This window comes from Macrosteles quadrilineatus, unplaced genomic scaffold (assembly GCF_028750875.1).
Source record: "Macrosteles quadrilineatus isolate MER2022 unplaced genomic scaffold, UCM_ALF_1.0 Scaffold_3__2_contigs__length_128488019, whole genome shotgun sequence".
NCBI classification, from domain to species: Eukaryota; Metazoa; Arthropoda; class Insecta; order Hemiptera; family Cicadellidae; genus Macrosteles; species Macrosteles quadrilineatus.
Genome location: NW_026542596.1, coordinates 50,679,602 through 50,823,780, shown reverse-complemented (window position 1 = coordinate 50,823,780; position 144,179 = coordinate 50,679,602). Strand labels below are relative to the sequence as shown.

General features: G+C 31.3%; 2 protein-coding genes across 2 annotated transcripts; one reads left to right on the top strand and one right to left on the bottom strand.

Annotated features, from left to right (window-relative positions):
* Window positions 1-20,482: 20,482 nt before the first annotated feature.
* Window positions 20,483-22,125, top strand: LOC128989193 (uncharacterized). The gene is made up of 3 exons (XM_054411064.1): window positions 20,483-20,833; window positions 21,072-21,139; window positions 21,549-22,125. The coding sequence occupies exons 1-3, from the start codon at window positions 20,483-20,485 to the stop codon at window positions 22,123-22,125; spliced, it is 996 nt and encodes a 331-aa protein (XP_054267039.1).
* Window positions 22,126-63,727: 41,602 nt separating this feature from the next.
* LOC128989979 (lachesin-like) lies at window positions 63,728-106,080 on the bottom strand. Its single transcript, XM_054412161.1, has 10 exons — window positions 106,017-106,080; window positions 94,494-94,591; window positions 91,027-91,234; window positions 81,582-81,740; window positions 76,269-76,397; window positions 72,972-73,109; window positions 66,319-66,468; window positions 65,809-65,838; window positions 64,704-64,772; window positions 63,728-64,173 (listed from the first exon to the last, which is right to left on the bottom strand). The coding sequence occupies exons 1-10, from the start codon at window positions 106,075-106,077 to the stop codon at window positions 64,052-64,054; spliced, it is 1,164 nt and encodes a 387-aa protein (XP_054268136.1). The 5' UTR covers window positions 106,078-106,080; the 3' UTR covers window positions 63,728-64,051.
* Between the last annotated feature and the right edge of the window lie 38,099 nt (window positions 106,081-144,179).

The following is a 144,179-nucleotide window of genomic DNA, read 5'->3' as shown; positions in this document are numbered from 1 at the left end:
CCACCTCGCCCGCCTGGACCACCTCGCTCGCCTGTACCACTTTGCTCATCACCTGAATCTTCTTGTTTTAACATGTAAGCTAGACTAGTGTAGGCCTAATATATTGTCGCGTGTCGGGTCATGGGATCAATTGGTTGTGACCAATTGATGCTTGTACTCATACTCTGTATTTCTTTTAGTTTGAAGTTTAGTTTCTTTTAGTTCTTTTAGTTGAATTTAGTTTTGATTTAGACAATTATAATTGCCAAATCTAATTGTGTGAAATAATTTCGAATATTAAAATATAAAATTCAGATTCAAAATTATTATTTGTATTAAATAAAATTTTTAAAATGTAATTTCTACTATATACCGGGTGTCCAAAACCACCCGTACACCCCTTTAAAAACGAGGGAAACGTTTTCTTACAAACAAAAAATAATACAGAACTAGATAAATTGGTCACGGTCTACCAAATGGTGATAATTTCAAATCCAAAATTACACCGGAAGTGGCTTTTTCAGACCGGAAGTGGACTTTTTTAAATGTAAACTACCAATTTTGATCACAGAATCGGATTCTACGTTAAAAAATACATAACTTTTGTCTACAAAAATTTTAGAAAAAACTTGTTTTCTACCCTTAATCCCCTATTAAAATCAATAATTTTGGGTCATTCATCTGTCAAAGATACTCGAAACAATAATAGAGAAAAACAATAACAAAGATTACATAAAGACATATGATGAATAGGATCAGCTGTTTATTGTAAACACTATGGTAATTGAGTAACAACTGGTCTACACATTACTTAGTTTCATTTTATTTTTAAAATAAATCATTTGTTTTTACATTAAAGTGGTCAAATGAAAAAACAAATGATAAACAAAATTAATTCAAGCAATGTGTTACTCAATTACTAAGGCGTTTACAATAAACAGCTGATCCTATTCATCATATGTATTTATGTAATCTTTGTTATTTGTTTTTCTCTATTATTGTTTCGAGTATCTTTGACAGATAAATGACCCAAAATTATTGATTTTAATAGGGGATTAAGGGTAGAAAACAAGTTTTTTATAAAAATGTTTTAGACGAAAGTTATGCATTTTTGAACGTAGAATCCGATTCTGTGATCAAAATTGGTAGTTTACATTTAAAAAAGTCCACTTCCGGTCTGAAAAAGCCACTTCCGGTGTGATTTTGTATTTGAAATTATCACCATTTGGTAGACCGTGACCAATTTATCTAGTTCTGTATTATTTTTTGTTTGTAAGAAAACGTTTCCCTCGTTTTTAAAGGGGTGTACGGGTGGTTTTGGACACCCGGTATAGAAGATGTCAACCTAGTTTTTTAGTTACATGTCAATTGTATGCTGCTTCTCTATCCAAAATGTAACCTTATTTTGTTATTACTATTTTTAAGCGAGTCAAAAGTGTGTACAAGTTATTTTTTTAAAACTTAGCCGAATCTCAATCACTGGGGAATTTGAGTTAAAAGTGTGTACAAGTTATTTTTTTAAACTTAGCCGAATCTCAATCACTGGGGACTTTGAGTCAAAAGTATGTACAAGTTATTTTTTTAAAACTTAGCCGAATCTCAATCACTGGGGACTTTGAGTCAAAAGTGTGTACAAGTTATTTTTTTAAAACTTAGCCGAATCCCAATCACTGGGGACTTTGAGTCAAAAGTGTGTACAAGTTATTTTTTTAAAACAGCCGAATCTCAATCACTGGGGAATTTGAGTTAAAAGTGTGTACAAGTTATTTTTTTAAACTTAGCCGAATCTCAATCACTGGGGACTTTGAGTCAAAAGTATGTACAAGTTATTTTTTTAAAACTTAGCCGAATTCCAATCACTGGGGACTTTGAGTCAAAAGTGTGTACAAGTTATTTTTTTTAAACTTAGCCGAATCTCAATCACTGGGGACTTTGAGTCAAAAGTGTGTACAAGTTATTTTTATAAAACTTAGCCGAATCTCAATCACTGGGGACTTTGAGTCGAAAGTGTGTACAAGTTATTTTTTAAAAACTTAGCTGAATCTCAATCACTGGGGACTTTGAGTCAAAAGTGTGTACAAGTTATTTTTTTAAAACTTAGCCGAATCTCAATCACTGGGGACTTTGAGTCAAAAGTGTGTACAAGTTATTTTTTTAAACTTAGCCGAATCTCAATCTCTATATAATGTTTTCATTGGTAGTATTCTCTATATAACTAACACTAACTCTGTATAAATGTAGACTCAGCATTCTGCTAAAAAGAGTTTTTATTTAAGATTTAGAATTTAGTTTTGATTTAGAAAATTTTAATTGCCAAATATTATTGTATAAAATTGTTTTGAATATTAAAATTTAGAATTATGATTTGAATTATTACTTCTCATTAATTTAAATTGTAAAAATGTAATTTCTACTATATAGAAGATGCCAACCTATTTTTTAATTTCATATATAAAAATGAAGACCACATGTCAACATTGTTTCGCATCGCTCTCCAAAAAAAGCAACCTTATTCGCCATTACAAATTGATACATCAAATGAAGGTATGTAAACTATGTGATTTAATCTGTGATAGTAACATAGCTCTAAAATCTCATATATTACAAAGTCACAAGACTTGTAATTTCTGTAAAAGAAATGTTGTTGGTCATTTTAAAAGACACGTAAATTCTTGTAACAAATGTCCATATACAATGATTAAATTTGTCGGTGAATCGATTAAAACTGAACTTAAAAGTACTCTTCAGTCTTGTCCTCTACCGATGAAATGGACTTTAGTAAGGAGAATCAAATTTATAAAATATACAATAGATCAAAATGGAAAATTAGTTAATGAGAAAGAATGTATTGCAGATTTTAGAAGTCTTACTATCCTAACCATTGAGAAGAGAGATTTAAAGCATCAAATTGAAAATGCTCTTTTAAAGATTGACACTTCCATGCAAAAATACCAAGCCGAAGGTAGTGGATGGATATATGACTATACTAAATATTGGCAGTTGCACGTTTACAAGTATAAGCCCCTAACTCCAAAGTCATATATCCCCATACCAAAAAGTATTAAATTGACAAAAGCAGTTTTAAATATAAAGAATGCTGATAATAAATGCTTCCTTTGGTCAATTTTAGCAGCTTTACATCCAAGGAACTCCATTGAACATGCTGAAAGGGTATCGAAATATGCACCCTATGAAAATCAGTTAAATATGACAAACATAAAGTATCCTGTTAAAATATCTGATATAGATAAATTTGAAAGACAAAATAATATAAGTGTTAATGTATTTGGAGTTGAAGACCAACAATTTATATATCCATTAAGAAGAACCAAACTGAATAGTAATGCTCACATAGATTTATTATTATTACAACAAGGTCGTAAAAACACATTACTGTTTAATTCGTGATTTTGATAGGTTAATGCTACGGTCTACAAAATATGACCATAAGAAGTATTTTTGTAGGTTCTGTTTACAACATTTTTACACTAATGATAAATTGGAGCGTCATATAACATATTGTAAAAACTTTGATGCCCAACGAGTGGAAATGTCTAAACAAGATACATTACAATTTAAAAATTATAAATATCAACTTAAAGCCCCATTTGTAATTTATGCTGATTTTGAGTGCTTTATAAACTCAAACAAGCATATTCCATCGGGATTTGCATTCGTTGTAGTAAAAGATTCTAAGATTATTTCTGAAGAGTTATATAGTGGCGAAAATGTTATGGACGTGTTTTTCAAAAGGTTATTTGAGACTTATGACTTCATTAAAAGTCAAATGGCGATATATATTCCCCTTGTAATGACTCCTGAGCAAGAGGCATCTTTCCAAAACTCAACACATTGTCACATTTGCGAAAAGCCCCTATATTTTGATAGGGTACGGGAACATTGTCATTCAAATGGCCAATACCGTGGAGCTGCCCACAATGATTGTAATTTAAACTATAAAGTAACAAAGAAAATCCCAGTATTCTTCCATAACTTGAAAAATTACGATGGACATTTAATAATGCAACACTTGGGAAAGTTTTATTGTAAATTAAATTGCATAGCCAAAGATATGGAAAAGTACATTTCATTCTCTATTGATGATTTAGTATTTTTTAATTCCTATAACTTTCTGTCCCTTCCATTATACAAATTAGCTTCCAATTTAAATACATTTAGATTCATAGACAATCCACTACTACAACATAAAGGCGTATTTCCCTATGAATATATGACAGGACCAGATAAGTTTACAGAGTCTCTACCCCCAATTGAAACATTCTATAGTACTGTAACTAAAGAACATATTTCTCCCAATGAATATGAACATGCTAAAAATATCTGGACCCATTTTAATATAAACAATTTACAAGAATATAATGATTTATATCTTAAAACAGATGTATTGCTACTGACTGATGTCTTTGAGACATTTAGAGACCTGTGTTTAAAGGATTACAAACTTGACCCCGTACATATGTATTCACTCCCTGGACTAACATGGGAGGCCTGTCTTAGAATGACTAATATTAAATTACAATTATTTCAAGATATTGACATGCATTTGTTCATAGAAAGTGCGATTAGGGGAGGAGTCAGTATGATTTCCACACGTTACGCTAAAGCCAATAATAGATATATGGGTGAACATTATGATCCCAATCAAGAAAGTGTGTATTTAATATATTTAGATTGTAACTCGCTATACTCCACAGCTATGTGTGAGACACTACCCGTGGATGGATTTTGTTGGACGAATGAGATAGACTACAAATACAATCAAAATGATGAGTTTGGATACATTTTAGAAGTTGATTTAAAATATGATAAAAACTTACATGATTTACATAATGACTATCCATTAGCACCTGAGAAAATGAATGGCAAATTAATACCTAATTTAAATGACAAAACTAAATATATTTTACATTATAAAGCATTACAAAAATATGAGGAATTGGGTTTGGTTGCTACAAAATATAATAGAATTTTAAAATTTAAACAATCAAAATGGCTTGCACCCTATATTAATTTTAATATTGAAAAACGAAAATGGGCTAAAAATGATTTCGAAAAAGACTTTTACAAATTGTTAAATAATAGTCTCTTTGGTCGAACAATTATGAATCAACGCAAGTTTCGTGAAATATATCTCAAGGATGAGTCACTATTAACTAAATATGTTACTAATCCAAGGTTTGATTGTAGCAAAAAGTTTGATAACAATTTACATGCTATACATTTAAATAAATTAGTTGTAAAGTTTAATAAACCGATATATTTGGGAATGACCATTTTAGATATTAGTAAAGTAATAATGTATGATTTCCACTATAATTATATGTCAAAATTTAAGAATAAAAGATTTCTAATGACAGACACTGATTCTTTAATGTATTCTATAGTTACAGAGGACTTTTACAAGGAAATAGAATGTGACTTGCACTATTTTGATACCTCTGGATATAGTAAAGACCATTTCTTATACTCTGATAAAAATAAAAAGTTACTGGAAAGTTGAAAGACGAATTAGATGGTCATATTATGTATGAATATTGTGGTTTAAGACCAAAGTTATATTCTTATATTCCTCTAAAATGGTTATATGAAGAAGACAAGCAAGCTTTAGAGGTGAAGAAAACTAAGGGAGCTGATGGTGCTACAGTTAAACATCTCCTCAGACATCAACATTATTTAAACTGTCTTATAACTGGACAAAATTACTATGAGAATGTGACAAGAATTAAATCAAATCATCATCTTCAAACCTTAACTATGAATAAGAAAGTACTATCGTTTGACGATGACAAGAGGTTTATTCTGGAAGATGGTATCAATACTCTTGCACTTGGTCATTATAAAATTGATCAAACATAAATCTATATTTGCCATTATTTTTTGACCTTTCTTTGTCTATTACGAAAAATCCATATTTAGTTTTATCCCAACATTGATAACAGAGATTTCTAAATTGGTTAAATGAAAAGGCATTACCAACATGATTGTTATATACATGTTTTAAATTCAAATCATCTTGTTTAAATAATATTAGGAAATTTACATTATCACGTAAATATTTGTGTACTTTGCTGTAAGATTGACACAAGTAAAAACTGTTAATATTTTTATGTCGACCCATTGAAAAAAATTGTGTAATATTTGGACTATTTATGTCATCAAATACAACAACTGACTGTGATTCGACATCATTTGGTGTGATTTCACAGTCAGTAAACATGTGTAATTTCACTTCGTCACACAAACTAAATATTTCAATTATTTTTTATATTTTTCTTGTTCTAAAGATTTTGATATTAAATATAGGTTTGTAAATTTTAATCCTTCCTTTCTTACAATTAAATTATAAATTACAACCGTCTTCCCACTTCCACTTGGACCACAAATAACACATCGAATATTGGTAGGAAATAGACCCAACTTCTTTGGTATATTTTCCTTAGTACGTACTATTTTAAATTTATGTTTTTGTTGAATAAAATACATTTTTTTATATAATAAAAATGGTGAAAATAATAAGAAAACATGTAAAAAGGGCAAAGGTTTATTCTTAAAGCCTTACAGGGGTCGAGGGTTATTGAATACTCTTATAAATAATCTTCCATTTCCACTTCACATACCATCATATCGGTACTGTGGACCTGGAACAAATATACGTCAAAAATTAGCCAAAAATGTACCTCCAAAAAATACGCTAGACTCTTATTGTAAAGAGCATGACATATTCTACATGAATAATCCCGATACTGCTGCTCGGAACAAAGCAGACATGAGATTAGCAGACTTAGCTTGGACTAGAGTAACGGCCAAGGACGCAAATCTTGCTGAAAGAACAGCTGCTTATGCCGTGACAAATTTAATGAAGGCAAAAGCAAAAATGGGAATGGGATTAAAATTTAATAAAAAAGATGGACAACTACCAGCTATTAGAGGCCGCAAAAGACGTGCCTCACTTCCGGGGGGTGTACCTAAAAAACGAGCTAAAAAATCTAACACCAAGAGTAAAAGAGTGCGGAATAGTTAATTTAGACTATTCATCTGGCACACATTGGACAGCATATCGTAAAAATAAAGATATTGTAATTTATTTTGACCCGTTTGGAATCCAACCTCCAAAAGAAGTAATTAAATATTTTGAGGGACATAAAATCTTCTATACTACTGATCAAATACAAGATTTAAATAGTTCCATTTGTGGAATTTTATGTTTATCATTCATAAAAAATTTTTGTTTATAAAAATGGATTCATTTACTATAGCATTTTAGGGTACAGAGCCAGAGCTAAAGTCAGTGTTCTTTCCTCCTATTCAATTAAATGATGATTATGTAATTGGATTAGTAGATTTTCAAAGTTATAATTCTATATTTAATGTTAAAAAACCACTAAATACTTTAACATATTACAAAGTAGAGAAAATAACCTTACCAAAGGGAGAGATCTTAGTTGATGATTTAAACTAATTATTAAATGGTAAACTTAAAGTTATAATAGATAAAAATGGAGAAGCATTAATTAATACTAAATCCAAACTTTTATTTAAAGGGCTTATTCCAAAATTAAATCAACTTAACGGCAACAAATTAACCATTATAGAAGGTGATGATGTTTTCTATTATAACCACAATGCTCCACAATAGAAATTTCTGAAGGAACATATGAGGTGGTTGAGCTTGCAAAGGAAATTCAAAAGCAAATTCCAAACTTTTTCCTTACAGCTAATAATAAAACTATGAAAGCGACATTACTTTCTAGCCACGTGTTTGATTTTACAAAACCATGTTTAGGGTCTGTTTTATTGGGATTTAAAGGTGTTTCTACTCCTGGTGTTCAGTTTGAATCTACAAATAAAATAAACATTAATAATGTAAATGTGATTAGAGTAAAATGTAATATTGCAAACGGGTGTAATATTTAAATGGCAACAAATCACACACCATACATAGCTTTTATCCAGAAGCTCCTCCTGGCTACAAAATTATTGAAGTTCCAAGAAATATTATATATTTTCCTGTAAATAAGAGAAGTTTAGATGTTGTCACTATTACATTTGCCGATCAGCACGACAAGGCAATTGACTTTAACGGAGAAGAAACTACAATTACTTGTCATATAAAAAGATATGAGAATTTATAAGAATTTATCTATAAGTGTACAAAATGCTAGGTTCCTAAAGTCAATAGGACTAAAGTTAAAATTTTCTATTAATAAAAATGGAAGATTTTCTAGACGTTACAGGGAAATCTCAATTCGACGATAGTGTGGTTAAAATTACAAATCACTCAAACGTTCCCCACAACACTTTGGCAATAAATAATTCTGATGAAATTCGAATATGTATTAATAATCAAGATTTGCTAACTCTCCCATGTAGGAGTTATCTGTATATTAAGGGAGAAATTGAAAATCATGATAAAGGTAATTTTATAAATAATGCATTTGCATTCTTATTTGATGAAATTAGATATGAAGTCGCAGGTAAAGAAATAGACATTGTAAGAAACCCAGGAATTTCTAGTCTTATGAAAATATTGAGCTCTTACAATAAAACAACTAAATTGTCAAATGTGGCATTTGATTCTGACACGAATTTAAAAGAGTTCCATAAAGGTGGCAAGTTTAGTACTTGTTTGCCATTAGAACTGTTAATGGGTGTATTTGAGGATTTTAATAAGGTATTAGTAAATGTCAAACAAGAATTGGTGTTAAAAAGATCCAAAAATGATTTGAATTGTATATTAACAACCACTAGTGCTCCAGCCAGTGGTACTGCTGATATGATTCCTAAAACTACACTTAACTCAATTCAATGGGTGATGCCACATGTAATACCATCAGATGGGGAGAAGTTACAATTACAAAAGATGTCACTGCAAAATAAAAATTTGCAAATTGCATTTAGAAGCTTAGAGTTGCATGAACTTCCATCATATCCCAATACTACAAGACATACATGGTCAGTAAAGACATCTTCAAGTTTGGAGAAGCCTAGGTATATTATATTTGGTTTCCAAACAGCTAGGGATAATAGTGCACGAAAAAGAACTGATGAATTTGATCACTGTAAGTTAAAAAATCTCAAAGTATTTCTAAACTCTGAATATTATCCTTATAGTGATTTAAATCTCGACTTTGAAAATGGAGATGTCTCTAAAGCTTATGAGATGTTTATGAGGTTTAGAGAGACTTACTATAATACTATCCCAGATCCTATGATTAGTAGGGCTGAGTTTATGAAGAAATATCCACTAATTGTAATAGACTGTTCTAGACAGAACGAAACAGTGAAGGAAGGAATTGTTGATATTAAATTAGAGATTGAAACTGCAGAAAATGTACCAGCAAATACATCTGCATATTGTTTGATAATACATGATAAAGTGTTTGAGTACAATCCTTTGTCAAATGAGATAAATAAAATGTAAATAAAAGATGAAAAACATTCAACAAGAATTGGTTGACTCTGCAAATCAAATACGAGAGAAATATAGAGCTTTAAAACGTGGCAAGTTTCTAGAGGCTGAAGAGAGGTTTCAAACATTCCAACCTTTAATAGAGCCATTACAAGAATTAAAAAAAATTGCCAAAACAGAGAGGCCTCGAATGGAGATTCTCCCAATGACTCCATCTAGAATACCAATAATACCAAGATTGCAACCATTACAACCACACACTCCACAGAAATTAGATTTTGGTCTTTTAGCATCAGACTTTTTAGGAAATTACCTCAGTAAAAGTAGTATGACAGACACTACATATGGTATTAGACGAGAAGCAAATAAATTTTTTATTGGAAATAAGGAAGTTGATATTGCCAATGATGATGTTACAATTGCAAATAAAACCTACAAGGGGACAAAAGGTTTGTGGCAATTGTTAACTTTAAAAGAACCTGAGGATTATACTCCGGCTGATTTGCAAAATTATAAAGAGATTTTTGAAGCTACAAATGGACATTTAAAGAGTTACAAAAATGGTGCACCAATTTCAAGTAATAGACATACTAAATATCTTAATATAATTAAACCTCTATTTAAATCTGTTGGTGAAGGTTTGATACAAGTGACCGGTAATAAAATAGACTATATTTATTGGGATGATCCTAATGAGCTTGTAGATAGGTTAAGACTTCTTTGGCTAAGTCGCCAAGCCGGTAACTCAGGAGTGGATAATGAAATAGATTCCATTATTGAGGAATTAAGAGAAAGTGTAATTATTTATTAAATAAAAATATGTTTATAGATAAATTTTATCGTTTATATAATCCATATAATAAGCCTGCAGAACCTAGGGCTAGTAATGAACCTACTTTAAATTTACAAGACGATAGTTGGAATTGTTTAAACCGTAAAATTGGTAATGTTAAAGATGGGGAGTTTGTAGATGATGTATCAACTTTGGGACAGACATTAACTAGAAAAGGTGATGTCTTTTTACAAGGTAAAACTAAATATGAGTTTTTAGAATCTAAGAATAAAAATTGGAATGCTAAAAAACAGAAAATTACTAATGTGGGAAAGGGTGAAAGTTTAGAAGATGTGCCCACTTTACGAAAAAAAAAAACTTTGTGCGACTTTAATACGAAAAAAAGATGGTACATTTGTACAAGACGATAATAATTATGAATTTTAAACCCACAATTAAACATTAGTATCCCACAATAAAAACTTGCAATATACTACCTGTTGTTTTTAAGAGGTTGTCGTTTGAGCTTCTTCATGGGTGACAGAGATCTTTAAGTAGAACATTCAGCAAAGCAAGGAGTGAGTACAAGTGTGAACTGCACTGATTAAAAGTATTACAACTGTCAATGTTAACAGCCTGTTTGTGAACTAAAAGGTAATCAAGAGTTGCAAAAACGTCACTAGAGATCACTGGTATCAATGCAAACAAAAATTTGACATAGTGCTTTCCATCAACAAAGGCTGTGGGGAGAATGGTGTCAAATGGGTTTTAAGCTTTTCAATGCACACTATTGAAGGTCTTTACGTATGACCGAATGTTTCGGAAATTGCTTCAACCAATGAGTGTTCATAAAAAGGAAGTTTTTGAAAAAGATTGGCCAATTTGTGCTTATAAATAACCTAAAGCAGTTGAATATGGATTTGTGCGTGACGTGAAACAATCGTTAATAGTAAAAAAGTAAATACGATAGTTATATTGTTCTATAACGGAAATTTATATCTAATAAAACAGTTGTTTAAAGACATTACTTTAATATCGCTGAATTGAGCAAAAGGAACTCAATTAGACGATGCCTTGGGCTCATAAACATTCCTACCGTATTTGGAATGTATTTTACTTTGTTCATTTGACTGCTAAGTGGTTTTAAATTTTAATGTTTCAAGACGCATCGGAATAATATTCTTTATAAAAAATACTAATTGATGTTAGGGATGTAAAAATTAAATCAGAAACTTTAGATTTATAAAATGTTTATAGACCGTACAATATTTTACCGCTTTATACCGCTTTACAAAACCACAAAGTTGACATAGGGACGAATGTGTGGAGAGCCATAAAATATTTCTTGACATATATAGTTTAATTGTAGACATTTTTTGACAAAATAAGTAGATGTAATATAGCAATATGACCCCACTTTCGGCGTTTTAGAGGCACTTTTAGGGCACTTTTTATAGGGGAAAAATGAGAAAAATTAGTGGCTCATTTTTTTGGCCACTTTTTTAAAGACCCAGCTCTCGACCTATACACCCCTATATAAATTTTCTACTTTTTTAATACTGAAAAACACGTCTGGAATATGGCTCATTTTTTGGGCCACTTTTTAAAAAATCCAGCTTTCGTCCAATACACCCCTATATAAATGTTCAAACTCTATTAACATTTCAAATCCACATCTATTCACATGTATATTCTCAAAATCATGTGAGATTTGCACGCGAACTCGGGCGCGCTCGCAGCTTATGATGTGCTCCCTTGGACATCCTTAGTGGAAATCCATGAGTTCTGGCTACTTGGGAACCCAAGCCATTTGACATACAACGAATCACCCTTTCTCCTAATTACCTTCTCTACCAAATACATGTCCTTATACTTGGTCTTTAACAACTCCTCTGTATAGAAGCCTCCCCTGATTATATTGCCATTTTCATCTTTCAAGATATAAGTCACAGGCTTTGTATTCTTAACTTCTGCTATTGTAAATAGTTCCCCTGTCCAATTTGGAGTATAACCTTTACTAAAAACATGTTTATACTTGGAAATCTTTACGCTATCACCTACCTTATATCTTGGCTTTTTAACTTGCACTACTTTAGAAGTCAACCTCTTATGCACATATTTACTATTCTTAACATTCACTTGGTTAGGCTTCATTCCTATAGATCTATGCACCTTATTATTATATTTTTGAATTAACTTTGGAAGTAAATCCAACCATTTATAACTCCCCTGAGCACTAAATTCTCTATATAACCAATTCTTTAAAGTTCTCTGAAACCTCTCCACAATTGCAGCCTTAGTTGTAGAAAATGTGTGATAGTGATTAATATTTAATTTTTTCATTAGTTTGCTATAATATTGATTAAAAAATTCTTTTCCATTGTCAGATTGAATGTTTTTAACCCCCTTTGGTAGAATGGTTTTAATGGCTTCTGTAACCACCAACCCTGTCTTATTCTTTAGTGGAGCAGCATAAGCTTTTTTAGAAAATGTATCTATTAAAGTTAAAATATATTTATTGCCAGAATTTTCTCTAGCATAGTTTTGCATATCAATTAAATCTATTTGTATGGTTTCGTTTATACCTAATACTTTAAAAGACCTTCTAATGAAATTCTTTCTTGCAGGCTTATGAAGTTCGTATGCAATTTCATTCATTTTTTATAACATCATCCTTTCCTATAACTCTAAATACATCACCATTAGCCCCAATCAATAGATTATCTTCCATTCTTTTAAATACATAGTTTTCTGGTATATATGGTCTATTATATATATACTTAAATCCACTCAAAGATGTGGAGTCAGCAACTAATAAATCAGGATTATATTCCATCAAATTAAAATTTTTTTCTCCATATACAAATTTTGATCCATCATAATGCATAGATTGTGACATTAGACAAATATCATCCAAATGTTCCCCCTCTGGTAGATTTCTTATAAATTGTTTTTTGGCATCCCAACATTTTTCCTTTTTATCAAAAGTTATAGTCTGTTCTTTTATAACACAGTCAGTGTCATCAATGGCAGGTTTAACACGTACTAACCTTTTACTATTAAAACTCCAATAGCCTGCTTCCATTTTTGGAACTTGTGAAACATTCACAGCATCTTTACTATCTGTACCTTCCATCAAATTACTAATTTTCTGTTTCTTTGCATTCCAAACACCATTCTCTGATTCTAAAAATTCATAATTATTATCGTCTTGTACCAATTTACTATCTTCTTTTCGTATTAAAGTCTGTTGTAAAGTGGGCACATCATCTAAACTTTCACCCTTTCCCACATTAGTAATTTTCTGTTTTTTAGCATTCCAATTTTTATTCTTAGATTCTAAAAACTCATATTTAGTTTTACCTTGTAAAAAGACATCACCTTTTCTAGTTAATGTCTGTCCCAAAGTTGATACATCATCTACAAACTCCCCATCTTTAACATTACCAATTTTACGGTTTAAACAATTCCAACTATCGTCTTGTAAATTTAAAGTAGGTTCATTACTAGCCCTAGGTTCTGCAGGCTTATTATATTGATTATATAAACGATAAAATTTATCTATAAACATATTTTTATTTAATAAATAATTCCACTTTCTCTTAATTCCTCAATAATGGAATATATTTCATTATCCACTCCTGAGTTACCGGCTTGGCGACTTAGCCAAAGAAGTCTTAACCTATCTACAAGCTCATTAGGATCATCCCAATAAATATAGTCTATTTTATTACCAGTCACTTGTATCAAACCTTCACCAACAGATTTAAATAGAGGTTTAATTATATTAAGATATTTAGTATGTCTATTACTTGAAATTGGTGCACCATCTTTGTAACTCTTTAAATGTCCTTTTGTAGCTTCCAAAATCTCTTTATAATTTTGCAAATCAGCCGGAGTATAATCCTCAGGTTCTTTTAAAGTTAACAATTGCCACAAACCTTTTGTCCCCTTGTAGGTTTTATTTGCAATTGTAACATCATCATTGGCAATATCAACTTCCTTATTTCCAATAAAAAATTTATTTGCTTCTCGTCTAATACCATATGTAGTGTCTGTCATACTACTTTTACTGAGGTAATTTCCTAAATAGTCTGATGCTTAAAGACCAAAATCTAATTTCTGTGGAGTGTGTGGTTGTAATGGTTGCAATCTTGGTATTATTGGTATTCTAGATGGAGTCATTGGGAGAATCTCCATTCGAGGCCTCTCTGTTTTGGCAATTTTTTTTAATTCTTGTAATGGCTCTATTAAAGGTTGGAATGTTTGAAACCTCTCTTCAGCCTCTAGAAACTTGCCACGTTTTAAAGCTCTATATTTATCTCGTATTTGATTTGCAGAGTCAACCAATTCTTGTTGAATGTTTTTCATCTTTTATTTACATTTTATTTATCTCATTTGACAAAGGATTGTACTCAAACACTTTATCATGTATTATCAAACAATATGCAGATGTATTTGCTGGTACATTTTCTGCAGTTTCAATCTCTAATTTAATATCAACAATTCCTTCCTTCACTGTTTCGTTCTGTCTAGAACAGTCTATTACAATTAGTGGATATTTCTTCATAAACTCAGCCCTACTAATCATAGGATCTGGGATAGTATTATAGTAAGTCTCTCTAAACCTCATAAACGGTTAGTTAATTTAAGTAAGCCAAGCCGTTGAAATTTTAAAATTATTCATCCTATCAGCATAAGTTACATAAGGAAATAAATAATTCGCTCTTTTGCCTTTTCAACCTGTGCCACGTAAGCAGAGGATTGATTCAAGTAGAAAATGCATCAGCAGAAACTGAATCTCGCTGGCTTATTCCTGTAAGAGACTGACTCTATCCCTTTCGTATGTGTTTATAATTTACTAATAGTTTTATTTATAATTGTTACTTATAAAAAAGTCACTACAGTATGAAAATTCTCATCTCTAAATATTTTACAAGCAGCCATATAAACAAACAAAATTTAAACATATATACCATGAAAAGTAACATCCCTAAAGTTTCATTATTTACGTGTAAATTGTGTATGTTCTTACCTAAAGTGCATTACATATAAGCTAACTACTCTTAGATAATGGAAATCCTTGGAATAATCCATGGAAATCTAAATAACATGTGCCAAGAACCAATTAACTGAAAGCTCCTGCGTATCAACTGTTTACTTTACTGTCTTCCGTTGAAGTAGAATTATTGATTCTATTGTCTACTATAACTCCTAAAAATAGATTTTATATTTTAATACAACACGAAAATGCTTAAAATACCAAAACTAACGTTAATTGAATAAATATTTTTAGTTTAACATTTGTTTAATTTGTTTATACGTAGGGCCTACTGCAAAAGCTCCTGGGTGTTGTAGATGGCTGATAAATAATGTTGATCCTCTGCTAAAATTGCGTGGGCCTTAACAGATTATAAGAATATCTAATATCAGTTGATCGTGTGTGTAACTTTCTTAATTGTACATTAAGTGTAAACGGTTTTCATGAAACCGCGACGTTTCATGAAGTGTAACGTAACTACACGTGTCATGTTTACAGGGTTGACTTTTATTATTGATACCAGTAGGCTTGTTAAAACTTAAGTCTACTGCAGTAAAGGTTCCATTGATAACATTATAAACCTAGAATTGGTTGCACAGTTTTAATTAGTTTTCCATAATTATTTCAGCATCCTTCACTTTTTATTGTAAATTTATTGAATGAAAGTTTGAGTTTCAAAACGTAAGAAAATAAATCAAATAATAAAATAACATTCTTAATTTTAAGTCTAAAGCAATTAGAAAGCATCACATGAACTGATAACTTGTCATAGCACTCTCCAAGAACTATCTAAAAGTGACTAATGGGTTTTAGTTTTTTTTTTTTTTTTTTTTAGTTTAAACAAATGTATACAAAATATTAATTAAAACAAATAACTTTGCGATGATAAACGCACTAATACTTCTTACCCCAACTACCTAGGTCTTTGATGTTATCAAAAATAACATTGTTAACTAATTACTACATAATAAATTAAATGAGATACAATTACATATTAAATTGAGACAAATTATATATTTTAATTATACAAATTATACCGTTAAATAGAGAAAAATTTGATGTTGTAAACTTAAAACAAAACTAAGTTGGCTTTGTTTGTGTTACTAAAGCTTAAAAAAAATTCTTATCATAAAAAGGTCAATTCATATACTTAAAATAAAAGAAAAAAATTAAAAACGCGTAAGTAAGGATAGGAAATTAGTAAGATATTAGTAGTTTTTTTCATCCTTACAACCACCAACAATTAACCCGTAGAACCATACCGTCTTCCATAAACTTACAAATTGGATGAAAAAGTAGATAAAACAATGCTAGGTAAAAAATCTTTATATTTTTATATCACATATATTTTTGATATGGCTTTTTAACGAAAACATAAAAATGAATCCAGCTCTGCAAAACGAACTTATCATTATAATACTATTACTATGTTAAATGTATTATTGTAAGAGTAGTTTCAACAAAAGATGCAATGCAATCAACACTTACAGGTTAAAGTGTAATATAAACACACTCGGACAAGCTTCGATGATTTATTGTTCTTTAGTTTGCTTTGTATCGCGAAACTTTACACTTTATTGCTTTAGACTTATATTCTTGATGATATATTGTTAATTTGGTAAACAAAAGTGGAGAGCATTGATAGGATTTATTGCCATTTGTATAATAGTTATATAATGTTGAGTTACTCCTTGGTAGGCCGATTGAATTTATTCCATATGAGGTTGGAAAATATATGCTATTTTGCGTGTTAGCCATTAATTTAAGACTGTTATAAATAATTTTCTTAGTGTTTCAATTTAAAACTCGGATATGCCTTATATAATAAGTTATCATTATCATTTATCTGAATATAATTGCTGACTATAATAAAGGAGTATTTATTTTAATGTATTTACAAATTATAATTTAAAGTCGTGTTCTTAAGGAAAACATTCGTATACATATGGTCTTTTATTTAATAAGTATCCTATACCTCTTGGAATTTACGCCTTAGTGTATTTACAATGAGAATTTTTTTTTATACAATTTTAAAGCTAGATAAAAACATATTTCTAAATGTAAATTTGAGTTTTTAGTTTAAAAACCAGAAAAATGTTTTTTTTTTACCTTTCATGTAGCTAAAATGTCTAATCAATATAAGTTATACAAAAATTTTAGATATTTTTTTAGAAGATACTAGCTATTTTACCTATCATAAATAGAAAATGTGTATTCGGAAATCTGACTTAATATAGTTCCAACATTCGTAATTGATCGATTAAAAAACTACTTATTAAATTGACGATACTTGACGCATAACTGATCATTATCCTTTTATGAACACATTTTCTACAATTATAGGAATATACTGAAAAATTTAAGGAAAAGACATAAAATGAGTTTTTGATTCTTCTTGCAGGTCCTCGTGAGAAGTATAGAAAACCAAACAGGTTTCAAGCTACGAGACAATATTGTGTGTCAAAACATAACAACAAACAAGAATGTAAGTGTCAGTTACAACCAAGGAGATGATATGGAGATGGGGGTGTTAATTAATAAATAATATGCAACACTTACATGTATATAAATGGAATATTGAGAAATTTAAAATATTTGAAAACATGTATTTGCTGTATGGTTTTCTGTATTGTAGTAAAGGAATACTAAATTATTAGCTGTGATTGAACACTTATATTCGAAGGAGTTTATCATTATTTTTTTTTAATATTTTATTATAATTGTAATCTATAAATAAAAAAAAATTTAACAATATTAATGTTTTCTATAAGAAATTCAAATTACATCATGTTAACGATAACTTTCGGACTTGCAAAAACAGTTTTAATTAACAATGATGTTAAATTTGTGTCGTTTCGGATTCCAACAATGGTTGATTTATTTCACTTAAAATGCACATCTATGTTATCTTAGCCTAGAGTCTGAAATACATTTGTTTAATACTTTATTCATTCTTAAGGCCCTGAATCATGTAGAATATGCTGTATATTTAATGAAAATGTAGAAAAAAATGATTTGTCACTTGAAAAGACAAAAGGTGTAGGCATTATTGCTGTAGCATAGCTTTTAGGTATTACATAATACATTACTCAGAATATTGAATAAATACGGAGGGCAAAACATGAACTCACCCGTAAGACATTATCATGCAAATATAGTATTTCCAATAGAAAGATAATTATAAACAAGGAATAAGTTATAAAGTATTTTTTGATTATTCAAGAAATACGTGTTTATAAATACGTGTTAAGTGTTTGAGGAATATATCACCAGAATATTAAACCATTCTTAACTTTTTTTATTAATAATGGAAATAGACGAGTAACAAGTAAAGGCATTGTTGTAAATATATATATATATATATAAACAAACAGATCATTTATAGATTTGAAAACAACGTATACGAAGGTTAAATATATTTCAAAGGCATCATGCTATTATATATATGAGTGGTCACAAATATAAAAAGTAGAAGTAAATATCCTATTGAATTAAAATATATACTGTGGTAGAAAATTCGCAACTACACATATCTCAAGTAATCTGATATTTAAACATTTATATAAAACAATTTTAGCTAACTACGAAAAATTTGTTATGTACGTGAACGTAAATTATACATTCGTCGACTTGCAGATGCAGATGCCGTGCTGTGGCTCATTAAATCACCACGAGTTTAATTGGCTCTCACACAATCAGCTGTCTAGTTTGTATTCATCATTGAATTAGATGCAATTTGAATTGGTTGATTCTGTCTTTAATGTAAAATGATCAGTACTTCCTTTTTACAAATATAAAATGATGTATTACCTTCAAAACACTATACATGTTCTTTTTATGTTTTGTTTATTGTTTATTCTATTAAAAAGGAAGAAATACCAGTTCAAATAAATATATTTTTTTATTTACATACTAAAATTAGTGTTACCTAATTTGTACTTTATATTTAAATATTGGCTTATTGTCACTTTTGGCAATCCCATAACCTAACAGATATTAGAAACACATACTTTTATTCATTTTAAGAGATTTTGTGTAATAAATTGTTGAAATATATAAACATATTTTGGGATTCTGATAAATCCTCCTACTAATCTATACAACTTAGAAAAAAATTATCACATGACTAAATGAAACTATCTTATTTAAGTAATAAAATGGAAGTTTCCAACAAGCATGACAACAATTAAGAGACGATCCATAATAACCATCCAATTCTCCATAATCGTGTAATTATTACAATTTTGACAGTTTTTTTCTCCGAGTCATCAAAATTCAAGCATCAGTTCGTGTCATAATATTTTGCCTTCCTTCTGTTCCTTGTTTAATTTGTTCAAAACTATTGTATTGTAAACATATGATTTAATCTTTGTTTACAATTAGTCAAAACACAAAATGTTAGGATACTTGTTGTAGTACAGTTTTAGTTGATTAAATTGTAATGATAAACACCTCCAGATTAATAAGGTTCTAATCTACTAAAACTGTACTACAACAAGTATCCTAACATTTTGTGTTTTGACTAATTGTAAACAAAGATTAAATCATATGTTTACAATACAATAGTTTTGAACAAATTAAACAAGGAACAGAAGGAAGGCAAAATATAATTAAGTCGAGACAGTTTTCACCTGAAGATAGTGAGTTCATAAAATCTGAAGTTTATAGAATGCAACAAGAGGGTATCATAGAAGAGAGTCAATCACCTTGGAGAGCACAAGTTCTGGTTGTTAAGGGAGAATCCAAGAAGAAGAGGGTGGTTATTGATTACTCCCAAACTATTAATAGATTCACTGAGCTAGACGCATATCCTTTGCCGAAAATTGAAACAATTGTCAACGAGGTGGCCAAGTACAAATTTTATAGCACCATAGATCTGAGCTCAGCGTATCATCAAATACCAATTGTGGAAGGTGAGAAACCATACACCGCCTTTGAGGCAGATGGTCGATTATTCCAATTCAAACGAATCCCGTTCGGAGTAACTAACGGAGTGCCTGCTTTCCAAAGAGTCATTAACGGAATCATATCACAGGAAAAACTAGTAAAAACCAAGGCTTATTTAGATGACATTACTATTGGGGGAGACAGTGAAGAAGAACATGATCGGAACCTTGAAGCCTTCCTAGCGGTTTCCCACAAGTATAATTTGACGATCAACAATGAAAAAAGTTAGTTTCGCCAGAAGTCAATAAACTTACTTGGGTACCTGATATGTTATCGTTCCATCAAACCTGATCCTGAACGTCTCCGACCACTCATGGAACTCCCAGTACCAAAGGACATAGCAGCTCTTCGACGAGCCATGGGGTTGTTTGCTCACTACGCAAATCTCATTCCTAAGTTTTCGGAGAAAATACAAGCTTTCAGTAATAATCAAAGCCTTCCTCTACCACCAGAATCCATCCAAGCCTTTCACAAACTGAAATCAGATATATCAGAAGCAGTCAAGTCGCCAATCAATGATGAAGAACAGTTCACTGTGGAAACAGATGCCTCTGACCACGCCCTGAGCGCGACTCTATCTCAGAAGGGAAGACCCGTCGCCTCTTTCTCCAAAAGTTTGACACCAACCGAACGGAAACATCCCATAGTAGAAAAAGAAGCTCAAGCAATTGTGGAGTCATTAAAGCACTGGAGATATTATCTTGTAGGAAGGGTTTTTCAGTTAATCACAGACCAAAAGTCGGTCGCTTACATGTTTGACAACAATGCCTCTGGAAAAATAAAAAATGAAAAAATCCAAAGATGGCGCATGGAACTTTCGTGTTACAAATACAATATAGTTTACAGACCGGGTGTAGAGAACTCAACTGCCGATACTCTCTCTCGTGTTTGTTCTGTTACAGGAAGCCTTAGTCTCAAAGACATTCACAATTCACTGTGTCATCCAGGTGGCACGAGGCTCCATCACTGGGTTAGAACAAAAAATCTCCCATTTTCACTTGACGATATTAGGAAGGTGACTTCATCTTGCACAGTGTGTGCCGAGTTGAAACCAAGATTCTGTAAGTTTCAAGGGCAATTAATCAAAGCAACAGCACCTTTTGAAAGACTGAATATTGACTTCAAGGGCCCTTTGCCATCTTCAACAAGAAACAAGTACATACTAACTGTTGTAGATGAATTTTCTCGATTCCCGTTCGCTTTTCCTTGTGCTGACATGGCTTCATCGACAGTAATCAAACACTTACAAAGTCTCTTTTATCTTTTTGGAATGACTTCTTATGTTCACTCCGATAGAGGAACCTCTTTCCTGTCTCAAGATGTTCAACAATTTCTTAACTCCAATTCAACAATTTTCTTAACTGTGGAATCGCATCCAGTCGTACAACGCCCTACAACCCCAGAGGAAACGGACAGGCTGAGAGGTATAACGGCATCATATGGAAGACAGTGAACCTTGCTTTAAAAACTCACAGTTTGCATGTCAGTCAATGGGAAAAAGTGTTAGAAGAGGCGCTGCACTCCATACGCAGTTTGCTTTGTACTGGCACAAACGCTACTCCACATGAGAGGATGTTCAACCACATGAGGAAATCCTTTTATGGCCAATCCTTACCCATGTGGCTCTCAGCACTAGGAACTGTATTGCTGAAGAAGTTCAACAATGTCAGCAAGTATTCACCTGCAGTAGAAGTGGTGGATTTAGTCAATGCCGGTCCTCAATACGCCAGAATCCGTTCAAGAGATGGCAGAGAATCAACCGTTTCCTTGAGGCACCTGGCTCCTTACGGGAACGATAACGGATCGCCCATAGATCATGAAACAGACATTGATCAAGTTCAAGAACCTGATGATCCATCAAATCAATCAACCTCTCAACCAAATGGAAGTATACAAACGGCTCAAAAGCAGCGACCTTGTCGAGAACGCAGTCCACCTGACTTCTACACCGTCTGATTTGTCAAAATGAAGCCGGGAAAAATGTCATAATATTTTGCCTTCCTTCTGTTCCTTGTTTAATTTGTTCAAAACTATTGTATTGTAAACATATGATTTAATCTTAGTTTACAATTAGTCAAAACACAAAATGTTAGGATACTTGTTGTAGTACAGTTTTAGTTGATTAGAACCTTATTAATCTGGAGGTGTTTATCATTACAGTGGGTTATGCTATTAAAAGATAGAAAAATAAATTTCAACAATGTCAAAATCTAACGTTAGATTTAACCCTGCTAATAAAGAGTCTGTGATATCAATACGGCAACCGTGCAAATAACATTCCCAGCTAAAGGTTTTCAGTGATAGATGGTTTTTAATCCGATACCAGAACGAATGCATTAGACGTGTTGAAGGTGACGTCATTTATCAGCTGATTGTTGTGTCCAACAATACACTAGTGACTGTCACACGCTGACACAGAAAAGTTCAATAGAACATTAAAAATGTTCCTTCGTCGAGACTCTCTTTTGGAAGTTAAACTGGTTTCTTCCTTGATAACCTGTTTGCATAAATACTTACGTAACTATTTATTACTTTATGGTGCTTAACGGAGTTAATATCCACACTTATGCTAACTTTGCCTATTTTTGAATTCTTCTTGAAATTGTAATCATGACCTTATTGCACCAAAGTTATACATGTTGTATAATATAGGGTTAAATACTGTTTCGTCAAACGAGCCTAAAACAACGTACAGTTAAGGTTTTGCAACAAACCGGGGAAAAATAACAAGCTTTGTCTTATAGCGTTATTTCTTCTTTCAAGTATATTTTATCCAGGAGATGGACTTACCTAAATGAAAGTGGTTAAGATAACCTCAATAACAAAAAAAAAAAAAATACATACACACATACAAAAAAAATAAAAACGCAAACATGCATACAAGAAAAAATTCAAACAAAATCCCCTCCAAAAAAAACTACTATTTAAGAATGTTAATTTCTGTCTAAATTTAGTGATTTTCTGTTATTCTTAAATCTTTAACGATTTTACGTGGCAAATATTATACAGTGAATATTAAAGAAAAGGTTAATTCTGGAAAGAATTGAACATTATTAGCTATCACAATGCCATTGAAACAATTTACGTTTTTTCTACTAAAAGTTTACTAAAAATATCTTTCCAAAGAGATTTTCAGTATACTGTCCTTAACAAAGTAACGAGTTTAAACAATATACGCTACAGTTTATGTTTCTCTACTACACTTTTGATAACTGCTGTAAATGACACAACTCATGAATGTAAGTTTTTCTACATATGTTCCCTCGATAAAGGAGTAAAAGAGATCACCACATACTCAGCTACTACGATTCCCTTGGTTATTGTGGTGTTTTAAGACTTTGAGATAGACGGTGAATTCACACAAACGTTAAAGCTGTAAGGTTTTATTTTATTGTTTTCAGTCGATTGTTTGTAGCATAGCTGGTCTGTTTTTTCTTTTCTTTTTCCATATCCTTTTTTTGTACATACTACAAACCGAATGAAAATATAATATATTTATTTGTACGATATATTAAAGTGTTGAACGTCATTTAATATTATGAGAGACAAACCTGTTGAGTTATTACCTCAACTCATATGGTTGGTAAGGAAACTTTGGTTGGATAAACTAAGAAGCAGGATGATAGGAAACTTTTTAGTTGGATGTGGAACTTAAATTTCTGATTATAATGTATACGTATATAAATACTATCGCTATTTTTGACCATCAAGACTGTTAAATCATAGTTATAGGTATATATATATTTTTGCATGATAATCAACCATTGCATGTACTGTATTTGGTCTATTACAACTCTTTAAGGAAAATATATCTTTTTTATACAACGCATCTTTTACAACTATTTGAGTATTGTAACAAAATATATATTCTTTAATGTATATTTATTTAATAAAAACATATTTATTCAGAATGTAATAATTTAAACTATGTTTTACATAGTTATATACGTTTTTATAGGCTATAAATTCCGCAATGATTTAATGTTAGTTTAAAGTAATTTAAAAATTGACTCGTTTAGTGTCCTATGTAATACTTGTATCCCTAGTATATTTAAGCTCAGCAATAAATTTTGGTTGGGTGGTGTATAATCCCATTTAAAAGGATTTAAGGTTTTTGTGTGTTAACATAGGTTAAACTAGCTTAGAGTCACCCTGGGTTCTTCTAAATAAATTATAGATATTGTTTATATTATATTTCAGATTGCTCTTATTTTAAAATAATTTAATTTGATTTTATTACGATCCTCACGTCTATTGTGTATTAGTTATAATAGTTATATTTCAGATTTTTAATATCTGATTCCATTTAAATCAATCTTACTAATATTATAAATTTGAAAGTTTGTGAGTTTGTGTGTGTGTTTGTGTGTTGCTCAATCACGCATAAACTACTGGACGGATTGGGCTGAAATTCGGCATGATGATAACTCACATTCCACATTAACATTTAGGCATATTCTTATCTCAAAAATCCGTTCGGGCTCTGCCCCAGTGGCTCTGTAGTTCTCCATGTTAACCTTATGAGTATTCATATTTAAAGGGTATTAAAGAATTTAGTCAGCTGTTTCAACTTATAAGTTGGTTCTATGGTATACAAAAGCATGAAAAGTTATAAGATTTACCAACAGGGTGCAGCACTATTACTTTTTGGATTTATGGAAATGGCTAATTTGAACTAAACAACAACAAAAAGCTGTGATACACAATGAGAACTGTCAAAGTATGAATGTTTACAGTTAGGTTTGAGTTTTTAATTTAATGAATAATTTGTGATATTGTGCGAATGTTGGCTTATTTAATTTTTTCTATTGTTTAGTTGCAGTGGTAGAACATTATGGCAATGGTAGATGTGTTATACTTTATCATACCGTAAATTTATGAACCAAATTTCATCAAACTGTGTCCTCCCCCCATTGCAAACGCAAAGCTTGAGTATAACTGCAATAAGCATTTTATACTTATATGCCAACCCCGTACGAAGGACGGGTAGTCTACTAGTAAACAATAAGTTGTATTTTCAAGTTATAATCATACAAAATTGAACACTCTTGAACTATTAAAAACGGTAATGATTTATCATAAAACAGCTGTCTACAGAGACAGACTCCTAATTTTATAATAGTATAAATCAGAAATATTCACATATGCAGGGTAAGGCCTAAGTAACTTAATCAATAACTAAGGGTTTAACATGTACAAAGTAAATTATCTAACGTGTAGCCTGCAATGGTTAACAGCAGAATGGCAAGATAAATGTTTAGTTTAAGAAGTCTACGTTTCCATACAAATAATAGAGCATTCAATGATCTTAAAATCTATTGTTGTTTTAAATTTTATTTAATGGATTATTCTCTAAATACAAATATGAAATAACTATGCAATCATAAGATATCACACATATCTATTGCACTCAAAACCTTGTAGGAATACATAAGAAGTTTAGTTTTACGTTACACTCTCAAATCACCAATATAACCGCCGAGGTTCACCGAGGTCGGTTGGCCGACTTCATGCTCCTACTGAAAATAATCAGAGGTCTTCTATTTTGTCCGGATCTCCTGTCAAAAATTGACTTCAAAGTACCGAGTACCGTCTGGCACTAGGACTAGGGAACTCTTCGTCCGAAGACACTACAACACGTCTTTCGACTTCCACAGCCCACTAGCTCGTCTTGCCAGGCTTGGAAACCGTGTTGCTCCGGACTGTGACCAGTTCTGTGACACAATTTCTCATCTCAGAAGATGTGCTACGGAAATCTTCACTCCTTGAACCTGTACGAGCGTAAACTAGGCCTACTTCCAGACACAGATTTTCACCAGCATTTGTTCATCTTGTGATGTAGGCCCCATGTAAAATTTGTAAAACTGATTATTATGTTTGTTCCTGCATTTTTGTCAATGTAAAACTATTTATTGTAAAACAATTAATTATTGCAACGAATTTGTCAATTTGTATGTATTGTAAAATAACTTAAACTCTTCTTGATCTCACTCATGCACTACTTGTTGTCATCTAACTTTCTATTTAAAAATTGTAAATATTTGTATTGTTAATATTTTTGTTACTATTGATATTGTTACCACTATTGTTATTGTTCACTATTTGTTCACTATTTTGTTGTGAGTTATTATGTTGTGAATGTTTTTCATTGTAAAGTGGCTATGCCGTTGGGAAATAAAATAAAATAAAATAAATAATACATGCTACGGATGTATTATGTTCTAAACGTCGAACAATTCAAAACAAAAATTGGTAGTCAATAACTTTTTTTATATCATCAAATGTATGCATTGTGACAATGAATTGACTTGAAATAAAAACTATTAAATCCTGGCTTATGACAGAAACATAGATTCATAGTAATAGTTTGTTTTTAGTTGTTGTTGTGTTAGTTGTTTGAAGTAAAATGTTGTTAATTCTGAACGAGGACAAATATAAATTATAAAAATTACTTTAGTTAGCAATGAATGCTGTAAAGTAATAATAATGACCATTTTGAGTTCAATTACTACAGTAAAGCAAAGATTCAAATTACTTAACAGGTGAATGGACAAAGTTATGTAACTTTCAAAATGGTAGGAACGTCTGTTAGCCCAAGTCATAATATAATTAGGTTCCGTTGATGTGACAAGCTCGTGTCTTTACAATGGTTACCAAGTTTAACAGTCTGGTTAAAACTAACACTTTACAAAATTTATTTAGTAAAAAAATATACATATTACACGTATCCATCGTAATTGTTACATATCAATTCTACGTTACATCCACTGATTTGCTGACAGTGGCGTGATGTAACTTATTAAATCACACAGGTTTGTAAAATTGTCTTACGCGATGAAATATATAGTTTGTATTAATTTATTCCAACAGCAAGATCACAAATTTACAACGTGGATACATTGTGTATTGCTGTAGTATTACTGTGTAGGCCTGATGTATTGAATTCATTACTAAATTAGATGTAACTTAAAAGGGGTTGATTATGTCTTTAGTTTAAAGTAAGCATAATACGTTGATTAAAACTTTAAGTTAACACGGCTTTGTGGTTTTTGATCGGTGACAAGTATCAAGTATTTGAAATACTGCAGAATTAAAATTTATCTTCTTTGATGGTATTGGGTTTGGCACACAACAAATCATAGCTTACCCACCCGAGTAAGTAAAATGTGGAATAATAATTATACGATAAAAATATACCAGTCTCATTAAGGTGTAAGTTCTGACCAACTGTGATGTTTATTTGTTTTTGAGACATCAAGTAGCTCAGCTATCTACTGATTGGTCGTACGAGGTATAGCAATCACCTTTTAACACTTCTATGGCTTACATGAACCAGTTTTGTTAAATCTATTGGTTGATAAAATTGTATAAGTTATCTTACCCTAGAGTATTTAAAAAACAAGGTGACTAAGACAGCTGGAAGATGGTTGAAAAGGCCAAATTCGAGAAAATCCTACATTACCTTAATAAGAATTGTGCTGCATCAATATCGACGAATCGGCTTTCTTATAAATAATATAGTGAATAAACACTTTTTAGTGGGAGGTTTACAGTGATTAATGTTTTTTAATCCGATACAAGAACGAATGCAATAGACGTGTTGAAGGTGACGTCATTTATCAGCTGATTGTTGTGTCCAACAATACACTTGTGATGTCACAGCCTGACATGGAGAAGTTTAATGTACAAGTTGTACATGTATACATGTATACTCTATACCTTGAGCTTTTTTCTAGGCAGAAATTATAATCTTACGTCTTATATCGTAGTTGAAAGATGTGTGCAGCTAATTATTGTGATGGTACAGTCCAGCAGCTTATCAAATTCAGGGCACTTTGTTGAAAATGTAAATAATATTTTTGTACTGCTTATACAATCAACAATCCGACCTTCCCAAACTAACATGACCTTTTGTGAAAAGACATAATCCAATTGCATATTGACGTATATGAATAGTTTCTCAAAGACATAACTCTTTCAATAACATAAAGTATCAAGCAGTTGAAAGAGTTAATTATATTTTCAAAAAATATAATATATATTAAAAATATAAAAAATAATATATATATAAAAAAAATATATTTTCCTTAAAGAGTTGTAATAGACCAAATACAGTACATGCAATTGTTTATAATGTAAGTTGATTATCATGCGAAAATATATATATACCTATAACTATGATTTAACAGTCTTGATGGTCAAAAATAGCGATAGTATTTATATACGTATACATTATAATCAGAAATTTAAGTTCCACATCCAACTAAAAAGTTTCCTATCTTCCTGCTTCTTAGTTTATCCAACCAAAGTTTCCTTACCAACCATATGAGTTGAGGTAATAACTCAACAGGTTTGTCTCTCATAATATTAAATGACGTTCAACACTTTAATATATCGTACAAATAAATATATTATATTTTCATTCGGTTTGTAGTATGTACATGAAAAAAGGATATGGAAAAAGAAAAGAAAGAAAAGACCAGCTAAGCTACAAACAATCGACTGAAAACAATAAAATAAAACCTTACAGCTTTAACGTTTGTGTGAATTCACCCTCAATCTCAAAGTCTTAAAACACCACAATAACCAAGGGAATCATAGTAGCTGAGTGTGTGGTGGTCTCTTTTACTCCTTTATCGAGGGAACATATGTAGAAAAACTTACATTCATGAGTTGTGTCATTTACAGCTTTTATCAAAAGCGTAGTAGAGAAAAATAAACTGTAGCGTATATTGTTTAAACTCGTTACTTTGTTAAGGATAGTATACTGAAAATCGGTTTGTGAAGATATTTTTAGTGACATTTTAGTAGAAATTGTTTCAATGCATATATGGTAGCCAATAACGTTCAATATTTTACAGAAATAAACTTTTATTTTCTATTCACTTTATAATATTTACCACGTAAAATCGTTAAAGAATTAAGAACTGGAGAATCATTATATTCAGACATGCAATAGACAATCATTTTAAGGAAATTTATATTTTAAATGTTGTTTAATAGTATTTTTTTATTTGGGTTTAGTTATAATTTTTTTTTATATGCATGTATGCATTTTTTGTTTTATTTTGTATTTGTGTATGTTATTTTTTGTTTATTTTATTGAGGTTATACTAGTTTGTTCTAAAACCTTAGTACTGTATTTTGTTTTAGGCTCGTTTGACTGTATTAAACCCTGTATGATACAACAAGTATAACTTTTGTGCAATTAGCTCATGATTACAGTTTCCAAAAGAATAAAAAAATAGACTCAATTAGTATAAGTATGGGTATAACTCCATTAAGCACAATCAGGTAACAAACAGTTACGTAAATATTTATGACAAGAGGTTATCAAAGAAGACACAAGTTTAACTTCCAAAAGAGAGTCTCGACGAAGGGACATTTTTAATGTTCTATTGAACTTCTCTGTGTCAGCGTGTGACAGTCACTAGTGTATTGTTGGACACAACAATCAGCTGATAAATGACGTCACCTTCAACACGTCTAATGCATTCGTTCTGGTATCGGATTAAAAACCATCTATCACTGAAAACCTTCAGCTGGATATGTTATTTGCACGCCTGCCGTATTGATATCACAGACTATTTATTAGCCAGGTTAAATCAAAAGTTAGATTTTGACATTGTTGAGATTTGTTATGCTAGTTTTCAATAACATAACAAACTTGCTTGAATTTTGATGACACGGAGAAAAAAAACTGTCGAAATTTTAATAATTACAGGATAATGGAAAATTGGATGGTTATTATGGATCACCTCTTACTCGTTGTTATGCTTGATGGAAGCTTCCATTTTATTACATAACTAAGATTATTTCATTTAGTTATGTGATATTTTTTTCTAAGTTGTATAGATTAGTAGGATGATTTATCAGAATCCCAAAATATGTTTATATATTTCAACAATGTACTACACAAAATCTCTTAAAATATATAAAAATATGTGTTTCTAATATTTGTTAGGTTATGCGATTGCCACAAGTGACAAGAAACCAATATTTAAATATGAAGTACAAATTAGGTAACACTAATTTTAGTATGTAAATAAAAAAATACATTAATTTCAACTGATATTTCTTTCTTTTTAATTGCATAAACAATAAAGAAAACATTAAAAGAACGTTTACAGTGTTTAGAAGGTAATACATTATTTGATATTTCTGAAAAGGAAGTACTGATCATTTTTCATAAAATACAGTATCAATCATTGCATGCTGCATCTCATTAATTGATGAATACAAACTAGACAGCTGATTGTGTGAGAGCCAATTATACAAACTTGTGGTGATTTAATGAGTTACAGCACGGCATTTGCAAGTCTACGAATGTATAATTCACGTTCATGTGCATAACAAATATGTCGTAGTTAGCTAAAATAGTTTTTAAACATTTTATCTCATTACTTGAGCATAGTGTAGTTACAAGTTTTCAAAGATAGGATAAATATTAATTCAATATAGATATTTACTCCTTCTTTTTATTTAAAATACCACTCTTATATATAATGGCGTCCGTTGGTTTTAAATATATAAAAAACCTGTTTACTTGCACATATTTAAAATAGTGCCTTTACTTATTACTTGTACATTTCCTTTATAAAAAAATAAATTTTGTAAGATATTTTTATATTCTGGTGATTTATTCCTCAAACACTAAAACTAAATAACACGTATTTCAGGTGTAAAAAAAAATCCTTCATAACTTAACTCTTTGCTTAATTATAATAACCTTTCCATGTGAAATACTATATCTGCATAATAATGAATTACGGCTGAGTGCATGTTTTGCCCTCTGTATTTATTTTAATATTCAGAATAGTATATTATAGTATATTATAGAAATGAAATGAAATGAAATGAAATGAAATGAAATGAAATGAAATGAAATAATATTTTATTTCCCATTAATTATTTACAGATAAGTACATTGTATTTTTTTCTTAACTTAAATATGATACAGCAAAACATTACTAACTAGATAACAAAACAAAAAATATAAACTGTAGAAATAAGTGAATAAAAGTGTAAAAAAAAAAATACATTCTATAAGAAAGGAAAAAGTCTACATAGGCAGGGCCTGTGCGTAGACTCGAGTTGCGAAAAAGATTAATTTAAATGGGAAGAAAAAAATATAGGAGAAAAAAAATCGTATAATTAAAACTAATTTTTATTTGTCTTGCTTGAAACTGAACTTTTAGTGTTCAGGAATAAATTGACGGTAAAAAAAAACTCTTTGTGCAAGCAGAGGTAATTTGTAAAAATCTGGTGAAGATTGACGAGGAGAGGTGGAGTGTGGTGTATTAGTCAGTCAGTGAAAGTGGTGTATCAGTGATTGTGTAGGGTCAACGGTCAGGTCCGCCCAACGCGATAACGGCCTCGGTGTCCTCTGAACTCAGTCCTACAAGTCACCCTACAACATGCTTCTTAAATAGAGAGAGAGAGGGTAAATTTAGAATGTTGACATTTTGATATCTGTTACACATGTTACGATAAATGATTTGAGTTAAGTGAAAGCAATTCGTATTTGAAAATGATTTGAAAGTTTGTGGAACACTTACACCAACATTTCGAGAAAAGCGCGTGTTGTGGGGATGAGTAATTTTTACAAAAATATTATCAAAGTTTTTGTACATGTGAACTAAAATAAATTTTAAAAATAACTGCCTGACTGTCAAAACTCCCGATTCTACAAAAAGATCGTCAGTTGAATATCTAAAGTGTTTTTTAAAAGCAACTTTAAGTATTGTTTTCTGCACTACAAAAACAGGTTGCAAGATAGTTTTGTAAGCACCACCAAAAGCAATAATTCCAAAAGACAACAATGATTGAACATATGCATAGTATGCTATTTTAATTTCTTGCTCTTCGAGAATATCACTAAGTTGCCTAAATGCATAAATATATTTACGTAATTTATTTTTTAGATATTCAACATGTTCCGACCATTTCATCTTTGAATCAAAAACAATACCAAGATATTTGTATGAATCAACTTTTTCAATTTTGCTACAGAAACAAGAGTTATTGAAATGATTTCCACAGACATGAATAGTTAGGTTATCAAGTTTGTATTCGGTTATCTTGCGTAATGAAATTGGCATAAATTTTGTTTTAGATATATTGAGGGACAATACATTTTGGTCAAGCCATTTTTTTAGTAAACAGAGGTCTGATTCTGCCTTGTTTTTAACCTCCTCCCAGGATGCTCCGGTTACAAATATTAGAGTATCATCAGCAAATAATGTTAATTTTCCTTCTGTTTGAATTTTAGAAATATTATTAATATAAATGAGGAATAAAACAGGACCAAGGGTCGAACCCTGGACCACACCATACTCCACTGGCAAAACATCGCTTGACACTTCACCAAGTGAGACAGTTTGTAGCCTATCAGAGAGGTAGCTGCTGAACCAAGCGAGCGAGGTGCCTCGCACCCCGACAAGTTTGCGCAACAATCGACTTCTGTCCACTGAGTCAAAAGCTTTTTTCAAGTCTAAGAAAATTAACATACTTCGTTTGTTGCCATAAATTGCCTCGTTAATGTATTTATTAATATCAAATAAAGCATCAGATATGTTTTTGTCACTCCTGAAACCATACTGATTTTCACTTAAAATATTGCACTGGTGGAGGTAAAAAACAAGTTGGTCTTTGGCAATTTTCTCTAAAAGCTTAGCAATTACACTTAACAAAGAAATTGGACGAAAGTTATTCATGTCTGTGAAATCATTAGATTTGTGCAATGGAATGATCTTGGCCAATTTCAGCTCGTTTGGGAATATGCCAGATGTCAGGCTAAGATTGACAATGTGCAGAAGAGGAGCACATAGAGAGTGGATGTTTTCTTTAAGAACAAAGGCCGAGATACCATCATGGCCAGGTGCAGACCCTCCGCGCAGACCCTGGACGTAACGTTCTATGTCAGCGTGTGTGACCGTGTTGAATGTAAAATTCGTGTCAAGTGAGAAGTCGGCGTCGTTTACGACTGGAGCCCCAGCTGAATTTATTGAGCTATGCTACAGCAATAATGCCTAAAAGTTTTGTGCGAGTGTAATTATTTGATTTTCCTTTTTGGCTCAACATCTGTTTACTAGTGATAAATCATATTGACTACATTTTAATTCAAATCTACAGCGTATTATACATAATTCAGGGCCTTAAGAATGAATAAAGTGTATACAAAAAGTATATTTTTCAGACTCTAGGCTAAGATAACATGTACACAAGTGAAATTAATTAATCAAGTTAAAAGCCGAAACAACATAAATTTAACATAATTATCAACTAAAACAGTATTTTCAAATCGAAAATTTATCAATATAATATATTATATAATAAGTATAGGGCTTACCAACAAGGTGAAGCTCTATTTTTTTTTTTTTTTTATTTATGACAACAGCGAATTTGATCCAAGCAGCATAAAAAGCTGTGATACACAGTGGAAATTATTTTATTATAAGTAGGATTGTTTACACTTATGGTTATCTTTTTGACTTATAAATAATTTGTCATATTGTGCAAATATTTTTTAATTTACTTAATTTTTTTGTTTAGGTGCAGTGGTAGAACATTATTATGGCTATGGTAGATGTGTTATACTATAATATACCACAAATTAAAAGAAGCAAATTTTCTCAAACCGTTTCTTCTCCCATTGAAAACGCAAATCACGAGTATTACTGCAATAAGCATGTTATACTTATACACCAAACCCGTACGAAGGACGGGTATTCTGCTAGTATTTTATATTTTAAAAAAAAAACTCATTTATATTTTCGTAAGTGTAACTCTCGACTTTGCATATCATGAATTTACTATCCAAATCCAAATCGATCCCCTGATTGTAACTGACACTCAATGTCTTGATTCTTAGTTGTTATGTTTTGTAACACAATATTGTCTTGCAGCTTGAAACCTGTTTTGTTTTCTATACTCCTCATGATGACCTGCAAGAAGAAACAAACACATTTTATCTGTTTTCCTTTCACCTTCCTACTCTTCGTTTTGTTGTACTTTTAGAAAATGTTTTCAAAAAATATTTTGGCAAGTAATGCACCAAGTATAAGTTCGTCAATTAAAAAATTTATTTTTCAATTGGGCAATTACGATTATTGTAATTATTTAAAAGTCAGATATCCAATGAAGGCACATTTTATATTTATAATAGGGAAAAAAACTAATACCTTAAAATAAAATGGCAGTAATTAATTGTTGTATTGCCTAATTATAGTAATTATACGTTATAACCACTTTAATGGTTTCAAAAGAAAGTTTTTTTCTGGTTTCCAAATAAAAACCCCAAATGTATACTCACTCACGGATTAATTTTCTTTAAATAATATCTTAGACATTCCATCCCTATGTTAAATTTGTAGCCAGTTTTTTAACCGAAATTGCCGTAGTCGATGTGAGCCACCGACAGATTTGCTGGTCTAAATTACTGATTTCTGTGGATTAAATAACCTTTTTCCCGATTCAAACTAATGGAATGACTTATTGTGAGCCATACCAACTGTTAAGACTCGTCAACTTGATCTGCAACAAAAAATTAGGTAGAACATAGAGTTTTAATCACTAGCGCATTCTGGGACTGGCTCACACAACTATGGGGTTTTTTTAGAAACAAAATTTCTAAAGCTGGTCCATATAGATGGGACTTCTATAATACATATTTGTATTTCTCAATTACAAGTAGTTGGTGTTCGAAGGAAATTAAGATATTTATTAAATAAAAAACCATATATTTTAGAATTTTTTCACTAAGAATATGATTTAAATTCTAATTAAAAAATACATTGACAGAAATACTCATAGTCAGCAATAATATTCGTATACATGATAATAATACATGGTTATTTAAGGTATATCCGATCTTTACATTGAAGCAATAAGAAAAAAATATATATAAGCCTTTCATTATAATAATGGCAAATACGCAAAATAGTATATTTTTTCCAACCTAATATAAAATATATTCAATAGGACTTTGAAGGAGTAATTAAACATTATATAACTATTATACAAATGGCAATCAATCCTATCAATGCTATCCACTTTTGTTTAACAAATTAATATATCATCACGAATGTGAGTCTGAAGCAATTAAGTGCGAATTATCACGATAAAAAGTAAACTGAGGAACAACAAATCATCGAAGCTCCTCCGAGTGTGTTTACATTCCACTTTAACCTGTAAGTGGTGATTGCACTGCATCTATTGTTGAAACTACTCTTACTATAATAAATGTAACATAGTAATAGTATTATTTTAAGAAGTTTGTTTTGCAGAGCTGGATTAATCTTTGTATTCGTTAAAAAGCCTTATTAAAAATGTATGTGATAGAGATATTTTTATTGTTACCTAGCATTGTTTTATCTACTTTTTCCCGGATAGTAAGTTTATGGAAGACAGTTTGGTTCTACGGACCTTTTTTTATAAGTTTACAGCATCAAATTTGTAACTAGTTGCGATATCAGCTATATATAGGAAACAACTCATTGCAGTTAAATTGTATCTCCTTTAATTAATTGTCCTTTAATTAATGATTTTTGGTTGTAAGGATTTAAAAAAATTACGATTCTTACTGACTTCCTATCCCTTATTTTTAGTATAGGTACGAATGGACCATTTTTATGATAAGACATTTTTATTTTCAGCCTCAGCAACACAAACACAGCCAATTAAGTTTTTTTTTTTAAGTTTACAGCATCAAATTTGTAACTAGTTGCGATATATGCTATATAGGAAACAACTCATTGCAGTTAAAATTGTATCTTCTTTAATTATTTGTGCAGTCATTAGTTAACAACGTACGTTTTGATTACATCTAACAGACCTAAGTAGTGGGGGTATGTATTAGTTCGTTAAAGAACCCAACGTTGTTAATTTTAATATTTTGTAAATATGTTTAAACTAAATACAAAAAAGCTTAAGCCCATTAGTTTATCTTTTAGATAATTCCTGGAGAGTGCTATGACAATTATATCAGTTTATGTTAAGCTTTCTGATTCCTTTAGAGATAAAATAAAGAATGTTCTTTCGTTACTTGGTATGTTTTCTTAGGTTTTAAAATTCAAACTTTAATTTAATTAATTTACAATCAAAAGTGAGGGATACTGGAATAATTATGGTAAACTCATTAAAACTTTGCATCCAATCCTAGGTTTACATTATGTTATCAACGGAATCTTTACTACAGTAGACATAAGTTTTAACAAGCCAACTGGTTCAATAATAAGAGTCAACTCTGTAAACATGACACGTGTAGTTACGTTACACTTCAGGAACCAGTTTCATGAAAACCGTTTCCAACTGAAATTCACTGCATCACCTATCCAACAGAAGTGAAACCAAAGTTTGAGTCTTTTTCATAAGTAGAACGAATCGATCGTAAGTTTGTTTTATGTAAATTGGCAAAGTATTAACTCATACAATTATATACCTTTTTACGGCAAGGAACCATACTATCTTATCTATGAACAAGAACATGACATTTACAAGAATTGGATGCGTCAGTAAAGACCTACATCCTGTAGTAGCCACCGTCACGTCGTGTAGTAACGTTTGTATGGCCATGCTTGGTTTTTTGTTTGTATTCATGTGTATGTGCTAGGTGTTTCTTTTTTATATTAATAACGAAAACTTCTTTAAATGATTGATTTTCTATCATACTTGACAATGATGTCGTTGAAGTTTAAACCGGTTGCCTTACAGAGGACTTCAGGATTACTTGGATGGAAATAAGGTAATTTAACCTTTTGCATACATGAAGATTCATTAAGATTATTGTTTCATATCTTTTTGAATTGTATTACGTTGGACGTTGTAATGTTCCCTAAAGGAAAATCAGATCGCACAATCAATAAGTTAATTTGTTCAAATTAAAATATTTGTTTTGATTGAATATGTCAAATAGATTTTATTATATTGTTTTTATTTTGATTAGCTAACACGTAAAACGTACTAACTAGGTGTATAGTGAGTATTATTTTAAAGTACAACGCTTTACCAAGTTATGAGTCAGACCTTCGTAGTACATTTGGTATTTTGTGTAATCATTACTAAATATATTTAATTCATGTAAAAAATGGATCTGTATCAAATCGGGGTTTTTTTACTTTTAAGTAAGGTTTTTTAGAAATGTATAGCCTGCACTAGCAAAAGGTTCTTTGAATTACACACTTATTACCCATTATTCATCAAACCTTTTGTAAAGATAAAAGCTGCAAAGAATTTATTTTTAATTTGCTTGCCTATACATGTCATTAATTACATATAAAATATCAAAAGCACTTGTATACAGTTTTGCTAGTATAACTAGATTACATGTATCATTAGCTTTTAAAATCTATAACCGTATTATATTCCAAAAAAATAATACTGTTAACACATTTTATCTTATAATTGGTTAAACATACAAACGATTTGAAATTATAAAGAACACACACATGATAATGAGAGTCAGTCCCATACAGGAATAAGCCAGCGAGATTCAGTTTCTGCTGATACATTTTCTACTTGAATCAATCCTCTGCTTACGTGGCACAGGTTGAAAAGGCAAAAGTAGCGAATCATGTAGTTTCTTATGTCACTTATGCTGATCAGGTGAATGATTTTTAAATTTCAATGGCTCGGCTTAAATAAAGTAAGATATCTTTAAAGTCACTATGAACATTTTCATATGTAAATATATTACAAGGGATATAAACTAAATCAACAATTTATCAAACAATATACAGTATAAAAAGTAACCACACCAACGTTTTCTTATTCATGTAAATACTGTGTAAGGTATTACATAAAGTGCATTTAATATAAGCTAACTACACTTGGATAAGGAAAATCCATAGCATAACATGTGCCAAGATCCAATCAAGTAAAAGCTCCTGCGTATCAACTGTTTATTTTACTGTCTTCCGTTGAAGAAGAAATTATTGATTCTATTGTTTACTATTGCTCTTGAAAATTGATTTTATTTTTTGATACAAAACAACAATTTTTTTTAAAATAGGAAAATTAATATTATTTTTATTAGTATTTAAAGTTTTCCCGTTGTTTTCATAAAAAAAAAACAGGATAAAACTATCTTTTTTTGGCGTTTGCCCGTCTCCATGGGTGACAGAGACCTTTGCGTGGAACATAAAGCAAAGCAAGCGCTGGTACGGTGCAAGTGTGAACTGTACTGATCATAAGTGTTGCCAGACACTAGGATCCGAACTCACGACCCGCTGCCTTGGGCCATAATAAAGTCTACGGCCAAAAAACAAATAACATGAAATTTTTTTCTTACCGGTATTAAGTCAAATCCTTATAATTTTAAATTATGTAATGATCTTTGTCGGTGTTATTTCTCATCAAATAATATAACAAAGTATATTATTGATTATTTACAATTCTCAAAATAAAATTATGTGTTAATAAATTTGTTTCTCTAATGGCTTCTCTCTAAATGCGGTTCAATAACTTAAATTAGCCATGAAAATCTACAAAATAATCCAGAAAGAACTTACTTGAGTACCAACCGCCTGCACGTGGAGTTCGCTTGAATAAACTTTAAAGGTTACTACTTCATTGCTCGTTATGTTTCCCGTATTGCGATTCAATGCAAACTTTATTGGAATTTCAATGCTTCGATTACAGTTAAGTGATTATTTCATCGATACAGAAATATTTAAGCGTTTCACCAAAAATAACAAATAAATATAAAAGGGTCAATACAATGTAGTTTCCTCATTAATAAAATATTAGATAAAATTGTACTTTGTAAAATATCACTCAACATTTAAGTATGATTTAATGTTATTGAAGTATGCACCATTTACTGAAGTAGACAACTTAAATTTATGATCTTTCAAATTTTGTATTATGATAGAGTATTAAACATACTAATATAAAAGAAAAAAAATAATATTCCAATATTACACATTTTTAATGTAATTGTTAAATAACCTTCGCCAATCATTCCTGTTTGTTTATTCATTAGATCTTTATATATTTTTAAAACTGCAATTAAAGCTAGTTTTATGTTACTGAAAGATTAATGATGAACAAAAGAGTTACATTAATGGGTAACAATAATTTTTATTATGCTCTTTATGGTAAAAGCAAATAGAACTAATGTTTTGATTGAATGTTTGGTAAAGTGGCACTACCCTTGAATATGTCCAAAAAGATCTTTTACCATAAAGTAAGGATCCAGAAAACACTTTTCAATGTCCAACTCTACTTTCCTCCTTTATTTAGTCTCCCTTTCAAACCTTTCTTCGTTTATATTGGCACTTTGCGATGTTTGAAGTAGATATCAACTCCATCATAGATATTTTAAACATATTGGTGTAACAGATAACTATCGTAACAATTCAATTTAAAATTAAGTATTTAATATATGTTTATGGTGCGTAGTTTGGTTACTGTGCACCCAAAATTGTTTATAAATATTTTATAAAATTTTTTTCAATATTTTTTGTAGATTTTTGTTTGTCGAGAAGTGTCAAATTTTTACCTTTATCCATGTATAATGTCGATTACCGCAGTCGATGATTTTAAGGTCCATTTTAAATTATCCTAATACTCTCAGGATAGCCGAGTAATTACAGTGTTTGCCTTTAAACATGAAGCTCATTGGTTCAGTTTTAAAGGAAATCGTTATTTTATTTATTTATTTCATTTTTATTATACATGCAAACGACATAAGCCAATAAATCTTTTCTAACAAGATGGAATTTGCATATCACCTAATGATGTTATACAGGGTGAGTCTTCTAAGATGCCCTAAACAGATTAGAGACAAACGGCTGTTAGTATGTAATCTGTTTAGGACATCTTATAAGACTCACCTTGTATAACAAAAGTTTGACGTTAGGTTTTATAAAAAAAAGGTTTGGACCGTGCCCAAAAAATGTCATTAGTATAAATAGACACAAAGTAAAATAAATTAATAACTTAATTGGTTTTTACACAAATTTAATATGCACACATTAAACTTCTTAAATGTTATCTACAACACACTATTTAGGTGAAAACAACAGTTTTCAACGTGTTTCTAAAACATTATGATATTTCTTTTTTACGTTCTGAAAACGTAACCAACCGTATGTTTACGTTTACATATCGTAAATCCTGTCTAACAATAATTTTATGATTGTAAGAAATTAATAAATAGTTTATATTAGATTTGAATTTCTCTGAATGAAAAACAGGTGTCAAAACAAAACTGACTGCTAAATATTGTACTTTGGGATAATTTTTTTAGAGTCCGAAAAACGATTTCGTCACATGTCTCTGATTGAATAACCCCATATGATCCTAATGACTAATGAATTATAATATATCGATATATTGACCACCTATCTTTGGCAACTTTTACTTGGCAGACCTAGACATGCTGTCCTTGACATAAAAGTAAGACAAAGGTCTTATATTCCTCTTAACTACCACTTATTTATCTTACAATTTGTTTTACTTCCTGAACCCCCCACTTTATATGAAATCATTCAAACAATTATCTCCCAAAGCAAACTTCACTAATATAAAATAGTATTAATTTTATAGACCGGTTAGACATATTTGAAACCAGACGAAATAAGATAATCAAATTGTTAACTATTGATTTATACAACGTATAGTTTTATTGTGACTTTTCAATTTTTCGCATTACCTGAAAAATGCACGTACGTGAATTTTTTAAAGTACTTTGTGTGTGTGATAGAAAGTTAAACATTCCATCATAAATATAATACTCGAGTTGGCGTCTTCTTGAGGAGGAACCTTCACCCATATTTATGAGGTTATTCCGTCACAGTCGTGTGAGAAATTCGTTTCCCAGATTGTAAAAACGGAATACTTGAGTATACCTTTGTGCCATTATTTGTTTTCGTCGAAATATTTCTTTATGGAAATAGATCCAGGCCAAGTAAAAATTACTTACATTCGAATATTTTCCTAAAATTGTAGCATAAGTATTAAGCTAACGAGACAAATAATTTGTCATCTTTTACATACAGTATATTTACTTTTCAGAACATCAATACAGTATAGCTACAACGAAATTGATAAATTGTTAACTAAGTTGGTCCTGTCTAAGTATTTAAGGTGAGCGTAAAGGTTGGCTTGCTTTTAAAGCTGTCAATTGTGATAAAGTAGGGCGTGTACACTATTATTTTATTTTTAATTTAAGACACTTTACATGAACGGGATAATAAAAAGACCATCCATACAACAGATCAAAAAAATGGTAATCACAATGTATATCAGACAATTCTAACTTTTTATATTAGAAAATTCAATAAAATAGGTTACAATGCTTACCTTCTATATAAATAAAATCAGTCATTCTTAAAAATCACTAGACCAAATATACATAATACAATTAATGGTTTATTTAAATATAAATTTCACTTTTATTTTCAGTTTAGTTGAAATTGTATGTGTTCTTTAAGTGTAGTATGTCCAAAACTAGGGGGCCTAGTAATACACAACTCAAAAACCTATTTACTTTGTTCTTATTTATTAGATAATTAAAACAAGATCTTCAACAAGATTTTTCTTATTACCAGTAACTACACTAGCAAAGTTTTATTTATGGTAGGATTTATACAGGGTGAGTTTTAATTGTACCCCCCCCCCCATACTTTTTTCTACATTTTTTTCAAATATCAATCCCAGACCACTTCCAAACATTGTTGGGTAGTAAGTACTTCACTTTGACAAGGTGGTCATTTCCGGCCGCCATATTGGATGCAAAATATTTTTTTTCAAATGTAAAGGTGGGGCTGTGACCCATTATTCCGAACTAGATTTTTACCCTAATTACAATGCCACAAACCGTTTTTAAAAATCTTGATTCATTCCCAAGTTATGAGGGCTTTTTACAACTTTTTTTTAGCTCATTTTAACATTGTGCATTTACAAACAAAGGCCATAATCTCAAAATAGTGCTAGATAAAGATAAGTATACACTACCAGTCATTGTTGACCTATTTTCACTTGGTTATAGCTGATGTATTTTTTTTTGCCGCCATCTTGGATCCGCCATTTTGAAATGTGATAAATTATTTTAAATATGAAGGGGGTGTTGTGACCCATCATTTCGAATTATTTTTTAAGCTGAACTCAATTCCATGATCCGTTTTACATTTTCATATTTTGATTTTGAAATATTGACATTAAAAAAAAAATTCTATATTTCATAAATAAAACTTGATAACAAAAAAATGAATTGCGGTATTGAGTTTAGCTTAAAAAAGTAGTTCGAAATAATGGGTCACAACTCCCCCTTCATATTTAAAATAATTTATCACATTTCAAAATGGCGGATCCAAGATGGCGGCCGAAAAAAAATACATCAGCCATAACCAAGTGAAAATAGGTCAACAATGACTGGTAGTGTATACTTATCTTTATATAGCACTATTTTGAGATTATGGCCTTAGTTTGTAAATGCACAATGTTAAAATGGGCTAAACAAATAAAGTTTTAAAAGCCCTCATAATTTTGGAATGAATCAAGATTTTTAAAAACGGGTTTTTCATTGTAATCAGGGTAAAAATCTAGTTCGGAATAATGGGTCACAACCCCACCTTTACATTTGAAAAAATATTTTGCATCCAATATGGCGGATCCGAGATAGCGGACGGAAATGACCACCTTGTCAAAATGAAGTACTTACTACCCAACAATGTTTGGAAGTGGTCTGGGATTGATATTTGAAAAAATGTAGAAAAAGTATGGGGGGGGACAATTAAAACTCACCCTGTATGGTGTGGCTTAAGCAAATCTTTTACGGAATCGAAGCTTATTTTTAGCGGTAGATAGTATTATTTGATTTATCGACGAATAACTGTATGAACTTAGTTATTGTAAACCAAGTTTAGAAGTTAAGAACGGGAGCGAGAAGTTCACAGTTGCTGGTTTTCCCGACCTGTTGAATTTTCTGTCACCATTGTTTGTAATGTGAGAGGATTATTATTTGAAAAACCAATGAATATTCCTTTTAAGACCTTTACAACAGAGTTGAAGACAATTTAATATTATAGAAGTATGAAAAACAGTGTTATCTTATTTAGATGTTTGTTTCCTTGTCATTATATTTTAAATTACAATATACAGTCTATTTTAGGTGTCGAGTGTATAGTGTAAGAAGGCTAAAAAATAATACTCAAGAAGTTTGTAAACAAAATTATGTTCAAAGTTAAATATGTAATTTATGCAATTCTGTTTTCTTTATCCTTTAGCTAGTAGCCCTAATAAACTATATCAAAACGGATTAAATACATGTATTTTAAGTAGCTAAAGGTGTGTTTTTTTTAATTTAAATTGGGTTTTGCAATAAATATTTTGAAAACTCATTGTTATATATATATTTTCATAAATCTTCCACCAATTATCATTTAATTGTATTAAATTGTTTTTTTGTTGAAAAAAAAAAAATACCGAACAATCAATTGGATTTTTTATTCATTGTTCACTTATTATATGATTTTAATATGTTGTATATTGTCAATTATTAATAAAAAATATATATGAATTAAATATTAAATATAAAATATTATTATTAAATAATATTGTCGTTAAAAAATTACCTAAATTAATTGGAAAATTATTTTAGTCGATATATTTATATACAATAATTGTAATAGATCAAATATGTGGCTTAGGACGTATAATTACATTAGACAACATAACAAAAGTTTAGAGTATACTTTTCTTCTGCACCTAGATAAGTAAATACTGATGAATTATATGCTTAAAGTCTTAGTTAATGCGTCAGCTGTAATTTTTGGTTTACTATATTTTAAAAATTGCATATTTTATTTCATTGAATCCTATAGAACAGATTCCCCCTATCCACTAAATACAAGGAGAGTGGTGCTGAATGGGTCTTTCATCTTCCAATTGCCTCAAAAGCGTTTCCTTCTTACTCCACTTAAAACCAAAAACATCCCACATGTTTCATATAATATCTCAGTTGCATAAAAATAAGTTCAAAAGAAAATGGATTATAAAATTATATCATTTTTAGACATCGCAATGCAATAGTGAAACCAGGAAGAGTACAAGAATATTGTGATATTAATTTTTAAAATTGTGTTGGTAATATTATGACATAAAATAACGTTTCAGTAATATTATAATGTAAAACACCCTATAGCTACTTTGTGATCAGGAAAATATTTCGTAAAAAATAAAATTTAAAGATAATTTTAATCCGGTTTATACACCCTGATGTTTAGTAGTCAAGGCAAAACAATTAAAGATTTAAATCTAGGTAATGTTAAATGTTTATATAAGAGATTTAAATTAATTATAATATATTATTGCAGTTATAAAACATAATAAAAGTCAATTAAATAAAAACAACATCAAATAAGGACATTGACCAGGGCCGTTCTAATAATGATAATTAGCTTATTTCACAAGATTGTCATTCAATTTATATTTAGAAGATACTGAACTTACTTTTTTCAATTGGAAAATAGTCACAAAATGATATCACACTAAACGATCAAATAGTAATTTTCTAACTTAAATTCCAGAATAGTGTATTTTCTAACACTGTTTGATACGCGTTTAATTCATGTATCAAACTTTATGGAAGTAGGTTTTATTCAAATCTTTGAACAGCTGTCATTTTTAACTCGGGTTTCTATTTGAGCTCTGGTTTGCAGCATTGTTTTTAGTTTAACAAGACCTTTGATTTAATGTACATATTGACCTATGCTTAATATTTTCAACTAACTTCCTATGGACCGACCCCCATAGGAGACATCCAGTCACCATGTACAGAAAAAGTAGTTTACTGTTACCAGTAATGTTAAGCCAAATTTGGTTGAGATATTTATTTTAGTTTTTAAGTTATAAAGTCGTCCTAAGACTCAATTGTCAACCTGTATATACCTGACAATTTTCCGGTAAAAGTGCTTTATTTAAAAATGCACCACAACATGATAAAGTAATGTGGTTTTTAAATGTCACTTCTTTTTTAATAAACCGTATGACCTATATTTTTTATAAAGAAGTCTTGGCGTACTAATACCTCAAGTATATAAATACTCAAGGTTTGTATCTTTAAACATTCTGTTTTCGCATTCTGCCTTCGTAATTCAACAAAATACATTTCCTTGTATGACTGTGATGGAATAACTTCATAAATATGGGCACAGGTTCCTCTACGAGATGGAAGTATCTCAAAATTCTTCTTCCTCTTAAAATTTATTTCCTTTGTCTTCAAGTAGAAATAGTAATGTGTATTTCTATATTAAAGGTGTACATTAGCTTAATTTTCTATTGTATTAGAGAGTTTTCAGTCCCTATTCACCAACGGATTTTCGGCAAGTAAATAAATTGTAACTTACAGATACAGTGTTCAACTGCTCAATAAGAAGTTAAATATAAAGAAACGCAATGTCTGAAGTGACGTATAATAAAGATAAAACATATACCTTATTATTAAATTAATGTACTCCAAGTTTTAATACAGCTTTTACAAAAGCTATTGTAAAACTAGTTTTCTTGTTACAGCTGATAATGGAACATTTTCGGTACTTTGATGGCGTCTGTTAACTATGCAGAATTATTGTAATAGTCCAAACAAATTCATGCACATAATTAATTACAATTTCATAATAATATTTTACACCGATACTAAAGAATCCACTGTAAATGTTGTAACAAATCTTCGCCCAAGAGCCGAATAGAGTCTTACGAGGGCTCCTGATGAAGTCAAAATACAAGCGAATATGTTAGCTTCAAATGAAACAGTGTTACAAATATTATAGATGGTCTAAAAGTTTTTTTTTATTTGATCACAGTTTTGCGGTGGTACACAGTTGAGCACATTGCGCATTGAGTGTTTCAATATAAAATAATTTCTATGGGTCTTTGGTCACATTCTGATATAATTATAAACAGAATAAATCCATAAAGGGGTCTTCGGCGTTTAATTCTTCATTTATTATACACAAAGTAAAGTAGGTTCCCCTACAAATAAACAATTGTTTTTATAATTTAATTTTTACTAGTGAACTATTAAGACCTCTAAAATAATTTGAACTGTAAACAATTAAGGTCTTCTTAAAAGATTCTTTCATAAAAAATAAATTCAAATGTTCTGTAGTTTAATTATTATGTTATCAAATAATATAAACACATTGGAGTGCTTGATAACAATTAATATATTTTCCCCTGAAAGCGATTTGCTTCGACAACATTTGAGACGGATTAAAATATTATAATACGAGTATTATTTTCATAACTGACACATCAAAGAGTTATCTTACCTCCCATTACCGTGGTTGGTTAAAGAACGATTTCGTTAGATGTGGCACGCAATTAAATTATAACGCTACATTGACTGCTGTCAATCTTCTTTTGATGCTCATCGTTACAAAATGCCTACTTAAAATGTTGAAAACCTCTTTTAGGATTATTAACCAGTATCTTTTTTATACCCCTGCACATTAACATAATATAATTAACATAAGTCGATTTTATACTTTTCTCATAGTGCCATTGAAATATTTTATAAGGATTGAAAAATTTGAAGTCGTATATTTTGAGTGATTATAAAAACGTTATTTTAAATGCCTTTAAAGAATTAAATGCTATACGATTATACTCATACGGGGTGTTCAAAAAAGGTGGGGAGATAATTTCATGTAGGGCTACTGATTCCTCGACTCTAAAAAAAGAGAAAATTAAAAGCAATATTTTTTTCAAAATCGCTTTGTTCACGAGATATCTACTGTTTAGAATTTTTTCTCTGATTTTTTTTTAACTAATCTTTATGAAACTTTGTATGTATGTTAAGGTAGAAGAGACCCATGTTAAAAGCAAATTCATCTTTACTCAACTTGAAATTCCAAAAAGGCCGCCATTTAAATTTCTATACTTGATTGACTCAAAAAATTACTGATTTTATGAAAAAATGTCAAAAAAGCTTTTATTTAGAATGCTTGATTTCCTATCAAACTATACGAAGTTCCAAAAGATCATAGCTGAATTGTTATTATCACTTTTGTTTGCCCATTTTACAAAAAAAAATAATATTTCAGCTATTTCTTATTTGATCTTTTTTAAGTTTACAGTGTTGAATAGGGAATTAGGAATACTGAATAAAGGTGTTTTTTTTAACATTTTTTTCCAGTAATCAGCTATTTTCGAGTAATTTAAGCTTACAGAATTAAAGTGGGTGCTATTTTGGAATTGTATGTTAAATAAAGAATGATGACATTTTTTCTAAAAGGGGTATCTTCTACTTTAACATACATACAAAGTTTCATAAAGATTGGTTGAAAAACCCCAAAGATAAATATGTTTATGAAAAAAATACAAATATCTTGTTAACTTAGTGATTTTAGAAAAACTATTATTCCTGATTGTCTCTTTATTTTGACCCAAGGAATCACTTCGTAAATTATACCCCACTTTTTTCAACACCCTGTATAACATGTAATGTAAAATATAACAAACGGCACCACTATTTAATTAGTTTCATAATGCTGCCTATATGAGGTTATTTATGGACTAAAATGTAATATAAAGTAGGATATTATTTATTCAATTTGTAAAACATTGGAAGAATAGCATTTTAAAGATAATTTTTTAATTTTAAATATAAAACACTAATATAAAAACGTACATAAATATATTTAATAACTTATTAACTATACATTAAAAATAAACTAAAATGAATAAAAAGATGTTTATGAATTAAATAAATCTAAAGAAAATCACCTTAAAATTAATTACTAGTTTAAAATGGATGTAACTAAATTAAAGTAGGAATAGTAAATTGTTTCGTAACGTTATAAAAAAAATATATTTATGCTCCGTTCACAACATTTAGGTGGTTTGAAGGGTTCTCCTACTACCTTTTGTGCTTGATATAAGTTGCATCTGATTTACGTTTCTGCACCCTCGGCTGTTGAGCTATTATGTTGAAGCTAAACATCAAGCTTTAGGTCATAATAAAAACAGTTGAAGGGTATAGTTTTCTTTCTCTAAAACCACCTATTGTGAATGAAATATTGTTTACGTGTCATGTGGTGATAGTCAATTATTTACTCTCTTGCTATACAATAGAAAATGTTATTGTTCAATTTAGAAACACCTTCCCTCTCAGTTGTTTTATTTGACAAAGACAAGAGTGTAAATACAATCATATTTACTCCAGAGTGTATTCACATGAATCAGAATGTCAGAGATGTAACTACACGTTTCCCCCCTGTTTCCGTCACCTGTTGCATGTATGTCACCTTCGTGAATTATTTATTGTTGGGGAAGTTGTTTACGTAACAATCTAATATTGTTGGAATTGTAATTTAATTTAAATAATGATACAAATACATATTTAATTATACTTGGTGTCTATAAAATAATCATCGGGTTTTAATTACACATGTCGCCTAATTTATTTCTCACTACACTGTGACTCACACGTATAGTTAAATATATCTTTTCTCTGTTTTATAATCAAATTTTAGGTTCATCGTTTCCCTTTTCGATTACTTTGATTAGTTGTTTTTATATGTCTACAATTGATGACAAACCTTCTCTGTGTTAAGATATGATCAGTGAAGATCAGTGTTTCTAACTGGTGTTGCATATCTGTACATGTTGAAGCAAAGGTTGTTTCCCCAACTTAAACAGGGTACATGACTTCGTGTTCCAGCAAGAAGGGGCTCCACCTTATTGGCATTGAGATGTACGAAACCTTTCAATTAAGAGAATCCCTAATGATTAGATTGGCTGCTGTGCTGATGATGACTTAGATCTCCTAAGATGGCCATCCCATTCTCCGGACCTAACTGTATTCTATATAGATCCCTGGGGGTATGTGAAAGACAGGGCCATCCTGCCATTAGCTCAAACCCTGCCAGAGCTCCGACAAAGGATTAGCGTTGCAGTGACAACCGTATGCCAATGTTTGGGTAGAGTTGCAATATAGACTGGAAACATGTTAAACGTGCAGCACATTGAGCAAATTGAGTGATATGAAACAAAACCTAAGAGCTTTCTCTTTCAATCCACTCAATTGGTAGTTGCATTCATGTATCTGCAAGTTCAATCAAACATTTTAAAACCCGATGAATATTTTATGGACCCCTGTATTATGTATCGTTTTATAACTGCACACTTATAGTGTAACTGTTCATTAGACAGGTTCTCTTAATTTGTAGGATTGTTTAAGCATTAGAAACGTTATAATGTTATAGTGATTTTTTTCTGACTCCAAAATAATTTATTAAATCTCTATTATCAAATGACATTTCTTAAAGTGCATTTTTTTTACATGTAGCAACATGTTTGATCAAAGATTACGTAAAAGAGTGTGAGAATACATACTTTATACTACTTAGCGATTCAAAAGGTTCTCAAAACTAGGGTTCTTAAGCACAAAGATCAAAATAAGATCATTGCATGAACAAATAAATCAACTTAAGCCTAAATGCAAAGGGATATATAATATGATTTACTAATGAAGTTTAAAGAAGTTGAAATAATTACTTAAAATAAAAGAGACTAAATTTCATAAACATTAACTCACGATATAAATGTACTGGACATCTATTTGCAGTGACAATCCTGAATTTATGCGTTATTTTATTTATTTATAAGGCAAAGTAAAAATTTATATTGGAATACATAGTGTAAAAATTAACCTGTTATGGTGGGAATGGAGGGTTTGTGTTGCTTAAACTTATAATAACGTGAATACTATCAAATTATAATACATAAATTAAATTTTACTCGCAAATTCTTATCATAGAGAACAAAATAATAGAACCTATAATATGTTTAATTTTAAACTGTACATGTAAAAATGCAATTATTAAAGAAACATAATGGGTGCCTCTTTTGCAAATGAGTTTATTTTCATCAAACCCAATCATAATAAACACAACAAATGATTGCGATACATATACAAATGTACAGATTCTACAATAGTACAGGGTTACGGCCAAAATAAATATAGTTCTTTTAAAGTTAGTTATCCAGTAAAGTATAATTTTATTCCCAGCTTCATTTGCAGATGAAATAACTGAAGAGTAGAATAAGAAGAGGAGGTTTCTGAGAGAATGTTTAACCAATTTACTTAATGAAGTCTTTCCCACACTTCGTTAGACTTAATATGCTTTCCACCCTCTCGTTATAATTTTATTAAACACTGCTTTTTGACGAAACCTCTGGTAAAAACCTTAACTTAAAATACAGCGTAAAATATTATGTGGAGATATAAGTAAATATTGCATACTTGCATTCAGTCAATCGTTTAAATACAACTTTCAAATATATACGATTAGTTTGAAAAACCTATATACTATAAATATAAAAAAAACTTAAAATGTAATAGTTATGATCATCGTTCAAACAAAAAGTAATATCTAAGGGTATGTTGCTAGCTTAAGGTCTATGGTGGTTAAGGTCTCAAAATTCGGTGCAGGAGGGACGGGTTCAATTCCCAGCACTTCCACAAAACTTGGGTTTGAACCGCTTTCCCTAAAAAAAAGCGCAAATACTAGCTTACATTTCTATTGAAAATGACACTGGCGAAGAGACTAGGAAAAAGTTGGTCTTACTAAAATAAAATCATTATACCGCAAGTTTTATGGAAAACAAAACGTATAACAATTGAAACCCGTTATTATCAAATCACCCGTTTCCTAAAGCGACCAAAAGCTCGTACTCAGTGAAAGATATCCTCTTTGCAGAAAATATCGATTCCACAATTATTTTTATTCTAACTTGTTTCGTACTTTATGTTAACCGCTTCAGGAAAACTGTTGAAACCAATACAATATCTTAATATCGAAGGTAAAATAGTCTCCTTTTTGTTATCTTTGACTGTAAAAACTCAAACAATATCACAATAGTAAAAAAATCTAAAATAACCAGGATGTTGTCAATACTCTCTGAGTCAAATTTACGTTTTTTTCGTAGTAGATCTCTGGGCGTTCTTCAATATTAGTTCAATTGAAGATGTGGAATCGATATTATCTGTACTTATGTAGTATATTTTACATTGTAAAATGTAGAGTAGACAAATATATACAAAAACTGAATCAGGCAAAGATCAGCTACCATTACATTACTCCTCCCTATTTAAATTAAACGCGTAATGAACACTATCAACTTTTAAAAGAATATTTTTCTAAAACATATAACAAGACAATAAACTACAATAATCAATTCTGACTAAAAATAATTTGTTATAACCATAGGAATGAAGTTCAATACCGTTTCAACTTCATTTGTTTCACTGACAAAGGATCCAATCCTGTAGAATGGTGGTCTAGCAATACCCAGTATTGTGTCATATTTCTTTTGTGCTTTCACGTGGCTGAAAATATTTCAAACTAATAAATCAAACACAAAAAGTTGTGCAGTTTTTTCATAGATTTGTTTATATCAAACTAACTTCAATCATTACTACACAATGATTTCATTAGATAAGACAGGGCAGTTTTATGTAATTTTATTAGTTAGATTAGTATTTAACTTCAAACATTATATTTTGGATGTTGACCTTTAAAAACGTTGTCCAATAATATTGAATTTGATGTATACATGAATGAAACAAAACGTTTTATAAATATAATTCTGAAAGACATTTTTTTTTTGGGGTGGGGCAAAATAATAGATATCCTATGTGTCAACGCTCCTTCCCTTACTTATCATATGTGTTATTCATGAAGCCTTCAAATTACCTTAATGCAAAAATTTTCAATGTATAGCAAAGCCACAGAAAGCTAAATAAAAGAAACCAAAAGTTGTAATCAAATTATATAAAAGGAACCAGGGTTATTCTTAAATTAAAAGTTTACCTTCCGAGTTAGAAATATCTCTCTTTCAATATTTGCTATTTAAATCGGGGTGTTTTATGAAAAACGGATATTGGAACTCTAGCCATCTTTAATAATGTCACATTAAAATGAATTATAACGGGTTCACAAAAATTGAATCTTAACCTTAAACCGTTTTCATTTCATAAAATGGATATGCTTAGCTGTACTTGTGTTTACATTACTCTTTTTTCTTAACACAACATTAAAATTAAATTACTTTCTTTTTTTAAATTTTTTCCGTTTTATAGCAACTTTGTAATTTTAAATGGGTGTCCTAAGAAGAGGTCACTATTTTCAAATGAATACAACACGCTACAAAATTAAAACTGTAGTTGTACATAACTAACTACAACGGACACCCTACTTGCAATTCCCTCTTGAAAAATATGTAATATTGGTAGAAAATCATATAAATGACGCATCCGTGAATGTTATATAATTTGTTGAACCATTTTGAATTTATTTAAAGTACTTTACCATGTTTCTTGAAAAAATAATTAAAGATTGATAGTAACATCATAAATTAAATTATTATATTCATAGCCAGCCCTCCATTTGACCCCACATAAGTCGATTGCTATTCACTGGTTGAAATAAAAATAAATTGAGTCTTAAATGTTTTTGACTTAAAAGTAAATTGGATCATGATGATAAACACCAATATGTTATCGATGCGATTGTTGATTTATCGTTAACACTTTTGTTGATTAAGACTATTTATCCATCAATATCAGCGGAAGAATTTTTTGTCGGAAAAATGTACATGTTATACCCTAGACTTCAGCTTAAGATTTTAAACGAAGGGATTAAAAATACTTTTCAAGCCCAAGCCCAGTATTACAATAATGTATTTATTAAAGCCAACTTACCTGCAATATAAGAAATATATTTCTGTAAAATTTAACCGAAACTATTTTTTTTATAATCCCTACAAGTAACCTCAATTTATCAAATATTATTATTCTATCTTAATTATTGTTTTGACTAAAAATCATACAATAGTATACATTAATTTTTTTTATATACAGTTGTCCCGTTAATAAGTACAACAAATGGAATAAGCTTAATAAGTAAAAATGAAAAAATAAACATGAATAATATTTTTTTAGATGCCTTATTAGAGACAAATCCATCGTTTTAGTATTTTTATTTTATACCTCAAAAACTACGATAGATATTTGAAATGTGGTATACATTTTTACAAAGTCATGATCTTATTTAAAAAAAAAAACTAATGAATAAAAAACCTTTATGGTAAAAAAGGTAGCATTTTTTTAGCTTACATAACTTTAAAAACTGCTGACTATGTAAGAAAGTTTCAAGAACGATTTCATTCAAATTCTCCGATTTCTCCGAGTTCAAATAGGTCGAAAAATGAGTAGATGAGTAATCAATTGTTTGGGTGAAAAATGAGGTGAACCTTACTTGTATGGCCTGGCCATGCCTATATTTGCCTGGCATGCACAACTGAAAATTTTCTAAAATAGGCTTTACCTTCGTCACTGCAGCTCAAATTTCCAGTCAGTTTTTGCTCGGAACGGGAACATGTCAACCGTTAGTACGACAGGCCTGATCGGATTTTGTAAATATTTTAAATGTTTCGTATTGTACGTATGTGTTACGTGTTTAAACTTCAACGACACTACTTCAGCCGAGTTTTGTGTTTTTGTAGTTTGACGATGGCATTGTAATACCACAAGAATCTGAGCTGCAGTAACGAAGGGCCTATTTTAGTTATTATACAGCTCAGGGGCTAAAACATGGATTGTAATTGACAATTTTAATTTCTCTGCTAATTCAATCTTTTAGAACTTGGTTGTCAAAGACCAAAAAAGTTTTAACGATTATGGTTTTTTTATTTCCTTTACTTAAAAAAAAACTACATAAAATTACATAAATATGTCTTAAATCGTTTTTTTGAGGCTTAAATTTCATAGAAAAGACTAAAATGGCAAATATTTTGCTAACAAGGCATTTTCAAAAAAATATTACACTTACGGGACACCGCGTATGCACGGTTTTAGTCACTACCCACGATAATTTCATAGCAAATGTTCTAATAAACTGTTATTATTCATAACGCATTCATAATACATTTTAACTGTTACCAAGCACTTGAATGGTGTCGATTTTAAGTCTTCTAATTCCTATGTAAATGGTAACATTCGAACTCTAAAGTTATTTTCACTCATATAATCGTCTTTTCCTATTCAAATTCAGCGTATAAATGTAAAGACGCTTTTCTCTGTTTAAAACCTCCGTTTGTAATACGGAGACATGGAGTCAGTGAGCTTTAAGTAAAATGTCACTTGAATTTACTGATTTCTTATTTGCCAACCTTTAGTAATGGTAATAAGAAAGGAACGCATCAAAGTGGCTAAAGCATCTCCCAAAGAGATGTTCATCTTCAGAAAAGGTTCGCAATTAAATTACAACGCTACATTGACTCTGTCTGTTTCTCTCAGCCCTATCACATACATTTCATTTTTATTTTTTAAGAAAATGCTTTAACAATCGTTATAAAGCTACAGCCAACTCATAAAGATACACGCTGTACACAGCTATTGGAAAGCTATTGAAAATTGTACAAGGCTTAATTTGTCCGCAAGATAATTTGGTCATGTGTTGTTGAATATATCCGTATGTATCCGAACGTATGTATACAGGAAACATATTTATATATTTATTAAAACTAAAAATAATCTAGTTAATATAAGACCATAAAAGCTAAACTTCTAAAATCTATGTAACAAATAGGCTGGACATTCTTGACCTTTATTAAATATCTTAAGACTATTCAAAGTCAAAGTGGTATTTGTACAATGTTGGTAAAGAATGAATCCTTATATTTGTCTTGTTTGGTCAGAGCAAAACTCACTCTGAGCATTGTGCCCCTTTGAAATTCAATGTTTCCTTAAATTGCACTTGCCTATATGCATCTCAAACTAAATTATTTGATCTGGATTGGATTATCATTCATGTCGTCTTGTAAATTTAGTTTCAAATAAATTACCATTCATTTATTTTCTTTTGTATTATACTTGAAAAGGCTGGTGTTAAATAACACAGCGCATAACGATACGTTGGTTAAATACAGGACGAGGGGACCCATGAGCAGATGGCACATTTTGATAGGGTAAAAAAATTGTCTTTGAGGCATATCGAATAATGTAAAGGCCTTTTACCGTTCACAGATGACTTTTTAGATAAAAAATATAAATAAAAAAAAAATACATCTTATGACAGTTTTTATAATAATCTGATTATTATTTTGAGAAAATAGGCCTATAAACAACAGTACTAATATAAAATACTAAACATATGTATTTAATGTGGATTTAAATACCAATTACGAGTATAGTTTACCAAGTTAAACAATCGCTATAATATTGGTTCTAAAACTTAACTATCATTATTTAGTACGTAATACGTACCAATTATGTAGTACGTATCAATTTTTAGACGGTTCTAACGTGTCTTGTGTTTAAAATTTACACAATGTTTCTTGAGGTATACTCCTTCCGTTTTCAAGTGAGATTATTAATTGTACATTATATCTTATAAAAAACTGCATAATCTAAACAAATTACATGTATTACATGTATAGACATGTAAAGCATTAGGCCTACACAAAACTATCAAAAGTACTGGCTTTGCCCCTGTGACGTGTGCATCTTACGTTCTGTTACATGTTACCAAGTTGCTAGCTTGGTGGAGTATTAAACTCTCCTATAGGGAAATTCGCTAACACGTTGAAAAAGTCCAGATAATAATAGAAACGATATAATTTATGCATCTCAATCATGTTTCAACCAGCAATCTAAGAATAATATTGAACACCCATTTTCATCAACTGTCTTATCTCTTTTTTACAATCTGGCTGTTTCTACACAGCCAAGCAATCATAGCTAGCTGTAAAGTACAATTAATTTACCTTTGAAACTTTTTTCTAAAAGTTTGTTAAAGTCCGTTGATTGATACTAGACTTTTGGAATCACTATACAGAAACAAAACATAGACTAAGGGGTGAAGTAATTGTAATTACCTTTTTAATTACCATTCGTCACGCTGGAATATAAGTTTTAAAATGACACCTTAATAGTATAATTAGAGTAATTAGGATAACAAGGATATAACAGACAAACTCCTTATCGTACTAATTATAGTTAATTGGTTATGTAGATTGCATAATTTACAAAACTATGTTATTCTATTCTTTGTTATTCGCCAGCATAGAAGAAATAAACAAATCTGAATCCGAAATAAAAGGGAGATAGATTAATTTGATAATAGATAAAACTATGGTTGAATGCTTGTGAAAAATTTCGTAATTCCAAAATAAAATTAAACGAAGTTGAATTGACAGATTTTGCTGATGTAATTTCTTACTTGTTTCTGTTGAATTACGTTAAGTTAACCAAACTGAAAAGACACAGTATTGTAAATTTTATAATAAATAATACGTTATTTTAAATTAACTATGATAGTAACAGATATATATATAATTGCACACTGTAACAAACGTTGTCAGGGGCTCATCCAACTATTTTTTGTAAACAAATATTAGTTTCATCTGATCCGTATTGATATAATCAGTAACCACAAATCAATTATTTAATAGCTTTTTGAGTTATACAATATTCAGAACATGTTGTGATACAAAAAATATTTAACAGGGTAGGAATACATAGGATACAACGTTCTCCTTTGACAGAAGGGCTTTGGGTCTCCAAGCAGTTCTACGGTTTGCCGCAGGAAGCAGCACCAACTGGCCATTATATTAATGATACCAGTGAACACCCCGTCGATAAAGTGATAGTATGTCAATTTGTTGTCAAGACTTTTACTGTATAAACATATTTTTTTCTATTTAACCGACAAATCATCCACATAGTTGTTAACACTTGCTACAATATTATAACCATACTGTTTAAACAAAAATAGCCTTATGTTTATTTTAAAATCAAATTATACTCGGTATACTCATGAGATCCTTGCCTTTCGCCCCTAGGTCATTCGGTGGACTTCAAAACATACTGCCAGTATATTTTTTATAATTAAAATAAGGTTGGAAATGGCGTTTAACCCAAACGTGAATAAAGGATAATTGCTGAATGACTGGGACGGTACTGTCACTACTTACTAAATCCAGATCTGACTTTAGTGTTGAGCATAAATACCCAATAATCATGAGGATCTATATTCGGTTCCTAACTATCTAAACGTTACGGATCAGGAACGATTGCAATAACCTGGCTGGCATCCTTTAGATTATTAGTTATTTGTCTAGTAATAGTCTAAAAAATCCAACGAACAGCTGCCCAATAAATTTGTAGTGTATACAGAGTGTTAAAAAAGGTGGGTACATATTTTATCTAGTTATTTCATAACCAAAATAAAGAGAAAATCAAGAATAAGATTTTTTTTCCAAAATCGCTTCGTTAGCCAGATCCACCGTTGTGTATTTTTACATAAACATTTTTATCTTTTTAATATTTTTAACCGATCACTATGAAACTTGGTATGCATGAAGAGACCCATGTTAGAAAAAATATAATCTTCATTCAACTTAGGATTTTAAAATAGTGTTCATTTAGAAATTTTAAACTGAAATTACCAAACAATTTCTAATTGTATGAAACAATTTTAAGAACACTTTTGTTTAGCATTTTTAATTATATATCAAACGCTACCAAGTTAAAAAAGATCATGTAAGAAAAAGCTGAAATATTAGTATTTTTAGTTGTAAAATGGGTTAAACCTGACTAGCTTCTGCCTTATACTTCCCCATTTTACAACAAAAAATCTTAATATTTCTGCTATTTCTTATTTGATCCTTTAAAACTTGGTATTGTTTATAAAGGTGTCCTTGAAATTGTTTCATAAAACTAACCAAATTTTTGAGTAATTTAAGTTAAAAAAATTAAATAGCCGCCATTTTGAAATTTTAAGTTGAATCAAAATGAACTTTTTTTGTAACACGGGACTCACCTACCTCAAGTTTCATAAAGATCGGTTAAAAATTTTTAAAGATAAAATGTGTATGTAATAAATACAAAATGGTGGATATCTGGTTAACGAAGCGGTTTTGGAAAAATTTTAATCTGGAGTTTCTAATTTTAGATAATACTTTTATTACTATAGCCTACTATAGGGAAATGTTTTGTACCAGGATTGTTTTTACCCTGGTGTGTAGGACTCTCGCCGACTAAAAACCTGTCGGTCCAGGCAATGGAAGCCCTGTCGGAAATGCTTTTTGCAATACTTGGTTCACCAGAGATAGCATTTCAGCCTCAATGATCCACCGGGTTCAGCTGCACTGGTGCATCACAGCTGTTCGGTTCTCTTCACCTTTAGCACTGCCCTAGAGAATGCAGAAACATCGTTCTACGATTCGGGACTGGACAACATCAGTTGGACAAGTGTGTCCGGCGAAACTAGTTACTACTTACCTAAACGACATTTTGTCGTTGAAACCTACATTGTAGCTTACCATTTGATTTACACTCAGGATCTTTAGGAACATACCCAGCCTTCATCTTCGGGAGGTCTAATAGCATCTAAATTCACCTTCTTAAAATACCAAAATTTCCTTTCCTAGGTTGTTCAAGAAAATGATGAAGGATTCTGTCTTTAATAAGTATATAATTTTCCATTCACTAGTTAATTTAAGCAGGGAACAAGCCCTCATTATAGTACTAGCTGTGTCCGAATTTCAATTAATAATTATTTTTACAAATACTGCTTGCCAAATCATTTTACTTTGTTAAATATTACATGTGAATGCGTTCAATAAATTACAATTATAAATTTAGCCGTGCAATTTGGCAAACGTCTTGTTACGCCACTTTTATCGGGAGTAAACTTTAGGCCTACTGGTCAGCATTATGTATCACACCCCTGTTAATTTTAAAATGGTAAACAAAATAAGATTTACTGATTGCAATAAAAATTTAATTTACATACATATTTAATTGGCATAAATATATATAATTAACTGTGAAATGGCGCAGTAAAACACCTTAATAGAGCGTTTTGAGTCAACCTTTTGTGTGTCTAAAGCTTTTTTGTGTCTAAAGATTCTTTAGCAATTTTTATTGCATTCAAACCTGTAAATATAAGGTACGCAATTTTGAGATTTTGACTTGTCGGGAAAATCATGGATGCTGTCTAAGCCCACCTACTATTAAAGAAATATAAACTAAAGTAAAATGAAAAGTGAAAAATGTATTTTATTTAGACAGGCAAAGTTAGCGCCACATGGCCCTTTCATACACTCAACACGTCCATAAATATAAGGTATATATTTAAAAATTAAATCAATAATACAACAAAACTAAATCTAAATCATAGAGACATAAAATTAGACAAAATATAATACTAATTAAATAAATTACTTACTCAAAAGAAGATTAAACAATTAAAGGGAACCCTATAATTTTTCATGCAAATTTGTTTGAAGGCCCACAGTAGGCCCAATAAATTTAAAGACATATCTTGTGTGTAGTAAAAAAAAATCGTATTACGTGAAAAGATGTTGTATCTTAAGCAAGCAAGTAGTACAAATAACCGGCTGATAACCAATGTTTTAACAAAAAAAGTTGGTGTGATCAACCAAATATTTTGATACCAAAATAGGTTAGTTACTTATCATTATATAATACTGTAAACATGGTTCAGCAAATATATTAGTTTATTTATAATAAACCTGTTTTAGAACACATATTTAGAAAACAGGTATGCCATAGATTTTCAATGTCAATAGTTAAGATGTGCTAAAACATAAGAATAGCGTATGCGCAATTTGTAAGCATTTTTCAAAAATCATTGTATGTTCTCCTAGAACTAAAAAAAAACTTAAATTAAAAGTGACTTTGATTATTATAATATCTTCAGGGTAATATAGAATGGAATAGAATACAGTATAATGGAATAGAATACAGTAGAATAAAATTGAATATAAATTTAAATTGGTTATTTTTAATGACATTTCTTAAGCACGGTTGGGGAGGTGGAAATAGAAATATTTATGATTTGCCAATCAAGTAAACAATTAGAAAAAAAAAACTCTTTACCGTCCGAAGCCAATTAAAACTGCACGCTCCTGTCTAAAAGTTAGAGTTTGCTGAGTCAAGCAGTCTTTCACTTTGTCACTCTACTGCTAAAGATTAATTAAATTAAACTCTTCTTTCCGACATTGCACTAATGGATTTCAATAATACATCTGATAAACTGCAGCATAAATGAATTAAAAGTTTCAGTACATGTTAAGTAATAATTAATTGATTATACTCCTTTATTATTTTCCTCACCTTCCAGTTATGGGCTTCAGAAGTAAATCAGGTAAATATGACAGCCTATGTAAATACAAGTCTTAAAATACGAATAGTTTCACATTTAAATATAATATACCTACTAACTTTAGAAACAAATTTAAGTTAAATTAGCCGACGGTGACCGGGTTCATCTTTTATTTTAACAATCTGTCAAATTCTGAGACAACCCATATGAACGCATCTCCCAGATAGTGTGTAAGCTATTGCCAAGCAAAAACTCAAATATTTAAAAAATGGCCGTAACAAAAAAAATACATCTGGTAGTCTGCTAATCTCATCCAATAACCTCCACATAACTATAAGGCTGATCTCATCATTACCATTTCCCCCTCAAAAACTTTTTTTGTTTATGTAACTCAATTAGAGAGCAGTCATTCAAGGCTAAAAAAATTACATATATTTTACAATGTAGCCATTACAGAACATATCTCTCAATGTAGCCAATGCGGGTACTTGCCAAATGAGCAAGCCAACTACTCAGCCATAATAATGGGTTTTAACTATCTTACCGTAGAAAGAAACGCTATAGTCTGCATTCTTTAAGATTGCCAGGGATGGTTAGTGTTCAACATGTCCATTGTCCAGTCAGCTGTTTACAGACATACACTTTTTCAAACAGTTTGATATAGTGTGGCCTTACCTGACTGGTCAGCTTTACAAGTATTGTTTAGATTTCTCATACCAACAGATAAAAAAGTGTCTGTGAAGGGATTTGCCAAAATGCGTATCAAAATTTCCGCCATGTTGGTTTTTTACACATAAAACTTGTTATCTTTGAACATTTTCAACAGATCTTATTGGTATTTATAATAACAAACATATGGTTGGTAAAAATCAGTTAATCCAATATGAAATTGTATAATGATGGCCATTGTAATGGTTATAGCTTGAATTACTAAACAATGAAAAACTTTCAAGGTAACTTTTATTTAGCATTTGGAATTCCTTGTCAAACAACAAAAAGGTCAAAAATGTAATAATTTATAGTTGAAATATAATAGATTTTGAAATAATTTTTTTTGTAGTTAGTAGTTGTAAAATATGCATATAGCCAGCGTCAACCTTATTTTTCCTTATTTCAAAGTCAAAAACGTAATATTTCACTTATTCGTCATTCGATCCTTTTGATCTTGGTGTTGCTTAATCGGAAATTGTTAATGGTAAATAAAAGTTTTTTTATCATAATATTAAATTTTTTTATAGGTAAGCCATAACATTATAAATAACAAACATAACATTATAATTAACATTATAATTGCCACAATTTTCAAATTCCATATTGGATATAACGAATTTTTTCTGATATGGATATGGTATCTTTAATTACATACCTGTTTTAGCGAATTTCCCATATAGGGAATAAGCTATTACCGTAGTACTCATGGTAAGACCTGGACCCGGGACCGATTTTTTTTTCGTTTTAAGGTCCCTAGAGGCCAAAAACACCATCCGTTCAAATTCATATATATATATATTTATATATGTGTCCGTTAGCGCGATAACTCGAGCAAAAACGATCCGATTTTGATTAAATTTGGTACAAACGTCTAAACCTACGTTTATTCGAACGAGTTCGCGAATCAGCATGATCGGACCATGGGAACGGGGGTTTATGGGGGGTTTTATGGGGTAAAAATGGGTTTTTCTCACTTTTGACTGAAAAAACATAAAATTTTGCAATTTCTTTCCAAACTATTTTGTAGAGCTTAAAAAAACAAATAATTTAGTATATTGAAGCGTTATTATGCACCTAATTATTACGGAGAAAATTCCAAAAAATTTTAAATTTAAAATTCCCGTGTTATTCTTATGGAGAATAAGTAAACTGTTGTAGTTTGCTTGTTTATTAACATTTTTTGCCCAAATTTGGAAAATGTTTTTATTTCTTACTAACTATTAACATTTTACATAAAAAACACTTTTACCCTCCCTGTTGCAGCAAACCTAAGTATGTGTTAAACTGATTCTATTTAAATAGGGAATAAATGTGATATTTTTAAGGAGACATTTTAGTGTAAATCCAATCAGGCAAATGGAAATTCACTTAGTCTGCAGGTTTGCTGCGGCGGGGGTATTTATAAAGATCTGTTGAAAGCATTCATAGATAGAAACGTGTGTATATATAAAAACCAAATGGTATTTATATATCAAAGATATTAGTATTAAGTATATATATACGTAATACTAATATTTTTTTACACGAATCTAGTTTTAATAATGTGAAAAATAAAACAAAGTAGTTACTTTTATATCAATATTAACTCGTACAAGTTAAGTTTTTTACAAAATTTATGTACCAAAAAGGAAATTTTACTATCATTATTTAACTTTGTCAACCTAACATTAAAAGCGTTCACTAAAGTAAACATATTGTAGATCTAAGCAAGAATCTCTCGTGATTCCGAATACAATTTCAAACAAGGAACATATTTACCCTTATACTCTAACAGGATCCAAACTCCGCCGGGACCCAAACCCCTTATCCTGCACTATCACGGGATATTGGGTTTTTCTTTTATACCTTTTAGCTTTACTTACACCTACTTGTATTTTTCTAAAAGTTTGCCATTATCGTAGACAGGAGGAAAATAAAATAAAATGTAATTTCAATGTATACTTTAGAATTTATATTTATAATTAACGAAAAAAGATTTTTGAGAACGAAAAAAAATATCCCGTAGATTTTTATAAGGTAAAATACATTTTATGAAATATTCGTGGAATCACTTTATCTATTAACGTATTTTTTTATTACTTTATACCTTGCTTACCTTGTTTTGATCTATTTTGTAATTAGACTCTATTTTATTTTATTATAAGTTGTGAATTATTTGACCTTAGTTGTATTTTAACATATGTATATAGTTAGGTACCATATATAGTTGGGCAGTATTGAATACTTACCCTTTTCGAAAACCTATATTTTTACAGCATTGAAAAAATTGTTTACAACTTTAGATTAAACTAAGAAATAACACCATAATTTATACAGTGGATTGAAAACATATTATTGAAGTTATTTGTGTTTCAATAAAACTCAAACCTTGTATGAAAAATATTTAATAATATGACAACTTAAGTTATCTTATAACAAACCGTCACTTACGTATACTGTTTTACCAATAAATTGAAATCCTCCTATCTTAATTATGGCATATAGGATTAAGTCATAAAATAAAATTTCAATAAAATATATCTAGGATGGACAAAGTATAAATGTTTACAAATGAATGAAATTATCAATTTTATTGCATGTTGTATAATACACTAAAAATAAAGAAACTAATATGCCTAATATTAAAACTTCAATTGCTTTTATTATTATTGAAATATGTTAAATAAATTAAGTAATTGAGTTAATATAAATCAGTCTAAATCATTATTTGTTCAAAAGTCTCACTTTAGTTAATAATATGTAATTCAATATTGCGACTATCAACTTTAAGCTAAAGTAAAAAGCGAGTTGTTTAAAGTGCTTTTCTTTTGCAAGAACTTATTAGTAGTTCGTTTAAAACCACTAAAATAAAAATTATTTTACTGGCAAATATTGTTGCGATTTTTTTTATTTGTCTTTGATTTATAAAAACTCAAGGAATTGTATCGAAATATAATTCCTTATCATAGTTTTATGTTAATTATTATAAATATGTAAACGGTCTCAAATAGCAGTGTTTTCCAATCTTATGGACGTAGTACATGATCCTAAATCAAACATTTTGAACTTAAACGAGACATATATTTACTAATACAATATTGCACAAATATTAATAAGATGTTGTATATTACTCGGGATCCACTCGAAGAGTTTGAAACGTCCTTATCACCTGAAAAATGTTATTCATTAGATAAGAATCAGTAAATTCGATAACCGTAATTTTATGTACTCAAACTATGTATTCCATATAAATCAGTTAAAAATCATCTTTTGATTGCTATGTATTTTTTTCTTATGATTTTTTTTGCTGTAGATTGTGTTGCTTTAGTTCTACTTTAAAAAAAGTATAATGATCACTAACCAGTCTATCTGTGACTTAGCACACATTATCACCCATAATATTTTTTTATAATTAATTGTTAATTAGAAACTGTACTAAAATATAATTAAAAGGCCTAATAAACTTTGAAACTAAGATCAAATCTGTTTAAAAAACTGACACAGTTTTCTTTATTTTTAGTTAGGTTGTCAAGTAAACATAAAATATTCTTGAAACTATTTTCATGTTCAATAACATAATTATTTTTTTGTAATTTAACTAGGTTGTAGTAGCTTAATGTTTAATGATCCATCAACTATATTCTGATGATAACAATATACCTGGTCGTATACATAAAATCCCTATAAATTGATACTCACTTTCACGATTTAAGTTCTTCCTAGAACCAACCATGTTATCGTCTTCAGTTTCTTCAAGAAAATCATCATCTGAAAAAAACAAAATATTTGTATAATACAACAACAAACACCCTAAGATATAACTAGGCTTTGTCTATACAGTCAAGAAAATAAACAAACATTTGTAAGCAAGACGTTTTTACTCTACAAACACCATTTCAACTGTAATCATATTATTGAATACTCAAATAATGCAGATTACCCACATTTTAAAACCTGTCTCAGTAAATACAAATAGAATGAAAAATATGATACGAAAAGGAATATATAGTTTCTACACCTAGAAATGTAATGCTATACGTTATTATTATTGATACTTTTAATTAGTCCTTAGTTTTACTAGAGCAAGGGGGTGGTGTTTGATTTAAGGACCAGAACGTGTTTGAGTTGGTTTTGCCCTGAATAGACCATTTCCATGATTTTCATAGGCCTTCAAACAACTAGACATACCATTTGGTTCTGGACACAATAAGCGATGCTCTTCCTGATGAAGGAAAGTAAAAGATTTTGTTCTTATTTGAGGATCCTCTACCAAGGAAGAGAATCCTGATTGAGAATCCAAGGAAGAAGGTACTGAGATTGTAAGCTAAAAGAAACGTACGCATCATTCAGCATGTTTAAACTTGCATACCTTCTCAATGAATGTTATCTCAGCTGTTTTTCTCTTGGAGGGACGAGATAACAAAAATCAAGTAACAAAAAAAGTATCTGAGTATCTAAAAGTATCAATACTATTTTGAAATTATTAGTTTTTAGAGTATGTACATACTTTTTCCAGGTGCACTGTTGGTACACAGGCACGAACATTTATTACACTAAATGTATTATGCTTAGCTTTTTATGGTACGAAGTACTTGATCCTGTACAGTGTACAACTCCGTAGTTTTTCTAACATACTTAAAACAAATCTATAATTTACTGAAAATGGCTAATAAAGAAATTTATCTTGTCACACTTCCAAACGTATTTCGTAGTGTAAAAGTTAAAAGCCTATTTAATTTTTTCTTTGTTCATGCAGTCTGTTAAATAGATAACACATAGCTAATAGTACATCAACTTGCATTACCTATTCGTATACTGTTGTCGTCTGTTATTTCTGGAACATAAAATGCAATATTAGGTTGGTTAAATGTCATAGCAATTGAATTTAACCAATAACATTACTTTTACCAAAATGCAACTACTAATTAATTTTATAATTTTCTTATTCTTTTGTTTGATAAATAACAAAACATATTATTGCATTTTCATAATTTATACAATATATTTTTCAAGAAGATTATCAGGTTACATTGTACGGAGGTACCTAGTTCATTTTCGCTTTAAAAGTAGTCTGTAGCATGTAGAAGCTGGAGAAAACAAAATAATAAAGCTTTAAAGAATATTATTGACCTATATCGGGTGGACCAATTCTTCTAGATGTTAAATTACTTAACTCACTTATTTTTCCCTTCTCTTAAAGGGCTTTTGAGAAATAATTGAATAAAGATTGAACAACTGAGCGACAATATGCTGTCATAAATGCTCTTCGTGTAACTAGTTTCATGTTACAGTAACTGCACAACTAAATACCTACTGTAGACTTTGATTGAACCATCGGTGACCCCAAGTGCGTTCTTAGCAACACACATGTAGACACCAAAGTCGGACGGGTGGATGGCTCTAATGTTCAGCTTCATAATCACTCTGTACGCTTTGTCAAGCATCTCGGGCTCGAAATTGGCTCCTGTTGGTAAAATGTAATAATATTAACAAAAGAATATTAACATTCTAAATTGTTTAGGGTTTCATTTCAAATTTGTGTTTATATGAGTGGGTAGAGTGATTGCCAAGCAAAAAATCACTTATTAAATTTTCTAAAAATCTAAAACCTTTAAAATACCTAAGTTATATCAAGCTGTCCTTAATTAATTAATGGCTTTCAATAAACTTTTATTTATATAAAAACACCTAATCTTAGAAAAAAAAACTGTAACCTATTAATTCAACACTAAACTTAGCTTCGCAGATACTTTATTGCGTCTACGTCTTGAAAAAATGTAGTTTGATGTAATAGCTGAAATATTGCTATTTTTAGTTGTAAAATTAGTTGGAATAAGGCTAAGATAATCCAGTTTGTCCCATTTTACAACTACAAATCGTAATATTTCAGTTATTTCTTATTCGATCTTTTTGAACTTGGTACTGTTTGATAGGAAATTGCTATACTTCCTAGCTTGCTAATTGAAGTTGTTTGATAGGACTAATGAAAAAAATGTGTTTTGGCATTTTTCACAAAATTAGTCGTTTTCGAGTAATTTCAGTTTTAAAAATTAAATGGCCGCATTAGAAATTTTTTAGTTTAATCAAGTTGCATATTTGTTCTAAAATGGATCTCTTCTACCTGAACGTATATAAGCTACAAGTTTAATAAAGATCGGTCGAATAAAATCTAAGATAAAAATGTGTATGTAAAAATACAAAATGACGGATTTAAGTAATTAAGTGGTTCTAAGTGATTTTGGGAAAAATGTAATTCTTATCTTCTCTTTATTTTGACCCAAGGAATCACTTCGTAAATTATATTCCCACATTTGTTGAACACCCTGTATAAAACATACTTGTCATTTGTAGAGTTTCTGCTATAGTTTTCCTCATTGTACAGTTCTCTCATAAATAAAGACCTTATTCATTTATTTATTTATTTTAATTACAGTTCAAGTGTAAAGAGAAAACTGTTCACATATTTAAAACCAATAACATCATAAACGTCCCCACTATATTTAAATTTCTTTTTCGAGCTTCTTGGACTCTGTTTTATGTACATTCGATAAAACATTTACTATCAATTGTTATAAAACTTGATAAGGGCAAACTGTGTAACTTGTTTTAGTGAGCGATTTGGTTTACATATCTAGTTGTTTTATCAATTAAATGTACGTTGTAAGTTCAAAGATTTCCTCACCGCACTTTTTAGTAGTAAATAAAGAATTAACTATAGTAAAAATAATGTATATGTTTACTAAATTTGCCGATCCCTTTAGTAGTTCCGATACCTGTAAATGCATTATCATTACGTAAATGATTAATACATAAAAAATTTAACGCCGGATCGAAATTACTAGTTCAAAGCATAATAGGGATATTGATCCAATGAATGCAAGGTTTATTCGTAATGTTTATTCAACTAAATAAGATGAATAACGAAGCGCTTTGGCCGAGAACGTAATTCAGGATAAAATAACCAGAATACTCACTTAAATGAACACTCCCGCTCTGATCCTTTAGGCGGGCAGCGGATGTAGATGGGATTATTACGGACCAATTACGGTAAAAGCATTTATTACAGTTACCGAACCCTCATAATTTTAATACCTTGAAAAGAATGTACCTCTAAATATTCTTCCTCGTTTAGTTCAAGTAAATAAACCAATTTTAAGTAATGAGCTCGCCGGTGCCCTATCAAACTGTGAAATCTTGTTTCTTTCCATTCGGTGGATCATGTCGTCATCAGCTTTGAATGGGTAAATTTAAAATATGTGATAGATCGTGTTTTTTTTTTTTCAGTGGGATAATTATTTGAAACATACTTTATTTTTTTATGTTCATCTTAGACTTTAGTTGAACCTTTGACTATCAATACAACTGTATTGATTAGTCAATACAGCTAGTCAATAGCTTCTGTATCCAATTAATGGTCAATGGTTGAACCCTATAGTATTGGGACATAAATGTAAGTTTTGTTTCATGAACAAATTGTTAAATACAACTAATGTTAAAAGAATATCCTAAATAGGGAATAAGCTATTACCATAGGTAACACGGTAAGACCTAGACCCGGCACAAATTTACTTATCGTTTTTATGTCACCAGAGGCTAAAAACCACATCCGTTTGAATTCATATACACTATATAAACAATAATGTAACAACCTCTCGTGTATATGAGTAGGTTAGCACGATATCACGAACAAAAATCTTACAATTTAGATTGAATTTAGTTCTTTTTTGGTAAGCCTACCTTCATTTGAATGAGTTTACGCAACAGCATGATCGGAAAATAGGAGCAGGGTTGTATGAGGTAAAACAGTTTTTGTTTCTTATTTATGGCCCTCAAAATAAAAGATTTATAATTTGTTTATAGAAAAATATAAATTTTTGTACGCTTCAAAATGGTTATTGAAAGGTAAAAGAAATTTCAATTTTTCGGGGAGTTTCCACAAATATTTCACGGTGTTTCACGGAGAAGATTTAAATGAATCTATATTTAAAATGTCAATACTATTCTCATAGAGAATAATTAAACTGTTTACTGATAGAATAATAACTAAAGACTCTAAAAAAAAAAACATATTCCAAATAATATTACATTGGCTAAAACGTTAAGAAGAAGATTTCTTTTGAAATGTCAAGAAACTTTGAAATTCCAACATAGTAGTTTCCGGATGGAGAAGTGAAATATAACCATCAGTAATCCATATTTTTTTAATATTCTTAATAATGCCCTAACAATAAACAACTTTAAATTATTCTATGATTTGATTCTAAATATTAACCAATATATCGTAATGTCCGTAGGTTTTAACTGACACGGACAAGTTGACACTATTAAGTACATAGACTGTTATTGTATAATTTACCATATAATAAGAGATGATGGAATATATTTTGTGAGAAGAAGTCATATCATTGTCGAGCTGTCTATCAGGCTGACGACGAGATCGATATATGCAGGTCTTGTCAGCTTGTTATAAGGCATAATGTATGCGCCCCTTGAATACTTTACTGGCATACGATATCTACGTTACCCTCAAAAACCAACTACGCGCTACTGTGTATTGGAATTAAACACTTAAATAATTCACCATTCAATGTGTAAAATTACCAATTGGTGTAAGAATCTTAAGATTGAACCAAATAATATTTTTTTCGAGCGAAGGAATCGTAAATATAAATACCCCCGCCGCAGCAAACCTGCCGACTAAGCGAATTTCCATTTGTCTGAATTGATTTTCAGTTAAATATATTTTAATAACATTAGGTTTAACGAGTACCTAGGTTTGCTGCTACAAGGAAACTAATAAAGTGTGTTTTGAGTAAAATATTGATAGCTTAGTACAAAATAAATAAATTTGCCAAGTTTGATCAAAATATATCCATAAACAAGCAAACTACAACATTTGACAATATTCTCCATAAGAATAACATGGGAATTTTAAATTTACAATTTTTTTAATTTTCTCCGTTACTAATAATCGAACAAAAATACTTTTATATACTAAATTATTTGTTTTTTTAAGCTCTTTAAAAAGGTTTAAAGAAAAATCGGGAAATTTTGTGTTTTGAGGGTCAAAAGTGAGAAAAACCAATTTTTACCCCATAAAACCCCCCGTAAAGCCCCGTTCCCATTGTCCGATCATGCTGGTTCGCGAACTCATTCAAGTTTATCCCGCTTTACACCTTTAAACCAAATTTCATCAAAATCGGACAAAAATTACTCAAGTTATCGCGTTCACGGACGTATATATGTCTATATATATATATATATATATATATACATATATAAAAATTTGAACGAATGGTGTTTTTGGCCTCTGGGGACATCAAAATGAAAAAGTAAATCGGTCCCGGGTCTAGGTCTTACCGTGCCACCTACGGTAATAGCTACTTCCCTATAGGGAAATTCGCTAAAACCAAAATACATATTGATATAAACAAATAGCTTGAAGAAGATATAAAAAAACACCTTAAAACATCATAGCAACCCATGGATCATACAATAAACAAGCCTACGAAGTCTTCGACTTCTACACTCTTGTTATATTTAAAATTTGAATGGGTACTTGTAGAGTACCACAATAAACGCTTGAATTGATTTCTCAATCATAAAATGGTACTCAATTTTAATATTTCCATTACAAATAAATGCATTTAATGATTAAAATAGTGCTGGTTTTTCAGCTACTCATTTTGTCTAGTAATGGAGAAGCGGAATAATGCAACCATGTAGTGAAGATTAATTTTAATCTGTTATGGATATTAAAATGGCAAAGTAAAACTAATTAATTCCCCACAAAATTACACGATCAAGTCATTTCTGCCTGCTTAAAAAAGTCACCTTAACAGAGTTCAATAAACAAATGTTTCGTTCGCATTGCGTAAGTAAACTCACATGATTACAGCATTATTTATTCATCCACAAGAGGCGTAGGGTTCTCAGAACTATATTCATTAAATAAGTCTGTGTTTTGTTTGTTCATAACTCATTGAAAAAAGACGTATTCCAGCTGGACTATAAACAAAAACCGATTGAGCAAATTTCTTCATTTTAGATTTGAGGCTTAGCACTTGGATACATTAATGTTCAATCAAATTCAGGTTCCAGGGACTACGAACTACAATTAATATTTTTTTTGTATTTCGTTAGAATTATTTGTTCAAATAAGTAAATTGGTATGATGAAGAACAGAAATAATGGATATCGGCTAATTACAAGCAGGGCATAAATCTTATTTCCATTTCATTCATTTGTTTTTCATAAAATTGTCTACTTTTCGTTTTATATTTAAAACTTCCCCTGAACTTGGAAACTTGCATGCTGAATAATGGAAGAGATCATACAAGTATACATTCGAGTTGATAACAATTTATATATCCTCCACTAAAAAGATGTCAAGCAATGGTTGATTAAAATCACAGACGATCAAAGATATTAAGGAGAGTGAGATAGTATTTCTGCAAACCATTAAAAGATGGGTACTTTTGTATTTTACCGACCACACCTAAATTGGTAAAATAAAATCTATATGTTAAGTTAAATTATGTTTTGAATTTATTTTAACGAATGCAATGTAAGTTTCTTTCCATATTAAAAGCAATAAAGACATTTCATTCATTTCAGGTTAGGGAAGGTAGATTTTGTTATTTAAACCTATTAAAATTTTATTTGGTCAGTATAATACGAAAGTATCAAAATATGTAACGTGGTATTATCCATTTTCATTTTATGAAAAATAATATTAATTTCACCTCTAAAAAGGCGGGAATGGAAAAGGGTTGAAATCAGAAATGAGACAGTGGAAGAGGGTGAGGTGGCAATAAGCAGGTTAATGGTGTCAGAGTGCGATGAATGGACGCCAACATTGAACAGCACTTACCGTGAAAGATCATCTAGCCTCTGTCCTACGTCCAGTGGTTAATGGAACCAGATGGCTTCAAGCAGCATAAGTTCGCGACCCTACTATACCAACCTCTGAACCAGACTGTTTAATTGGTTTTAAATAGATTCACTGGCTTAAGTGCACAATTAACCTGGTGAAAGTAAGAGTGATTTATTTTTGATAGCTTTAGAAAGTGTTAAGTAAAAAAATATATTTAGAATGTTCTTTTTATCTGCCTTTACGAAATTTTAGTATTTAATTTAGCTAGGGGAAACTACACTTTAAGATCATGTAAAATATTTTGATACCTATTTTCACAAAACCTATTTTATACAAATTTCGAAATATTTATTAAACTTTGGTTGCGAAGATTTTTTTAATTATCGTCTTGTTTTGTGTATACAAGACACCGTCTAACTACTAAAAAAAAAATTATACAATTAAGTTATAAATTATAGTATGGTAAAAATTTTAATTATAATATATGTAATAATGTATAAGGCAATACCATAAATGTTATTAAGTAGTTAGATGGTGTCTTGTATACAAAAACAAGACAATAATTATAATAATATTCTCAACCTTAATAATTTAACAGATATTTCAAGATTTTTGGCATAAGTAAAGATATAAATTTTAGACTCATTAATTTATGTTATACATAATATTAGTTTATATTTGTGAAAAATTACATATTTTCCTACCATAACTATCTCGGAACCTTCAAAAGTGATTAGTAATAAATAGTTCAATCCTACTAAATGTCGTTAACCTTTTAGAATAGTTTTAATACAATTACTATCTTCCACGTTAACCCAAACACTTGTTATAACGATCTTACATAAAAAAAAAACAAGCCTGTATTCGTAAAGGTTTACACACACGAAATTCTAGTGAAAAAATTTTCCAAAATACTGTCATTACTATTTATATTGTATAGAGGATTAATAATCATTGGTGTGAATCAATCTGCGACAGATTATTAGGAAAGGTGATGAATAAATCAAAACTTCTCCAGTTAGTCAAAAGAAAAAATATATACAGTAAGTATATTGTTGTAAGTTAAATTAAAAACTATTAGTAATTCTTACCGTGGAATATCATCTGGCCCTTGTCCCTAGTCCAGTAGTTGATGGACTTTGGATAAGCTTCAGAATGGCACTCCAGCGTGAGTTGTTGCCCTTCCCTCGCTCCTACCAGCTGATTTGGCACGGATATCATGGGAGGAACTACACAAACGTAATTCTTGGTTAATTAAAACACAACATTATCATGGTAATAAATTACAATGCCCAAATAGTTTCTGAATATAAAATGTTCTACAGTAAAGATACCTTTTTCCTTGTTTGAAAATATAGGTATTACAAATTTGCGTCATTCTTCATTTTTAAGACCATGGTTGTCACATACCTAATAGCTTGTTAATTAGTTTTAAGAGCTCGGGCCTTAAAGATAAGGGCTCACTTGAACAGCGTCCTGAAATAAGACTTACGAATGTATGAGATATGAGAATAATAATATTATGAATGGATAAAAGTGTTATGCCATTTGTAAGATGAGGGAAACATTGTAACATTGTCTAAAGCGTGGTCAGCTTGATCTGTTTTTTTTTTTTTTTTTTTTTTTTTTTTATTAAAAGAAAGCAATTAGCCTCATATGTCTAGATTATAAAATATATTTTAAATCGTTTCTTGATTTCATAATCAAAGAAATATCCCCATGTAAAAAAAGGAAGTGACGGAAGAGGTAGTATCTACTTAAAGCATCATATATTGCTGTTGTCTGGTTCGCAATCTGCGCTGGATTAACTGACCTGCAGCACGCGTTAGTGTTCCGCCTCTAAATTAAAAACTCGAATAAAATATTGTTATTAATTTGAATTATGTAATTCATTTTTACTAGACAGATTATCAAGTGAATCTTTTTGGTTTTTAAGATTTTACATGAGGATTTTACACATGTTTAAACCCAATTTGGTCGGAAATAAGTAAATAAAAGTCGTAAAATACTTTTATATAAATTATTACTATTATTAGAAATCACTCGGTTATAAATAAATCAATCGATTTATATAATATGACTGTCATAAATACTCCACTCTACTGACAGTTCCCACACTCTTCTTCAGGTTAAGTGTAAGAAAAGGCCATTTGGCCCTAGCTTTGCCCGAAAAAATAAACGATTTTTCATTTCATTTTATTTTCATTTATTACAATTCAATATGACAATTGATAAAAAATACATGGTAATTTGTTTAGTTAAGTAACCTTTAATTTTAACAACTATTAAACTATTTTTACTAAAAACCTACACTTTATTCCAAATATCTCTGTTCTTAATAATTTCGTGCAGTAACGTTTTATGCGTATCAATGATAAATAAGAAAATATGATAAGCACGACGTTAATTATACGTATAAAATTTAACTCTAACAAAGTCTCTGTCATGTTTATTACTTTTTATGATCAAACTAATAGCAATAACTTTCCATCCGTATATCAGAGTTATGATCTTACTGGGTTTAATATGAAACAGTACACATACAAAATTTCAGTGGTAGAATATACTTATGAGCTTAAAAAAATAAGACCCTATAATATAAATATAACGGTTTGTTACCAAGGACCTCTCCATCCATAAGGAGGTTTTCACCACAAATATGAAGGATATCCAATAATATAGCTGGAGATTTATTACCTTACACGAGCATTATTTGTAATGATAGATTATTAGGCTGCAGGCAGCTCCGTGTGTTGATATATAGGAACACCTCACATTCTGACAACATGATGTATATAACTGCAGTCTAGCGTCGAGCCTCCCTGCTATGAGGTGTTTGCTTTGTATTGTTATATCTTTCAAACATGTTTTACCAGTAGAGTACGGGGTTGGAATATACTGTAAGTATAAAATACTTGTTGCAGTTATGGGAGAGGACACGGTTTAAGAAAATTTGGTTCTTTTAATTTTATACGGTTTTATATAGCACATCTACCATAGCCATAATGTTCTACCACTGCCCCTAATCTATATAAAAAAGTAAATTTCATATTTTGTACCACAGCTATTTGTATAAACTGTTGGTTCAAATTAGATGTTTTCGTAAATGCAAAAAAAAATAGTGTTTCACCCTGTTGGTAAACCTTATAACTTTTAAATGCTAATTGATATCATATAAAGAACCAAATTGTGCAGTTGGAACAGCTGGCAAAATTCCTTTTAGATGTGGATACTCGTGAGGTTAACATGGGAAACTCTAGAGCCACTGGGGCGGAGCCCGAAAGGTTTTTTTGAGATAAGAATATGTCTATACGATAATCAGGAATGTGAGCTCCATCACAGGAACATCACACCAGATTTCAACTCTATCTGTTTAGTATTTTCGTTTTTACTTATCACAAACATCCATCCATCCGATTTCGCTCAATTATAATATTAGTAGAATATTATTTATTAAAAATATCAAATTTTATCTAAAGCCTGATTTCGTTTTTAGTAAGATGCAATAATAATAACCCCAAGAAATGGTAAGCATAACCCTATTAAGTTGTGAGGTTTCCATTTTTTTACTGACTTAACTCAACTAATTCGAATCAAAAACATTGTTTTTTTTCAAAAAGAAGCATTTATAATACAATACTAATCTTCAAATTAGAAATATGTCCCCGCACGAATCCTGTTTAAAGGGACGAGTTTCCATCAGTACTTCTACAATAGCTGTAGACCTTTATATCTTGGTAGTTGTTAGATTTACCATCGAGCAGATTTCTGGTTAAATGGAAGAAATCTGCATATATTTATAAATTTGATAAGAGAGAAAAACTTAAGTCTCCCAATTTAGCTATATTGGATTAGCTAAATAAAACGTTTTTAGATAATCAAAATCAGGAGAAAGAGTTTTAAAAGAGTTAATTATAAATTGTTAATTCAAATTTCAGGACTCTAAAACTATTATTGTGTCGTTATGTGTTTTTATTTCAAGCAAACGTCTAGATTATATGGATGGTGTATTTTGCTTTTCAAATTTATCCTTTCAACTTATTGAAACATATTTCCGTAGCTAAAATCCCCATGCCATACCATAAACGTAATTGTTGGACTATACTTTATGATACACTATACATTAGGATCATACTAGGTTGTTGTCGTTTTGCCTAATGGTTTTATAAGTTAAAAGTTAACATGTTATAAGTAAATACACCATCCATTATAAAAATTAGTTCTACTTCAAAAAAAGTCCTCTCTCGAAGTTTTTTATTCAGAGAAACATAAACATTTTCCAGCAACTTAGTAATGGAACGTTTGGAGGAATATAAATAAATCAAAGTTGATTTTTTAACACTTTACACATCAAAATGTCTTATCCAAACTATAATCAACCATCTTACAGTGCACTATGAGGACGATCCTCTTGCTGACTGAAGGAGGGACTCCGTTGGATGCGATACAGAGGTAGGCGCCCATGTGTAGTCTGTTGACTCTGGTTATGTTAAGGATTGGACCTTCGTACGTCATTGCTGGAACAACAAGTAAAAATATATATAAATTATCAATTACCCTAGTAAAGATCATGATCTGTTTTGATTGTTTTTTATTCGGTTTTACAGGAGAATATCATGTATTGAGAACCAACACGTTTTATTTTTTTTTAGTTAGTTTTAGTTAGTTACTATTTAGGTTGAACACCATATCTACGTATAAATATTATTATTTTTGGGATGGATTCACTCCTTTGTTCACTTGGAACCCTGTCATGACACTAGGTTAGTCCTAGGCCATTTTTACAGTTTAAATTAGTATCCTCTATTTAAAAGTAGACAAAATCATACACTTATGACTTGTCAAACAGATTTTTTAAATTAAGTTTATCAACAAAATGATATCTTTTATACGATTGTGAAGGGCTAGATAACAAGAAAGCGTAAAGAAGTTTCTTAAAAATTTATCTGGATCTAACCGCTTTAATTTTGCTTTTAAATTGAAGAGGTTATCTATTTATGTAAACTTACAAATTTATAGTAGAATTATGTTCTTAACTGATGACATGTTAAGAGAAAATACCGCCTCAGGTTAATCGGTGTAAAAGGGCGTTAGGAGATGTATAAATTATAATTATTTTTAATAATGTACAATGGGATTATTTGTTTCTATCAAATAACATCGCCATAAATGACCAAATGACCAATAAAATAATATCGACATTGGTAACTTTTTACGATTATGTAATTTTATTATACTAAACTCTTGAAACCCTAGTCTTGTAACTATCTATCTTGTAACTATCATGGACCTGGTGTTAGAAATCGTCATTCATTGAGAGCCAAAAGACAAATGGTATCTGCATGTGGTACAGATCTTGCTTGGCAACAAACTAGCAACCTTACGATTAAAAGGCAAGCACCATAACCATTAGCGGAACTAATAAATCGGTGTATTCATACGAAATTTACGACTAAAATTAAACATAAATATCACAAGTATTGGGTGGCAATTAAAACTGAAAAAATGCTGGTAACACTAAATATTAAGCTAAATGTAATCAAACTTCTATGAATTGTTAATTTGCATTGCATCTTAGTACCGTGTTGGTAGGGCTTACTACCGTGGCATGACCTTTAACGCATCAACGCACGCTTTATATAGCCTTAGCCCAGATTATCGACTTCCTCGGGTGTATTGGACCTTCCTGACCAAAATATTACACCATAAATGCCTTGAACACTGAATAAACAGTCAATATTGAATTAAATATTATTTTCCAATTTATATATGCAAGTAATAATAGTACCTTGTGTACTGAAAAAAAGATTGAAATCGATCGTTTTAATTATTAAAACAAGAAAAGTATTTAGTAACAGTATTTAATCAAGTATTTAGTAAAATACTGAATATATAGGATATATTCAGCTAAAATCTTGTAATCAAAGGGTTAGTGGAATGCAATGTGAATTTCAATGTTGTTTCCCTAAAGTAGAACAACTTGTAAACAGCCCTAATGACATTCAGTGAATACACCCCACCCATTAACACTTGTCTGAGAAACCCCCTCCATCGTATCGTTATCTCTCTCTCACCCCTCTTACACTCTATCTCTATACCATTCGACAAAACGTAATCCTTATCCCCCTCAAATAATAATTTTAATTTTGGGTTTTACGATACCGACAAGCTTATGTATAGCAAATACAATTGTATTTAATTGTATATATAGAAGTATATTTTTCTAATTTGCTTAGTAACGTTTATGTTCAAGCATTAGAAGACACTTAACCTAGTACTGTGAAATATATTCTAAAAATATTATATTTTATACGACAAGAAAAATTATTAACCATTTTTTGATTTGACAGCTTCTTAAACAGCATATTAAATGATGTTAATATACAAATAATATTTGTAAATAAGTATAATCAAATTTTCCTATTGTGTCTGATGATGATTGGAGTGTACAATTATCATAGATCACCAAATAACCTACCATTGTTCACATGTACTTACCATCTTGTTTAAAAAGTATACGTCAGAAAAATATTTTTCAAGTGTAAAACTTATGTTTGATTACTTTTCGCATATTTTTACAGATAAATTTGCCAGAGTTATGATTCAGACTGTATTAAAATCCATGAAAAGTTTGTTACAATTTACTATCCAATCGACCACTATTAACTAAAATGATTCTCTGTAAACATAAATTAATATATATTTATATATATATATATATATATATATTACATTTTCTCTTCAAAATATAACTGCTCAACAACACATACACACGTACTTCTTAGAACCCCTTTACGATAGATATATTTTAAAAGTAGTTGAAGCAATATTGTCTATTTTATATGAGTATCATGATAAGGGGGGAAGAAAAGCATTTGCTGATCTTTCCGAATACAGTTTGTAATTAAAAAATAAAAAATTAAAAAATACTAATCTTTTCAAAGTACAACTGCACAATTATACATACACACTTGAGCCATTTCAACCCCTCCTTTCCAATTAAGATGTTTTAAAAGTACTTCAAGTAAAAGTTTGTCGATGCTTGGAGTAGCATGCAAAGGGGAGTCAGTAGGTTGTTGCTAATTATCCCTCAACGAATCACTCTTTGGTGTACAACCAAAACACGACTTGTATTGTAAATAATTGATCTACTGCATTTACTATCCCATTAAAAATAATATAACTAGCAATATTACCCTAGACTCTTTAGGTAAGTTAATTGTAATAACCTTTTTGAATTTACAGTGATTATAATCCATTGTAATAATTGTTTGGAGGAGTTTAATCAAATCTGAGTTAATAGAGCAGTGTGTTTGCTAATTAAATCTCAATATTTGTTTAATTTGAAACGTTTTGGATATTAAAGCATTTTCTAGTTAAAATCTATAATAATGAGATAATGGGTTGGGAGATTAAAAATCGATGCTATAAATAGTGTGATACAAGTCGTGATTTAAAAACCCCGGGTGTTTATAAATAAATATCGAGGGTTTAACTCTTTATAACTTGTATACTAAATTTACCACTATAAATAACACATCAAATGAGAAAGCAACTCAAAGAGTTGGAGTTTGAGGCCTTCCAAAAATATTATTTAACAAATTCAATCCAGTAGAACTGTAGATTTAACTATATAAAGTAAAAAAAATCTCCAACTTGTTTCACTATTCGGAGGTTACTTAAGTTTTTTACTAATAACTTATGGTAAGTAAAGGGAATATTCCAAAAGAGAATAAAATTGACTACAATTTACCATTAAGCAATTCTTGAAAATACCCAATAAAGGCATAAAGAAATTTCCAAAAACAAATTGAAAATACCTATTTAAATGTAAACAACAGACATAGTAAACATAAAAACGAAGATATTTTTTTTTATCAATTTTTGACTGCATTTATTTAATGATATTAAGAAATGCATAATAATAAATTGTAGGGAATGGCTGCCTTCCTGGAAATGGACGCTTTTTAACAATAAATATATTGGATCATTTTGATATTTTAATGCGCATCAATCATTTTACGTACACTTACTAAATATAATAGCCATTTTACAAGAATATGAATGAATATAAGATAATTTAACTGAAAACAATTGGAAAAATTGGGAATTTCAGTACACTTAATTGGAAATATTACTAAAAAATAACATTTTCCTGTGTAGAGAATAATTTTCTATAACGTTGAATAAGGATGGCAAGTCAGTTCAAAGTTTAATAAAATCATGTATTTTCTACCTTTTTATCCTCATTTACTAAATAATAGTGAGTGAAAATTTAAATATACAAATTTTTAACTTAGTTCCCAACTAATCTTACCTTTCAAATAATTTATTACTGACGCTACATAGTGACGTATTATTTCTAAAATATGAACCTAAATCCCAACAACACAATATTTTAGTGCAGTAAAACCTCCAGTTTTGCCAAAAGCCTAAGAAAGTTATCAAACTTCCATTTTTGCAATCAGTGTAGCAGATAAACAGCAGAGGGGAGAGATTGGCTGGGTTTACTGCTAATTAGGGTGGTATCATCCCCAGTGGCGTGTAAGGAACCAACATAAGCCTCTCAGCTTACCATCTAATTGCATACCTCAACCTAACTTAGAGCATCACAACGTATCAATTTAGTGGCTTCATACTTACAGCGCCACTCGAGCAAATGACCGGTATAATGAGTTTGCGACACTGGTAAATGGTTCGTGGAACTTTGAAGCTTATTTGCTTGGAGATTACAAACTTAAAGATGTGTGTTCAGGGATTGTATATTAGAAAGAATTAATTAAGTTACATGCTCGTTATAAAATAACTTTTAATTTGTAAACAAGGTTTTTTTTATGTAAAATAAAATAAATGACATTCATAGGAATAAGGGTGAACAATGTAAGTATTTTTATAAAATAAATTATACCCAACTACACAAGGTGAGAAATTACCAAAACAGTTAAATATAAAACAAAAATAAAAAAAGGCTTTGAAACTTCGTACAAATTTACTGGACATTAAAATTTTTTTTTAAATATTATTCATATTATTGATTTAATTTTTCTCTTGATTGTAAATTTGCATCATTGCATTTAACTAGTTAAGGCCTTTAATTTGATATATCAACCCATGCTTTTGTTTTTACATTTTCTTCTGACTCCCAGCGGGTCGTCCTCTTAAGGGTAATGTGTCACTTAATAATGCCTTACAATGATTTGAATACCCAGTACCTTTGTTCTAACCCTTGTAGCTCTACTGTATATTTATAATAGTTTTTTTGAAATATTTAACTGACCAAGCACTCATTACACCCTGTTTATTTGTAGATTGCGAATATGATCTCCAAAGGGAACCCCACCTACCAAAGTTATTTAAATAGGAAATTGTTATTTGTTGTCAACTAGGTCTGTAAATAGTTGTGTCCAATCGAAATTGGTTACCAGCCATCACCTTTTTATATAAATATACCTAGACGTAGAATACAAATACTTTAAATTATCATTACAAAAAAAATTACAATAATGTGAAAAATAGTAGTTTAATTAAATTAAAATATATTTTAACTCTATTTATGTTTCAGTGTGCATGTCAATCCTTAACAATCTTCTCAACTTATACGATTTGTTGGAAACATATCAAAAACTGGGGCTAATATATTTTATTAATTGTTTGTAGTTGTTTTTTTTTGCAAATATTTTACCTTTGCCGGTTTATCTTACCTTGAGATCCATCATTCAGCACAATGGGTTCCCCAGCCTCTCTTCTCCAGACGATGGATGGGTTTGGAGACCCTGATGCGGCGCAAGTGAGAGCAACACTACTTCCTTCCCTGACTACCATGTCTGTACTGGTGGGATGGTCCAGGATATCTGGCGGAACTATTGGAAGATTGAGGAATTAAAAAATCATCTACTACCATATTTGTTTGGGAGCGAGCTTGTCTAGTGTTTTAGCAAGGGCTTTAGAGCCCAAGGTTCTGGGTTCAAATTCCGCCAATCACAAATGGATTTTTTCCTATATCACGATGCCGCAACACTCGAACCTAGTGTCGTAGGATACAATTAGGTGTAGAGTATAATAGTCAAAACAAGATTAAGAGTCTTTAAAAGTTAGCCATGTATTTTTATGAATAATTGATACATATTTATCAAAGGCATATTATATAGACAAAATTGAATAAAAAAAAAATAGAGTTGAAATAATGAAGCTATTAACAGCAAGGACCCTTCCAAAAGATACACATTGTGTAAAGACCTTTTCACTGAGAAAATAAAATAAAAAATCCTCTGATTCACCAAAACGGTTTCTTAAACATAGTGTTTACAAGGCTTCGACAAGTAAAGTAACGATGTTTTAAATTGGAAAAGTTTGAATTACTGATCGTGATGTAAAATCGACCGGTGTTTTGCTCTTTGAGAAGTTGGTCTTTCCTGTCATTAATCGAGTCCGAGGTCAACACCAAACCTTGTTACTTCCAAGTCTTCTTCTTGTCAATCATAGTAAATAATGTAAACGTTAATTTATTAGTACATTTATAAACATAATACGAATTAAATTATTCAGTATTTATGAGAGAATGATTTTATTTTCATGGAAGATGCATATTGAGTTGTCTTTTTATATAATATTATCCACGATGGCAATTTAAAGAGATGCAATGTTTCAAATACTAGTTGACGCATATTTGTTTTCTTTATCAAACTGACGTTTAAACTCATAAACCAGTTAAAATACAACTCGGGAAATTTATAATCTCACAGTACAATAGATATTTAAATTACAATCACTATAGTGCTTGAAAAATCATTTTGAGATGGTAAACAACTGTTCAGTGGTTGTTTAACATTAACGAAATTAACATTGCTCTTAACGCTCTTATGGTTCTTAGATCTCAACCATTTCTTTATTGTTAACTTATATTTAATCATTATTATAATCTCTACCATCTTGTTAATTTGGTTAATCTCGTTTAGTAAAAAACGTTATTAAATGGAGAAACCATTGGGATGAATAACAGATTAATAAATGGTGGGAAATCCAAGATGGCCGTTAGCTTCCTTAGACTCCCTTCAAAAACATTTCAAAGCTACAAAGAAATTTCTAATCCCACCGTGTCTTAGATAATATATACACTTAAGTGCAAAATTATCCAAGATTGCCGGTAGCCTCTAACGACTCTTAATATAAAAAAAAAACTTTGGTGACTGGATGGATTAGATCCCGGAACCTTGAGTTCCGAAGTCATTTGCTCCACCATAAGACTAGATCACTTTCTGTGTTGACACATGTTGAGATATAATAAAAGTAAAATTTCCTCAGTTAACATAGGCTAGTAAATCATTCGAGCAAATGTAGATAGTAGATAATATTCTATGCAAATTATGGTTCCGTAAGAGGAAATTGAAAACGTGGTATCTTATAAATTTATTAGCCAATGTTAAAATAACCAATTAACTTATCATGCAATCAATAACAAATTGTGTGTTGTATAGAAGCGCTCAAAACGGCAATTTAATGTTCTCAACAAGTAACAACATCAACACAAAAAATGTGTCAATATTTACTATATTAGACCTTAGACCTTAGTTACTCAATAGTCAATGGTTAGCCTAAGGGTGACTTTTTATAGTTTAGTAAATTATATAAGTATTGAATAGTGTAGACACAAGTATCTTGTGAGTATAATTGATTGTCATTATATTTTTTTCAAAAATTTGAACTAGAATACTAGTTAGAAACAAAGACGGCTACATTCAAAGCCCCTAAGGATGGTATGTAGCTATGTAGAACCCAGTCCCAGAAGCTATCTGATATTATTGCAATGTAATCTATATTTATGTTTTTCTCTACAACCCTGTGGGGAAATACAGGTAATACAGGTTGTTGAATATGATTTCAAATGTTATTTGACTGTGTATTACAGAAAATAAGCTCAATTCGATCTTCATATTACATGTGCACATTGGTTACCAAACAAGACCGTGGAAAAGATTACTTAATGTTGTTTCTGGTTATTTGAATTATATTTTAAAAATTATTTTAAATTAAAATAAAACTAGAGGTCGTCCAGTGATTGAAAACTCGATCAAATATATCTATTGTGCAAACTTCTCTATTTTCATGCTGAATGTAAAACATGTGATTGTAATTTCTTCCTTTGTTTTGATTTTATGTTTATCGTTCTTATTTTGTCACCAGCATGGCAATCCATAAGGGCTGTGTTAATTGTTTTTAATTTTATATAAATTTTTTGTGCCTATTTTTGAACCTATTTTAATTTTTAAAGGGATTATGCACATCTACATGCAAACACCATTCTAATAGTAAGCGTATAATATAATTCTAGCACCATTCTATGCACCATTCTAATAGGAGGCTGTGGCGATGGCGAAGGAGTCGGCTGTGTTAGTTTGTCCCGCGTGTAAAAATATTTGCTTAGACGACGAAAAGTCTCTTCTGTGTGATGGATTGTGCTATTCTTGGCATCATGCCAAATGCGTTAACGTAACTGTAAAAAAGTTTAACGAAATTCGCAAGGTGGAGGATGCAGTGAAGTGGTTCTGCCCGGATTGTGACGGAAAGCTCAAGATCTGCATTGACCAAATGAAAACTACCGAATCAGCATGCACAAGTGAGTTGTTGAGAGATATGGAAACTAAAGTATCAGCTTTTCTTAAAATCGGACAAAGTCTCGAAAAGAAGTTAAATATCTTAATTAACCATAGCGTTAAAACTAAGGTTGCCATAAACAAAGTTTTAGAATCAAATAAATTGTCTTGTAACCTAGAATTAAATGAGACTGCAAACATAGACATGTCGAATGACACTTTTGAAGACGAAGGTGACGCCCCATTGGCGGCAACCAATGACAATGTCCCACTCCAGACTACATGGGTCAAAAAAAAATAGAAATGAAATGAAGAAGGCTGTGAGTGAAACTCCGAGAAATGAAACCAGACTGGAACCAACGACCCCTGTACAAGAGGAACGGACTAAAACGGAATCTAGTGAAAATGGCGATGACGATGCAGATTTGGAAGTTACTGGCGTTCACAACTTAACACGGAAAATAGACGAAGTGAAGACATCCGAAGCAGAAATTATCAAACATAAAGAAATACCGCTCTACTCTGAAATTGTACAAAATAAACCCAAACCTAAAGACAGTGTAATAATCGGCACAAGTGGTGTATCTACTAGCTTGAAACCTGCGAACAAGCGTTCTCACTTCTTCGTATCCAGACTATCACCAAGTACATCGGACGAAGAGATTTCTCAGCATCTGGCAGGTCAGGGAATATCAGACATCGAGTGCAGAGAACTTAAAACAAAATTCAAGACATATAAATCCTACAAGGTGGGAGTTCCTGTTGACTTTGAAGGGAAAATTCTTAACCCTAGCCTGTGGCCCAAAGGAGTACTTGTAAGAGCCTACGTCCCATATAAAAATAGGCGTGAGAGTGTCAATGGTTCTTTTTTAGGGAGAACCTTCTACAGGACAGTAACAACGTAAATTGTGACCAACAAAACTTAGGATTAAGTGCAAAAACTGTGGGTGATGATCTAAACTGTTGTGGTACTTGGCCTAGGCCTAGCGTTCCGTCACTTGTAAATACTGTAAATAGGACTAATATAATTATTGCATCACTGAATGTCCAGTGCCTTAGAACCAAGCTGGACTTGGTCTCACTCTTTGTAGAGGAGAAAAAGTGTGACATTTTGTGCATTTCAGAGCACTGGCTTAATAGCTTGGAAATTGACTGCTTCATGGACTTGTGTGGTCTGCAACAAGCAGACATTTATTGCCGCAAGGAACACAAAAATGGTGGTGTGGCAATTTACACAGCAGCAAAATTTAATTGTAAACCAATAGATGTGACAAATTTTACTATTGAGCTGGTTCTAGAACTTAGTGCAGTGGAGATAACCAACCTATCCAGACCTACTACTATAGTGTCAGTTTACAGATCCCCAGATGGAGCATTTGACCTTTTCCTACACCAGCTAGACCTATGCCTTAACTACTTGTGTAAGCCTACTTATGAACTGATCATCTGTGGGGATTTTAATGTCCACCTCGAGCAGCCGTCAAAAGAAGAAGCAGCTTTCATCAATTTGCCGAGAAGTTACGACCTCCACGTATCAACAAGAACTCCAACCAGAGGCTCCGCCTGCCTGGATGTCGTAGCCACAAACATCAATTCTTGGGACTGTGACTCAAAGGTTGTCAAATCCCTGGTGGCGGACCATGATGGGGCTGTGCTATTAACGGTAAAAACTGAACAGGTAAGAAATACTCCCTCTTGGCATGGTAAATACTTAGTAAATAAGAGACCTGTAAATAAGGAATGCTTGCCGCTGCTTTACAGTAAACTGGAAGTTGTAAATTGGGACCCGATTAGTAGCATTGTAGAGCCTGAATTTGCTTTTTACAGTTTCTCCAAACTTTTCCAAGATGCTTTTGATGATGTTTTTCCAGTAAAAATATCAAAACCGAAACAAAATAGTAATTCTGTTAGTAGGCCTAATAACTCCAAACCCAAGACAAATGCATGGTACACTCCGGAATTAGCCAAAATCCGTCAACTTATGATCTTAGTACATGATCGCTTTAAAAGTTCTCCTGATGAAGATCAAAAAACTCGTCTCTTCCATCTTTACTGTAACATTAAGAAGGACTACAGTTCTAAAGTTAAAAGAGCAAGGAAAGATTATAACGCTAGCTTCATCATGAGGTCCTCAAACACCTGTAAGGCTGCTTGGGGAATTGTAAATGAGCATAGGAAATCTAACGCCATCCCCCCCATTGTGGCTTCGCCGGATGATTTTAACGACTATTTTGCAAAAGTAGCTGATGACATAATAAAAAGTATGCCTCTGTTACAGCACATGGACCCACTGGACACTATAGCAGACATCTCACACATACACAACCTTACACACTGGAAAGAGGTGAGTGACAGTCAGATTCTTAGCATTGTTAGGGGTTTTAAGGATTCAAATAGCCAAGATGTAAACGGTGTCTCTTGCTCCATCTTAAAGAGCACAATTGAGTTTATACTAAAGCCTCTGACTCGGCTGGTAAATCTTTGTCTTAAGTATGGGGTTTTTCCTGATTCCCTAAAGGTAGCAAAAACTATACCTATATTTAAGAAGGGAGACCCATCACTGTTATCAAACTTTCGTCCTATTTCTATACTCCCAGTCTTCTCTAAGGTGCTGGAGACGGTCATGAAAAGACAACTCATGGCCTATCTTGAGACAAACAACATTCTCTCGAGTGCACAGCATGGATTTAGAGGGGGTAGATCTACAACCACCGCACTGTTGAGTCTTGTTGAGACAATTACTGACGCCTTTGAACATAATGAGTCAATCCTCCTCAGACTTTGCGATCTGAGCAAGGCGTTTGATGTGGTGTCCCATAAGCTACTGATAGGCAAACTAGCAAAGTATGGTGTGGGCGGAACTGTGCTGAAGTCCCTGTCCTGTTGTTTGGCAAACCGCAGGCAAGTAGTTGTAATAAATGGGGCCTTCTCCGGCGTTAGGAGTATCTCACATGGAGTGCCACAGGGTTCGGTGCTCGGCCCTCTCCTTTTTAGTGTAGCGGTGAACGATTTGAGGCTAAATGGCTCCACCCTCCTATTCGCTGACGACACCACTCTGATATCTCGAGGAAGTGACATTGAGCAACTGCATATTGAAGCTGACCATCTTTTGGAGCTGGCCAAGAATTGGTTTACAGCAAACCGCCTGAAATTAAATGCAGCTAAGACTCAGTCCTTGCTATGCACACTGAAGCCACTAACCGAAAGAGATGAGGCGGTTAAACTGCTAGGCTTCTGGTTGGATCCCAAACTAAGCTGGAGCTCACATATTGATGGGGTATGCGCACGGCTATCTAGGGTTATTTGCCTCCTAAGGAAACTTCGTAACGTCATTCCGAAGCAATTCTTGATAACTGTGTACCATGCTCTGTTTCATAGCCATCTTATGTACGGCTTGGTACTTTGGGGTCATTCACCAGCAGCACAGGACATATTATTGCTCCAGAAAAAAGCTGTAAGAATCATAATGTCAGCCGACTACAACGAACATTGTAGGCCCCTTTTTAAAGATCTGGGCATTCTTACAGTCTTCAGTCAATATGTATTGAACATCCTAATACTCCTGAAAGAGAATGTCCATCTGTTTGACCGAAGAGAAGTTCACCACCGCTATGACACCCGGCAAGCACTACACCTTGACATGCCGCGTTGTCGTCTCACCCGCACCCTCAAGAGCTATCCCCGCTATGCCATACGGCTTTTTAATACCTTGCCGGATAAGGTGCGGGATATGGAAATCACCTCCTTCAAAGCTGCCGTCAGAAATAGCTTGGTGGATAGGCCACTGTACTCACTGGAGGAGCTGAGTAAAGAACCCCTCAAAGTCACATAAAAGCCTTCATTACAAATGGGGAACACGTTTTTATTTACCGCCACAGCCTGTTTAAGTTGTTTTGTTTATATGTATGTAAATAGTAGTGTTTATTTTTAAATGTATATAATAACGCAGTCTATCCGACATTGTCGGTCAACGACGCAGCACACAAGTATCAAGTAAGTAAGTATCAAGTAAGTATATTTTCCGTGCAATTCTTACGAGCTGAGAAAATGGTTTTAAAGAAACATGCTTGCCTAATAATATAAAGATTAAATGTGTCATAATAAGATACTTTTATACTATATTGCGATTCTGTATTGGATATACTATACGGGGTATATTATGTATAGAAATAACTATGAGGCCATAAATGTATAAAAAAATCAAATAACTCATAACGTAAAAATTTAACATTGCCCAAATCTCATTGTAAATAAAAACATTTTTAATATAAAAGTCTATACTCAAGAAGTTATGTTATTTTTTCAATTTTTTATTATCAAGTTATTATTAAATTAATAATTTGCCGTGATTGTTATGCAGTTTACTTTTCACAACAGTATAAAAAAATTAAACACTATACACCTTGATAATTAACTAGGACTAATAAGTTTTAAACATATAAATGTAAAAAAGTCTATAAATGGTTTAAACACTTAAAATAAATTTGAGATAAATGGTGAATTACCATGAATCAATGTATTAACAGAATTATTGCCTCATTGTATTCCACTTAGCACGCCATGAGGGCCGGGGCAGTGAAGTGGCCTACACTAATGAATGGTTGGGGATCATGAGCCATGATTAAGAGATACTTGGAAAGATGAGTCTACCCTCAAAATATCTGCTTCACTGCCGTTCCGAGTGCTTTACTTGTTCAACGAGGCTAATTTAGCCATTCAAATCTATCGTATTCTAGATTAATTGGTGTATACTGTCGGTTAAAGAGCTTAGCCAATAAAATGTCTTCAGGAGGGTCATTGATTTAGGTAACTTTTTAATTGAGGAAGATTGCATTGAAATCGTTAGTAGTAAATTCCAATTTATAATTTTATAAAAGATTTGTATGATTAAATATTTAGAATGTTGTACATGTCTCACGAAATTGATTAAAACAATTATACTCAAATTTAAAGTTTACTAATACAATGTTTTGTTAAATAAAATTGCTGTGTATTTAATATTACAACAATATTACAGTTGTTTATAATAAAACATCAAATACACGCTTGAATCTTTATGAAATCTATCATAGATGATCAATATCAAAATATATACCAAAACTTTACATAATTTATAGATTTATTTCCTTTTTAAAATTCATAAATGTTTGTCAGTACTTAGGCTAAGCGCAACAGAGAAGGTAATGAGGTACGTTTTTTATTGACATGTTGATAGCTTAGTATGAAATAAACAAAACTGATGCTTTTTATTAAATATATCCATAAAAAAGCAAACTACAACAGGTTATTTATTTTTCAATAGTATAAAATGGGAACTTTTAATTTAAAGTTTTTGAAATCTATCCGTAACCGTTTAGCCATACAACAACGCCTCATCTACTAAATTTGTTAATGTTTTTAGTTCCAGAAATTTATTTGGAAATATTGTTTTTAGAGTAAAAATGGGAAAAAACAATGTTTACCTTATAAATCCCCGTTCCCTAACCCAATCAAGCCGGTTCGCGATAACTGCGAATATCAGGCTGGGTTCGAATAAACGTAGTACCACCATGGCCTCCTTAGTTAGCCGTGGTACCACGTAGTCCACGTTTGCACCAAGCGTAGTTAAAGTCGGATCATTTTCGCTCGATTCATCAAGCTAACTAACACATATAAATAAAAAGCGTGGGACCAGAGGTACCGGGTAAAAATCCCACCATATCACCACTGGGTTTTTCTAAGTTATTATTCTAAAACCTCTAAACCTAGCCTGAAGTAATGTAAATACAATCGTAGCTAAGTAAATATACAACGAAAAAATGTTATCAGTAGTTATAGTTATTTAAAACAATGAGTAAAGGTTGTCCCGTACGTAAACAGCCAAACTCCGGGAAATGGTACTTTGGGTCAAAATAAAGAGAAAATCATTAATATATTATTTTTTTCAAAATCGTTTCGTAAACCAGATATCCACCATTTAGTTTTTTAACATAAACATTTTTATCTCGGGATTTTTTTAACCGATTATTATGAATCTTTGTTAGTAAAAAAACCCGGGTTGAAACAAAACATTGTAATCTAATTAAAATGTTAAAAATGGCAGCCTATACAGATTATTTAAATGCAATTGCAAATAATTGCTTATTCTTGATATTCTCTTTATTTTGACCCATAGAACCATTTCCAGGATTTTGGCTGTTTAATTACGAGACACGACACCTGTATAAATATATGCATTAGAAGAGAAACTGAAGATATAGAAATTAACTTACATTCACTTTTACCTTCTTGGTAAACTTTCCTTAAGATTTTGATGACCTTTTTGACCTCCTCGTCCATGTGGGCCACTCAGGCCTGTACATGAAACTTATCCAGCAAAGCAAGAGATGAGCCGTTACAAAACAATGGTACCAGGATCTGAACCCACGACATTGCTACCTCTGGTCCGAAGGCTATTGCGCTACTGACTGACCAGCCGACTTACCTAAGCCTGCCTTATTTATAAAAACAATATTCACATTTTTGCTCAAATAATAAACCACACTCTACAAACTGAAATAAGTACATAGTTAGTTACCGACAACATTGAGGAAGCCTGCTTGGCTCTTCATTGGGTCCGTGTTGATCTGGCACATGTACCATCCTCTGTCTGACTCCTGTACGTCGCGGATGTGAAGGTTCCATGTCCGGGGGTCACTGTGAGTCACTCCTATCCTCCGGTTCTTGGTGATCACGTGGCTGTGGATAGTGAGGATGGTTTGTGTTTCTATCCTCAACCACGCAACCTTAAACACAGCATTTGTAATGTAATGTGTGAAACGTGATGCAATGGAAGACTTGTAAAAAGCGTTGCATAGTGTTCTCCGTAATAGTTGAATTAATCAGTAGCGGTCCTCAGAGGCGGGAGCAGAACATAGGACTAAAAAAATGTATTTACTTTTTGTCTACAGCTCAATGTCAACAAGTTGTCGGACATTACCATGAAAAAAGAGAATAGTGTCATCTACGTATAGGTAGGTGGTACTGCAAAGTTTTTTTGTCTCTGTTTGTTGTGATTTGATTGTATGAATTTATTTTCAATATAATTCAAGTAAATGTCGGCAAGTATGCAAGATAGGTGTTCCCTCAAACTTAAAATAATTTTGCTGTAGTACTTCTTCTAAAAGAGCTAAAAATTCACTGATTGCCACTGGCAACATATTTGAGTTACTTCAGGTGAGTTTGGACCAATTCCAAAGTTTTCTCAACCGGCACATTAGCGTACAAATTAACGATGTCAAATGACACCAGTAAATCATGCTTTCTTTCGTTTAAATTCTTGGTTTAGTCAATAAACTCATATGAGTTTTTTAAGCAAAAATTATTCGGGAATTGGATCTGATTTTTTAAAATTTGGTCGAGCTTCTTAACGAGTCTGTAAGTTGGTGCAGAGGTGAGGTCCACCAACGGACTTATTGGTAAGCATTCTTTGTGCACTTAAGGCGATCCTCGCAACACTGGTGTAGTGGGGTTGGTAACCATCAGGCGCTTTATTTCCTCAGAGCTAAAAAGTATCTTACTATTATTTACGAGTTTCCTAATTTTCTTTTGGTACACTTTTGAAGGAACTTTTTTCATTTCAACAATGTGATTGTTTGTGATAAACTCCATCACCTTATTTATATAGTAATTTTTGTACAATATTACACTAGTATTACCTTTGTCTGATTTACATATTATTGCCTTATGAAAAGTTAACTTTTTCCTTTATGCTACTCAAAGCTAATGCATCTTTCTTGTAGATGTTATTTAAATTATATGTTTTTATTGCCATTAAGAAGTTTTCTATTGAGGTTATTTGTAATCAATACTCGTGCTAAATTGCATCCATTTTCGTTCGGGATCGTTTAAATAGCACATTCGGTATTAATAAACTCGTTAAATTTAGCTTTTTGGCCTTGTCTTGAGAGATTATACTTTAAGCCTTTCTCTATAACTTTAATCTCATTTTCGTCAAATTTGATGTTGGTATTATTTATCACCCTTGGGTAAAATTCAAAGTCAAACAAAATAATTGATTATTTCAATTTTTGATCATTAACTAAATTCTGGATTTTCCTATTTTGGGTTGACTTTTTTCGCCTAATAATTCTTTAATTCTGCTAATAATACCTAGCAATACTGCTTCAGCCGAAGACGTCTGATGATGGCATGTTAATGCCGAAACGGCCGTAACGGGAGTTACAACTCATTGAGCTGTAGACGAAAGGTAAAAAATTTTTTTTTTGTTACATCACAGCTCAGGGGCTAAAAATATGGATTTTAGAACATAGGATTTTGTTCCTGAGGTCCCGCGTTTAAATCTCGTCATTCACCGATGGTTTTTTTAACAATCAAACCGTAACCCCAGAGGTGTAGTCTAAAGTAATGTGTAAAATGATAATAGTCAAAAACCCTAGTCTTTGAATATGGAATGAAAAATTGTATAACAAACTTTACTTGTTGGGTTATGCAATTGAAAAATAGTAAAATTATTTAGACAAATACTTTCTTTTTAGTGAATAAACTCCCATTGGGTTTCTGTGGCCTTTCTTTGAATCGCATAATTCCTGCTCTATTCTGGAACTATTTAATGCACCAGAATCACTTTGAGCTTACCTACAGAATCATGGCTCTTACGTAAAATAAACAGGATACGCAGGATTTGAACCAGAGAGCTCAAGTCCCGAGACCTAAGTCCCGTGATGTACCACCTAGACAAGTTAACCCTACTAACTGTTACTGTTAATAGAGTAATATAATTATTACTGTATAAAATACTATAATAGAACCATGAAATACTTTTACAGTGTCTCCCAGACTTTAAAGTGTATAACTGTACATTTAGCATTTACGCACATGACTTTTACGCATGACCCACGCTTATAAGCATTGTCAGAATAATCATTCAATTAATTATTTGCTGCGTAGATAATACTCGTCGTTAGTTTTCTTCATATTGACTATAAAGCATATGTAGATCTCCCAAAAATAGTTTTGGTGTCACAATTACCTGTTTTTCTGTCGATTTAAGTTTTTTTTTTTGCACGATGAATATTTTAGTAAATCTTCCGTATACTAGTTTGCCAAATTGTAAGGTTATATCCATTTAAAATATATGCATTAGTTTTAGTTTGTGTAGGCCTAAATGGGTTTTATTCCACTTTTACTAGTATTATATAAATTTAATGAAAAAAACCTGTATATCAAAACATCTAAAACACATGAGATCAAAATTTAAATGCATTTTTATATTTGAGAGGTATTCATAAGATAATTTTATAAAATCATTTACTTGATTTTTAGAGTCAAATTAGAAAATTTTTGCAAATAAATATGGGATGGATAGTCAAAATAAACAAAATATGCAATAATGATAGATCTACATTAACAATACCTACTGATCACAAATTGTGTCCAATGTCACAATAATATTAACTAGGTTTAAGCATTATTGGCTTCGTGGAAAATGGATAATGAATCGGTTTATAATTAGGTAATTTCATTTAACGTCCATAAAGCGTTACTTAATAATGGGAGTAAATTAATCTTTATGGATTCCTCGTTCATTGAGCCCCTTCCACATTTCCCGTTTCCAATCCAAATCCAATAAACTATTTTTCTCTTAAAAATTAACTGTTGATTACGTTGCACAACTGTTTTAAATTTTCCATTCTTATAAATATATGTGTATATATTTCAAACCTCAATGAGTTTTAAATAGGCAATTTTCAACCATTACGTATATAATGTTAAATTTATACTCCATATCAAAACTATAATTTCACTGATAAACATTAAAATATCAATATTACGTCAATTTAAAATGTTAATACTTGGAAGGGAATTGGTGTACTATAAACCATCTGTAACGTTTACTTTAATATCAAATAATCACCTATATTAATTACCTATATTAAAATTGATTAGTTAGTAGACATAGCTTTATCTAATATTCCATGGAGAACGATATGATAACATATTATGAATATATGATGTACATATATTATTTTACATAGAGCTTACCTTATATGAACCTAGGTTATCGACTGTGCAAACAAGATATGCTTCTCTCCCAACAGGAATCGTAATGTTGTTTATAGGAGCCCCGAACATTGGCAGATCTGTAACAACATTCTACATATACTGGAATATTTTGCTCACTCGGTAAACTATCCATGTTTTTAATTGATTATATGTTTTCCAAGAAGAACCTAATAGAAGGTTTTATGCTTATTCTAGCATTAAAAACTAAATGTATAAGTCTAGTTATAATAATTTATACTAATCATTTGGAACGACGTGTTTGCACTTCGTGCAATGCACGTGTAGTATGTGGGCCGCTTAGTTAGTTATCTATTAAAAAATACTTACTGTATGTTGCTTAAGACCTGATTGTTGTTACTTAAGTCTGCAATATAAAATAATGTACGTTAAGAATATTTGTTTGCAATACAAAAATAACAGATTCTAACATAAGAATTATATGGGGGAATGAACAAATAATACTGATTTGTGATAGTGATTACCTAATAATTGGGACGTCATCAGTAGTATTTTTTTTCATTCCTTTGAACCTGATCAAGTAGTGGAAGGGTTGGTAGCTTGAAATACTGTTTATGAAGTATAAGATAAGTATACGATTTTGGACTCTATAGACTCTATGAAATAAATAAACTAATAGTCCCTAATTGGTAGTTGAGTTGAAATACCATTCTTGTTTTTAAATGCAATGTTAAAATCATCATGACCTACTTTATCTGATTAGGATATATTATTTTGCTTTAAGCATATATCTAAAATAATCCATTTCCAATTTTACCATGTGGGAACCCTCAGTAGATAATAATACTGAAATGGGTAAGGTAACACTAAATGCTAAATGCAAGCAAATGTTGTAATTAATAGCTTTAGAAGGCTTAACGTCTGACTTAGTGGCAGAATGCAAATATCATTTCCAGATTCCTAATGCTTAGATACGTTCCATTGAAATATAACCTGAAATTCTCATGTACCTCCAAAACATTTTTAAAATCTTGCTCCTACGAAGTGTGTTTTAAGAAATTATTATTGATTGCAACCAAAATTTTTTAAAGTATTTTTTTAGTTACAAAATCCTTTCAGTAGTTATTTTTGTAAGTAAACATGTGAAATTAACTAGAATTACGAATATGACTTCTTTAAGTTGAACACATATTTCTTAAAATATTATCGCAAGATATTATAGTAAGTTATACATGGATGTTACTATCTCTTGCAGAAATCAACCAAACCAAAAAATTCGAAAAAGTTTTTAAAACTTAATCTTTTGGTATTACACGTTATCTTATGCAACCAGTGAGTGAGTCATTTTTGTTTTACTAACCATATTACCCTCTACTGCTTCCCCTAGCCTGTTTACATATTCCCTTTCCACGAAAGAAGGAAGGTGGCAGTGGCGCATGTGGTTGAAAGATGCTCGTATCGATCACATAACGTTATTATAGTCAGAATCAGACGTCGCGTGACCAAGGACTGCGTGTCTGCCTGGATATACTCGGCCAATAGCAATAGGCCTTCGCCTTCCCGCTACTAGGGCCGAGGACTAGCTGTGTTCCATTGTCTTGTTATCGTAATGCAGTGCGATTAGTCGATGCAATTACAGCGATAGTGTTAACACCCTTCATTCAAACTGACTCTGGTTTTATAAGTTTTGTGACAGCAATTCCCACTACTAGGGTCAAGGACTACGTCGTGTTCCATTGTCTTTTTATCGTTATGCAGTGTGATTAGTCGATGCAATTACAGCGATAGTGTTAACACCCTTGATTCAAACTGACTCTGGTTTTGTAAGTTTTGTGACAGCAATTCCCACTACAAGGGTCAAGGACTACGTCGTGTTCCATTGTCTTTTTATCGTTATGCAGTGCGATTAGTCGATGCAATTACAGCGATAGTGTTAACACCCTTGATTCAAACTGACTCTGGTTTTGTAAGTTTTGTGACAGCAATTCCCACTACAAGGGTCAAGGACTACGTCGTGTTCCATTGTCTTTTTATCGTTATGCAGTGTGATTAGTCGATGCAATTACAGCGATAGTGTTAACACCCTTGATTCAAACTGACTCTGGTTTTGTAAGTTTTGTGACAGCAATTCCCACTACAAGGGTCAAGGACTACGTCGTGTTCCATTGTCTTTTTATCGTTATGCAGTGCGATTAGTCGATGCAATTACAGCGATAGTGTTAACACCCTTGATTCAAACTGACTCTGGTTTTGTAAGTTTTGTGACAGCAATTCCCACTACAAGGGTCAAGGACTACGTCGTGTTCCATTGTCTTTTTATCGTTATGCAGTGTGATTAGTCGATGCAATTACAGCGATAGTGTTAACACCCTTGATTCAAACTGACTCTGATTTTGTAGGTTTTGTGACTGCAATTTCCACTGCAAGGGTCAAGGACTACGTCGTGTTCTATTGTCTTGTTATCGTAATGCAGGACGATTAGTCGATGCAATTACTGCGATAGTGTTAACACCCTTGATTCAAACTGACTCTGGTTTTGTAAGTTTTGTGACAGCAATTCCCACTACTAGGGTTGAGGTTTACGTCGTGTTCCATCGTCTTGCTATCGTAATGCAGTGCGATTAGTCGATGCAATTACTGCGATAGTGTTAACACCCTTGATTCGGACTGACTCTGATTTTGAAAGTTTTGTGACAGCAATTCCCACTACTAGGGTTGAAGTTTACGTCGTGTTCCATCGTCTTGTTATCGTAATGCAGTGTGATTAGTCGATGCAATTACTGCAATAGTGTTAACACCCTTGATTCGGACTGACTCTGATTTTGAAAGTTTTGTGACAGCAATTCCCACTACAGAGGTTGAGGTTTACGTCGTGTTCCATCGTCTTGTTATTGTAATACAGTGTGATTAGTCGATGCAATACTTCGACAGTGTTAACACCCTTGATTCTAACTGACTCTGGTTTTAATCATTTTCTGACTGCAATTTCCACTAAGGTTTGAGGACTACTACATTTGTGTTGATGTCTTGTCGTATTGCAATGCAATTTGTCGCAATTACTCCGACAGTACCAAGACCCTTGATACTAACTGACCTTGACTTGATAATGCTCCAATTATGTTTCCCATTACTAGTGTTTGAGCATTAGGTTGCCTCGTCCTGCTGGAGCACGGCAATTTTTTGGTGCAATTACTCCCATAACAGTTAGGAGAGGTTATTCAACGTTTCGTTTTTATATTTTTGGAGCGTTGACCACGTCCTAATGACCAGTTGATTTTTTTATACGAAGTTGTTGTACAAAAATTAACTATTCTTTTCTTTTTTCATCGAGCCTTACCGATATTATATGCTTTGGAAGTATTTAAGTTTTTAAGGAATGTATTAAAAAAACGTTCCGTTGATTTACATGAGGGGGCAGATATCAACTCATAGATTACATACACCATTATAAATTGATCATGCCTATGTTGAAGATAATTTTAGGGATAGTCCTGTCTGGTTTATAAAAAGCGTGATGTTGTATACTAATACATTTTTGCTATCGAACCAAAATTACAATTATTGTAACTAAATAAAACAATCTGTATACCAAGTATGTTTTTCCATCTGTATTAAGAATGTAAAGTGAATTCTGCAAACGTTAACCGTATCTTAAAAAAGGTGGAAATACTTATTTGGCATGTACATCCAAATACCCCCAACCGCAATCTAACATATCAACAAAGTGTTCATATAATACAAGAGTAAAAGGAGTCTACTTGTTCAGTAGAATTGTATAGTGTTTAGTATGTTTTAATGTAAAACAGTAGAGATCAGAATAGCATCAAACAATACAGAATAAAATATTTTATTTCTACACGTTACATAATGTAGACCCAAAACCTCAAATACCCCAAAAATTCATACAAATAATATAAAATTACCTACAACTTGTTCGTCTACACTATACAACACCGATACAGTCTATTCAACTTGTTCAACTAAACTTCCCAATAAACAGATATTACATCGAAAACACAATGAAGGGTGGTGAAACCTGAGCAAAACGCAAGGTTCGCTGCCTTCACTTTTAAAACAATCCACTGTTGCTTTGCGCAAACTAGCTCTGTTTGATGGAGAACTGTTGATTCAGAATGTTTAATGAGTGGATGAATTGGGGTAAACAGAGAATTTCGCTGACAGCAGCTCATTAGAGATGTAGTCCGGAGTCCGCCATTGTGCCTCTCCCTCGCCACGGACTTCCGGTTAAATCATCAACCGGAAATCCAACTCATCCTTCGACACTAAACATGATAATCAACGCTGGGGATTGTTTGTGGTCTTTGAACCTTGCTATGTTGAATTTGATTTTATTTCAGTCCAAAACCAATTTGTGAGAATTGATAATCTATTTTGATTGTGAGTATCAAGACAATATGTGGAAAAGATTCTTCACGTAACATCCATTGCGATATTACTTGTCGTAATAATTTTGTATGAAAATGCCTTACCTTTATTTGTATTTATAAGTATACCTTACTTTCCTTTACTAAAAATAAACTTTCAAGGTGTTTCATACAACAAACAAATCACCTAGATCCACTTAAAAATATTACAATAAAGCTCTGAGTCATTGGAATATGCTTCAAGCAAACTGTTGTTTAAAGTAGTAAAGGCTTATGCAAATCAGTCAGACTTCTATCAGTGTTCAAAATTATTGTTGTGATCTATCCAGTAGAAGCCAACTCAAAGTAAGAATACTTGATTGTTTTATTTTATTCGTTCTTGAAATTTTTATTTAATTAGTAGCAGGTAAATTGTGTATAAAGGGGCGAAAATTAGGTTTTGCTAATATTTAATTGTGAAGAAATGTAAATTCTCATAAAAATGAAAATAAATAAATCTTACATTGAATGCCAAAAATATGTTTGATATTCTGTTAAGTAAAAGGATTCTAATTGTTCGTTATTTTAAGTTTGTAAGATAAAAATAAAACAGATGTCGTTTGTAAAGAACTCAACGCATTTCGTAAGTTTTAACAGGAAGTTTTTTCATAAATACCTACAACTGTTTATAATATTGACGGTCTTAACCTAAAAAAATGTAGAAAAATATAAAGAGAATTCGGGGAATATCCTTTGAAAAGTAGTAATTATATACCTAATAAATTTGACATATACTGTTCATTTCAATGTTTTAAAATAATAATATAAACCTAATTAAAAACTAAATATTTGTTCAAAATCATAACAAGTCATTGGTTTTATAGGAGAAGGTTATTTTTGTCGAAACCCTCAGTTAGAAATCCTAGTCACACACAGATCCCTCGCTGGTTTCCTCTGTAATCTTATTTAGCTTCAGCAGACCAGAGTTGATACTTGTATTACTGTCAATTACATGTGATTGACAAGGCAAACAGAGCGCAGTGCAAATAAAACAAACGTTCCGTTGACGGATTAATTATTGCAGGTAATACAACAATAAATAGCTTTATATATTAGCAAATAAGTGTTTAGTTAAATCTATTTAATATTGTTAAATGTCTGATCAATCTGTATGATAATTTAAATTGTAAACTTTCTATCCTTCGTAGGTAAACTATTTTTAGCTTAACTACGTTAAGAGAGGGACTAACACAATTTAAATACACATACCAACAATTGATTTTGCAAATAGTAGTTGTTAATAAAATAGAGTAAAATTACGTTGTTTCGTAGGCTAATGTATATCATATTATTTCATACTTCAGATACCTTTTGGGATGCAGTAAATTTGTAGATATGCTGATCAAAAATGTATAAAAAGCGTAATATATTATTAGTAGTAGATATAGAGGGGTATCATTACACAATATTAATTTACCTTACCTAATTTAACGGAATATTGTGAACATTACCTATTTAGATAAGTAAATAATCACGTAAAGAAAAATCAAGATCATGCCAAAGAAAAGCACCGCAAACGCTGGGTCGACACTCCCCTTCTTAGGGTCAGCAAGCTTACTCTGTTTAGACCTTCTAAAAAGGTTGCCTCTGACCTCTTGAGACTAGACAGACGAAGAATCAAACTAATTGTAGAACTGATAACTGGGTACGGGCATTCAGGAAACATTTACAACGGATGGGTTTATTTGATGGTGAACCGATCTGTAGGCACTTTGATAGGTCAGTTGAGACAGCCGATCACCTAATCTTTGATTGTAACGAGCTCTCTGATGCTAGAATGATAACTCTTGGTAATCTGGCTAGAGTAAGATATCTTCCCGATGATGAACTTATTGGGAAGCTACAGGCATTCATTAGACGCCTTAACTTGTAGGTCAACAAGAAAACAATTGTCTGGTGTGCGCAATAATTTGATTTAGTATGAAGTGCTCTAAAGTCTCGACCTGCCCCTATTAAATAAGATAAGATAAAGATAATCATGTAAATTTGTGATGGAACTAGTCACTCATTGTGATGGAAATGGCTCGCAAAATTTCATTCAATAATATAAACTTATTATAAAAAAATTAATATGAAACGATCAATTTAGTTAATCAATTTAGTAGGGTCTTTGTATTTAAAGTTACAGAAAAATTTACGTTTAGGTATCTCGATACTGTCACTCGTTATCATCAATATTATAGAATGGAAACAATGCAGTGAGCTATCTATGTAAGTAAACATCATATATTAGAATATTTTCAACTATATACTATTTGTAAAGATAAATATCTCCTGTGAAGGATGTTACACCAAAGCAACACGCAAAACCCATTTTAATTATGAATATAAATATAACTGTAAGAGATTTCTTGTCATTTTATTTGCGGTAAATGTTTTGTTCGTAAATCATGATAACCAAATGTTTTCCAACCGAATCAGAGTTTACCGAAGTTAAGCAGTCTCTGACCGTTTAGGGTACCAAATATTGTGTAGAGTTGGCAGCGCAACAGCAGTTCTGCGGTATGGTGGCGCACCGCTACTAACTTCCGTGGTCAGTTGTCACGGGCCCGCTGGACCGGAGTTAGGGGTGAGTAAATAACTACCCTCAACAACAAACTTCTGCTGTGTCAATGCATCTGGTTAACTAGTTATCAAACTTTGTTGGGAGTCTAATTAAGGATTTAGATATATATTTACTCGAGTTGTACTAAATTTTTTTTATAATACGTTACATTTGGTAGTATCTAGGTATTGTGCTGCCTTAAAACAAATTATTTGAGTTGTGCTTCAGCATTGATTTTTTACAATAACTTTTTGTCAACTACTTGACCATGCTCATACCTTTGGAGCAGTACCTCAGCAATGCATAATTTTTCCCTAGCGTTTTTCATAGCAATTTCGTTGCACTGTTTAAATATTATGGTATTTTGACACAGGAAGAAGATAATTACTGGTCCTTAAGAATAACTGATGATAATAATATGATAATACAATCTGATTCTAATGTTGCACCTTAATTCATAACACTATGTAACAGCTATAAGGGACTTATTCGTTGACTTAAACAAAAACTCTAGACCGAACATTTCTGTTTTGCAGGACCAGAAAGGTTCTATACAAATCACTCTGCTTTGTATATCCTCGTCTTGCCAGATTGAAAGCGACTTTGAATATACTGACGACGGTATATACTGTGAGCTATTTACTTCTTTTCTCAACTTATAGAAAATCTTTGAAACTTTATATATAGCCTAAACCTTTGAAGAAGGATTGTTTTTTATTGTTATTATCTATTAGTGGTAAAATTTAATTAAAACGATTGCCAAATCAAGCTCTTATAAAATATATTTTTGTTGAACACTTTTTAAACTTTTACACACTTATACTGTGTATACGTAGACAGTATTGTTTAAAATTTCAAAAGAATAAATATATTTTTGTTATGTTTTAAGAGATTTGGAGGTCAAAACAAAGATTATTTTAAAGCATTTTTGTTAACCTTTTCTAGTTTGTAATATGTAAGCAATGGCGCCATAATATAAGTATTGGTATTAGGATTATAATTAAAAATAGTTCATGCAAATGGGAATTCAATTGACTAATAGTTTTGCATCAATTTAAACTAGTTGTTGTGAATATACAAATATAGTATTTAAATCTTTAAAGCTTCGCCTCATTTTCCGCGTGAAATTTTAGTTTTCTTAGCTATTTATTATTCAATCTTTTATAGCTTAATGTTTTATAGGAAATCTAAAATGAAAAATAAAAGTTATTTTGAAATATTTCCATAAAATCAGTCATTCTTAGTAATTTAATTTGAAAACAAGCACGCCTTTGATACCAACTAAGTTTTTTATTAGCCTGATAGTTTTTTATAGTGTATATTATTTTACAACACAAAAAACAAAACGTAAACAAGGCTTTTTTAAAAAAGTAAGTTATTCCTGATTTCCGTTTCATTTTGTTCCATCAAAAGTTTTTCTTCAAATAGAATCTTTTAAAAGTGTTATTCTTATTCGCTATTCGCTTACAGTTATCTAATATGTATAATTGATGAAGTGAACAAAGGTTTTTTCTCTCAATATTTCCGATTCTCAAAGTTATTAGTAATACACGGATGATGCATCATTAAATCTTGTATATTCATAACGCGTCGGTGTTATATTGCTCTAAAGGTAATAACTGGAAGCCAACATAAACATGTAAGAGCGTGAAAGAAGGTAATAAAAACAACCACAAGACATATAATCTAGGGCGCAAGATCTTTGATAAAGCTATCCACCAACGTGAAGTAAGGGTTACACATAAATATCAAAAGTACAATTGTATTTCATTTATTTACTCGCACAGAGTAAATAGTTTCTGAGTTTGAAAGAATTCATCAAGTATATCTGTGATCAAAAGTTATTTCATGACATGTAATAAAATTATGCTTATATATCTCTAATGACTTAGTGCATTTGCATCATTTAGGCTTTTTCTGTCCTTACCCATCTGCGTAACATTCTGCTGTATTTTTTGTGATTTGACGACAGTATAAACCTGAGATCATAAACCTCATGCGGTACAGCCTGCAGTGCACCATGTCGTTCATTAGGGATGTGAACTACCAGTTATTACGTTTTCTTTCTTTCAAACAAATCTACACTCATATACTCATAATAACTATCCATGTTAAGATTATTTATTTTTTAAGATACCCCTTGTCACTAAAACTACACCCCCTACCCTTGTTACTACTTGTTGCTATATGTTTATAATTCATAACCATTTAGATACACTAGTAATTTTGTATCCTTTTTTAATATGCCCACATTACAATTAGCAATACTATCAAACAGTGATAAACTGTTCATAGAAAATGGCTTGCTTCCTAAGGCTTTTAATTTTTTTATATATTTCGAGAAAATAGGCTACTTTATACATCCAAAAAAAAATCATGTTAATCGTACTTCTGTATGACAATATTATTAAAGGGATGCTTACTTGGGAACACTATAAATTATAATGAATGCTTTAGGACAAAGATAATACATGATTACTATTATTTTCAAGGTGAAATAAGATTCCAGTTTTTTTATCTCTATATTTGCAATTCTATGTCGTTCAACATAGTATTATTATTACATTATTACATCATTACACAATTAATAGTCTAATCAACAGAAGAAGACAGCCGAAGAATGAAATGGAATAATTTTAGAACTCGAACCATAATTTCCAAAATGAAAGCATTTTTTGGGGAAGAGTGAAGAAGCCTTCACAAGAAAATTCACCAAACTAAGATAAAATTCACGATTTAATTTATATCTGTAAAAATGTTTTGAAAAACAGATTTGAACTACATGAAGGCTGCCGCTATCCTCGTTTGCATAGCCAGAGTTTACTAGTTAAAAACATAAAACCCAAATAAATTACTATTTGTAGGAAAATAAAAAATTAAAAAAACTTAGGCTATGATTTGTATACGTCATTACCAATTGGAGCAGGATATATTTATACTAGATTATAACGAATCCGATTTGGTTTATAATGCAAATTTTTAAAATAAATTGATGTTTATATTCAAATTCAATCTCGTCAGTAAATTCAGCTCCTGTTATCTTTTTAGTAAACAATAACCTTTTAAAACACTTTTTTTAATAACGAAACCTTAATCACTTCCGGCAAGTGGTTTTATTTTTATGGACGAGCAGTCAAGTTCAATAAGCTTCGATAATGGAGGGGAAAACAAAGCCCGCTGATAAGGTTATGGCGGAAAAGTTGGACGGCAGACGCTGCCAATTTGACGTGTTTGGACGCAATTTGAATACAAGATTGGATACGAGGTTTCTAAATACATAATTCATGAGTCGCAGCGGCTTCACACCAACAACTATTGCAAGTTAAAATAACATTTATTATTCAGTATACGAACTGTTTTATTCTACTTTATTTTTAATGCAGATAATAATATATATGTTTTAATATCGATAAATAGAAAAAAATGAAGGAAAATAGTGTGAAGCTTTTCGAGGGACGATTTAAAAAAAAAAGGATTCGAGTAAATTATTAAAAATATATTTTTAAGACTCCAGTATTTTATGTCTGTGGGCTTGTAATTTTTTTGTTTATGTATATTTAATTTTTTTACCATAATTTTGTTTTTTATTAACTCAGTGTTTTTGTAACAAATTATACCCATTTTTTGCTCTTTACCGAATCATAGTACGCTCAATCTGTTTTAACAAAGGTTTTTTTGTGCGAAACGATTCATATGTTAAATAGTCTACACTTAGCGTTATGTTAGCGTTTATAATACATGCACTTCTATTAAACCTTAGTATTCTCTTGTAGATTCGGAAAGAAACCTATTTCTTCAGTAGCTCCACAATAATTGTAATTTTTGGAATGAAAACCAACAATATCAACGGTCCAAAGAATGTATATCGATGTTGTATTTAATTTTTTTGAGGGGCACAAAATTGGGAACAACATTTTGTCATACGGAATTTTAAATACCAAAGTAGAAGATCTCCGTTCACTTGAAACTCCGGACGTAATCGTCATAATAAAGCAATCCTTAATGTCGACGATAACAACGTACAACATTATTTGATAGTGATTTATACCATCCTGTTTTAAGATCCTCTTTTTTACATTACATAACAACTTGGAGTTCATATAGAAAATGGTACATTAATTATACCTTTTTGTGATAAACTAAACTATTGTCAATGGACAAAGAATAATTTAGTACTGAAGTAATATAGTTATACGTTATTCTTTTAACGTCTTACTTTTAAATACTTCAAAACAACAAAACTGTATAAAAATAACAACTATTTAAAATAGACTCTAATAGGAAGATAATTTATATCGGTCCACCAAACTAATTACATTGCAGAACTTAAACTATTTTACTTTCTTTGTAACAAATAATCTTAATAATCTTACTTAAATTTTGTAACGGTCAAAAGGTCGAAACTTTAATACTTTTTTTTCCAATTTGTTTACTTTAAAATTTATCAACTAACTTTTTAACTTCATACTTTCAAACTCTTTGTATTCTATTCAATAACTACAGTTTCTTCCACTTATGAGCGTTTCACTCCTTTCCATAAGTTTATTTTCAATATTGCGATAAGTTGAGACCTACCGACGTTGTCGGAGCCGACGCAGACGACGCCGACTATCAGCAGGAGCAGCAGTGTAGCCATGAGGAGCGTCGCATCTCGACTGTATAACTGTATAGCGAAGCGTGCCGCGTTGATTCTGCGCGCTTCCTCAGCATCGACCTGGGCTTGTTGCTTCGGCAGACAAAGCCACGTGTTGTCTTAGAACGTCTGTCATACATTTGTAAGCTGTTTTCATTAAGTAATTAAAGGTGCTTGGCTTGTCGCTGAGTTTGACATGGGGACAAAAGCTGTTAGGAAACTGTCAGCGAATGAAGTGGGTTGACAACAGGTGTTTATGCAAGGTGTTTATAATTCGGTGAGGTGTGAATACAGTATTTGTTTGGGAAGGTCTTAGGTTTTCCACGAAAATTAATTTCGAGGATGAAGTTGTTAAAATCATGTGAACTTGGTTCGTGATGGAAATTAAATAGTTCCTTGCGGAGATTCATAGCTGAACATATTTTAGTTACTTGGATCTTAGGAGTTACTAAAATTAGAGATTTCTCATATGTGGATTTTATTAGTGAACTGTTTGTTAAAGAATACATTATTGATAATAACTATCACAATTATCAAACAGAAATTTCCTTCACTACTTTATAACTGAACAAGAAACATGCTCACTTTACAAACGAAATGAGGATTGAGACTTAATAACTCAAAAATCTTGTCTTGAATTTTAAAACGACATTGAAAATCTTTCAGAGGAGAGAAAATGCTTTTACTCACACATGTGGCCAACCTGTAGTGTGAGACTGTTGAGAGGACTATTCACTAAAAAAACCCCTCTTCTCTGTTGGACACATACCTAGGATTGATTGTCAAATTTTACCAATTCAGGCCATCGTGTGACCAAAGCCCCAGGGCTCCCACGGTTTCTGTCATTTTCATATTTTATTTCCTAGCCCGCATCTCGGTTGAGGTAAAGCTTCTTGGCACGGAGAATACCCTGGACGAAATGTAACACACAGGTCCCATTGTCCTCACCTTCTTAAATGTCAGACCCTTGTAAATGTGACCGTCTTCATTTGGATGGCCGTGTAGACAGCAAGCAGTCCTACGTTGTATTGAGCCTCAAGGTGGGGCCTTTCCCAACGTGGGTAGCGTGAAAAGTGTGTTCCTCGTCGTCGGGGGTGCCTAGGCAGTAGATATACAGTTGGCAGTAGATATTTTTACAATCGGGTGACACAGCTTTGCCTATCCTGAATAGATACGACTGGAAAAATCCGTGGCCTGTCAGAAAATGGGTGAGATAAAAATCCACCTCAACGAAAACTGAATATAATGCGGACAATTATGTTGCGATGATTTTAAATCAGCCACAATAAGCTAAAATGGATACAAAAGTATGTTTTAACACATAGAATAGAATATAATGAATAGAATGTTTGTTTATTTTCTCTTTCAGATCGGATACATATAATACACAGGTCACAATATTGCATAATAAATTCACATTAATAAAAATATACACAACAAATGAAGTTTAAACACATCATAACATCATGAAAGACTTGCGTTTATAATTTTTTTAGTGCTTACTTTTGTTGGATACAGATACAAATTTATTTATCAAAAATTCTATATGAGTAAAAACTTATCAAGGCGACTTGCTTCTCGCATATGATCTACAAAACGCACTAAAACACTGTGATAGCATTACTCTTACAGATGTTCAATAAGGTTATTGCTCCCATACGTAGTCGTAAACAATAGTAATTTGTAAGAAAACACACCCAACTCGGGTTACACATTACACCACCGATAAATTACATTCTATAAAACACAAACTGAAATGGTATTTCCTCGAAATGCTCACATTTCCGAATATACGCGGGTGATTCAGTTTTCCATTATAGCCTTCAGTTGAGACCAGACTTTCCAGTAGCATAAATATTCATTGTGGGGCAAATAAAAGATTGTGTGCGGCACTCCAGGGACGGCGCCGTCTGCATAAAACCTTTGGTTATTACCTTTTTGGCTAGTTGTCGTTGTCCTTCAACGAATGGCGTAATTTTATCGGAATATGGATCCAAGATTCGTATAATAAAGAAATAATCCATTTGTAATAATAATTAGGATGTGGTTTGACGCTAAGCCTTTTAATTCACATAGTGTTGGTAAATCTTCTCTGATTGAAATGAAAATGGAAAAAAATGTAGTTATATTGTGTATATTATAGAATATTAAAATAAATCAAGTAAATTATTTGATAGGACACAATGAGTAATACAACTTTAGATTATTGCATTACTCACTACGGTCTGTTTAATCAATCTAGTATAAAAATATTGTTTATATTTATTGTCTTCTAAATTCTAAATAAATTTTACTAGTAGCAGTACTTTGATTTGTGGTAAAGTAAAATAACCCTTTTTTTTGATTTTCTGAAAGTATTTTTGGTCACATTATAAACTATGATTTTCAGCAAAATATTTTGAATCAACTGGACTCAAGTTTGTTACGTAACTACTTAAAATTCAAATAAAACTACAATAAAATGTAAAAAATGTATAGCATCACTGTCAAATATATTAAATTTGTTTTGGGTTTATAATGCATTCTCAAATAGTTAAACAATAATAATGCTGCAAGCAAATAGATGGAGTTAAATGGTTGAGCCTCTTTACTCCAGAAGTCAAAGGAGACCGTTTGCAAATATACAAATTAACCCTGCTGCAGCAAACCTGCAGACTAAGCTAATTTCCATTTACCTGGTTTAGTTTCTACTAAAATATTCCCTGAAAATTGTGAGTTTTATTTCGTATTTAATAAACATTAATTTTAATGAGTAACTAGGTTTGCTGCTACTGGGAATCTATTGAGGTGTGTTTTTATTGAAATGTTGATAGCTTAGTATGAAATAAACAAAATTGGCAAATCTGATCAAAATATATCCATAAACAAACTACAACAGTTTTTTTTATTCTTTATAAGAACAACATATACATTTTAAAATTGTTTTTTTTATCATCTACGTAACCGTTAGGCATGCAACAACGCTTTAATATAAAAGATTATTGATATTTTTAAGCTCTAAAAAATTTTCTGGAAAGAAATTGTGAAATTTTCTGTTTTTAGAGTCAAAAATGAGGAAAAACTATTTTTACCCCTTAAAACCCCGTTTTTTTGTCCGATCAAGCTAGTTGGCGACCTCGTTAAAGAAACGTTGATTTACACGTTTGTACTAAATTTTATCAAAAATAAAAAGTAAATCGGTCCCGGGTCTAGGTCTTACCATGAAACCTACGGCAATAGTTTTTTCCCTATATGGGAAATTCACTAAAAGAAACAAAAGTAATTAATCTAAAAAGCTTATAGTTTCTATGTAAAATCCCACCTATAACTACAGTACGACTTATGTTGTTGAAATAAAAACATGATCGTTTTGATAATTCTCTGCAAAATTAAAATAGATTTCAACAGAAACATCTGATATAAATTCACTTTATACAAAATCTCAAGAATGATAGATTTCGCCTTAACACCAGTTCAACCTTAACGCTTTTGCAGCTTGGTTCAGCCATAAAACGTACGACTGCCTTGAGGTCATAAAAGGGAATCGCATCGCAGTGGGAAACGACGGGACTGGAACATGTTTCGACCTTCGTAGCAATGATATAGTTTGACTGTATACAAAACTTATTCTGGAAACACGTCTTTGGTTTTGTTAAATATTATGTATTTAGTTGAATACCCGTTTTTTTCTTATCCTAATAATTTTCACACGATCAGTATGTTGTTTAAGGAATAGTGGCTAAATTCTTCATCACATTTAGTAAAAACTATTTTCACTTTCTAAATATGGAATCTGATTCCGCTCTCAGTTTAAGAAGAACCTAAATCATTAAGGTAATATTAAGGATAACCACCAAATTCGTAAAAATATTTACTAAAAAACCACTCAGAGTAAAAGAAGGGACAAATAATTCTATAACAACGCAATAGTTCGTAAAAATGAAGGGCTACTGAATGTATTGGACAAGCCTGTATAAGATGGGGGCTAAAGATATGTTTAAATTATATAAACTCACCGTTTCTATACATTTACCTTAGTTAAATAATAATTACATTGTAAACAAAATTAATCGCGTATCATATTTTTCTTACAAAATAGTAATGAGTAGCTGTTGCATTCTAATTGAATGTGCAAAGTTGCTCTTGACATATATTTTTAAATAAGTATAACAGTTCTTTATATTCATTTTACAATTAAATGTAAACACAGTTTGAGATGTTAATAATGAACACAATGAATTTGTTGAGCTCATCCAACAATAATATCTATAAAAAAAACACTACGAGTAAAAAATACCCTAGTCGTAGCAAACCTGCAGACTAAGCGAATTTGCATTTGCCTGATTAGATTTAAGCTAAAACGTCTCCTTAAAAATATCACATTTATTCCCTATTCAAATAGAATTAATTAAACAAGTACTTAGGTTTGCTGGAACAGGGATAATAAGAAAGTCTTTTTGTTGTACGTTTTTAAGTATTTTCCAAATTCGATCAAAATATGTCCATAAACAAGCAAACCACAACAGTTGACTTTTTCTCCATAAAAATTACATTGAAATTTTAAATTTAAATTTTTTTGGAATTTTCTCCGTAACTATTAGGCGCACAATAACACTTCAACATAATCAATTATTTGTTTTTTAAGCTCTAAAAAATGGTTTAAAAAGAATTTGCGAAATGTTGTGTTTTTAGGGTAAAAAATGGGAAAAGCCTATTTTTACCCCCAAAAAAACCCCATAAACCCCCCGTTCCCATAGTCCGATCATGCTGGTTCGTGAACTCGTTCAAATAAATGTAGGTTTACACGTTTATACCAAGATCGGTTTTTTTTCTTTAGTTATCGTGCTAACGGACACATGTATATATATTCATATCTCTGAATTTGAAGGTGTTTTTGGCCTCTAGGGACCTCAAAATGAAAAAGTAAATATGTCCCGGGTCCAGGTCTTACCATGAGTACTACGGTAATAGCGTATTCCCTATATGGGAAATTCGCTAAAAAAACATACTAATAGGAAGCTCTGACTGTAGTCATAGATACGAGACAAATAACGGTACTTTCCTGTTAAAGGGAACATTCATTATTATCGATGATTTTTTCTCGATATATCGATATTAACCAATTGAAACATATCAGCTGACAACTACGATAAATATTGTTCAGTACCTATCAACAAACAATAATCAAATGAAACTGTTCTAAAAAAATAACCTTACATAACTAACCAAACTTGCTGTGTGACATTTAATAAGTACGTGTTTAACTTGACTTTTCTGTTATCAAAAGGAATTTTTAAATAGTACAATAAGTTTGGTTGGTTATTTTAGGTCAGCTTAGAACAGTTCGATTTCTCAATCCACCTAAACAAGAACAGTTGTCAATTGGTAATGTATCGGAAAAAAATACCGATATATCGAAAAAACCATCGATAATAATGAATGTTCCCTTTAACAGGAAAGTACCCAAATAACTTACCTAATGCTACAAGGAATGTGAAAGAAAAACACAAAAGCATAGAGATAACAATGCAATACAGGAACATTCACAATATTCATGTATATCAGATGAAACCGTTTCTTCTTTTACGATTAGAGCGTGCTGCAGAGGTAACTTAGATAAGAGAGAGGGTTTGTTTTAATTTAGGTAAATATGTAATTACATTGCGACTAGCATTGCGCTTTTAATCATATCACGGTGACCCGTTTGAAGCAAAATTAAGCTCTATAAATAGGATAAAGGAGTGACTTTACTAATATGATCGTTTCGATAAATTTGAATGCTTTTATTAAAATACTTTTAGGAAACAATGTTTTGTAAACTAACTACCTTTAATTTAATTTATAACTTTAGTTACCAGTATGTTGACAGATGATTCAGTGCACTATTTTGCTTGTACATGCGTTTCCTTTTATGAAATGCAATCAAATAATGAACAAAACAACAGACATTAACTATAATACACACACCAAACCTATTTTGTTCTGTATACAAGTGTATTTTTAACAAACCGTCTTTTTTGAAATTTCACAGGCCCTTCTGGATTTAAACCAATTAGCAATAAATGAATGCACTAGAACTGAGGAATCTGCAAATCAAATTGGATTGTTGAGTTGTGAATTTACTTAGCTTTTATTTGCAAATGAACTTGAAACACATTTTCATTAGGGGTTTTGTCAGTTGTAAACTTTCCATTTTACAACATTATACAACTCTATTGCACAGAAATCTGTTTATAATTCATGTTCATGGATTTTTTTTAATTTTATACTGTTGTTACTAACAATTGCTAAATATTTTACAGAAATATCAATAAAGTGTTTTATAATGTTTTTAAACTTGCATAAAATAAAATTACAACTACCTTAATATATGTTTTTATTCATTCTCACAATGATATAACTTAATAAAATACAGAATGTTCATACTAAAATGTAAAAAAAATCATACGACAAAAAAAGAATATATAACGTACCTAGGATTTTAAAAGTGTTGTGTCGAGGGTGTCTTTGTACGACAAAAAACTTTTGATATTAAGTTTAAGATATAAATAGAATCAAATACTTTTTAATTATAATTCAATAATGCAAAGTGTTCAAATTATAGATGTTTTAGAGAGTTATTTACTTGACATGATGAGCTCACGACTTGTGTCTAAATATATTTCTTGGAGGAACTAGGGTAGACCTCTGCAAAATATAGTAATTTTTAAACTGGTAACATAACAGTGTTCTACACAAACATAAATGTATTCCATAAATGAACAAAATTTTTAAATCAAAATTCAGCTTTTAAATCGTAGAGGTGTTCTACAAATAAAAACTGTGTGTAGAACTTTTAAGTTCATATTTATAAAATAAATCCTCTATACAGTTTATTTTAAATTGAATCATCATATTTTGTAGGATAGAGCTTGTAACTAGTCATTGAATTCCATGTATAATTATCCATAAAAAGCCAAAGCCAATATACTGCTACATAATAATACTTCAAGTCAAATATATTACATTGTTTTACACTAGGGTTTTAAACATTGGTTAGTTCAACAATAACAGAGCAGTTTGCAGTTTGCAAAGCGCTAAATTGTTTTTTAAAAGTTATTATTCAACATTTAATTTAGTGTATATGTCAATATATATTTTGGATATATCGGAATCGGAATTAGCGGTATCAACGGAAACGGATGCTTCTCGGCCCAGTAATCACCTATGAAACAATAATAACACTTTAGGCAGGAAGCTGTAATGCTATCTCACATCCGTAACATCATTGGATTTGTTTTCATTTAATTTCTTGCTATTAAAAAAAAACTGTGTTGCAAATTATTTTGAATAAAAATGACTTACATAAACATGTATCATAAGCGTATTTTTAGGTGTAAAGTACGGTATAGCTACCTTACAGCATACTTCTTAAGATATGAGCCTAAATTTATGTACAGTGCATAATTTATGCAAAATGTCTAACTGATCTTGCTATACAGGGTGTCTCAGACCACCCGGCCGGCTTGTATAGCTCCAATATGAAAGCAAATGGAAACCTAATTGCAACTGGAACCCCCTATTTTGACCCCAAGGAATTCAGCTAAATTATTTTCAACCCCAAAAAAGCACCCCAAAGGGCAGATTTTGGGGGGTGGGGGTGGTTTTTGGGAAATTTTCAAATGTAAAGGGGGGTCTTGTTATACCTCTTTTTAAAGGTCCTTTAGTCCTGAGTATTTTAGTGGAAAAAGATTTAAATTATCTTCATCCCTATTTACAGGGTGTTCAAAAACGTACAGAAAATATACCTTTGAACTACTTTTCACTGTAAAGAGGCGGAATTTCGTGGGGGGTTCAAGTTTTGACAACACTTTAATTAATAAATGAGCTTTCAAAAAACTCTGGTTTTAACCCTTTTGCTATCTTTTTACTTATGTTACGCATTTTCAAACTTTTTGAAGTTTCAAAAGCTGTTATCTCAAAAATTTCAAATGGCAACATGGGTTTCATTACAAACCACATTGTAGCCCTTGAAATTTGCTATAATTTTTGTATTTAATGTTTTTTGGTATCTTCATTGGTTAAAGAGATATAGCGAAATTAGTGTATTTTAATGTTTTATTAAATGGTATTCAAAGTGTTTGCTGTTGTAAATGTACACGTCTAGGTCTCAATTAAAACTAATTATGTTAAAAAATTAAAATACTACCCAGATTGTTAAACTTGGAGGATTAATAAAGGAAAAACACAACTGCAAATATTCTTAGTTATTTTACAATTTACAAAATTCTAATAGTGCTTTGAATGAATACTGTCTATAAATGCTACTGGTAAATAAAAAAAAATCATCATGAAATCAATGAGCGTGTGCGTGAAACTGGTCACGTTTGATCAGATAAATCAAATTATAAGGAACTTACTGGATCTGTACGAGAGGTGAATGCACCTGCGGTAGTAAAATAGCAATACAGTACCATAATAGTGGAGAAGAAGTACTACGTGCATAAACAGAGTTGGGGTTTGCATGGAACAAATTGGAAGGCAATTTAAGCATTTGTAGAAGTCCATCGGTATGTAGGCTGCTGATTCAAACAAATTATTCATTCAAAGCACTATTAGAGCCATGGAATTGTAAAATAACTAAGAATATTTGAGAAAATTTGAATATTGATAAAGGTGTTCTTACCTTTATCAATCTTCCAAGATCAACAATCTGAGTACTATTTTATTTTTTTAGACAAGATTTGTTTTAATTGAGACCTAGAGGTGTACATTTGCAACAGCAAACACTTTGAATACCATTTAATAAAACATTAAAATACACTAATTTCGTTATATCTCTTTAACCAATGAAGATACCAAAAAACATTAAATACAAAAATTATAGCAAATTTCAAGGGCTACAATGTGGTTTGTAATGAAACCCATGTTGCCATTTGAAATTTTTGAGATAACAGCTTTTGAAACTTCAAAAAGTTTTAAAATGCGTAACATAAGTAAAAAGATAGCAAAAGGGTTAAAACCAGAGTTCTTTGAAAGCTCATTTATTAATTAAAGTGTTGTCAAAATTTGAACCCCCCACGAAATTCCACCTCTTTACAGTGAAAAGCAGTTCAAAGGTCTATTTTTTTTACGTTTTTGAACACCCTGTAAAGAGGGATGAAGATAATTTAAATCTTTTTCCACTAAAATACTCAGGACTAAAGGACCTTTAAAAAGAGGTATAACACGACCCCCCTTTACATTTGAAAATTTCATTATATAATTCATTATAAAAACATATAATTCATTATAAAAACATTGACATTAATAAGAATTTAAAGTTTTTTTATTTTTACAGTTTTTATAACTTGTATGTTACGACATGTCCAAAGTATTCAAAGTTAAAAGTACATATGACCCACGTAAAAGGGATGTATAATTTTAGTATTCAATGTTAATGGTACGCCTGGTACATGCCAATGTGATGTCTACTTGCTGCATCCAAAGTCAATGGTACATGAATTCCATATAAATGGGATGTCTAATTTCAGTATCTTAAGTCACTGGTGCATAAATTCTAATTGGTTTTCATTTTCTATTATATCATATTTAACGGTATTATTCCGATCGTTCTTTTGTTTTGTTCCGTATTTAAAATGTTCTTGTATATATCGCTTGCAATATACATATGTTACGACCCTTTTGTATTTAATAACTTGAAAAAATAGCATGGTCATTAAAACCCCCACAAGGCTTATGTTTAATTACTAAAAGTTTAAAATTAACGTAAGCAAACTTGTAGCTCAATTTGTACAATTTCAAATCCATACGTTCCCGTACTTAGTTACTAAGACTGCTGAATTTCTTGCAGATCCCTTTATTGTTCAGGAGGAGTTCGTGAAGAAAAAAAACAGGAGTGTAGTATAAAAACTTCGCTTGCTCCGCTAAAAAGAAACCTATTGCTTTGAGATACATTATTTATTATACCTACTTGCATTTTCTTATTATTTTTATTCGGACAAAACGTATATTATTTGTAGCAGGTGATATTAAGCAAAATATTATAAAACAATGTACGTATATTTTATAAACTACACTCAATTTTTTGCACAAATCATATTTTAGCAATGGTCTGGAGAATAAAACGAACTTATTAAGTATTGAAACAGAATGTATATGAAGATACAACCTTCAGCACAATGTCAACGCATGTGAATGGCTTCTTATCAAGACGCCTTTGACTCATGTCATGTTAAGAAGATTGGTTTTGTTAGAGATATATTCTCAGTCATATACGTAGAATGTAAATTGTGTACATGAAGTATAGTATGGTTTCCAAACAACGACATTGTGACCGATTTTGTGAAATATGGCTACTGCAAAATGTGTATACCACAACAGTTTTCTTAACATTCAAATTTAGCAATCAATGCTGCTAGTTTATATGATAAAAGTTTGCCTCGTATATGCGCTCTAAGTTAAAAACTAATTTACAAAAACAATTAAGTTGTTAATTTAAAAACCCCATTACCAAAATGATCTTAAAAATGTATTACCGATTTATGGTTTAGCCTAGTTATAATCTGTGAACATTACGAATTAGAGATTAAAGCTAAAAGGTTATAATGCATTATATTGTGGTGCCTGCAAAATGTTTTCCTTTCAAAAACATCCTACGTATTTTAAATAATGGATACATAACAAAGCGTTTTTTCATATCTATCGAACGTAAAGAAAACATCTACTCGTGTCTTTTTTCATTTGTTCTAAACGACTTATTAATGTAAATTAGTTAAGCGTGACTGTGTATTGGTCTGTTTTTGTGCTAATACAACAATTTCCAAAATATATTTTGTATGCACTGAATATTTTGAGTGATCTGGTCGAACTATGTCATTTTCTATTAAATATTTATCAGTTTATTCATACAATATCAATTAGTAATAAGTTTCTTTGGTATTCATCATAAACAAATTTAAAATTAGCAGAACCTATGTAAATATTTAACTTAAACAATTAAAAAGATTATAAATTCCAAATGATTTTTTTGTAAAGACTTGAAAAAAGGAATCCGCGTTATCATTATGCTTCCAACTTTTCAAAATAGTCATGAACAAATTGCCTAGTGAGCAACGAAATAAGTAATGTTGAGTCTTTACAAACCATATACAGGGTGTTCTAGAACTCTCTACCAAAATTTGAGATTGTTTCTGATTAAGAAACATTACCATTATTTAAATTGTGTGGAAGTCCTAAGTTACACCCACCACAGCCATTTTGTTGTTTTACTTATTCATTTTTTCTACAGAATTGTTAAACGTACGAAATAAAAACTTTGCGCAAACATTTATGACAACTAGACAAAGCTAGAAAAATTATGAAAATGTTTCAAATTCATGAAACAAAATGGTGCAATTCAAAATTGTGTTTCTTAAATAACTCAAAAACCGTTAGTTTTACAAGAATTTCTCAGTTATATTCGTTCAATCTTAATAAATAGGGTGTTATTTTATTTGTAATGAAATTACCTTAAAAAAGTAATATTTGTAAAACTTTTGTAAAACGAACGGTTTTTTAGTTATTTAAGAAACACAATTTTAAATGGTGCCATTTTGGTTTATGAATTTGGAACATTTTCATAATTTTGTTTAACCTTTTTCTAGTTGTCAAAAATTTTTGTTCAAAGTTTCAATTTTGTATGCTTATCCATTCCTTAAAAGTGAATAGGTAAAAAAATGAAAATGGTGGCTGTGTGAGTAATTTAGGTCTTTCAGACAATTCAAATATGGTATTAAGATATGTTTCTTACTCAGGAACAATTCTCTAAAATTTTGGTAGAGAGCTCTGGGACAACCTGTATTTTATAACGAATAATCAATGTTTAAGACAGGCAATAATAAATCGTATAACAATTATAGTAATGAAGTCTGCACATAAAATAATAACCGGGGATTTCGAATAAAAAATTTTCAATTATTGTAGTACAATATAATTTTCCTACAGTTACCTAACAATGTACATGTTCTCTCACTGATTTGAGAAAGCAAAGTGGCCAATTCGCTCATCAGTGAGACAATGTTAATGTTGTCTCACTCTAATTACTTTGTCTCACTCAAGATTTGCAACGTGAAGGCACGAAATAGTGAGCGCGTATCATGCAGGCAACGTCGTATGCGCGCGAAATACGTTGGCACCACTGGCTGTAAATCAGCTAGTCAGCTGTTGTACTGTTGTATTTGTCACTTCACATTAAATGTTATATTAAAAGTTCACTTCTGTGTAAAAATAGGTTATGTTTCTTCACCAATTTATTTGTTTTATGGTAACTGTAGGAAAAGTATAATGTGCAACTCGAGTTCAAAGTACAATTGCTCACTGGAGAAAACATTCCTCACTCGCCTACGGCTCGTGAGTAAGCATTTCTCTCGAGTGAGTCAATTGCTAACTTTTCTCACTAGTTGCACAAATAACTATATTCTGTGAAGTCTAGTTATATAAGCTGAAATGACTCATTCCTCAGTTCGCACGATGTGTCTCTGTCTCGCAGCAGCACGCAAACAGCTGGCTTTATTGTTGTTTGGGCTCACATTTTATCGTTGGCGCCTCCTAACAAGGAAACGTTTCTTTTATTGAAAAATCGATAAGCTTCTTCACAGCTTTTATTGTGGTTCCGTTACTTTCGTGTCAATGCGCTATTATATGATGATGAGGAATCCATTCCATTTAAATTTTACATTCATATAAATACTTGTTTTAACTCTGAGTACACAAAGAATATTTTATTTGTGGATAGTTTGTTTCTTGGAAACGCTACGATAGAATTATAATTATACTATAATAGAAACATTCTTCGAGCTAATAATGAGATAACTCATTAAATTGTCTAATCTTTTAGTAAATAGTTCTCAAAATCCAATATTTTAATTATATTTAATGGAAAGTAAATAAAGATACGTCTTATAACACTTAAAACATATATTTACGCTTATACGGTAAGTGGTGATCGATTTCGATTGGACACTCCAATCATCATCAGACCCAATAGGCGAATGATATGAAATGAAAGGCGGTGAATAGTGAATGTTTTCATTCGCCTATTGGGTCTGATGATGATTGGAGTGTCCAATCGAAATCGATCACCACTAACCATTTTTTGTATATTTACCGTCTTGTGAGTAACAGTATTTATAAGCGTAAATATATATTTACGTAAATATGTTTTAAGTGTTATAAGACGTATCTTTATTTACATTCCGTAAATTTAATAACACGTACAATGCTGATCAAGAAGTTATTTATATTTAATATAATTTCAGTATTTTATCTTACACTTCTTATGTTTTTATCTCCAAATTGGTTATATTGTTTGTTCCGATTTGTAATAATAAGACATTATGATGGTTCCATATAAATAAACTCATAAAATGTTTATTTGTAAAATACATTAAATGATTTCATTCGTTTAAATTAAACATAAAACTGTAAACAAATTGAAAACGTCATCAAAACGTTTCTAAAGCAGAGTCTTTGTTATCTTTAGACTTATAATATTGCACATTTGTATTTATGCTCAAAGAGTTAACAATAATTTAACTCATATCTTATTGTTAACAGCTAAGACCAATTCCATAATGAAATGTAGTATATTTTTATGGTGTTTTATTATTTGAGTGTTATTCTTTTTTCTCCACAGTCATATTCTACATTTTCAAATACTTTGAACACACTTGCAATTGAAGACAGGTATTTTTGTAAATTTTTTATTTATTTATTAAGGTATTTTTATTTATTTCCTGCTATACTAATGATATTTTTAATTTATACTTATTTAAATAATACAAGTTAAAGGAATTTTTTTAGTTAAACCCAAAATGGTGAAATGGACTTAGTCTGCAGGTTTGTTTCTCCAGGGTTAGTACTGATTTTAATAATTAGCTCTAAGAAAATTGCATTAACTTATATATTATATAAAGAGCTTAATTTAACACACAAGCAAGCAAAAGCTCCGTTAATCATGAAAGAGAGTGATAAGGAAATTAAACTACGATTTTAACAAAAATATAAATTATTAGTTTGATATGTTCAGCAAGCATATACTACTATGTCAAATGGCAAGAAAGTTTGACAGTTTGACAGCTGTTATGTGCCACTACAATATGTCATCAAGTGGCTGCTAATGTACTTGAAACCTATTAGTGGCTTGTTGTCAACATATTGAAACGATAGTGGTTCTATTTTGTGTAGTATACATAAACTAACTACAGTTGTTTATGAAAACTAGAACCATATTTTATAGTTTTGTTCTATGTTTTTGTTGTGTCAATAACCATTAAATCGTCACTATCAACAGTTCTATAAACCAAGTAAAGACTGTAAACCAGGGATATAAGGTAAAATCCTCAAGGGTGTCGTAATTTTGTTTCTGTTACGATCCAAAAGTAGAATTAATGTGTTTGAAATGACGGTCTTTAAACATTGGTATTTTCATATAAGTCTTGTTGCTATTTACCTTTTTTTTTACAACAGTAGCATTACAATATTGGTGGAAATCTAATATTTGTCAAACAGGTAATAAGTATATGAAACTCAAAAATACTCATTAGAAATTGTCATAACAATATATAACCAGTTTTAAAGGTTTATGTAATATTCTTTATGTTAGGTTTTTTTGTTATAATTGTTATATAAAATCAATCAATAAAAGTTATATGAACTTCTTATTTTTAAACTAGACACTAAGATGTTTCCAACACTTTAGAGAAAATTGTTAGAGCCGATTTTGAAATCATTGTGCTCAAACTATACTATAATAGTATTACTAATATTGCTTTTATATTACCTGTCGTCATTTACAAATTGTAACTTTCGTCAATGCTACATGTTTCGGCAAGCTGCCATTTCCAAGCACACAGTTCAGGAATGTACGTTAAAAAACACTGTGACACGTGTGTTAAGTGTCATCAGTGTAAACGAACAACTAAGCTATACAAGTGGATTTTTAATTTACATTCCTGGACTGTATCCTTTGAAAATGGCATGTAGTAACATGCCGAAACATGTAGTATTGACGAAAGTTACAATTTGGAGCTAACTACAGGTAATATAAAACCATTAGTCATTATTGCAGTTCCAGTCTACTACAATTAATTTTAATATTACATTATGGTATTCTAAAATAATATTTCCCGGCATTAAGAACTTATTATTTTACTAAGAAGTTATTTAAAAAATGTCCTAATAAAAATCGATCGTATCATATTACATTTATGAAATTAATACTGCTAATGTTTTTAAGACAACCACTAGTAATTACCTATGCATTGTGTTGGCATTTGTCAAACTACTAAACTTTGACTGTCTGAGATTGTGCTACATGCCAACAACACACGGACTAAACACCCAATTGCTTCATCAACAGTAAATGCCATACATTTATACATTGTTTTTTAATAGTTGATTTTTCAGACTTTTTTGTATTTTTTGTCATCCATATTGAATTTAAATTATAAAACGTACTAATATATGGCAAACTTTTTAAATCTATATTTGAATAAATAGTTCAAATGTTAGTTTTAAACACTATGTCCTAAAATATTCGACATTTTAGACTTTGGGATTAAATCACTGACTGTTTACCATATACATAGAACCTGGTATTATAATGTTCTCTCTCATGTAAGTTTAAGGTTAAACAGTAAAGCATTTGAGAAGGGTCAAACGTGGACAGTCTATATTATGATGAGTGAGTGCAACACGCTTGAATAGAATTAAATGAGATCATTGATTTGCTAACTAGTAAGGTATTACCTACTCTGTACAAAGATCAACACGATAAAGTATATGAATTAAGTTTTTTTTGCACATTGAACCCAAATATCACTAAGTTTGTAAAACAATAACATTTGCAGGATCCTTAGTTTAATTTTAAGCTGGACCTACGCCTTATAGTTAAGTGTTGAGAAAAAATTAACTTGGTACAATTAATTAAGCCACCGATAAAACTCGTTAAAGAAAATTATTTATTTCATTTAAATAAGCCATCTCTTTTTATTGGCCAAATTTAAAGGACAATACAATTATTGTAAACTGTAGCATCGTTAATTGCTTACAAACTATCACAGCTAAAACAGAATTTTTGACTAAATCATGATTTTATGTTCGTGACTCAATGAAATAGGTTTTCAATAAAGAATTGTCTGCAGCTTTACAATATAGATGGTACACCTTATTTAGTAACCAAGAATCAAGAATCAAGAATTTTTATTTCCATAAAATGCGCTTACATTGCTGGAAAACGTCAGTCAACTATAGCTAAAATAAAAACTAAAATAAGACAATGGTACAAGGTTTCTTACCAATATAAAGAATTACATTCCTGAAACTCTCCATGCAGAGAGAAAAAAAAACAGCACACAGCACTCGGTTGAAAAACTACTTACATATTCCTCTTTCAGATCAAAAAATTCTTTATTTTTGTGCGAAGGGTTTGCCAAAAACACCTTTTCTAAATTTTGGGTCCGGCAGGTTCCGAGCTGCAAAAGGAAGTTTATTAAAAAACTTATAACTTAGAATCTCATTCGACATATGAACTTTACTTAATCTAACATGTGGTAAATTGAGATCATTTTTCCAACGTGTATTATAGGGATGGGTGTCGCCTCTCAGCTCAAGAGAATCCCATTCCTTCTTGATTTTGATCAAGGACTGAAAAATATAGAGGTTACAAACTGTCATAACTAAAGATCAATGCTTTAACTCATATAGTTTTAAGTGCAGATAGTTTAATAAATATATTTAAAAGTTTAATCATAATTTATTGATGAATTTAAAAGAAATCAGAAACATGAAAACCAGAGTTACTATTAGTACAATAAACTTATGGGCACTGCAATATGAAACTTTAAATTCAAGTACGATACAATCTAAAATTTATTATTTTATAATTCACCCTGAACAAGAAGTAGGACCAACACCACAAAAAGAAGTCAAATGGAGTCAGAGGGACAATATCCTGCATGAAAACAATGTTTCTAACAATGCTAGGTGGGTGCATTTTTCCACCTAGAAATAACTGACCAAACCTGTTCCCGGAGCATGTTCAGGTACCTTACACCATTCGTCTCTGTAAAAATAAATGGTCCAACCACGTTTGAAAAAGTGAAGCCATACCACAAAGTTAATTCAGGCTATTTCTGCAGTTTTTCAATACTCATTTTTGGGTTTTGTTGTGCCCAGTAATGACTGTTATGCTTATTAAAAAAACCCCGACATGAAACACGGCTTCTTCACTCCATACTATGTTGTCAAACAGTTGAGGCCACTCATTGTACTACTGAATAAATTCTTCAGAAAATAACATTGGTCGATCATAGTCATCTAAAGAAGTTCATGGAAAAATACTGTGGTTTCCCAGGCTTAAGCGATTAATGTTTAATAACATTCTATAAACTTTGTACTATAGTATGAAAAGCATGTTTCTCTGTAGGCAAAATGTACTGATTTCTTTGGTCTTTTTGTAAACACATCATAAACTCTTGCAATGTTTTCTTTGGTGACTGAAACACGTGCTCGCCTGGATTTCTTTTTGTCTAAGACGCCTTTCCCTAACTTTCGATAAACATTATTATGGTTCTGGAATTTGAAGGTTTGTGTATCCCTTTTATACTTATTCACAAGCCACAACTGATCGATAAACTTTATATCTAGCAGTAGTCATAGCCCTATCCTCAATACTAACAGGCCTGGCATTTTGACTTAAAATTGAGGTTAAGAATTACTGCCACGACAATGAACACAGAAAACCTTGTTAAATTGCTTTTACTTTGACGTATGTTGGATACAGCTGGCATGAGTTCTTGGTGAGCTACATCAAATTAAAATACTGTATATACATATCAATCAGATATAACTATGCGTATTTTACAAAACATTGTACATTCTTTGTAATCATGGTTTACTACTCATTGACATTTAACAGAGAATCATCTATAAAAAGTAATGATTAAAATGGGGTTTGATTAAATGGAAAAGTATCACATACCGTACTGCAAATATTTAAAAGTTCTATTTATTGACAAGTTTTTAATTAGAAGAAATCCATAGTTAGTTAACTACAAGATGCATTTACGAGCAAATTAAAACTTTTAGATTGCAACTACAACAAACTTGCCAATGTTTACTTGCTTCCTTAGTTCGTAAAGTGAACTTACAACAAACAACTTCTTGTAACATTTACTAACTGTACATTCAAGTCAATACAAAATGAAAATGTTGTAAATACAATATTGTTTTATATAACCTACTTACTTCAGGTTTCTTTTAAAATGGGTAAACCTTTCAAGTTTCATAGTGGAAAAGATTTACATGTTGTCTTGCAAACTTCTTGTGTAAAAGCACTATACATATAATGTGCATATATAGTGATTTTAATTAGTTTTATTAACAATGCACGTTTAGGAAAATCAAATGGATAAAGGGTGCTCAATTGATAAAATCTTCCTCATTTTAATACATAAACAGTTTCAAACAATTAGTATATTTGATTATTAGTATATTCCATAAGTATATATTAGTATATTCGTATAAAAACGATTTATATAGGTTACATATATCTTAAAGAACCAACTTTTAAGTCATGTATTCGTCCAAATCAATGTAATACTTAAGTAACTTTAACATTATTTTGCAGTACACGCATCTAATAGGTTTCAGCTCGTAATGCATTTTAAATCCTTTTAGACTTATAATTTAGTAAAAAAATAAGAATTAATGAGTTAAATGAAAAATGTTAGTAATTTTTTTATAAAAGTGTATTTTTATCCCTATAGTACAATATGTTTCGTAAATCCTACTAAAAATGATTCATCACTTAGTAAAAGGCCATGTAAAATGGGATACATTAAATATTTGGTTGCGCATGGCTTTTCAAATTGCATTTTAACCACAAATTGTTTTAAGGCATCGTTATTTATTACTATGGACCTTCTGACAGTATCCTAAATTATGAAAATCATTCAGTTTGTTGCCTATACTTTATGATATGTTTAGTAACTTCAACCAATCATAAACTAAAATATCTTTGGATAAAGTATACTACAATATTTTATTTATTTACTACCGAATATAATTAATTTACTGTAAACTCTAATTGTACTTCTTTAACAAGTATACAGTCACTGCGCTTATAGCGTGCTCAAAGTGAACTATTTATCATGCAATGTGAGGTGAAAGGTCAGGTGTTAAAGCTAAGTTGAGTAATAGTCTTTACACACTGTTGACTTAATTGAAAATAATTATTCATGTCGGTACAATAGGCTAGGTGATTTGTTACTTTGGAGACTATACAGCTTTATAACAATGTTATAATATATTTCTTATATTCCCCATATAAAAAGTGTGTTTTGATTATTCTTTTAATTCACTTTTATCACGCTAAAAAAACTCATTTCATATATATTTAATCAACTTCCATTATTATAACTCATACAGTTATAAATCAAAAAAATAAAAACAATTTGTGGACAGCCTTAAAATCCAAATAATTAATGTTGCGGCGATTAATTATTAATAAACCTTTAATTAAAAGCTTTAGAAAATTTTTGCGGCCACATTGTCTTTTAAAAACTTTCTCTTGTGAAGGTTTATCTAATTTCCCGAAAAAAATGGGAGGTTTTAAGGAATTGAATGATTCTTTTAAAACTATTAATTTCATAGGAGATACTTTATGAAAACAATTAACAAATTTAATAACTAGTAGTGAATAATCCCAATCCCTGGTATGTCAAACACCAGAAACTGTAGCCACAAAATTTGTCAGAGTTTCTTCAGATAATATCGGTGCCTAATTTCAGGTCCTATTCTCAGTATTCTCACTGGTCCCCCTGCATAATAGCTAAGATCGCCCCAAAGTTCATTCCCGCTCCCTTCCCTTGACTGAATCGACCCTCTGTTAACAGCTCTGGATAAGCAAGCCGCGAAATTTAATTTGTTTTGGTTTGTTGCAAATTTAAAAGTGAGTTATGGCACACGTCACACTTTTGGTTAAGGTAACGATGTCAATATAAAAGTATTTGTTCGTTAACATATATTTCAATCTAATTTAAATTTTCCAGGACGTATATAAATGATACTTGTGTTTTTAAAATAAACCTTGTGTACAGCTAGTAAAGTAAGAATTCTCTTCCACCATTCTTTTGTGCAGGAAACGATTTGTAACGATGAAAAATCTTAAGAATGAATGATCATGTTATGTTTAACACAAAAACCTTAAAAATATTTGAACTTCGTCCTTGGTTATGAAGATCAGGAACTTGATTCAGTAAATAATCTTATTTATTTTAAAACTAATACACCATGTTCAAACTATACTTTAAATAAATTGCGATCACAACAGAAGAAAATTACCGAAGGCCAATTCGATAATTCAATCCCTTATGTAGGATCGCACAAAACAGAATTAGGTCACTAGTTTTATTGACAGAAAAATACAATATAAATTAAATTAGTTCCTGTTTTTTGTCAAGTATTGCGTATAGAATTGCCTGAAGCATATCATGCCCTAATATTGATGTTGTTCAAAGGTTTATTGCGGACATTTTCCATCACGAATGTAAAAAACAATAAATAACGTTTCGGGATCTGGAATCTGATCCCGTCTTCGGGTGAAAAAAACTTAACTAACACATTACAACTAACAATACACAAACGCCCAACCTAAGTTGGAATACACTACAGAGGGTAGTAGTCAAAAAATATGCACAAAAATATGTTTGTGTATTGTTAGTTGTAATGTGTTAGTTAAGTTTTTTTCACCTGAAGACGGGATCAGATTCCAGATCCTGAAACGTTGTGTATTGTTTTTTACATTCGTAATGAAAAATGTCCGCAATAAACCTTTTAACAACATTAACTCACCATCACCAACAATGAACTTCAAACAAAGTACTAATATTGATATTCCAATCTACCGTACCGATGAACATATGTGTTAATGGTATTTCTGAAAACATTATTTCCGAAGGTAAAGTTTTGACCTCAGGGGAAGGACTTAACAAACTTTTCCAAGTAAACTTGTCATTTATATTTGTCTTTCCCACCAGACACATATGATATATTTACTAAGCTGTTTTGCACTAGAAACACACCCATAAGAGACATTAAAAGGTACGCTTGATTATTTCAATTTCGGGACTAAAGGTCAAAGTTTTAAGAGTAATTTGTTATGAAACGATACACTTAAAAATCCACATACATATCGAGAGAAAATGGATTACGAATACAAATTTGAAAGTTGTTACATATTAATGATTTTTTTTATACGCAATAGGGCAATAGGGACTATGTGTCGTTTTAAAGCTGTTGATCTAGCACAGGTTCCAAGTATTCAAAATAAAAACACAGTTTTTGCCTTAACGCCATTTCAACCTTAAAGCCTTTGCAGCTTGGTACAGCCATAAAACGTACGACTGCCTAGAGGTCATAAAAAGAAATCGTTTCGTTGTGGAAATGGACGACGAGAATGGTAGCTATGACAGATCAACTATACATCACTGATTTTGGCAGCACGCCTTTTTGATTGAGTATTCAAATGGAGAGTAAAATCACTATGATAACTCAAACACCTATATTGTGTTAAAGGAAATCATTGAAAATATTTACTAATAGGTAGAAAACTAGGTAAAATTCGCTATCCACCAAACTATTCTTACTAATTAGTAATAACAGCTATTTTAAAATCAAGTCTTACATTCAAATAAAACCTTCAATGATGATCTTCTTGGATCTTTTGTTTCAAGGATAATGAGTTTCAATTTTTAATTTTACAAACCAATCATTGATCTTTTAAGATGGGAAAATTATGAATTATACCTAATTCACTGAACAAAATTTAGAACTACTTTGGGATACAAGATATATACAGGGTGACAAAAAAAGTCTGGAAACGGTTTAATATCTTTTTAACTAAATTCGTTAGAAAATTCAAACCTTTCACATCAACTTATATGTATGAAAACTACTTTTTGCAATCATTGCCATTATTTGACCTTCACCAGGGGACGGCCCACGAGAAGTAAGTACATAATCTTTAATGTAAGCATAGGTTGATATGCACATCATTTTAAAGGTCTGGTTAAGTGGAGTTCATTACCGGAAACCGCGTCAAAAAAGGTTCATCCGTTACAAAATGGCGACAGTTCAAAGTTCTTGCGGAATATATCTGCAGAGGCCTTAGTATTGGTAAAATACTCATAGTCAACATTAGCAGGGAAATCTGAAACCCGGTTAAATTTGTTTTGATGATTGAATACTATTAGTCTATGAGCTAGTTGACTTTAAAATACAGTTTAAGCTCTCAAGCTAATGTTTAATATGAGTATTTGCCCATACTAAGGCCTGTGCAGGTATATTTCACAAGAACTTTGGACAGCTGCCATTTTGTAACTGATGAACCTCTACTACCCTGGTAGAGGTAAAAAAATTACAATGCTTGGAAAAAGTAGTTTTCATACATGTAAGTTGATGTGAAAGGTTTGAATTTTCTAACGGATTTAGTTAAAAAGATATTAAACCGTTTCCAGACTTTTTTGTCACCCTTTAAAATAAACGAGGGTTGCAATGCACCTAGGACTATTACGCAAAACACAAATAAAAGTTTCGGAAGTGCGATTAGATATAATCTGTAAAAAATCCAACGTGCTACACATTAAAATAATACTATAAATTTCTGACTACAGTAACAACGACAGCAACAACTACATTAACAACAACAACAACAACAACAACAATAATCAAATGAATACACGACATTACATTAACACAACACAAAAGCAAAGAAATAACGTTGTACAGTAATTCTAGAATAATCACAATGATCTCAATGTTTTCATAATTACTCTATATATGGTATTACAGTTTCTTCTTTCATTAGAGTATGCTGCAGGGATTACTTGAATAAGGCAAATGACCTGTTTTCTTTTAGATAAAGTTGGAAATGAATTATTGGTAGAATTTTGCTTTTATTAATTTGGCTGCTTTTTACATTGTTGACTGAAGTAGGTAATATGAATGGGTATAAGGATGTAGCGTATCTATTAAAATTACAGTCAACAGTAAGTTGAAGCATTTCTCATAACTTTAACCTTAGAAAACAAAACATGTTTACCCCTATACAGTTTTAGTCTATGTATACGTTTAGTTAAGTTTTAAACGTAATGGAATTGTTTATATTTTAAATGCAAGTTTATTTACATTTTACGTGTGACTATTAACAACTAATAAAACTATAGACGGTAACAATAATCCATACACCTAGCATATTTTGTTCAGAAAAAATATATTTTAACAAAACCCATGTTTTACCAATCTTAAAGGTTCTTCTGGTTTTAAACCAATTAGCAATAAATGAAAGCTCTAGAACTGAGAAATCTGCAAACCTAATTGGATTGTAAATTTATTTACCTTTTATTTGCAAATGAAACACATTTTCATTATGGGTGTGGTCAATTATTAACTTTCCATTTTACAGTATTACACAACTTTATTGCACAGAATGCCTTTAGGAGTAAGTTTCTGTCATAGTTATTGATACAAATAATCAATACTATATTTATTCCATATATGTAAATATTATTTCTAGAAACGTTATTTGAGTATTAAACAAATCTAAACAATAACAATAATAACCGGTTTTGTTAAATGGGTCTACAAAATTTTTATTTCTATCTTAAAGCATTTTGGCCAAGCACTTAACTCACTACTATTTTTGTCAGTACCCGTTGTTGTTTGTTTAAGTCATTTAACATTATTTTCCTTTAATTTATATATTTTAACCTATTGTACTACAATTATTTCATTTTGTACAAAATGAAAAAGCCATTTGGTTATGGCCGTTAAAATAAATGAAATTAGATAAAATATTTGGCATTGGCCTAGGAAGCGTAAGCATCTTATTTGAAATCATTTTGGTTATTAAAATTGCATAAAAAGTGTGAAGTTTTAAAACACTATATAAAACACGTAATTCTTCCACAAAAAATTCTTTGATATATTGTATATAAATGAAAGTGCGGCAATTTTATTAAAAAATGTACTCAAAAGGCAAAACATATTCTTGTGAAATTAATGAAATAGCCTAATTCAAGTATAAAAATATACAGAGTGTCCCGTAACTCTCTGGACATATGTATATAGCGGTATTGCTTAGATCAAGACAAACACATTTCACCATAGGAATATGGGTCTGTGGTGCCTAGTTTTCTGTCTATCTGTATTTATGTGTTTTTAAAAAAAATGAATAACTCCTAAACGGTTTGAGATACAGCGTTGAGATTTTGCATAAATGTTTATGTTGTTAACACCTAAGTACTTATAGTGTGTTTAATTAATTACCTTTATTAGTTTTTTTATAAAAAAAAAATTTCGAGTATTACAAATAACTCAAATATGTATTAATAAAATGTGTATCAATTGTTTTATCTCAATAGTCATATTAAGTTAAATAGGGAGTTGCAGCACTGCTGTCTTTGAGCGGGTTGGTATCTTAACGCAATTTCATTTCATGAGATAAATAGTAAATAATTTAAACTAATTTAATTTAGTAAATTGAATTATTATTTTTATTTATAAATAGTTTGTAATACATTTTATTAGTAACATTGTTTTGTAAAAAATAAGTTGGAATAAAAAATTCAGAATCTTGAATATGATTTCTATTATATTCAAGAAATTTAATCACTATTGGTTATCAACGGAAACAAAAATGTTTCTCGACTAAGTAAATCACATGAAACAATAAAGTGACTTTAGGCAGGAAGTTGTAATGCTCTCCCAGATCCACAGTAATATATCATTGGAATCAGAAAATTTAGAATTTGAAAAACATTTAATTGCATTTTAGTAATAGTTTTATGTAAAACGTTATTTTAAAATCGTAATATTAAAGAATGACTTTTTGAGCGGTGAAAATGCTTCTTAACAAATTTATAAGATCAGTACACAAGTAAATTTCCCTAAAAATATCTTTGTTATTTTGTTTAAACTTATGTAATGCGTAAGTCATTCAGAAGAAAACTAACTTAGAGACATCTTTATATATCCCTATAGATCAACAAATTCTTGTCTAGGTAATGGCGAAGGTAATTCATCAATATAAATGTTAATGGTAACTGGTTTGATACAGAGGTAGATCAGTTCTAGACGCGTATGACATTTGAGATTATGAAATCGTTAATTTAACATTATTATTTTTGTATTCAATATGCTGCACTAACTATCAAGAAAATAAGGTTTTGTAAAAAAAAAAACTAGCAACAAAATTCACTTTAGAGCTAAAAAAATGTTAAACTTGTGATACAACAATATTTTGTTATAAAAAATTTCTTACTTGACAATTTAGTTAAAATAAGACTTGTATCCTTATATGATAACATATTTTCTATATATTGGTTTCTGTCAAACCTTTTCCGATACGGTATTCATAACCAAGTAAGAAATTATGTGAGCAAATGTCATCGGCTCACACCTCTTCTTTACATATGACGTGTTTGTATGTTACCTTAAACATAAATAAAAACTAATTTAGTTTCATCACTTAGAGACAAAATCAGAAAAAAGTCGTCAATAATATATAAGTTTTGAACAAGAGTTTAAATAAAGATACAACCCTCAGCATTACGTCAACGCATTTGAATGACTTCTTATCATATGAACGCCTTTGACTTCAGTCGCGTTAAAAAGATTGGTTTTTGTTGAAGATATATGAGAGCCTTATGCATGTAAAAAAATGTTGTACATAAAATAAATGACATCCTTTACACAAACATTATAGTGCTTATATTGGGTTTTATACTTATTCTGACTGTTTTTTATGTAAATTTAAAATAGCTTACTACACATACTTTTGTTGATATTGTAAGAAAGGGGATTAACCCCGTACCCACGGTGCTCATCTATGCAGACACTCTGTTCACATTACACTTAGTCGACCAGTTGGTGTGAACAGAGTTGAACAGTAGCATGAGCATCGATTTACAAATTCCTTTCCCAGCTGATGTGAGCTAGGCGATGACCGGTAGGGCTGACTTCCAAGAAACACCGTTAACCTATTAGCCACACACCCTATCGGTAATCAGCCAATGAGAAGGGCTAATGATGAAGATGGAGGGGTCAAGACTCTTGGAGCTGGAGGATCTGAAGGAAAACATCGAGGAGATCACCACGGGCCACCGGAGAAAGAAGATCGGGAGTTTGGGAGTGCGTGTATCGGTGTGTGTGCTTCTGGGACAATAGACAGTATGTAGAAAGAATAACATATCTAACTAACACTTTGTCAAACATAAAAGTCATATAATTTGTCAGTAACTAATTCTTTTATATTTTCAATTGATTTTCTTTTCTTGTAAATTTAACGTTGCAAATTAATTTATCTGATTATTGTTGTTTTTTGCATTTTCTAAGTTTTCTTTTGCTGTTGTAACACTTTTAACTTTTGTTGTTTTCGTAATTTAAATTTTTGTTCATTACACGTTGAGTAACACCCTTAAGCAGTCTTATGTCTCATTAACCTAACACCTCTTGACTAAGCTAAGCGAGTGAATCATTTTAGGAAACTTAATCTTAAAGTGAGGCATGGGACTCGCATGGTGGAGGCAGCCGCACGGCGAAGGCTGTCTTTGCATTTTAACTAAACAGTAACGATCCTACATTTATTTTAATAAATTATCTTGAAACAAATTATATGACTTGTGAATTATTTTAGTTTATTTATAGTCAATTATAGTCACTTAAGTTAATATCAGACTCACGAATCGTAAAATGTATAGGGTGTTAGTTTAAGATAAAACTTAAAGATTATGAACAAAACAATATAGGCCACTAACTCAAATAAAAACACGTATCTTAGCTAGGCCCATAACCTTCATTAAACCACCAAATGTAACAATAGTTTATGTAGGTTTGTCACATTACTAAAACTTAAAAGATAATTTATGGATTTAGATTTTGAAATTGTTAACATTGACATATATAGCTTAAACAAAACTGAGGCTTTACAACTAGCTTGTCAATATAAAATACAACTCCCACCCATCCCTGAAACCGAAACCCTAGCCAACCTAAGAACAAAATTAGCTTTCACCAAAGATGTTTTCAAGACTGCATTTAGACATCCAAGTTTTGCTGAGGCATTAACAGACTTGTTCTTTAACAACAAACTAGAAGACAAAACAAAAGAACAGTTTAGAGATTTGCTAAAATTCAAGAAAATCCTTCAAGAACCAACATATGATACTATAAACACTTCTGACGACCTAACACAACCTAAACCTGAACATTCACAAAACCTTTATGAAAACAGGTCAATAATAGAACACGAACAATTGTTACATAGCTTTAATTCGTTAAACTTAAATCAAGAAACCCATCAAAATCACAACCAACCAGAAACCCCTAACACATCAACACAAATAGCATCTCACCCTAAATCATATATAACCAACAAAAACATGGCTGATGAGTCAAAAGAGAAACTTCCCCTAATAAAAGCAGGCACATACTCAGGTCTTCCTTCAGAAGATGTACATGAATTTATTCAAAAATTCAATATTGCATCAAGGTGCAACCATTGGTCCGAAAAAACTAAAATTGAACTTTTCCCCACACACTTAACGTCTACCCCGTATAAATGGTTTGCACTCTACAAACATGAAAACAATGAAACTAGTTGGGCAAACCTAGAGTCTGAATTTATTAAAGCATTCAGCCCAGTTGCATTAATTGATGACTTACAGACGGTCCTTGAAAATCGAACACAAGGAGAAAATGAATCTCCAATGCAATTCCTATACGAAATCATTCACCTTTCCCACAGAATAGATCCCAATATGAATGATGCAAAAATAATAAAATTCGTAATTCAGGGAATAAAACCGGAGATTTGTAATGACCTAGTGAGAATGGAAAACAACTCACTTAAACAGCTAAACGAAAATCTGCTAAAAATTGAATCTCAAAGAGCTATTAGGAATAAAAATCAGAGAAAATACCAAACCTCAGCTGAACGCGTTACCCTAATAAAACCTCAAACAAAGTCGGTAACATATGAAAATGACGAATTAGACAACTTAAAATTAGAACTTAGGGACATAAAAGATACATTATTAAGCCTCAAGGTCAAACCTGATGAAACAAACTACCCTAGGGACAACCCACACAAAGAAACTTATCATCGTTCAAGATCCACACAAAGAAGAGACATTTCCCCTCATCCCAGATATGACAGGTCAGCTGAAAAATATAGGCCCAGAAGCACTTCTCGAAACTCACAAAATTTATCGAGAAGCTCTTCACCTCACAATTCACATCACTCCAACAGACAACTTATCCCAAGAACCAGACTAGATTATAGATCACCACACCGATCACAAAACACTCCACTCTTTTGTCACATATGTAACATAAACAATCACGCCACAGAAAATTGTTGGTACAATGCTAGAGCTAACCGTAGGAATCCAAAATACTCAAATACACCTTCCAAATTTTGTGCATATTGCAAAAGAAATAACCACACCATTGACCAATGCTTTAGGCGTCCTGCTAAAAGGGAACAGTTTCCAAAAAACTTCTAAAGCAGGGAAGTCAACTACCACAAAATAGATATTTGGCTTCCCAAGATAAACAAATACAAACGAGATATTTCTGGAACACAACTAAACGTTTACCACATTTCAACAAATCATCAATCTTAGAAGCATCCAATAATTCAAAATGTAATATATTTTCACCATTAAGCCCTCAATACCAATACAACTTTCCAACAATTGAGGATTCGTTTCGTGTAAAACATAAAGTTAAAGTAACCCCAATAACTAAATCACTTCCTCCAAGAACCACAATAACATCAAGAAATATTCAACACACACAACTCGAAAACCAGACCAACATCATTCCTACAGCTACGGCTGAACCTAAGACGACCTTGCAGCCAGCTGATGGAGAAGATAACGCACCACAACAAACGCCTACGTCACAAGCGTCGACCCACTGCTGCCTAGGAACACCGACTCAGCAACTGACGTCACAGCACCGCACAGCTGATCAGCCCAAGACTCAAGATGTGGCACGTACATCTGTTAACTCTTCACGACCTTCAACGTCGGATGACAACAACAGCTTCAGTACGAGTAAATCACTTCCAGGAACCTCTACGGATAGACACGTGGATTCATCAACTGCAGGAGTTTGTTTAACAGCTAGTGAAGCAACAACCCTCCAGAATCAAATCGACAAAGAAGTTTTCCAACAAAGTTCTAAACACCTAAATTTGAGAACCCTAATTAAATGTGATAAAAGACAATCTAAGTGCACACTATCGGATATTTATGACTTAATTTTTAATGTTAAGCAAACAAAAACATTCCCTACATTGACACTAAATATTGATATACCAGAAAATGGACAGACTTATTCAGCTACCTTAGATACTGGTTGCAACTATTGCCTGATAAAATCATCAATTGTAAATAACCTATCCTTTCAAACAGATAACTTACCCTTAATTGTAGCTGCTAACGACCAACCAGTCAAAGTATTAGGAAAACTTTTACTACCAATAACAATTAATGGCTCTGTGTATCCAACCGACTTTTACGTAATTGAAGATTTGGCAACTGACGTAATCTTGGGAAATTGGTTTTTATTCCAAAACTGCATGGAATTGGATTTTAAGAAACAGGAAATCAGACTAACGAATAAAGATAAAGTTCATTGCATCACAATGGACAAATCTTGGTTACTTAATTTAAAACCGTTTGTTCTAACAACTATAGCGGAGTCTAGTAATGACATGATTGAAATTAAAGTTCCTACGGACACAGTTATTGCTCCACAACAACACTACAAATTAATGGAAATCTTGCCAGAACATCATCAATATGAACTTGATATAGATTTAAATTTCCGAGACAAAAAGAACCTCCACTTTTATATCTCATCAGAAAACGAAAATTCACAAAAGTTTATTTACGCTTACAATGCAAGTAAATCTCCAAAATGGTTAAAACAAAACGTAATATTAGGTTATTTAAAACCAAATGCCGAAGTAAAAACAAGAACATGCACACATCCACCTAAAATAAAACCACTTCATCCTTCTAAAACAATTGCACTTGACAGAAATGGCAACCCACTTGACATAAATCCAAAATTGACAGTCAATCAGCATAATAAGTTAGCAGCAATATTATTTAAATTTAGCCACATGTTTACTAACAAGACAGAAGATTTAGGTCCAGCTAAACTACCACCAGTTAAACTTAACCTAAAATCAGATGCTAAACCAGTATATCATCCTCCTTATAGGCAAAGCCTAAAAGAACGCAAAATCCTTCAAGAAGAAATCGAAAAACTAACAAAGGCAGGTATACTCGAAGAATCGCCCGAATACACAGAGTTCGCCAGCCCAATGTTCGTAATAACCAACTCTGACAGCTCATCGCGTGTAATATCTGATTTGAGATCAGTTAACAAATGTTTAGAACAACAAAATTTCCCCATAGTCTCAGTAGATTTGGTCTTGTCTTGTTTATCTGAAATGACTTATTTTACCCACTTAGATTTGAAAAACGCTTTCTTTCAGTTAGAGATAGCCCCAGAAGACAGAAAATATTTAACCGTTATCACACAAACGGGAAAGTATCAGTTTAGAAGAATGCCACAAGGGCTATCCATTGCTACAGTAGCTTTCCAAAGAGCCATAACTAGAATTTTATCAAAACATTTGTATAGCAGATGCATACCATTCATTGATGACATCACCGTGTTAGGAAAAACATTTGACGAACAGTTGGAAAACATAGAAATTATTTTACAAGAGCTAAACAATGTTAACCTAAAGCTAAACTCAAAAAAGTGTCAATTCATGTACGATAAAATAAACATACTTGGACATGAAGTAAGTTCTAAAGGCTGTTTGCCATTAAAAACAAATATAGAATCCATAATTAAATTTAAAACCCCAACTACCATTAAACAAGTAAGATCGTTTCTTGGAGCTGCAAATTACTTCCGTAGATTTGTTAAAAACTTTGCAAAAATATCCATGCCCTTAACAACACTCATAAAGGAATTCAACGCAACGAAGAAGTTTCAATGGACAAACGACTGTGAGACTTCATTCCAGGAACTCAAGACGATTCTCACCTCACCGCCACTTCTCAGCCACTTCGTAGAACACAGAGAGACCAGAGTGTACACAGACGCATCAAATTATGCTATAGGAGCAGTAATGACCCAGTATGATCCAGAAACATCTACAGAACATCCTATTCAGTATTTAAGTAGAAAACTAAAACCAAATGAAGTTAACTACAGCGTTTCAGAAAAAGAATTCTTATCCTTAGTCTATGCATTGGTAAAATGGAGAGAATTTTTATTTGGAAGAAAAGTAAAGGTTTTCACTGATCATTCTGCATTGCAATATTATAAATCATTTAAAGGAGCTTCATCTAGACTCACCAGACTCTCGAATTTAATATGTGACTACGACCTGGAAATTACTCACAAGGCAGGTAAATCCTTAGTCTTGCCTGACTTCTTAAGCAGAAATCCGGTTGACAAGACTATAGAAGAGGATTTCACTTTCAACCTTACTTCAGTAAGTGCCCTTCATCTCGTGGACTTGAAGAAATTGCAAGCTCAGGACGATGACCTAAAATGCATCTTACTTGCTTTGGAAAATCCTGATCTTGTGGAACAAAAGTACAGGAAAATGGCCACGTATTACAAGACGGAGAATGGTGTACTCTACCGAATGTACAACGATTCTGATCCTCACAGACATGTTATAGCAATACCACGAAAACTCGTCAACAACATCCTTCAGGAGTACCACAATTCACCGTTATCAGGAGGACATCTAAGTACATTCAAGACTCTCGGAAAAATCAAAGAAAGATATCATTGGATTGGTATGTCAACAGATGTCGAAAACTACGTGAAAACCTGCGAAAGTTGTCAGAAAAGAAAGAACCCTCCGAAGAAGAAGTATGGCTTCCTTAATCCTATCCCTCCCACTAACAAAATATTTGAACGAATCCAACTTGACATAATTGGTCCATTAAATCCTAGCAATAGATATAAATACATTTTAACAGTAACTAATGCCTGTAGTCGATTTGCATTTGCTTTCCCACTTGTAGTTGCAGATGGTAAATCAATCGTAAAATGTCTCTTAAAACTAATTTGTACTTATGGAACACCTTCTATTATACAATCAGATAGAGGTACTGAATTTAACAACAATTTGATTCGTGACTTAACCACAGCAATAGGTACATGCCAAATTCTAAGTAGTGCTTTCACACCACAAGTAAATGGACAAGTAGAAAACTTTAATAACACGTTGATAAATATGATTTCTCATTATGTAGCTGAAAAACCAAACGCATGGTCACAATACATTGACTATGTACTTTTTGCTTACAATAACAGTAAACACCAGACAACCAAGTACAAACCTTCGTACTTATTTTTAGGCTTTGAGCCAAGCTTTCCAAGTGATACTTTGTTTGTAAATCCAAATGTAGAAAAAGATCTGTTAGAAAACTTAAGAATTGTAAATGAAATCAGGGACACAATACCTTCTATCATAGCTAGTGAACAAAAGAAACAAAAAATGTATTACGATAGGAATAGGAGAGACTTAATCTTACACCCAGGAGACCAAGTTCTCATATGGTACCCTAAAAATTTAAGGGAAAATCAAACCAAATTTTCTTACCGCTACAAAGGTCCTTATACTGTATTAAAACAAGTTACACCAGTCTCATATCTAGTGGAAATCTTAAAAAATGGAAAACTTGTCAAAGAAGTAATTCATGTCTCCCGAATGAAAGTTTTTCAAACAAGACTTGTAAAATAAAAATATTTAGTTACGTAAGGTCAATAGATACTATGTTTATTTTATAAGATAATTTTGGTAACATACAATAATTCATAAATATATTTCACAAGTTAGCTATTTAACTGATTTTGATTTATTGCTACACAAAATATTTAACCACAATATATATATGATTCATATGCTTTGACCTTACCTAGTATTCACTTAGGTCTAGTTAGTCATACGTAAGCAATGTGTATTCTAAGAAACAATTAGTACGTCTATTCCCGAAGCACACGCACTCCCGCAAACTCGTGTAAATATTATGTAAATAATGTGTAGCTACACAAAACTCAAGTGTTAAGTCGACTTTTAATACAAAAATATCGCGTGGCCACGCAGACACACACAGACAATCGTAATCAAGTTTAGCATTGTAACTGTATTTTTAGTTCTTGTAACGAGCAACTTACTTACACGTTGGACACTTAGTGATTTTACTAGTGCGCGTAAGATGAATGATAATTAGTGACATTCAGTGACATACAAGTTGGTTTGGTGTACAGCCCAAGGACAAACTCCACTCAACGAGAAGTAATTAAGGATTGATCACCCTTAATTATTCACTCAAAAAATTTTCTTTACAACTCTCTAGATTATTAAGGAAAGAAAGGACTTTCACGCAAGAATTCATAAATAATTAAAATAAAACATTTATGTTCAAAACTCCTATATATACATAACTCCAAGTGTCGTCATAAAGTAATTGTGTATACCATTTTGAACATTATGTGTCTAACAACATCAGGTATCATACAAGTGTCATATTTTATGTTCCACGTAACATACATTTCAAACAACTAAATATTCATTACAATAAGTAGATAGATAGTCTTATTAGGGAAAGCATATGAATCAATTAAAATTGTATGTTACCAAGTACCAACATTTGTGAATAAATTTATTAAAACATGTACTAACTCCACTGTTAAGTAAGTTTCAGCAGTAAAAGAGTCCCTGAAGCCACCAGCAAGTACAAGGTCACCGCAACACGACATGACTTCATCGCCATCGCATAGTCAGCACTCGCCGTCCATTCAACCCAGACGCCGTGATGCTGCCCATGTCGCCGTTCCAGCTCTGCTCGCCACTATCCTTCTCATATGGCAACCTACTCTATCAGCTGGCGCGGACATTCCAACGCATATCGTGACCGGCGTAACATTTAACGAGGTCTCGTCAATCGTAACTCCTTATCATTCTGTCGCGCCTTTGTTTTACCAAATCAATTATCGGACTAAAATAACCCAATCGATCCCTAAATCTCATCAAACACCCCGTCCCCATAATTGCAATAGCTTAATTCAAACCGAACTTCAAAACTGCAAATTCAAACAAACACTAGCAGAAATTCAAACCTTTATTCATGACATGCTCTCAATTGATCAAGTAAATTTTGACCCCAACATTCAGTTAAATAAAGAACCACCTCAACAACGAATTAAACGTTCCATTGAATTTATCGGAAGAGGTTTAGAATGGTGTTGTAATGTAGCTACCATGACAAATCTTCATGATCTTGCGGAAAATGAAGTACAAGTTGACGATAAACTAAATTCTCTGTTAGATTTTGTGAAAGATGAACACAGAGACTTTACTATAGCCGAAACCAAATTAAACGATTTCTCTTCAAATATCAACAAAGTACTAACAACACTCCATGAAACATTTCAAAATTATGACAGAAATATAAAATCAAACTTAAATGAAACTTCTGAACATTTTGATTTAAAACTAGCTAAGTACACACAAGAAACTTGGCTATACATTTACCTAACTTTGTATTATAACCAACTTTATAAAATAGAACAAGACTGCCAAAATAACAAAATCCCCGAATCGATTTTACCACCCCCGACTTTGAAGCAAGATTTAGCTAGGCTTCAAATCAAATTGAGTCAACAAAATCTAACCACTGCCATTCCGTTAACGAAACTTGAATCCTATTACAGTATTCCTATTTGCAAATGTCACTATGAAAACGAAAATATAATTTTACAAATCAAAATTCCCTTGCAAAAAAGTAATTTGCAATACAAATCATACACCTATAACCCCATTCCTCTAATGTGGGAAGACAAAATATGCCAACTTACGGAGACTAAAATTGTAGTCATTAAAACGAACACTTCAACTTACATTGTAGAGACCGAAAATAATGAATACTGCAATGAACGCAATTCTAACCTTTGCTTGATCCCAAGACACAATTTACAATATTCCAAGTCATCAATGTGTGCACTTTATTTATTAAATGGTACAGACATTTCAGACCTAAAAAGTCACTGTGAATTTCATTGCTATGATTCACCTAATCACGTGATTGTAAAAGAAAAATCAGTTAACACTTTTCTAGTCACCAACATAAAAAGTGACTTAACAGTCAATTGTTTGAACAAACCCAACATTAAAACCATACCAAAAATGAGAACCGGAACTCTAGAGATTAGATTACCTTGTGACTGTTCTGTTTCCCAAGGAAAAACAATAATCATTGACACTATCATTCCTTGTGATTCCAGAGACCATCAATCACCAGCCATTTTTCATTTAATTCCTCTTTCATGGACAAATTTAAACTATCTCAAAGTTGACCCACTAGACAGGATCGATAGATCAGAATTCAACAACATCACAAACTTCATAATAGACGATTGGAATATCACTACTCCCACCTTTGTTGTAAAGAATCTAGAACCTGTTAAATTGTTTAATCATATAACATTAAAGAATAATTGGACCGACATTTTAGATGATAGAAGAGTAATTTTGTACATTTTATTAGTCTGGATTGTAATATTAACAATCTTACTCATTATTTCAGCATATTTCATCCACATACTCAATATTAAAATGAATCTAATCACAAAACCTCAAACCCCTCAAAAAGACTATTAATGTAACAAAGTGTTACCCAGAATAAACCATTAATAATCTCAACATCAAAAAATAATTTATAATAATAATTTAAAAAATAAAACATCTTAACAAACAGCTAAAATTTAAATAGTTCAAAATTAATGAAACAATCAATTAACTTAAGGAGACTCGATGGGGCGAAAGAAGACGTGAGCGACTATGAGCTATACACCACCAGCTCATTCTACCGCGTCGCTGGAAGGGTCGCGAAACAAGAAAATGCGCCGATCCTCAAGATCGCGTCGCGTCGCAGGAAGGGGGGAAGAAGAGTCGGAACGCACATCAAGATATCCGTTCGATTCCCACCTTCGCGATTGATGTTTCCGCGTATCTCCTTAAGTTGTTTTTTTTTCTTTTTTATTGTCAACCGGTGGTAGGTTGACGTTTTAACCAGGGGGGTGTAAGAAAGGGGATTAACCCCGTACCCACGGTGCTCATCTATGCAGACACTCTGTTCACATTACACTTAGTCGACCAGTTGGTGTGAACAGAGTTGAACAGTAGCATGAGCATCGATTTACAAATTCCTTTCCCAGCTGATGTGAGCTAGGCGATGACCGGTAGGGCTGACTTCCAAGAAACACCGTTAACCTATTAGCCACACACCCTATCGGTAATCAGCCAATGAGAAGGGCTAATGATGAAGATGGAGGGGTCAAGACTCTTGGAGCTGGAGGATCTGAAGGAAAACATCGAGGAGATCACCACGGGCCACCGGAGAAAGAAGATCGGGAGTTTGGGAGTGCGTGTATCGGTGTGTGTGCTTCTGGGACAATAGACAGTATGTAGAAAGAATAACATATCTAACTAACACTTTGTCAAACATAAAAGTCATATAATTTGTCAGTAACTAATTCTTTTATATTTTCAATTGATTTTCTTTTCTTGTAAATTTAACGTTGCAAATTAATTTATCTGATTATTGTTGTTTTTTGCATTTTCTAAGTTTTCTTTTGCTGTTGTAACACTTTTAACTTTTGTTGTTTTCGTAATTTAAATTTTTGTTCATTACACGTTGAGTAACACCCTTAAGCAGTCTTATGTCTCATTAACCTAACACCTCTTGACTAAGCTAAGCGAGTGAATCATTTTAGGAAACTTAATCTTAAAGTGAGGCATGGGACTCGCAATATATACATGTCAACAGAGTTTACATAATGTTTAAGGTGAAGGAAAAGTAGTTGCTTTTCCTAAATAATTTTTACTATAAAACGACAAACAAGTAGTTTAATTTTCTTTAGCTACATTTTCAAATCTAAATTTAAACCCTTTATTTCCAAATCCAGATGTTTTAAGGTTGGTTTATCAGTTTCGGCCCTTAAAAATTCTGCAAGGCTGTAGTGATTTTATTAGATTTTTAGTTTCCAAAAATACCTACGTATAAATAACCAACCGTAGTGTATTTTCAACATCAATAGATATTTTAAACAGCTTCTTTTAATTATTGTAAGTCTAAATACGTGTTCCATGAAGTGTAGTTTTAAAACTTAAATTAATTTTTACTCAGTTCTTACTATGTGTCTCTGTCTCGCAGAAGCACGCAAACAGCTGGTTTTATCGTTGTTTGGGCTCACATTTTATTGTTGGCGCCTCCTAACAAGAACACGATTGCTTTATTGAAATGTCGATAAGCTTTTTCACAGTTCTGCACGTGGTTCACCTTCTCATGCCTAGTAAATGAGACATAAATAACGATTTAAGATCTTTAAATATCATTGCAATCGTGTAAACATAGTATAAAATTAGTATTGCGCCATGTGCGTTAAACCAGTCATTGGCAATTATAGACAGCATGGAAACAATTTATGAGTAATGAGTCATGAGTGGATTACATCTTATATCGTAACAGTACTGTAATGTCCTTAGATACCTTGCGAAATAAATAGTCTTTGTCGAGGTTAAACAAAAACATATTAGAGTGGATAAAATACAAAAAGCATCAGTTTACTAAAGAAAATATAAATTAATACGTAATTATATCTAATAGACTAAAGTCTACTAAAACAAAACTTCAGATTAAAATGAAAAGTCAATTCATAAAAGTCAGTTTGATGTGTGCAGTAATCACATATTACTGTTATGTGACAGGAAAGTTTGACAGTTTGACAGATGATATGTGCCAATACAAGGAGTCATCAAGTGGTTTCCTCTACTCAAACCCATTTTGTAGTCTGACACCAACGTCTACAATGTTCTCCAACTAATAAATGGACATTTATTGTAGTAAAACTTAAATTACAATTACTTATTTTTAATTGAGTCTATATTTTCAAATAGTAACCAATGGTTGTGACGTATCAAATTATGA

What these genes read in the sequence shown, in the direction of transcription:
- LOC128989979 (XM_054412161.1), bottom strand. Translation starts at nt 106,077, where the DNA reads ATGGCTACACTGCTGCTCCTGCTGATAGTCGGCGTCGTCTGCGTCGGC. An exon ending in AGGCTTCCTCAATGTTGTCG is followed by an intron (nt 81,741 to 91,026) that starts GTAACTAACTAT and finishes ATCTTCCAATAG; the next exon opens with TTCCGCCAGATATCCTGGAC. An exon ending in GCTGAATGATGGATCTCAAG is followed by an intron (nt 76,398 to 81,581) that starts GTAAGATAAACC and finishes TTGTTGTTCCAG; the next exon opens with CAATGACGTACGAAGGTCCA.
- LOC128989193 (XM_054411064.1), top strand. Translation starts at nt 20,483, where the DNA reads ATGGAACTCCCAGTACCAAAGGACATAGCAGCTCTTCGACGAGCCATG. An exon ending in TAGTAGAAAAAGAAGCTCAA is followed by an intron (nt 20,834 to 21,071) that starts GCAATTGTGGAG and finishes GTTCTGTTACAG; the next exon opens with GAAGCCTTAGTCTCAAAGAC. An exon ending in GCACGAGGCTCCATCACTGG is followed by an intron (nt 21,140 to 21,548) that starts GTTAGAACAAAA and finishes AATCGCATCCAG; the next exon opens with TCGTACAACGCCCTACAACC.